The 119,769-nt window shown below is 37.9% G+C and overlaps 2 protein-coding genes across 12 annotated transcripts; one reads left to right on the top strand and one right to left on the bottom strand.

The window, feature by feature from the left end:
- The first annotated feature begins 795 nt into the window (after positions 1-795).
- On the top strand, positions 796-52,924 carry FNBP1L (formin binding protein 1 like). Of its 3 annotated transcripts, XM_085231200.1 has the most exons (16): positions 796-1,282; positions 25,498-25,613; positions 33,165-33,218; positions 34,710-34,857; positions 35,257-35,319; positions 36,420-36,524; positions 37,140-37,268; positions 39,011-39,157; positions 39,769-39,972; positions 42,294-42,452; positions 45,466-45,480; positions 47,415-47,524; positions 47,807-47,939; positions 48,414-48,508; positions 48,994-49,142; positions 49,515-52,924. In XM_085231200.1, the coding sequence occupies exons 1-16, from the start codon at positions 1,259-1,261 to the stop codon at positions 49,691-49,693; spliced, it is 1,830 nt and encodes a 609-aa protein (XP_085087326.1). In that variant the 5' UTR covers positions 796-1,258; the 3' UTR covers positions 49,694-52,924. The 3 variants fall into 3 exon arrangements, with proteins under 3 accessions (XP_085087326.1, XP_085087325.1, XP_085087324.1); XM_085231199.1 differs by lacking the exons at positions 42,294-42,452; positions 45,466-45,480 and having other exon boundaries at positions 809-1,282; positions 49,515-49,673; positions 50,739-52,924; XM_085231198.1 differs by lacking the exons at positions 42,294-42,452; positions 45,466-45,480 and having other exon boundaries at positions 809-1,282.
- On the bottom strand, positions 39,822-101,922 carry BCAR3 (BCAR3 adaptor protein, NSP family member). 9 transcript variants are annotated; one of them, XR_014885106.1, is made up of 14 exons: positions 101,797-101,922; positions 94,614-94,941; positions 86,048-86,087; positions 63,400-63,528; positions 61,803-62,245; positions 61,366-61,466; positions 59,378-60,018; positions 57,509-57,624; positions 56,230-56,401; positions 55,952-56,063; positions 54,970-55,179; positions 54,100-54,266; positions 53,432-53,522; positions 39,822-40,875 (listed from the first exon to the last, which is right to left on the bottom strand). XR_014885106.1 is itself a non-coding variant. In XM_085231188.1 (14 exons), the coding sequence occupies exons 2-13, from the start codon at positions 94,931-94,933 to the stop codon at positions 53,462-53,464; spliced, it is 2,508 nt and encodes an 835-aa protein (XP_085087314.1). In that variant the 5' UTR covers positions 94,934-94,941; positions 101,797-101,922; the 3' UTR covers positions 39,822-40,875; positions 53,432-53,461. The 9 variants fall into 9 exon arrangements, 8 of the variants coding, with proteins under 8 accessions (XP_085087314.1, XP_085087316.1, XP_085087323.1 ...); XM_085231188.1 differs by having other exon boundaries at positions 53,432-53,518; XM_085231190.1 differs by lacking the exon at positions 39,822-40,875 and having other exon boundaries at positions 53,402-53,522.
- Positions 101,923-119,769: the final 17,847 nt, after the last annotated feature.

The following is a 119,769-nucleotide window of genomic DNA, read 5'->3' as shown; positions in this document are numbered from 1 at the left end:
CACTGACTTTTTCAATGTATTAACACAGGGTCCCAATGAGATGGAGAAACATGTTGCCTCCCCAGGAGCGATGGAGGCACCACTCACTCTGTTTCCCTGCAGGGTTGCACATGCCCAGCTCTCCTCATTCTCTCCCCATTCTGTGGCCCTCTATTCCGTGTGGCACAGAGGCTGCTGTAGTAATGCCTGTCCCATTTTCTTTAACACTGCCATACAGGTGTGTGTGACCAGGGAGCAGAGCACTGGCCTAGGCATGCAGTGCTTAAAAGTGATTTGTTCTTCCTGAGCGCCGTGCAACAACATGCACGTACGGATCAGCTCTCTTCAGCAGAGCTGCCAGAGCCCTCAGTGCAGCCAGCGTGGTGCTTTCAGATGGGAACAGCGTGGTTTGGGTTAACGTGTGTGTGCAGCTGAGCGTGCCCAGGTGTGCGGTGATGAGGGCACTGCCTCCGAGCACCCTGAATGACGAGAAACGATTTCTTGTGAGAGCAGTTGTGGTGGCTATCAGTCTTTACCTTCTAACAGCCATCTTGGTGGAAAAAATTTATTCGAGGATTTATCACCCCTTCTTTTCCAGGTGCCGTCGTGCAACCGTGTGAATCATTGACCCGCTCCGTGGAAGATGGGACACGCGGGGCTGACCTCACGCGGAAAGCAGCGCACGGCGCGGGTTTATCATTCACCCCGCGATCGATGCGGACGCAACGGGCCGCAGGTGCGCGGCACCGCCCCGCGCCGTGACTCAGCGCCGTGCAGGGGGCGGCGCGAGGCCGCCGCGCGCACAAAGGCCGCGGCTCGCGCTGCCCGCGAGGCGCTCCCCGCTCCTCCCGCCGCTCTCCCCGCGCTGACGGGCGGCCGCCGCCCTCGCGCCCCTTCCCGGCGGCGGGAGGCGCCTCGGGTCCCGACCCCTTCTGCCCTCCCCGCCGCCGAGGGGCGCTCCGGGGACCGCGGGGCGTCGCGGGCGGGCGGAGGCCGGGAGGAGCCGGACATCGTGCCGGCCGCCGGGCCGCCCTGGGGAGCGGCGCCTCGCCCCGTCCCGCGTCGTCCCCCGCCGCCTCGGCCGGGCCCGCCCCTCTCCCTAGTCTCCTCCGCGGCTCTCCTCCCTGAGCCGGGCGGGGCCGCAGCTCGCCGCGACGCCGTCCGCGCTCCGCCGCTTCTCGCTTCTCCCCGCTGACCCGGGGCGCCGCCGCCGCCCGTCGGGACTCTCTCCGGCCGCCTCCGCCCGACCCCGATCCCGGCCGCCGCCCGCGGAGCCGCCATGAGCTGGGGCACGGAGCTGTGGGTGAGTCCCGGCTCGTCTCATTGTGTCTGGGATCCGCCGCCGCCTCCCCTCGTCTGCCGCGGCGGTTTCCCCGGGGGCGCGGAGCGGCCGCGAGGCGCTTTGTTCGGCGCCGGGAGCGGGTGGGGCAGGGCCGAGGCGGGCAGGGCGGCCGGGGGGCGCCGGGAGGGGGCGGCGAAGGGGGGGCGGCGGCGGCGGCGGGAGGTGGGGCGGGCGGCGGGGAGGGGGCGCCGAGGCGGGGCGGGGGGCGCGGGGCAGCGCCTCGTTCGGCTCTGGTGCGCGCGCCGCCATGGCGCTCGGGCCGGGGGCACGCGGCGCTTGGCGGCCACCCGGGGACCGAAACGGCCCTTCAGGTGGGGTCGCGCCCCCGCCCGCGCCGAGGGAGGCCGCCGTGCCGTGCCAGGAAAGCACCGAGCGGCTCCGGAGAGTAAATCGCTGCGGGCGGCCCCCTTAATTGGAAGCAGCTCGTGTGGAGCTTTGTCTCTGAGCGCGGCCCAGAACGTCGGTTAACGCCGTATTGTGTTGCTTTTTTTTTTTTTTTTTTTTTTTTTTTTTTTTTTTTTTCTCCCTTGAATTGCGATTTGCTCGCGGCGCGGGGACGCTGCGCTCGCTGTGCCTGCGCTGCATTGGATCCCAGCTCTGCGGCGGGACGGCCTGGCCGGGCAGCTGCGGGGTGGCGCCGCGGGGCCGGTGTCGCCGGTCCGGTGTCGCCTTCGGGTTCCGGCTGGGGCGGGCGGCGAGAGCTAAAAGGACGGGATAAAAAGGGCGCCGGGGGCCGTGCTGCCCCGGGTTGAAGACTGTCGCTCTCCGCGCTCGGTCTCGAAGACCGTGAAGCGCATAAGCGCGCACCCGGGGCGGTTTTACGGCGCTCTAAGTATTGCGGCTCGAGTTCCGTTCAGCATCTCCTCGTTCGGAGCTAGCAGCATTGCTGGCTGTGAAGCTGAGCCCGGCTGCAGCGTCGCGGTGGAGCAGAGATGTGCCCGGCACCGGGCGTTCCACCGGCCGTGCTGTGCGGGGCTCCTGTGCACACTTTGCATCTGGCTGGGCTTTGTGGGTGAGGTGGAAACTCAGGTAAAACACGCTCGTGAAATACGGACGGCAGTGCTGTAGCAGAACTGAAATGCGAAGCTTGTGTCACTAACTCTAGGGAGTGAAAAGACTTCTCGTGGGCAGCACAGGTGTATCTATGTCTGTCCTTGGTACCTGTGCGTGTCTCGGGCAGGGGGTCACAGGTTGGTGCTGTGCAGAACACGGAATGTTTTGCTGTGTGTTGCTGGTCTGCTCCTTTTGGCCACCTCTTTAATTTCTTTGTTCCGCTGTGAGTGCCAAAAATCAAAACGTTAGCAATCTTGTAGCCAGTTTTGTGAGAAAACATTTAAGAAACACGTGCAAAAAGGTTTCAACTTCAGGCTTTGTTTTAATAGCAGACACTTATTTTAGTTTAGGAAACTACTATAATTTTATCTAGTGGTTTTTTTGTTTGTTTTTTGTTTGTTTTTTCCCAAAGTCACTAATTTGAATGTGTTGGTTTGAAGAAATGATGTTAGCATTTTACCTAAAAATATTACACTATTGCTTTTGTTTCTGTAAAATTTAATACCCCTTTTTCTTGATATCTTGATATTTTCTTGATATTTGTGTCTCCACCTGAAGAAATACCTGTATACCAAGCAGTCTGTTTGTAAGTGTGTCACTGGCTGCTGACAGCACAGGTTTTTACATTTATGCGCACCTTTTAAATGGGTTTCTTTTATTTGAATTTGATCACGGGCTGTTTGAAAAATTATATTTTAGAACTATAAAATTATTTCTTAGCTAGAAAACCAGTCACTGTTTCTTGTACCAATTGAAAAGACTAGGAAAGGATTCTTTTGGTAATTAGGCAAATACTTTTTTTTTTTTTTTGCCAGTTTATTAAAAATTAGATTCTGTTTAGTCTAAAAACACAAGGAAAGTCAGTGTGCTTGAGCTTTGAAGACAGAGCTGCAAAGGAAGAGTGGCTCAGTGTTAGGTGTGCTTGTATTACTGCAGCCTTCCCTTTCCCTGTCCCGCCGCTGCTCCACTTGGCAGCGGGCTGCTCGCACCTCTGGGCACTGGAGGTCACCGTGGAGCCTGGAGCTCCCCTTCGTAGTGCTCACACCTGTGCTTATGTCATGGAGTTGGTCAGGTTAATGCTGGCGTCTAGATGGCAGTTTTTCTAAGTGTTGCACAAACATTTGTAAACAGGCATATAGGCAAGTAAGCGCTGTGGGCTTCACTTCTATGTTGACTTTGCATCAGGCTCTTCTGTATCTCTTCATGCAGACTGTTAGTATTTCGTTCTGATTTCATGCTCTGATTTGTTTTCATTTTCTTTTTTAGTGGAGTCTGCAACTTTTTATAAAGTAAGAAGTGTATGTGGACATTCAGGGAGAAATTAGTATCCGTGAGAAGATTTAGCGGATTAGGAAGAGCAACTAACGTCCCGTGCTTACTCTTTGATGTTAAAATGCTGCGTGTGCTACTTATATTTGAACTATCTTCCATGGTTATGTCAGGGACATGGCAATGGAAAGATGTCCTTTGGTTTGCCAGCATTTCCTAGCTCTTAAATTCCGTAGTTGCTGCTTCATATGATAGATTATTGGGCTTTTAGCCTTCAAAGCAGCTGTTTTTATAAGTACACTACTGCTGTCTGACACAGTGTATGAATGTATTTCGTTTGGTAATGCCAGGTAAAATCATGTGAATCAATAATAATAAAATGAATGTTGATTTGCTTAAGCCATTTTGTTGTTAGAATTCTGTCACTTTGTTTTACTTTTTTTTTTTTTTTTTCCCCCCGCTGTGTCACAGATGTTCCCCTTTTGCCCCTTTTTTGCCATGGCGAATTTTGATGAGTTTTGAAAGTATTGTTTCACAGAGAGTTTTATTCTTTTTGGTTTCTTTATCTTTGTGGTCACTCTGCATTGCATGCTTTATGATATGTTCACATTAAATCCAAGATACTTCAGTAGGCTGCTTTGTGTGACAGTCTTTTGTTGGTGGTAGGAGACAGTTTTGAGAACAAGAAGGTCTTGGCTCTTGGTGTCTGTAATTCAGCTGAAATTATATTTTTCTGAGGCTGGACTGCTGTGCTCTTAAGATTTCCTGTGTGTAATACTTAATTTTTTCATAGGTGATAATTGTAAAGCAATAATCATCTGATGAAAGTGAGTTCATAATAGCAAAGCATCACATCTATGTTTTGTTGGTAGTAAAAAATTGCTGCTGTTTTTTAGATACACTTTCCAGCATTTTAGCTTTTTAAATAAGTTTTTTTTTCTCCCCCAGTGTGTTATGCTTATGATTGCCTCATGGGCACGCAGAGGGTGCACGTGTTGCTGGGCTGGATGGTGTGGTGCCCCGGACTGATTTCTGTCAAAGAGCACTGCACATCAAAGGCAGGAATAGATAAGTGGAACTAAAATTGTTTTCAAAATAGAAATGGTGAGTTCTGATTCATTAAAGAATCTCTGCAGCACAAACCTCTGTTCAGTGCATGTGTTTCTGTACGTCTGGAGTTGTTCTTGCAATGTGCATGAAGTGTGCAAAAATAATATTAACATAGATTTAACGAAACATGTGGTTATTGTCATCTTGGGTTTTGGTTCAGTTCAGTTGAACGTCCAGTGCATTTGTTTTGGCACTGAAGGCTCGCTGTGCTCTGAGACTGGAGGGTGGTTGGTAATGAAATTCTTGGCTTAATGAGTAGAAGCAAGCAAAACTTAGTGTGTGATTGGCACGTTTGTTATTGAAGCAACTTCCCTGGAAATTAATTAAAGAGGTTAGTGCTGCTTCCTAAAAAATAAAGTAAAAATAAATCAGAAGGGGTGTTTTTCAGCTTCTGATGCGCATTCTGTGTTTGGAGCCTCTGTGAACCTCTTAATAGCAGTTGGCAGGAAAAGAGGTTGAATACCATGTCAGAGCATTTCTAGTCTGCAAAACCAGTCTAGCCATCTGTTTCTCACCTCTTGATAAATATTTAAAGCAGGAGTTTTGCTGAGGGCTTTTGAGCCCTTAGATTTTATAAGTTTAAGAAAATAGCTACTGAAGATTTAATGACGCTGTTGTTGTGAGCTCCTTGGGGCCAGAAGCACATCATCTTTTATAATTAAGAAATGACTGACATCGTAGAGTACTGTTTCAGAAATTAGTTACATTTGACCAAAGAAAGATCAAAGTATAATTGATGATGTGCTCTTTCTAATCATCCCTTAAACTTCATCTATTCCATGCCTACCACAGACTTCTATTTATTAAATAGTAAATTATGTCTGTTGCAGCAGTAGATTTTCGAAGCTGTTACTTTTATTGTTTCTTATGCTTTCAATGCTCTTGTTTTTCAATAATCTATTTGTGTAGAAGATGATAAGTTGTATGGTTATTTTGTCTAATCTTTAATGTCACCAAATTACAACGTCACAGATTAAATGGAAAATATCAACAGAATGTAAGTAAGAAAAAATTGACTTAAAAAAATAACTGTTATATTGTGTATCTGTTCTGATAGTTTCTGGTTGGAAAACTGGTTTTTAATGTAACTGAAGGTTTTAGTTTGTGTTTTAAGAACAATTTGATACTGAGAAACCTTTCTGTGTGGTTATGTAGTCACTGGATTGTTAGGACTGCTAATTTGTTTTAGCAGCTAAAAAGAACCCAGGCCATTGAAAATAGTTCTACATTGCAGACCATGTTCTATGAGGAAATTCTTTTGTGGTTTTGAATCTTAATGTTTCACAAACTGGTTTTCCAATGCGGTAACGTGTTCTGTGTTTAAGATGATACTCTGTTTAATATGTAGATGCTATGAGATGAAACTTGTTGTGTTACTCAGATTTCTTCTTGAATCCAAAGGATGCAAGCAGTTCTCCCATTGAATTCAGTGCTCTTGTTCTCGTGGTCTGTAAGTGTGTGCAAGGAAAGTGTCTTGTGGCTGAATACCAAATGGTACCATTTCCAGATGCATGAGAGGGACGTGCGTTTCCTCTGCCATGGGTGAGGTACTGTGAGGTACTGCGTAACCTCTGTGAGGTGACAGTGTGTTTCACAAGGAGGTTGTGCAGCTTATCTTCTTCTTGTGAAGACCTCTGTGATTTCCAAGTGGGAACTTATGTAAGGGTTGAATGGCTGGTTATTGAATGTGTGGTTACCTCAGGCTCTGGAATGAAAACAATTGTATCGAGTTTTAGTTAGAAATAATATTTATCTTTATTTTTCCAGCAATTGTCTGGTTCCTAAACATCTGACCTTTTTACTGGTTTTTCCAGGAAGGGGTGAGTCACTGTCTTGAGACTTTATCAGTTTGGCTTTCGTGTTGAACATGCTTTAATTTAAGGAAGCATACATGTTTGCACCCTCGAGTATCTGTTTAGATAGCTTTTTTTTCACTTTTAAAAACTGTTTATCATCTGATACCTATTTAAGTGGCACATTTTTTTTATTTATGGCCTCATTTCTACATGTACTGGGAGATATAAATGCTCCTCAAGGAAATTTTTACAAGCATACTTGGGACTTCTTTTTTAGAACCTATGCAGTATCCTTATTCATAGCACGAATTATGAAAGTTGCCTGTATCATAAATCCAAATGCCAGCAGTTTGATTTCCTCAGTGAGAATGGCAGGAGGTTGTTTGAAATTACAAGATTTTTTTATCTCAGCCAAGCAGCAGATTTCTTTAAAGACTGTACCTGGCAGAACAGTGCCTGCAACAAGATTGCTTGGAGCCACAAGTCCGTCAGAACTTGAGGTGGGCAAAAGCATGGATAGAGACAAGGCTGTTATCAGTGTGTTCAGGTTGCTCTTCTTGGTGAGGAGTGACCAGGTAGGTCTGAGTTAGGCTTTGAACAGTTTGCACATAGATACTCGGAAGCAGAAGGTTTGTATTAATGCTTCTGTAGAGTTGTCAGTGGTGCTATAGACACACCGAAATAAAGTGTAGTGCCATGGGAAAATGTTGCAAGTTTGTGTATTTAAATTAATTTGTATACTGGATCAATCTAGGTGAGACTCTTATTAATATTGTGGGTAAGTGCTTCAGTTCTTAAACTTACTGAGCAGTTTTTTTAGCATGCTTGGTGAAGCCAATAATTGAGTAATGCAGTAATGGTTTTACGGAGGGAAAGTCTTCAGCACGTTTCAGATTAAGTGTTCGTTGTTTGTAGCACACATGCATACTTTTCCAGCAGCTTGAATTCTTTTTGGTAGAAAAAGAATCCCCAAAGTCCAAATGTGATCAGCTTTTTCCTTGTGTTGGTGAACAAATTGTTCAGTGAAAGCTGAAATTCCAATCAGCTTGTTTCATTTTGCCTCTAGTGACTTTACATACCCCAGCCTCAGAGCTCTCTTGGCAGAACGCTTTATAGGTTCATCCTCAGAAGTGTGTCAGTGTTTCAGCTGGATGGAAGGAGAAGGGGGAAAAAAAAAGTGTATAAAGCAGGAGGATTTCATTAAAATGCTGACCCTTTACACGGACTTTGTTCATAGAATTATCTACAATAGAATTGTTAGTCTGGGTTGCTTTTTCTTTTCCCACTACAGGCTTTGTTGTAAGAAGAGCAGTAGCCATATAGTATTTCTTGCTAGGTGATGAGAACAGCTTTAATTTCCAGTGTAATTATTTTTCTGGTTTTTTTTATTATTGATACTCTTAGCACTGAAATTTGAAGTCTTGCTCCTTGATATTTTCTTTGGTCAGAACTCGTCTTCTGCCCTGTAACTAAAAAGGGCATTTAGCAGCTTTGACTGCTTGCTGGAATTGTGCTTTGCACGTTTATGCAGTGTTGTGTTACGTCTTTCAGAGGAGAAATGTCATCTTGAAAAGCCTTTGAAACCTGAATTTTTCTTGGGCTTTACTGTGGACCTCTTGTGGTAGTCTCGGGCAGGTAAACTTATTTTCTATCTGTTAATTAGGTGGTAAAGCTGGAATAAAGTTTGTTTGCATTAAATTATTATTGCAACAATATCTTCATTTATATAATACTTCAAAGTTATTTAATGTGTAAGTACAAAATAATACAATGTTTTTAAATGTCGTAAGCAAAACCAAAAAGCAGCAAATTCTAGTAACTTCCTCCTTGTTCTTATTTGCCAGACTGCCTATGTGAAGTAACCCTTTAAAACTCTTCATTGTAAAGCATAATTCCCTCTTAGCTACCTACCTAGCTTTTGTCCAAAAAAGCTGTGTCTATTTTGAAAGAAATGTATTTGCAGTATTTGATCAGACGTCACTTGGATGGGTAACACCTGCTGTACACTGACAAGAAAGTTCACCATTTATCATGGTACTTATTCACGTAATGCTTACTCTCGCAAAGAGTTTGCTCAGGAGGCAGGTACAGAAGATGTAGTGCAGCATGCTTTTTTTATAGTTCCATGTTAGATGAAGAATATTTTTTCAGCATTGTGCAATGAAATGGCATCCGCTTGATTGGAGTTTAGAATATTAACTGTGTGTTGAAGAGCTTCTGAAATACAACAGCAGTTGCATTGGACGGTCAAGAGGCAGTCTTCATTTTTTGCAGTATTTATGGGAACCAGATATGTGTGAAGGTGGTGAGGTGATGACCTGAGAGACCTCTCAGGTCTTTATCCCAGCATTTGATTTTTGGTATCTGTGCCTGATTCAGGCGAATGTGACAACCTCTCTCTGTAAACTCTGGTTTTGCAAAGTGACTGAAGGAGTTGAAATGTGGGGAATATACTTGCTCATTTATTTTCCCCAGCTGCTTAATTATTATTTTTTTTTTTTATCCAAAGAAGCTAAAAAACCTGTTATTTTTCCAATGATGTTTTCAAGTAGTTATTTGATCTAGGTGGCATTAGGGTGTTTTTGTCACTAGGAGTAGGAAAATAACTGACGTGTGAACCAAAGACATTATCTTTGCTGTGCTACAGTTTGATTTCTCTGCAGTAGAGGAATATTCAGGTGCAGAAAATTTTAACATCTAGTGTCCAAGATTTTTTTTTCTATTGTAAATATATAAGTTGCTCCCGTTTTAGCTACCAGTTACAACGTTTCATTGTCTTCAATTTTTTTTTTTTTTGCTACCTACCTGAAGTCATTCACCCTTAGAGAAATATTTAGGATGTCTGACATTTTTAAACAATACTTGAAGTGTGTTTAATCTTGTTTGCTTACTTCACAGAATCACAGAATAGCCAGGGTTGAAAGGGACATCAAGGATCATGAATCTCCAACCCCCCTGCCACATGCATGGCCACCAACCTCCCCATTTAATACCAGACCAGGCTGCCCAGGGCCCATCCAATCTGGCCTTGAACACCTCCAGGGACGGTGCATCCACGACCTTTCAGGGCAGCCTGTTCCAGCACCTCACCACTCTCTCTGTAAAGAACTTCCCCCTGACATCCAACCTAAATTTTCCCTCCCTCAATTTAAAACCATTTCCCCTTGTCCTGCAGTTATCTACCTTTTCAAAGAGTTGATTCCGCTCCTGTTTGTAGGCTTCCTTTAGGTATTGAAATGCTGCAGTGAGGTCACCCTGCAGCCTTCTTTTCTCCAGGCTGAACAAGCCCAGCTCCTTCAGCCTGTCTTCATAGGGGAGGTGCTCCAGTCCCCTGATCATCTTTGTGGCTCTCCTCTGGACCCTCTCCAACAGCTCCGTGTCCTGTACTGGGGGCTCTAGACCTGGACACAGTACTCCAGATGGGGCCTCACAAGAGCAGAGTAGAGGGAGACAATCACCTCCCTGTCCTTGCTGCCCACTCCTGTTCTGATGGAGGCCACCCCTCTTCTGATGGAAAGAAGGCATCTTACTTGATGCCTAGAGCCATCAGTGACACAGTGGATTTGAGTTGTGCTGTGTTCCACAGACGCACAGAGCTTCCCCATCCCCAGTAGGGTTACTGTTGAGTTCCGGCAGACGATGGTTCAGTTACTGGTCACGCCAAGTGACAGAGCAGGACTAGATGCTGTGCAGCACAGTGGACACTGATCTCAGGATAGAAAGCAGGTGCACAAGTTAAAGAGTTAAAGGTTAAGCCCCTACTTTATAAGAGCTGCAATGGAATAAAGTGTAATTGCTGTCAAGAGATTGTACATATTATCTGGATTTTAATAAAACGTGTTTTATCTTAGTTTTTCCCTGAAAATGAGTTCAAATCCATGATTAGTAAATGAAATGCTCAATGAAGGTCCATTAAAGAGTGATTAAAAAAAAAAAAAAAATGTAGTTCTGAAGAATCAAGAGTTCCCACCCCTCCCTTAGTTCTGCTTTTATTTAGATACTAATAGTGCTGATACTTGCTTGCACCATTGTTTGTTCTTTTTATCAACAAAAGTCTTGCAGGATCAGTGGAACACCTGGCTAGTTTTGAAAGTAAGAAATGTATATAAGGAACTTCTCAGAGCAGAGGAACTTTTTAAAAACTTTTTGAAACCTACTTTTTTAGGAGAGGGGATGATTGGAAAGCTAATGAATCCTGAAGATGCTATAGTGATTTTGCAATAATAATGGAGTCTTCCAGGTGATCTAACAGAAGGGTCTTTCATTTTTTCCCTCTTGCCCAGCCCCCAAAATGTGCTTCTGTGATAAAATATGCAATATATTCTGAGCTACCGCTTTGCATCTGAGTTTCTTGGCTGTACCATAGGTTGTGGTTGTTGCATTGCACTATTTAAATAGACAAAAATTGCTGATGTTTTATTATTTTTGTTAATTATTGTGGGATCTCATTTCAGGCTTATGAGCTTTGATTGTTAGAAGCTGTGATTTAGTAGAATGTAGATATAAGTTGGTACTTGGAATTTCTGTGATGAAAATTGTGCTTTCTAAGTATTCATAATTAACCTCATTTAATTAAAAGTTTATCTTAATAGTTGTGTTGTGTACTGTCTGCGGAAGTCATTAGACAGTAGGCAGTGACATTTGAGATCCATTCAGTATGATCAAGAAGGTGCTTATCTCTTTGGAGGAGAGAAAGAAAAAAGTGAACTTCCTGTTGAAAGGGAAAATGAGAAAAATTAGTTTCTTGAAGAAAAATAGTAACTTAGGACAACCCAATTGCTTCATAAATTATGCAAGAGAACTGTATGGTATATAGTAACGTGAAATTTCAAATAGAAGTGTCTCCGTTTGAGTCTAGCTAAGGAATTTTATCAAGTCTTCAGTGTGATACTCAAATATTTATTCCTGTAGCCAGAGGTGTGGTGGTCTGATTTAGTCTTTAGGTTGAGACTAAGGAATTAAGGGCTGGGTGTTATTTGTTTTGTTTTGTTTGATTGCTTCTCGTTTTGTAAAGGTGGTGAGGCTTCTCCTCCCCCTGAAGTACTGCATTCATAGAACCTGAATTACTTTATCTCCCCAGGTTTGCGACACTATTAAGTAGTTTGTTCCTGATGGTGATCTCTAGTAACAAAAGTAACTTCTTTCTAAAATGACTTCTTAAAAAAGTTTTTCCTTTGCTACTGGTACTGCGTAGTTTGATGATCTGTTTCCCAGAACGGTCGTGCAGTTCTTCAGGGCAGCAGCCTGGCACTTGAGAGGCTTCATTCCCCGAGTTTCACTTTTATCTTTTGCATTCCTGAAATGGAAAAAGTGAGATCTGAGCAGCTGTGCATTGTAAGAGGCTGTAGCGAGAAGATGTGTCCTATTGGTGGACTGTGGTTGGAGCCCAGTAAATCAGTGAATTGGCTCTGTGTGTTAAAAGCGCCCCATAAGTACAACCAGAAGCAACGGCAGGCCAGTGGTGCTTTCTGCTCTCTGTTTTTGTGGCTGGTAGTGCTTTCAGTTACTTTGACTCTCAGGCGTTATCACCGAATGTCACTGAAATTGCAGTAATGGAAGTTATTTTCTTAGAGGTTTAAAATAATTTATTGGCAATCAGATACTGGTGGTATTTATGCTTAGTGATTGGTAGATAAAATATTTTTCTGTATCTGTCTGGTTTATACTGTGGGTCTGTAATTGTGGGCTGCATAAGGAATACATCTGACTTTTAATGAAATGCTTTACCATTTTTGAGAAACTATATAATCAACGAGATGTTATAATACTGAATGGACAACATTCATGCTTTCTTTTCAGTAATGAGATAAAATGGATTACCAGTGCTTCAAACACAAGTTTCGTTCAATTTTAATTCTGAAAGAGGAGCTGTTGTTAATTCTCTGAACAGACTTAAGATGGGAGTGATGCTTTTACTTTTATCTATGCTGGATGCTGGGGAACTGAAAACAATTGATTTCTAACAGAGACCCAATATGTAATTACTTCTTATCATCTTGGTAAACTCTTCCTAGTACTTTGTACTTAGCATTCTAGACTTCTGTCATGCAGACCATCAGACTTAAGTCAAACCTGAAGCCTGTGGCTTTCTTGACTGCTTTACTTTATTAGGTCTATGGAAAGAAGGCTTCATTTTTTTTTTTGCTGGCTTCTGTTCCTCTGTGGAAAGAGGATCATGCTCTTGTATCTCCAGGTTAGTCTAACAGTTGTTTGGATGCCATGTATAATAGTTAGGAACTAGGAGCAGTCATTCTGATAAGAAAACGGTGTAGCTTTTCGCTATGCCACGTCTTCCTTCTCTTGCACAATACAGTGCATTCTCAAACTTGATAGTAATGTCAGTAAATACAGGGTAGGTGCCTTATCAGAAATTCATTTTGCCTTATGTCTATTGTGGAATACTTCCTTTTCAGTTTTAAACTTGAAGGAGTGATTCATGCGTATTTTAAACCTTCTGTAAAGTTATGGCTTGGTGACTGTTGGGATGATGTAATACAAAGGAAAGACAGAAGAGCACTTGTGGGCTTTGTTTGTCCTAAAGCAGTCAATGCAAAACAGCTTTCATACGGTGTCAGGTTTTCTTTTTCCTTAAGTACATGAATTGCCCAGTCAGGTACGTGCTCTAAAAATACATAGCAAAAAAGGCTCCTTGCTCTCTAAGTCTGTAATTTCAAACAGGATGCATTTTTTTGAAGTACTTGACCCATTTCTTGCAGTTACTTACAATTGATTTCAGTTATCTCAGAATAGTAGAGCATATAGTTAACTACAACTTTTCTTGTGTGGTTGTTTTTGAGCTGTATTTTATAGAGACCTGATGAGAGCACGTGGAAAGTAAAAGTTTAAGTTCTCGTGCCACACGATAAAGAGTTTCAGGAATTTCTTAAGGTTGTATCTTTGGTATATCAGTATTGTGTGCCATAGGATAAGCTAGTGCTGTAGGGCTTATACAAAGAAATGGCACCTAATGTATTCAGCGCTTTTTCTTACTGTGAAATTCTGTTCTTTTTCCTGAAAACAATTTCTTTTTGTCTTCATTTGTTAAAAGTACTTAACACTTCATTTGCCGTGTTTTTTCCTTTGTTTGTAGCCTGTTTTCCAGGCTACCCTCTTATGCTATTTTCATTTATAATCTTTTCTATCTTCAGAGTTACCAATTTTATCTCCTCGTTAGCATTAACTTTTGCTTTATGAGGAATGTAGAGTGCAGCAAAGAGCCTGATAAGTCAATGACGAAGTAGTTCTGTGAAGCTGGGTATAACAAGGTCTAAATTGGGTGTACTGCATGCTCTCCGATGTGTGCAGTTTTCTTTTGGTGTTTGTGTGAGCTGAGGTGTATTTTCTGTATTCTATACCATAAATCACCTGTTGCATCTTAAAGTGTTGTTAGCAGAGGCTTTCAGTGTTAATGTTTCAAAGTCTTTCAAAATTAGCAGTTCCAGATGAGGAACGTTTGAATATCCATCGCTATTTTTTTTTAAAGTGGGAGGAATGGTAGACATATTCATAAGGTGCTTAATTGTGCGGTTTACGAATTTATTTTTTTTACTTTAATCCTGGAGTACAATATATGAAAGACATTCCCGGTAATGCTTTAATTAATACTGACACAGGAGGTAGTAGGTCTCATCAGATTACATTCATGTGCCTGGAAACGGTTTACTGTTTCAGCTGCAGGTAGTTTATTTTAATTGTATTTGGTGTGCTGTTACCTTACATCTATACTTGGAATTCTTCATTATATCCTGAGGTTAACAGTTCAGTTTATTGTTGAGTTTGGAAACCTTGACGAGATGTTTGCAGTTGTCATGAGTAACAAACTTTGAATCTAAATGCTTCATATAGGCTTAGTTAAAGGGAGGATTAAGATATTCAGTTTTTGTATCTCAGCATGGTGTTAAAAGATTGGATGAAACTAGCCATGCTGACAGCTGAGAATCATAGCTGTTTAGTTAAATTATTTGAAAATTATTTTAAACCTTGTTCAGTGTATTTCGATATATAATCTTCCAACTATTTTAAATATGTAGTATTTTGATGAGGTTCATGGAGATGATAGCTCCAAATAAAGTACGTAACGGTGTTGTGCTCCTTTGCCAGAATGCTGTGCAGCTGTCTTTGAGCTCTTTTCTTGGGATTTCCTTACTTCCTTTTCAAGACATTCTCTTTGGGAAAAAATGGGTCCTGGAGACTGTCTTTAACTTCCCATTCTATGCTAAAGATGTCCTGAACTCAGGTACTGACATAGATAAGAAAATGTCAAATTCCATCTTACTCTGTTTTTATTTGTTTGATCTTCTGAAAAGATAAGCATGGTTTTTGTACAATGATTTGCAATGAACTACAAAATCAATTGTGTATTAGGGAAAAGTAATTTGCATTCTTTTTCCTCTACAAATCCTGATGTATTTTTTCATTACAAACTCAGGCTTTAATCAGTGGGTTGAAAATGTTTTTGCTAGGATGTAACATGTTATGGCTCCTCAGATAACGAAACATCAATTTTCAGTGTTTTTGTTGTCGTTTGTTTGAAACCAAGGTCCTTCAGTAAGGAGTTACCATTTTATAGGAGTCTGTTTAGAAGTGCTGTAATTCATAGTGATTGTGTTGGTCTGCATTAGGATTATGAGCTGTACCTAGAAGATATTGTTGAGCACTGTTTTGTTGTTGTATTGTTTCTGATTTGGTAATACGGAAAAGTTATTAGGAGAGAGACCTACTGATCATTTACTTTTTTTTTTGTGGATGCAGAACAAGCTGCTTTGCACGAAGTATAGAGTTAATTTCAGTGCTTAAAGCATTGCAATTAGATGGCTTTTTCAAAGTGTGTGTTTTAAAAACCGTAGTAGGTGAGGGATTTAATCATCTTCTAATCTTGTATGTAAAACTTAACCTGAGAAGTGATGAGAGGGGAAAAAATGACCAAGGTGTTTGCTTCAGCCACAGTACCTGCGTTTGATGCTTATTTATACTTTTTAGTTATCTACTGTATTTCAGTATCCTTGTATTTCTCTTAGTTTATATAGGAAGGGAATAACAGCAGAAGACAGGCTCCTGCTGAAGTACTTTTTAATTTCTACTTTGGCTGTTTTTTTGGTCTTTCAAAAATAAATTGACTCTTCAAAAAGGAATGAACGCCATCTGGTGTCGCTGTTGCCAGATGTGGCCTCATCATTCCATGTTTACTTCATAGAACTGTAGAATAATTTGGGTTAGGGATCTTAAAGATCATCTAGTTCCAAGGCCTGCCTTGGGGGCTGGCCCTGGGTGCCTGCAGGGCTGGGGCACCCACAGCTCCTCTGGGATGCGCCAGAGCCTCACTGCCCTCTGAATAAAGGATTTCCTCCTAACACCTACTCCAGATCTCCTCTGTTTCTGTGTAAAACCATTCCTCTGGAAGTCTCACTTCTGGCCTGAAAGCAGTTGCTTCAGGAAACGTTTGTCTCCTGCACTGATCGTGCTGTAGATTTGCTTACTTTCAGTATTGATCTCCCACAGCTTTGTGGAATATGCTTTACTGATGTAATTGTTATGCTAGGTGACAGAAATGGAATGAAATCAAGATGTTTCCAGTCAGCGTTTTGTATTTATATTAGACTGAGAAATGTAGCTGTGACAGTTTGTAAACATGTGGGGTTTTTTCTGAGTACCCTGAGGTTTGTGCTCTACTTTTGTGTATGCAACTTCAGTGTCTAAATATGCTGTAGTGGAGTTTTTCCCTGTTTTAAAAACATGGGTCTTCTAACAGAATACGTGTGTTTGCAGTTACATTATGTCACTGATCACATTCCATGAAATTTAAGGTATTTGACAAGGAAAAACAATAGCTTGTTAACCTGGAAGGGGCATAGCATTTGTATTATTTGATCTCATAAAATACATTGACACTACAGTTTTTTGTGGATAATCTTAATAATGTATTTTGTGTAATATAGTTTCCTGAAGTCTCTTACAGTGAAGCGTGAAGGAACGATGCATTATGTTTTCTGGGCTTATATCCTAAAAACCTGGAGTTAAATTGATACGCAACAGAATCATCTTACGTTGTAACGTTAGTTATCTGAATTAGATAACTAACTATCTAATAACTAACTAACTGTAACGTTAGTTATCTGAATTAGGGGAAGCTGAAAAATTCCAAGCTTCTAAAGATGCCAGTAGTGACATCTGTTTTTAATTTAAATTCTTTATTCAGTTATGTTAATGTTATGCAAATTTTGCTTTAAAAGCAGTAAGTGCAGTAGCTTCCCGTGTGAAATAGGATATACATGGGTGGTGGGTTGTTTGTTTTGCAGGGTTTCTCTTTGTCTGAAAAAATATTTAAAAGAAGATAGGAAGGCTGTAATTTACTGCCCTGTGTGTCTCCTGTTAAGTATGTGCATCTGGTTTTAAAGTCAAGTTTGAGAAACACTTCCTGTTGTTTTCAAAGATATTCATGAAGGGAAAAAGGTGTGGCTTCTCTGTTCTTCCTTTTGAACGCTGGAACATTCACAGGTGATTCTAAAGGGGAAATTCACCTCAGGACGGGGTGTTGAAGAGAAAATTCCCCTTCTCTGTCCAGCTGGCGAGTTAGCAGCCTGGTCTCCTGGTTCTGCCAGCTGTTTGCCTCGCTGGTCCTCGGTGATGTCTGATCTTCTGAAGTACTGCTGTGCCTGCTCCCATTGGAGGGAGGCGGGTCTGCTCCGAGCTGGGTCTGTAGAGATTAATTCTCTTAATGTTTGCAGCCTTTCATAAACAACAAAAGGCTAATAACTGTTAAGAAAAAAATTGAAGAAGTGGTCAGAACTGTTAAAGGGGTATCTTACTCTGATTTAGAAGAGCAAAGATTTACTGACAGTCTATTTAGTACGCTTGTAAGTTCTGCATATGAGGAGCAGCAAAGGAAAAGTGTATGCTTTCCTCTTAATACTGATGCATACTCATATTGGACTTCCAACACCTTGTATTCTAGCGGTGTTCACTGACTTACAATGTATCCATGATGGGAATTGTGACATTAGTTGAAACAGTCTCCACTGTGCTAAATTAGGAGTTGCTGTTTGGATCTCTTGTGCCTCAGTTTTGAGAGATTGATGTTTGCCTGAAGCCACAATATTCAGGATGTTGGCTGAGGATTTTAATCACATTTCTTGTGAAAAGTGACCTGAAAGTTAATGTCAGGATGTGTTCACTTTGTTTCTGTGTTACAAATTTTATGTTAGGTGTTCATAGTTATTCTACAAACTACTGTTCAGGGATAGTGCCCTGAAAGGTACTTAAAGGAATTGGTGAGTCAGGATTAACATTCCAAACAAGCTGTACCTTTGTTAAAAATCTGAGGTATCCAGCGTGATAAAACATAAACCAAACAATTTATTTCTATTTATTCCACTGAGGTAAGACTTAAATGTTCAACTTCAAATGCAGAGCACATCAGATTGATTCTTCTGCATGGGATTTATGTACCCTACTTGATATACACTATCTGGTTTTTATGTCAGTTAAAAATTTTATTTTCAGAACTTTCTAAGTAGCTGAACAGCAAGTAAATGTAAGGAAGTGATACTTGGATTACAGGGAAGTTGATACTCTTTCCCTTTTTTTCCCCCCTACCCCAGCTGGCAGAAAGTACTTCCTTGTTTTAAATTTGCATCACTTGTTATCACTATAGTCTTGGCTCTTACTGACTTGAGAACTACAACTCCAAGTTATATGCAAGGTAGTAGTTATTTTACCCATGTCAAAATTTGAGTTTAGTAAAGCTTTCGCTAAGTAGCGTGAACTGGATTTCATGATAGTACAGTTGAATGAGCATAAATAAATACAGCTTGTGCAGAGTGGTGTGTGTATGTGTAAGGGATGGAGCTTCCCTGGTGAGTAATGAATGTGTCCTGCAAAGCAGTGTTAGGCAGCTGCATTGCAACACTGCGAGCAGCAAAGCTGGTGAAGCTTTTCTTCTGAATTTAAGATGTGGGGCACCTGGGTATTTTGTAACAATAATCTCATTACAGAACATATAGCTTGACCCTGTTGTCTCCTCTGTACTTCTCCCCTTGCCTATTTAATTGCAGGCTAATTACCTCCTCTTTTCAGAGAACAGTTTCTGTTTGTAACATCTATACCACTTCTTTCTTTTCTTGAGTACACAGTCCTAAATTCACTCCTTACTGTGCTGGGAAAAAGCAGTAGGTCTTCAGCTTGTTAGATGCTGGGCCAGGCTGGCCAGAGCAGGAACTTAGGAACTTCTCTGACGAAGCTGATAACTGCTAAGATCTCTTTGCTGCTTCCACAAGACTTTAGAAAACTGATACTTTTGAATGCGAGATTAGTTCTGTAGGTCACATATACAAGAACTGGAAAGCATGAGGGACTGCCTGCTCATTTGGCCTTCTAGGGGATATGTTTTTAATAACATTGTTGAAGTATGTATAATTTTTAGAGAGGTATTTGTTAGTTTTAAATTTTAAGTTTTCGATAGTTTCATCAGTGGCGCTTAGGAATATGCTAGAATGTTCATGTTGTATGCTGAGGTTAGAACCACATAACAACCTTTTCTAATTGAGGAACAAAATGATTTTTTACACAATTTTTGAAAAGTAAGAATCTTGCGGTGTAGTTTTCCAAGTCAGATATTTGCTTATTTTTCAGGTTGTTTACAGGCTAACATTAATCATGTGGTAAGCATGCTGGTTTTGTACAGCACTGCTTCACCTGAGACCTCGTGTGGCTGTTGGTCATGTAGGAAGTTCAGAATTGTGCTGCTCCACTGATGCAGAGCCACAATGCTTTATACTCTGTTTTATTCCAGTCTTGCTGTAAAGGTGGGATTTTCTCCTTGTCCTTCTTACAATGAGCAACAGCATCTCTAGGCGTTGTATAAACAGTAATATGTTTTTACTGTGATGTATTATTTCACATTTGGTTAATTTATAGTTAAACTTAGAAGTCTTTCTGGTTCCTGTTACAAGTGACATAACCAGGACTAAAATCTACTTATGCTTCTGTCTACTAGTACCATTCAACCACTCAGGTGTCTGCTTTCAAGTGGACTACTGGTAAGCTCAGGAAGAATTAAGGTTTTCTTCTTTTATGTTTAGATGCTGATATAGTAAGCACATTATTCACTTGACACGAAGATGCCTGTGCATTAAGAAGAACTTGAGATGTGATTCACAGGCTGGACAAATAGCAGTGTTTGTTGAGGAACTCTGGCAGCTTGTTCCTTTGTTCTCTTTTATTAATGTTGGTTTTCAGTGTCTCTTCTGTGGGCTAGGACAGTCAGTTTGCTGTGCTGGCAGAAAACTAATGCTATTAATATCTAATCGTTAGTCCAGCGGATATAGTCAGTGGCACAGGTGACCTGGAGTGCATAGCTGTAATCTGGAATGCCAAATAGTGTCTTCAAGTGGAGTGCTGTGAGATGGCTGAGCGAATTCAGCAGCTCTTTGCTTCTGAAAGAGGTGGTTTGACTCTCTGCAGAAGTACTTCAGTAATTCCTTGGATTCTAACTTACTCCACCTTGAAATTGGTGTCAGTGTTTGTACTTCCAAATGTGAACAGTCTTGTAGTACCGTAATACTGTCTGTATTTACCTACTTGTCTTTCAGTTGATCTCCAAATGCAGAACGTAGTTTTCTTCCAGTTCTGACTGCTCATTTCAAAAGTAGCCACAGATATTTCTTCTCCTTTTCTGTCTGATAGATGCCTGTCCCGTCCTAGAAAGTGGCGGCCAGGAGTCCATCATGCGTGTGAAGTTGCTGACAGCCAAACAAGGCATCCCTGCCTGGAAGACCTGACAGGAGAGAGTTCCCAATGCAGTTATTTTGTTGCTGGTCTGAGGAGATCTTTGCAGGGAAAAGCACAGACTTAGACTGCTATCTAAGTCTGTAGGACCAGATGACATGCATCTCAGGGTCCTCAAGGAGCTGGCTGATGTGGTTGTGAATTCCATCGTGTTTGAAAAGACATGGCTGTCAAGTCCCAGTGACTGGGGAAAAAACTTGTAACGATATTTAGTCTTTAAATTTGCTAACAGCCACATTTCTTGTACTCTCCTAACTTCAGTGCATAAATATTTTTAGAGAGGAATGAAGTATAATTTGCAGGTTAGTCTGTTTGGAAGCTACTGTGCAGAACTTGTAAAGAGCAGAAAAGAAGGACACTTTATATTTTGTTTTCTATAAGCTCTTTGTTAGTTTTTAGATTTAAAACTAACAGGAAGTTTAAAAAAAATAAACTAGTGTTTAGCTGGAAGTAGTTCTAGTCTGCCTGATAAAAGGAAGCAGATTGCAGTTGCAAAAGAAAAGACGACGAGAAGACCAAGTAGATAATTATAAAAGGAAGCGGGCAGGAAGAGAAGTGTTAATGAGTTCAGCCAGTAAAATAGAAGAGTTGTTATACTGAGAGAAAAGGAAGCAGGAATGTGTAAAGATAGAGACAAAAGGAAAAGGGGAAAAAAAAAAAGGCACAGAAGGGGTTTCAAAGATCAGAAAATCTGAAATGTGTTGTCCAAATTAGATTACTGTCGCATTCTCTCTAACTAAAATATAATTTTATAGTCTAATTTGTGCTGAAGACAAGTGGGGAAAGGGACACAAAGCTATGTTGGTAACTTGTCATTAATAGGTCATGGTTTCCATAACTTCTAATACAGCAAGTCAGGTAGTTCTTTGCACAAACAATGCAAGTTAAAAAAGAATAAATAAATAATAAATTGACCTTTAGTAATCTCATTGATGTAAAATGTTGACCAGCTTGAGCTTAACACCTTCATTAAAAATAATAAGAAAAGCAAGCTGCAGTGTTTCATACAAATACCATCTATTTCAAGGGAGGGGGGAGGGATGTGATAATATGTGAAGTAGTTGCTTTGTAATTTAGCTTAAAACATTTAACTACTTGAGTGCATTTGAGACTCTTGTCTTCTATGGTACTGTGGATGCAGGAAGGAAAGTTCATTTGAGAAACTCTCATGGGTATAAATTCAGTAAACAATATTAGACTGAGTTATATAATCAGCCCCAGTTTCTCAGTTGGATTACTTTAGACTTGCAGTTTTGTGGATTATTAATTTGTTGCTTTTCCTAAAGCAGTATAAAATAAAGCATTTCTATCTGGAGCTGCACTGGGGATTTTTTTGATAGCAAATGGTTTTGGGGCTGTTTGTTTTTTGACTTGAATCTCATTCCATGCTCTGAAGCTCTCCTTATGGAATCTCATTGGTCCATAGTCTGTATTTCCTTACGTTAGACTTGTAGAAGTGCTAAGAATCGAGGTATCTAAATGCAGAATTGAGCTTTTAAGCTCTTGCTGACTGACTTGGAAGTTTAGGCTAGCCATGCTAGACAGCCAGGAGAACAAACCACTGGAAAAAAGCCTAATCCTTTGTCAGTGTCCAAAACTACAAATACGATCGCTTATTTGTCACTGTAGACTAAAATTGTGATGTTTGATATTAAGTTATGGAAATACTGATGTACAGTCGAGTCAGAAGAATAAAATGATGGTAGCGTACATGTGAAGTGAGATGATTTTGAATAAGATGTCTTGCTAAATGTGTTTTAGAGGGATTGTGGATTTAATTATTGTTAATTGAGATAGGTTGTCTAAACTTTTAAGTTGATGCAGTTTTGTGTCTGAAATGATTCCTGAGACTTAGAACTGAGTTGTCTGGAGATCATCTACATGGGAATCAGGGAAGATAATGCACATTTAGATGTTAATCTAAAATAACTAAATAAATGAGTTTTTTGGAAAGGAATAATTTAGTAAAACTCTTTTATTTAGCTATTTACTTATTTTACAGAATTTGCTACCACAGTTTTAGCTCTTAATGCATGTATAGCTGCTGTCCAGTACCAGTGGATGTTGAGAGCGTTAGCTGTTTAAAAATTGCAGACTGGGCTAACATATTTTATTTGAAATTCTTCTTATGCAAGAACAGTGGCTGGACTGGCTAGAGATTGCTTTTGGGTGAGGAAAGGTAAGGCTTTTATGCAGTTGCATTCCCTCAGTGTTCATTGCTCCAAAGAGAAAGAGTTCTCCTCCCCCCCCCTAATTTTTTTATGACTCTTGAGGTTTGCTTGGGGAAAAAAACAAATGTCCATAAGAGTTGGGGAGCAATTCCTGCATTCATCCTGAGAAATTATGTTTTTGTTTTTGGTGCAAATATGATTTAGCTCAGCTTTTTGTCTTGATCGTTCACTGCTATTGTCACATTCCCTGGTATCTGTAGCAATGTGATAAGTTAAGAACCGCGTAACTAAAAGTAATAGCAGCATTCATCTGTTGTTCCAGTAAATAATCTGGAAGTAAAAATTAGGAAGGTAACACTTGTTTTGAAATAATCTTTATTGACCTACTACAGATTTTCTTGAAGTCTTGGATTTGTTTGCAGCAACTTGAACTGCAGTCTGATTTTTGAGTGGGCAGCACTTCTGGCCACCATCCATTAGCTGAAGTTAATTAGTTTCATAATAGTCAGCTGCAGTTTTAATTTAATTTAATTTTATTTATTTATTTTTTACAAAAAAAAAACTACTTACTCAGCTGTTAAGGGTGGTGGGGTGTTACTGGACAAGCAGTAATTTGTTTGCTTTGTAATACTGTTAAAAAAATACTTTCCTATCAAAGTAGTAGCTAGCCAGATCTCATAGGATGTATTCTTTTCTTCCGTAATTTTCCTTTACTGATCTTTAGTTAATGCTGTTTTCACATTTCTTCAAAGGAGCAGGATGTATTAATGCAGTGACATGTACACTTATGGATGTATGAAACTGTTTATTTATGAAAGATCGAGGCATATATTCTCTTGCATGCATTTGGTTCACTTTCTCCTCTGTACAATGTTGGCTTTTTTTTTTTTCCTCCATTCAAGATACTTCTTGGCTTGGTTTGTATGTTAGTGCATAATTTGACTTCCTCTTTAGCAGTACAGAATATCTTCTGCTTGTGCTCCTGGATGAGAAGGAAGCCTTTGGCTGAATTGAGGCCCAGAGCTTAAACGTGGATGCTACTTGAGAAGCTGAAAGGACCGTGAATAAATTTGTGACCCTATATCAGTTTGAAGGCCTTGGAGCACATCGCCATTCTTAGCTGGACTCTACTACTACACCCAGTATAGTATGCTATCATCCAGTGCAGTGGTATGTGTGCTGTATAGTCCAGATTTGACGCCTTCTGACTTCATCTGTTTGGATTGATGAAAGATGGACTGTGTGGGCAACATTTTCCTAGCAGCGATGCTGTCATAGCAGCCGTGAAACATTGCTGGTGCAGATTTTTAGGAGCGTGGCATGCAGGTTCTTGTTCATCACTGGCAAAAATGCATAGCTAGTGGTGGTGGCTATGTTGGAAACTAATGTTTTGTAGTTGAGAATATGCTCTGCCAAATAGTGTTGTTGGGCTCTTTGTTGTAGTTTTGTGGAAACAAATAGGAGGCATTACTTTTGGATTGACCTATGTACTTCCTGAAAGTATTAATTTTAGGCATTATATTGTACGCTTTGTTCTATGATAATGCATAATATAATTGGTAACCAATAAAAGACAGCAAGCAAACTGGCCTTGTGAAGCTGTTTCAGAAGAGAACATACAGGTGCTACCTTTGCCCCTTCCAGCAAAATGTGGACTAATGGCCCACCGAGTCAGGGTTTCCATTGCGTATCTACCAGATCATTAATGCATTCATGAGTAATTCTGTAGGCATCAGTAATGGTGGAGGAGCTGCACTAATGTATGATATGTAAATCAGATAAAAAAAAAGATATGTAAAGAGTGGTGAAGATAAGCAGTGGGTTTCAAGTGTTGAGCCCTGCATTGACGCAACTGTCTTTTTCATTTCATTCTCATTGTCTAATGTATGTTCTATGTGTGTTCCTCATATTGAGAGGGAACTCGTTCTTTCTTCCCTTCAGGGCCTATGGTGTAATCCTACAAAATTGTCTTTGCTCAGAGCCTACTGCTTATAAAAGCAGATGAAGGAACAGAGTTGTGGCAAAGTTTGTGGCACTTTGACAGTGATTGAATACTTCTGTAAAGTGTGACGTGTCAAATGTACTTTCTTCCAGTCCAGTTTCGTATTGGTATCTGAGAAGAAATTTTCACCAGTGGAGTCTTTTTTCATTTGAGCAAAATATTTGGAAAGTCGTCGCCCCTGATTGTGTGTTGTGAAACTCATTTGTGAAATCAGTTGATCAGTAATGTTAATTACTACAGAATACAGTGATAGATGAGTTTTGGAGATAATTTATTAATAATCACCACTTATTTTTTGAAGTTAAGCTTATTTTTGGTCTTCCTGCTTTCTTTGTGCATTTGCTTTCCTTTAACATTTGTAATAACCTTACAAGGACAGATTTGCTTTCTTTAGAATCTCTTGCTAGAGCTGATGATACACTTTGTGTATAGATTATTTTAATAAATGTTTTTCATGTGCTGCCTATGCTCAACTTAGTCATGCAGCTATCATTTATGTTATTTCTGTTTCAGTGAACAATCTTATGAGTGGAATTACTTTCTCATATCAAAATGATTACATCTTGTGTTTTTCTTTATTAAAAAAAAAAAAAATACATCACTTTAGTTGAAGAGCAGTCTGTTAGTTACCTAATACTTATCTCTGCTTATGTCTTAATTGGTGGGAAACTTCCACTTGTGAATGAGAGGATTTTTAGGGGAAAAAAGGTGCATTTGCATTGTGGAAGTGATATAACACTGTATACAACTTAAATGAAGACATCTAGAGCTGTTTTCAGAGAAAGAGCTTGGTCAGTACCTGGGCATACAGCTTTCTGTTCCTCTATGTGACCAGTGTACATACATACTTCGGGCTGATTTGTAATTTTAGTGACTTCAGCTCAAATAGCAAGCGTTCCTCAAAGCACAACTCATGAATTACATGTTGTCGTTTGTGGTGTTGGTGCAATTCTTTGCTCACTCTCAGTATTCTTGTTTCCTTTTGTTTTTAAGGATCAGTTCGATAACTTAGACAAGCATACTCAGTGGGGCATTGACTTCTTGGAGAAATATGCAAAATTTGTAAAAGAAAGAATAGAAATTGAGCAAAACTATGCAAAGCAACTGAGGTAAGTTTATTGTTGTTGTTATTATTATTATTCTTTTTAAAAGGGTCTTACCAGTTACTTAAAATCAGATTATGGGCAACTGTGTAATTTCATGATTAAAGAGTATTTTTTTATTTTTTTTATTTTATTTTTTTCATTTAAAGAGTGAATTAAATCATTAATTCTTTTTATGACAGACAGGATTTTCTTTAGCAACCTAAAACAAAATTATTTTTGGGTGTGTGCTTGTTTCCTTGTTTGTTTTCCCCTCTGTTCTCCTACCCCTCCCACCTACCCTTTGCATCTACATTTTCTTTGTTCAACCAGCTTCAAGCCTCTACTACTAATTAATTTCTTATGTCGAATTGGCAAGAGCTTCACTATGTTTTGTTTAGAAATCTGATTGAAATCATTGAGAAAACTTCAGAAAGCAGCAGATCTTAATGTCCTTAAAAGATGACCTTTCCATAGCGAGTCATCCCTTTTGATTCAGACCCTTTCTTATCTCTCTTGTTCACTTTGTGTTGTTGCCAAATGAAATGTAATGTAGGTGTAACTGGAGTTTCCCCTCCTAGAGAAGGAGATCATACAAAAAGTGTAGTAGCAATTAAATGGCCCAAAGTGCCAGAATAAAGTGGGATTTTTTTTTTTTTTTTTTTAAAACCAAAAGACACGTGATACTTGAAGAGCAAGATTTACATTAAGATACTACTATGAAATTGGCTTTAACTGTTATCCTGGTGTTCCTCTGGGGACTCAGGGGAAGCTGTTGCCAGGCCCTTGACAAATGAAAGCTATACAGCAGCTTCTCTTTGGTGGTGTCTTTGATTATCTCATCATTGGCAAACTAGATTGTCACTAGATACCGAGCTGAGGAATCCTTCCTCATAATCACATTTCAGAGGTTTACAGCTGAGAGGGTGATGTTGTCTTCTGTTTGATTTCTGTATTAGTTTCTTTTGACCCAGTAGTGTATATTCACCAAACATAATATCCTCTTACTTTACTGAAGGAATTTTTTTCCTGAAGGAAATAAATACCACTTTTCCAAAGCTGACATAGAAGAACTTCAGGAGGTAAAGGAAAGTTTGAAGCATGCACAGCACTAATTCACAGTCTAGTTTTGATCTGTTTTGAGTTGTCTGTTTAAAAATGGAAATGTTTTATTTGCATGAGCCTACTCAGTTTCCTTAAATATTATGGAGATGTTGCTTTGCTTTGTTCTATTTGAAAGTTCATTTTCCACAGGTAGCGAGATGATATTAGTATTCCAGGATATGATTAAAAATGAGAAATGTATTCTGTGTAGCGTTTAATATTTTGAGTGAAACTTTTGATTTTTCTCAAAGCACTTTTGCAAAGCAAGTTATGTCAAGTACTCGTTCTGTCAGATGGCTGGGCTGCTTGTGTATGTGCAGTAAGTATGACAGCTTTGCAAAACACTGGTCTTGCTGCACACTTGTACAGTGCATGCACGCACTTCCTGCCTGCTGCCCACGAAGATCTGGACAGCGCACACATGAGAAGGTGACTGATTTTCTGCCAGGAGACTGGTTCACTAATCCGCTATTAGGTGTTCTTTCCTTGCTTTTCCGTAGGGGAGAACTGATGGTTAGTTGTGAGTTGTCATGTGATAGCGCCGTGTTTTCAACTGTCTTTTCTCTTGAGGACACTCACTGATGTTAACTGTAAAAGGAAGCAGTCATAAGGCCCTGTGGGAGATTGAGATCCATGAAGTTTTCATCTCCAGGACAGTTATTCATCCTGCAGATTGTTTCTTAGAAGTTCTGAGAGAGAAGATCATAGGGTTAGACTGTGGTTCTGGTGAATTTTAATGCTAGCAGCGTGGGGCCTGTAACCTGGATATTAATAGGGCCTGGATGCCTACCTGTGTGACCTGGTGTAGGGAACCTGCTTTGGCAAGGGGGTTGGTCTCGATGATCTCTAGAGGTCCCTTCCAACCCCTACAATTCTGTGATTCTGTGAATATCTCTGATAGCAATTTCTTGGTTTTATCTTCATTTTTTTTTCTCTTGTAATGGATTACAACCTGACAAACACACTGCTGAGAATCTCTGTATAATGAACTCTGATACTTACTATGCCCTTACATAGCATGTACATAAACAGTATAGAAAGTGTTCAGCTCTTGGTAGTTCTTTGACTGTACTTGTACTTGGGTGGGACCTTGAAAGAAAATTAAAGGTTCAACAGGAGATATAGAGCTTCAGTGCTAGAAATGTATAGATTTTCTTTGTGCGTGTTTTTTGTTTGTTTTTCTGGTGGGCCGTATTATTGTTGGTTGGCTCTTATTCTCATAGACTTAAACCAAGGATGTAAACTTGAGTTACTTTTTCATAAGAGTTTTCACAAATCAGAATCTATGTCCTGGCAGAAACTCACACTCACATAGTGTATGCCTTTGCCTAAGGTATTTTTTTGTATTCCATCACAGCTTAGTGATGTTTCTGGGTGGCAACAGCTATTCCAAATCTTTAAGGAGATGGCAAGCACGTAGAGCATATGAAGAGGTGTTTGAACTCACTACATTGATGTTGAAACTGATGGTTTATGGTTGCTGGGTAGTTGCAGAAATGATAATTTGTGAACTAGGAACAGTATTTGGGACAGAGTTCTCACAAGTTATTTATTGTTGCTGTCTGATACACAACTGTTGATGTCAAGGAAAAAAAAAAAGAAAAACTGTCGCCTTTCAAGAAGTGTGGATGGAAAAGAAAAACTGTGAAGTTTGTTTTATATTTGAAATATTCTTTGTTCTGAATAAAGCAACCATAAATTCTTTTTTAATCTCAACTTAAAGGAAGTATCTTGAGTTTTGTGTTGCTTTGTTCTCAATTAACATACTGTGTTGACATAAGGAATGTGGAGTTTATTATAGGCTGTTACTGATTTACAGAGATGAGAATTTGGGCAAACATAGAAGACACGTAGATTCATAGATTTAACTTTGATTATACAGCTGCTTTATTCGTTCCTACTTTATTACAGGGAAAAAAAGATGTAGTATTTGCCTAATTACTGGGCACCGGGCTGGCTTCTGTAATTGAATTCTCAGATGCTGCTTTTGATCAGCATTATTGCTGAAAGGGGGTGAGGCGAAATTGCATTTTGTTTACTTCCAGATTATCACATGGAAAAGACTTCTGAGGGTTTATACCCCTTTTGGTTCTGCCTGAAGCATTCCATCACTCAATAAGATGTAGGAGTTCCATATTTTTTAACATTTGGTAACAGCGGTAATAGAGTAGTAGTAGAGCTCTATGCAGAATAAGGTTTCTGAATTTGGTCAACTTTTCTTTATTGCTAGTTTAAGTAAATAGTGTTGGTTGTTCTTGAACTACTGAAGTGTTTCTCTTTAAAATTGTAATCTTCCTAATTGGTTTGAGCAAATGTATTTTTCATGGGCTTTGTTATTTCCTTCTGCACACCAGTAAGTGGCTGTTTTTCTAAATAAGATATCGGTGTATGCACACATCTAGTCAAGTTGAAAATGAGTTCCTGTACTTCTGTATGTGGAATCTTGGGGTGTGATTTTAAAATGTGTATAAGCTCAAACATGAATTTGGTGACACAAATTATCACTGTATGTGTTTGTTTCTCAGATATTTTTTGATTGAAACTGAGAAATTAGGTTGATGATGATCTAAATATGGATGTGGTAGGTTTTTTCTTAATGATTCCAAGGATACTCAGCTTTGAAAACTCTAATTCTTATTTAGCTGAAAGCTTTTTCTGGTGAGATGATGTTACTAAATCGAATTCACTGTCGTTACTTTAACCCAGTCTGTATGTTGATGTGCACTCAAAGAAACCTATTTGAAATTATGCCTTACATGTAGATGTGAAATGCCTTTAAGTTCTTACTACAGTTTAAAATTCATTTCTGAAGAAACAATTGTAAGTTTGCTCCCAGTCACTTGTAGGATGATGTAGGCACTGCAGAAGTTTAATAGGAACAGATGTCGCAGAAGTTACCGTGGCACAGATTCTGCCCCGCTGATGCTGCTGCACCCATTCTTTACACTGTGGTATTTGAGTGAATAAATCTGCGTTTTGAGTTCATTAGCATGTTTCTGTATAAATGTGCAACTGTGGACATCTTATGTACATGCCTATAAATAACGTAAATGCATTAATTAGGTGCTTTTTGAAACTTCAGAATGCATGATTTAAAATGAGTAATACAGTCCAGGCTGCTTTCTCAGTGGTGTTAACATGAGACCAACTTATACTGAGAAGAGAGATTTGATAAAGTCACAGGACCTGCAAAACTGAATGTTGTGCTTTATGAAATGTACTTCCACATGCGTGTAATTCAGGATGTGATAGAATTCTAGATTTTATTTCCACAGTATTAAAGTGTCATCCCTCTGCACTTCTCTGAAGAAACACAGAGCAGTTTATCCAGTTCAGTTGTTTGGTTCAGTTCTCTTTTGCCTTGTTTTTCTTCTGAACCTGACAGTACTGTTGCTCAAATGTGTTACTTGTTGAGTCTGGGTGTTGATGTGCTCAGGATAGCTTATCAGAGGCTGCCTGCTGGTCATTTTTGATCACTGCTAAAAGTGGGATTTATACTTGTGAGCAAGGAACAAAGTTATTCATATTCTAATGGTAGGTCTTTGGTTTTTTTGTACAATTGTAGTAGAATTAAACAGGACAACTTAGCAGAGTGACAAGAATTAGTTGGTGAAGTAAGCACTTGATTTCTTTTTAAACTCTTCTCTAATTTATCAGCCAGTGCATATATATGCATATGTATTACTCAATGTATTTTATATGTGCAGATACATATACAATCTGTGTGGTTGGGGGATAAGTACAAATCTGACTGGGAGTTGGGGATACATTGTTTGTGGTTTCTCCTGCTCCAAATAGGCTTTGCAGGGACTCCCCTTAGTTTAAGCTGAAACACTGTCAGTCCAGCTGACCTAGTAAGAACGTGTTTATGTGAGTCTGCTAATTTGGGGCAGGAATGGTCTTTAAAGAAATCAGGTGAGTTAATGGTCTTGTTCTCTTGTGTAAGAATCTTGAAACAGGCAAACTAGATTTCTTCCCAGTGAATCTGAATTGTGGGAAGTGAACCCGTTCGGTAAATACTGGTGGGTGTTTAATTGAGGGAAATTGGCTAGAACTGGACTGCACTAAAACCTCCAGAAACTGGTAGTGTGAGTGCTGAGCCCTTGGTGCTATTGTTTTATCTCCTTAAAGATGTAAACTACTCTTAATTGCTGCTGTAGACATATGTAAGGTTCCCATGGTTTGGAGAAACTGGTTCAGAGCCATACTTGGATCCTGAGAAACAGACCTATGTTTAGGCAAAGATAAGATCTTTCTAAATGTTGATACTCACTTGTAAATGAAACAAAAACAAACAAAACCCATTTATGCTTCATTGTTCATGTGAACACTACTTTTTCCTTTAGCTAGAAATTTTGCATTTGCTAGCCACTTTTTATTTATTGACTTTGGTTGTTGTACTTTGTATTGTTTATTGGACCTTGAAGCCCTTCTCTTTTGCAGCTTTAAATTCTGTTTGTGGTGGTGGATTTTTTTATTTTTTGCTTTTGAAAGTGGCTTACTTTCTCTTTTGTAACACCCCTGAAAATCTTCCCTTGAAAAGACTTGCATGGTTGCTTAGCTACAGCATTGTGTGCTTGAGATGCAGTTCACCTTCTGAATATTAATAAGGTGAATTTCAGGAGTTTGCCAGTCATTAATAAGCTCTGAGTAGCAATGCAGAGGTGTAAAGGAAAGTGAAACATGGGAAAGCTGCTTAGCTAAGAAGATAATTAGATGGCTGGGTTTTTTTTAATCTGTTGAATTTTACAATCCTTTTATTCCTTACCAAGTTGAATTTAACAACAGGCAGTAGATTCTGATGATAGTGAAGAACAATTCTTGTTTTGATTTTAGTGAGAAAAGTGTTACATAATTTGTAGATGCATTTTTAAAAGTCAGTGCTTATTCTTAATGTACAAATGGATGTGTAAATGTGCTGATCTTACAGTATTCTTTCTGGCTGTAGACTGAGTGTATGGAAAGAGACAAAGGATACGAGCCTGCTATTTCCACTGACTCCCAGCTCATATTTTGTTATATGCTTCATGACTGAACGTGGTCTCTCACTGCTTATACCTTAGAGATGCAGGACTTCCAAATAACCTGATGGGAAATTGCAGAAGGTTATTTTAGATGAAGGCAGGACTAGCACTCATGTTCTAATGATGAGATGGTTCATAGCGATGAAATGACAGGCAGCCAGTGGGAATGGGATACAAAACATACATGCAAGATTTTGTTTCATACAATATTTTGTAGCATTGGAGATGCTGTTTGCTTTTTATCAGAGAATTGCAGAGGTTGGAAGAAACCTCTGGAGATCATCTAATCCAGCCCTTCTGTGTGGCTGCTTCCGAGGGAAGGTATTTTGCTTTAGATTAGATTAGTAATGGATTTAGGCTACTAACTAGGAATTAGTCTTAAGATGTGAAAGGACAGATGATTCAATTATTACTGGACAGACAGCTGGAAAAGTTATATTTAATGGCCATTTAAAATACAGCTGATATAGCAGCTCTAAGAGGTGATATTTCATACCTGATTTCTTTCTTGGATGGATGTGTAAAATAGTTAATTACACAATATTGTCCTTCTGCACAAAACAGAAGTTTGAACGAAGCGTATTTCATACCGATTAAAAAACCAGAGCCATTATTTGCATAATCCAGATTAATTGTCCAGGAACATACTTTGAAAATGCTTCCTTGACTGACTCAAAGTGGACTTTCTGCTTCTTGAACTTTTTTTTTTTTAATGGAAGGTATGATTTTATCAGAGATGTCTGGTAAAAATTGTCAGCATTCTGTTGCTTCTGTTTATGGGTTGTAAAGCAAATAATTGGCATGCCTTATTTTATGGGAAGCTAATTCTCACTTTAAAAATACGATGTGGTTAATTTAAAGGAGAGAGATTCGTAATGGGCAGTCTGTTCTACAGTTTGAACCTTAGTAGCTGGATTTTAATGATCTGGTTCTTATGTTTGGAAAATATGGGAAATTTTGTGAGGGTGGACGTTGGTCTTTATGCACTGGTCTGTTTAATTAGAGAAAGATTGAGTGAAATTGTGGTTAAAACCACTGATCTGAATGTACACTCAAAACTTAATTCAGGCATGGAGAAAACCTCCATGGGTATTGTGTACAGTGTCCAGTATGTCTGTGATTAAACAGTGACCATGTATTTGCTTTTTTCTAATTTGTTTGAATTTGTTGTTTTACACGTTCATATGAAAAGCCTGTTAAATAAAGAACACTTTATGTCTAGTCTCTGTGGACTAAAGGTTTTAAAATGCTTATAAATGCATCGTTTGAGGTCCAAGTTACTTAAGACATTGGAAACACTGTAGACTTCTGCCTTGTGTTAGATTAAGGGACCCTTAGATTCAAAAATGAGGTAATTGAAAATAAATTATTTGTTCATGCACCTTGCTATGTGTTCGTCTTGTCAAAACACACTCTAAAATAACATCCTTTTTTTCTTCTTCCTTAATAGAAATCTGGTTAAGAAGTACTGTCCTAAACGTTCATCCAAAGATGAGGAACCCAGGTAAAAATGTGCACTTAAAGTTGTGCGTATAAGAAATAAGGGCTGCAGTGTATTTTGTCCATTTTTTTAATTTCTGTTTCTTCTAAGATAAAATACTTAAATGTGTAAGACAACAAAAGCTGCTTGGCTTCTCAGTTCTGATGTAATACTTAACCATGGCACATTACATTTGTTTCTGTAGTATTTTAAAATAGTAAACATGGCAGGTTTTACTTGCTGTGTTCCAAAATAATCTTCGTCTCACAGAAAGTTTGAAAGCAGAACTTTGTTCTGTTGGGTTTTTGCTGTTGTTTGTTGGTTTGTTTTTTTAATAGAAGAGCAGCGGTTTACCACTGGGCTGTGATTTTTCTTAGCATAGTAGACTTTCCTGCAGCATAGTTAGGTGTTCAGATCTGAGACTTGGGTGTAAACCAAAGTGCCTTGACCTTGGCAAGAAGCACTTATGCCTCTTAAGCTTGCTGTCTTTCTCTGACTCTAGAGACAAAATAAGTCTGAACGATAAATAATCATAAAGTTGTTCAGCATAAACTGCTCCTCTACAGCTATACAAAGAGAGGAGCTTGTTCTGTGGTCCCTTTACCTTTTTTATTTAGAGAAGTGTAATACATTGTTTCCTTCAGAGATAAACACGAATGAAAGAATGTGGGCTGAGGTTCAGATTGTGACCAGAGCACATGCTGTGCACAGAATTCCTGGAAATCCACACTAGGGTTTCCTTTATCTCTTTTGGCTCTATGTAAAGACCTGGGCTGCAGGGAACAGGAATTCTAGTTCTAGGATGGCATTTAAACTGTACAAAGCCAGGCCTATGGAGATGGCGGTATTCCACAGTTAAAGAGAGAAAGATGTATATTTTAATGTGGTGCCTGTTTTTTTTCTTTCTTCCCTTCCGCACACACTTTCTACCCTTTGCCCCTCCTCTTCCCCCCTTTTTAGTGCCAGCCATAGTGGCACCTTACTTCCAGCCAAGAGGTGGGCAGGCATACAGGCAGCTGTCTTCAGAGCTGGTAGAGCTTGTTCTGTAGATCATCCATCGGGATGCATATGAGTGGTATGATTGGCATGTTCCACCCTCAAGACTACCAAGTACGTCATCTCTGCAACAAGTTCAGCCTCCAAGCCTAGGGACGTATGTATCCGTTCCCAAGCTCAGGCCTCTCAGTTGGCAGCTTAGGAGATACCACTATACTACAGGGCTTTCCAGGTAGTATTCTTCTTCTTTCTTTTCCATCCACAAAAATCTATATTATAAAATGTATTTGAAGAGACGTTGCAACAAGTAGTACGTGCTAGGCTCAATGTAGGCTTTCCCTACTTTCATTTGTTGTAATTCAATCAGCATTAAAACAAGGTTTATTGTAAAATATATCTGATATCTTTTTAATTAGGAGCACAAACGATGTTAAAGGAAATCTATTTAAAAAAAGAAGCAAACACAAAACTGTCTCACTTCTTGCATTTGTCTGTTTGTGTGTGTGTTCTCTCTGCCAGGTTTACTTCATGTATTGCCTTTTTTAACATCCTTAACGAGCTGAATGACTATGCAGGACAGCGCGAAGTAGTTGCAGAAGAAATGGGACACAGAGTCTATGGAGAATTAATGAGATACTCACATGATCTAAAAACTGAGAGAAAAATGGTAATTTCTATATCTTGATTTTTATAATGGGATATGAAATCAGATGTGCCTCTGAATGAACTGATGCATTTCTTTACCCCATTTCATGAACTTGGCAGTAAGTAGGTTTTGTAATGCATTTATAGAGTATGTGTTTAAAGCTGTTGTGGTATTGTTATGTACTGTTAACAGTTACTAAAACCTGAGGATGAAGATTTTGGGAGACTGCTTACTGGTAGCTTTTTTGCCAATCTAATTTTTTTAATGTGGCACTATTCTTGCATGAAGTAATGTCTTCAGAAGGGTAGGGTACTGGTAATGTGCTAGAAGCGTGTATCATAGTGTGTCAACAGAGCACAAACTAGGTAATGGTGATAGTACTGAATATATGTAAATCAAACTTATTTGTGGCAATTTTAGCATCTTCAGGAAGGACGAAAGGCTCAACAATATCTGGACATGTGCTGGAAACAGATGGATAATGTGAGTTTGTGTTTTGTTGATTATTAATTAGGAAAAAAGCCTATCTGTAAATGGAACTGTTAAAATCTTCCTTGCTTAGAATTTAATGTTTAGCTATATTATTGAATCGCCAAATCAGATTTAGCAACACTGAAAATACATTCCAATGTGTTTGTAATTCACTGCTGAAAAGAAAATAAAAAATCTCTTGTAAACAGCCAGTGTGCATACAGAAAGCCTTGGTGTTTATTCAGAGTAAAGGAATCTGGTTAAACCGTGGGTACAGGCTTGAGTGGCTTCTCATTCAGTTAGAGAGTAATTAGTAGGGATGATTTATTTCTATGAAGGTGAAATCTTAAGTATTTGACTTGAGTTTGTAGTCTGCTGCTGTTACCCTCTCAGGAGGCAGGATTATACTTTTACAGAGAAATGCAGAAAGTTTATTTCTCAAGAATAAATTATAGACATTGCTTTTAAGGATTAAAAAATGCAAAACGGTGTGTTCACAATGTATTCCAATACTTTGCTCTTTCTGTGTCTTTGAAATTTATTATCTTTGATCTAGATTGTTGTGAAGTAAAACTGGAAAAGTGAATTTCTATTTCGTTGTTGTGAACTCAGATGATTGATGTCTTGGTTCAGAGTCAAGTCAAAGAGTTCTAATTGATGGTCAGATGATCAGAGTAGAAGCAGATGTGGTAGTTCAAGATGGTGTTACCTTTCAGACAGATAATCCCCAGTGTTCACCAGAAACAATCAGTTGTCTTCTGTCTGCTGTATTTTTGAGTGCAGAGTGAGTCCTTTGAAAGGGACACATTAACCTCCGTTGCCTGACTCTTCTCTAAAGCAGAAGAGTAGTACTCACAGTCTGTTTGTTACCTGTTCCTCTCCAGAGTTACTAACTTCCCAGGCTGCAACGGTTTTTCCTACAAGTTATCTTGAAAGCAGACAGAATTATTGAATGTCAGATATACTAAATAATGTTAACAGTGCATTTACTTAAATAAAGCTATTTAGGGAATTGAAGGTCTTAAAGGGAAGCTTTGATATTTAAAGTTCAGAGTTGCTTTAAAAATTAAAACGGGATAGTAGCTGAAGCAGTAAGTTTGTGGCTTTTGTAGAGTAAAAAGAAATTTGAGAGAGAATGCAGAGAGGCAGAGAAGGCGCAGCAAAGCTACGAAAGACTGGACAATGACACTAATGCGACAAAGGCTGATGTTGAAAAGGTAAGAGCAGTGCCACGTTTGTCTTCTACTCTCCCTTTATTATAAACAAATTATATTTTTAAAAATAAATAATAAAAATAAATTAAAATAAATTATTTATATATATATATTTATATATATTTATAATATATAATATAATATAATATATAATATAATATTTATATATATATTTATTTATTGTTTATATGGAACAACATCCTTCAAAATTATGTATAAGACATGCTTGCTTATTGCGTGCAAAATGAAAGGGTAAAATGTACATGGAGTCTGCTTCATCATCCTTGAGATGATGCTGAGTCAGTTTTCTTCCTTCAGTTGGCAAACTCACTGGTCTTTGGTATTTTATAGTATGTATGTAGTCTAGTTCAGTCTCTTTTATGTTTTTTGCATATGTATTTAAGCAGTGTGGCTGAGGGAGCTTAAATAACCACTACTCTCTCTCTGTGTAACAAATTAGGTCTCTTGGCTGTCTGTATAAATTAAGGCTCACATTCCTTGTACTGTAAGTTTTGATGATGATTTTGATTAGTGTTTAGTGGCAAAATAAATTATAATACTGCTGTGTACCACTGAAAAGCTCAAGACATGTTTGAACCAATAACACTTTCTTACTAGGCTAAGCAACAGTTAAACCTGCGTACACACATGGCTGATGAAAACAAAAATGAATATGCTGCACAACTACAGAATTTTAATGGTGAACAGCACAAACACTACTACATTGTCATTCCTCAGATTTACAAGGTAAAATAATTAATGAAGAAAGCATGACTGGTGTTCTTTAAAGGAGAAAGTAGAATTTAAAATGTCAAATTTCTTTCATTGTGCAATAGTAGATAATTTTATCAAGAAATTAACAATCTCATACAATCAACTTTTTTATTTTAAAAGAGTTTGTTTTCAGTAATTATGCTTACACTTGCACTGGAAATACTTTATTTTCTATGAAGGTTTTACATAAGACTCGAAGTATTAATGAAACAGAGCAATAAAATAAAAATTTTGGACATCTGTATGAAAGCAAATTCTAAAACAATCATTCTAGCAAAGTTTGATCACTAGTTCTCTATTTTTTTCATGCATTGACTTGTAGAGACATAGGACAGCACATAGCTAATGGTGACAGTGTGGTTTAATGTGTCTCATGTAGCAGGTTTATACTGGGTAGATCTGGAGGCAGAAGTGCTTTCCTGCACATCAGGTGGTCATTGCTTCAGCAATATTGCAAGCAATGCACAGAACTCCCTAAAATATCACAAATGCGTGGAGTGTGGAAATGGAAGTAAAAATGTTGACTTCATTTGAAGGTGTATCAATTTAAAAATGTTTGATATTTTCTTGGCTAATTAAGGAATCTTACAATATTTTAACTGGTAAGCAGTACTTAAGCAGATCTGGCATTAACACTGTTGGAATAATTGCAATGAAGTCCCTGGAGAAACTGTTTTGTTTTTGTAGCTCGGTCCAATTTTTCTAGTGTTGAAATGGCTTATGTTTTCTAGAAGTCTCCAGTAAAAGCAAAAAGGCCTGGTCCTACTTTCTCCTGGGACTGTGTTTTCTAAATTATTTCCTTGCAAGTGTTTAGTAACTTCATATGGGAGTGCCTGGAGAGATGTGTTTAGCAGGCCTAAGGTTGTTGCTTTGTTTCACTGATGAAATTAGACGCTAGAGATATCTGCCTTTGTTAGAATAGATACAGGAAAGATCCATCTTTTTAACCCATTTTGATAACCTGTTTATGTATTTATTGCCTATTGTTTCTTTCTCTTGTCACGTTAATTTACATGAAAGGTTCTAAGCTATTATTTTACTAGTATCTCTCTTTAATTTGTTCTTTTCTGTTGTGTTCCAGTAGACTTTATTTACAGATTTTCTATAATGGTAATCTTTTTTTCTTCATTTTCTTGCACATTCGTGAAGGAAATGGTTTGTATTTGAAAGAGAAAATTTAAATGGATACCTTTTAATTTTGATCGTAAAATGCTGAACCTTAGATATTTTTTGTTAACCATAGGTATTTATTGGAGAGAATAAAAATAAATGCAGAGTTAAAGAAGATGAGATTTCAGGTGGCTGTACTATTACCAGAGAGGTTGTTTGGAAGGAGAGAGTGAGGAGATGTAGAAATCAATAGAATTTCATCACTACAGTTCCCATTTTTGCCTGAAATTTTTTAAACTAAGTAGGAGGCTGTAGGCACTTTATACAGACTTTAAAAATAAGGAATACAAAGTTCAGTCCTCCAGACACCGTTTTATAAATTAAAAAATATAAACTCTTTAATTTCTGTTACGGGCATCTCAAATCTATGACAGTCTGACAGGACTTCCTTTTTTTAAAATTTAATTAGGTTCTGTTTTGTTAGGTAAATAGTAATACTGGGAAGGCACAGAAATTCCATACTACATTGTGGTGACCACAGTAACTGCATACATCAGGATCAGGAAAAAATGTCCATAAGTATTTATCTTTCTTTGTGCTTGCAGCAACTTCAAGAAATGGATGAAAGAAGGACTATCAAACTTAGTGAATGTTACAAAGGCTTTGCTGACTCTGAGCGCAAAGTTATTCCAATCATCTCTAAATGCTTAGAGGGGATGATCCTTGCAGCAAAATCAGTTGATGAACATAGAGTAAGTAGAATTGAGCTACTTAGGAAATGCATATTAGAAAGTGAACTGATGTGTGGAGAGTGGGAGAGAAGAGAAAAATTTCTTAATCCTGTACATTTTTATGTTTTCAATTATTTGCCATAAAAGCATTAGTCTAAATTATTCCAATATTGCTGATATTTGTTCTCTTCATGTTTTATTGTTTTACTTTGATCTGAAGATGTTTAACATCATATATGATTTTGGATGCATTGTTTTGCATACCCTGAAACATCCCAGAATACCAACATGGTTGGTGTCTTCTCTGGCACACAGCATTAAATTGGATAAAGTATAAAAAGATGGAGTCTAATTTGGGTGTAAACCATTGGCCTACCTTATATTCATGAGAACCTGTGGGGACTGTTTGCTGGCTTCTGAATAGCAGTGTATGTATGTTTTGATTTTTTGCCATTGGTAACACTGCTGAGAAATAGAGCATACTTTATCTTCAGTTCAGAGAATGCATTTTGTGTCCTCTCTGTTTTCCACCTGTGCATCTTTTCACTTAAAGGGAAAATTTCGGCTTTCTCTCTTCTTCTCTCTTGATAACTGCTTGATTTTCTTTTTAAACTCACTCATGTCCTGTTTAGGACTCCCAGCTAGTGATAGACTGCTTCAAATCTGGTTTTGAACCTCCTGGAGATTTTCCATTTGAAGACTACAGTCAGAATATTTACAGAACTATCTCTGATGGAACCATCAGTACACCAAAGCAGGAAGGAATGAGAATTGATTCAAAAACTACAGTGGGCAAGGCGAAAGGAAAGCTGTGGCTATTTGGAAAAAAGCCAAAGGTAACAATTCTAAAATTACTACTTGGAAAATTAAAATGTGAAGATTCAGAGTACATAGAAATAGCAATTATTTATTTTAAAAATACATTCTCCTTGTACTCCACTGTTTTTTGATGACGTACAGTTTGAGTAAGGTTGGATGTTGTCAGGTTTTTGTGGAAGGAAGTTTTGCGATTCTTCTAGTGATCTGTGTCCTGTGATGTTTTTTATCCGTTATCTGATGTTCTGCATAGGTTGGAATATATTAAATAAAAGTAGCTTCCAACTTCCCTAATTATTCTGAGTTCTTGTAAAGACTTTCTGTAATTGCATAGAAAAAGTGTTGATTTGAACGTAAAAATAAGCAAAACAAATCGAGAGGGTGTGTTTTATGCTTTGGAATCAGGCAGGCTTCAGATCTCTCTTCAATACTACTAAAAGCAACCTCCTTTAGAATGTCACATTTTATATATGTTTATCAATAGGAATAGTACATTGATGTTATTTTTTTTTAATTTAACATGCTAGTTTTGAAAATATTATAACTTATAATAATTCACTGATACAGCATACTGTTGAAGCTCCATACAGGTAAATATCCCAGAGGAGATGTAACTGTGAAAAAGGTAAAAATATGCCTATGCTCGAGAAAAAATTGAAAGCAGGTACAAATTTAAATTTTATGCTAGGATTTTAGCTAGTATTAGAACATATAAGTGAGTCTTTTAAATGATTCCCTCAGAGTTTGGTGAGATTGTTTTATTGTTCCAGATTGGTTTCTGCCACATTGTAGAAAGCTGTTCTTACAGCTCATGAGGGCTGGGATTTATTTTCCAGTTGATAGTATTCCAAGTAAGCAGATCTTTGCAGAAAAGGTTCAGCTGATTCCTTTTCTCCTCCTCAATATGTTTTGTGTAACTGCAGCTGTGTTAAAATGAAAACTGATTATTTACCTTTCATGCAGTATAATTAATGACTGATAGTAGTTTATCATTTCAACATATTACCATCTTTGTTGCATTTGGCTGCAGTCATGACTGCCAGTTTGGTAATAAGCCCTGCACGTGTGCTCACACACACACACACGTCCTCTTCCACAGACAGTAAAGCAGTGACGATCTAAATGTGCTTCTGGTCTGGATGTTTACTGTAGATACAAGATATTCCATAGCATGATGACAGCTGAAGAAAGCTGTCAGGACTCTTCCCCTACTCTTTTCTTCTTCACCGTTTGCGCACTTCATAGAGGTGACCACGAACGCTACATGCTATTTCCTATGGAATCACAGACACACAAATATGTATAAATTCTACATATTCTTCCTTAAGTACCTGGAATAAATGGAAGATTATGTTCATTTTTTGTTTTTGGGGGGGGTGGGGTGGGAGGGAGGGATTTATGAAAATAAATTAAAAAAAAAAAAAAAAAGCAGCTGGAAGGAAAATATACATCTATATAATATCTTTGGAATTGTATATATTTTATATAAACCGTATGTTATTTGTAATATTTCCTATAAGAATACAAGTACATAACATAATTAAAGTATTTCAAAACATTAGCTAATAGAAAACCAAAGCAAAAATACTAATTTACTGTATTTAAGATATTTGTGGTGGCATTTCGGCCTTCATTTAACTTGAACTGTGGCTGGTCTTGACTTCCTTACGTATGTTTACCTATTTTTTGATGTTGTCAGACAGAAAAGCCTTTTGGAAAGGGAATGAATTGTGTAGCAGAGAAAATGGAAAAACTGAAATAGGCAAAAGCAGGAAGAGCAGGAGAGAGAGACCATCAGAGAAGCAATTTTTTAAAAGTGGAGGAAGAAAGCAGGGGAAGTTGTAGTGATGATGTTGATTAGGAATGATGTGCAGCCATTTTGCAAGTCCAGTTTGATTACAGGAGGTCTCAGTAGACCTCTTTCTTGGTCATTCTCCATGTATGTACACATTATGTACATATTACTTCTAACTTACTGGAGAAGGTGCATCAAAATGTAGGAAGAAAATGTGAGCACAGTTGCACAGGTTTCCAGAATGAATATAACTAAAGTTGGAAAAAGCAAAATTTCCTGTTCTAAAAGAACAGAGAAACAAGTTTGGAATCTTTTTGAGATCTTATGAAAGTTTAGTCTAGAACTTTCTTAAATATTCCTCTGTCTCTGAAGATTAATTTGTGACAGCAGCCTCTTAAAAGCCATACAGTGATAGCATAAACGTGTCTGTGAAACGTTAAAGTTGTTTGTGATAGATAGAAATTTTGCTTTTATAAGACAGAATTTTCATTTTAAAATCACTTTGAACATTTGGCTTATTTGTTGCTTTCTTTATTTCCACATTAGCCACAGTCCCCACCCCTAACCCCTACTAGTTTATACACATCCAGTACTCCTAATGGGTCCCAGTATCCCATATTCTCCATTGAACCAGTGCATTATTGCATGAGTGACATAAAAACAGGGAAGCCCAGAATTCCTTCTTTCAGAAGCCTCAAAAGAGGGGTAAGTTGGATAAAAAGTTGAAATGCATGATGGGCTATGAACAGTGTGTTTGTGATGTGGCTTTTCTAATGCTCTTCACCCTCATTATAAGGCTTACTCTTTTTTAAGTAATACTCAGCTATAAGGTCACTTTTAGGATACTTTGGTGGTTGTTGTTTTGTGGGTTTTTTTTCAGATTATACAGATCTTACCACCAGATTAAAATTAAAATAGTATAAATACTTGTTATAACATTCCAAATGCTTGTGTCTGTAATGAAGGTGTTATAAAGAGGGTGCTCAGCATGTATTTGATAACTTTTATTCATTGTTGTTCACATTCACAAATGTTTTCCTACCATCATATACCATATTTTAGCAGTACTATATCACAAGGTATAAATAGTAACCATAAAAAAAGCTTACAGATTATCACTTTATTTGCTGACTTCTAATTGAAATAATAGTAGTTGATGTCGAGACAGAACTAAGTTTCATTTACTTTTTTATACATCAAATGTTCCAGCATGCAGTGCTGGCAGATTCTACAATCCTGATTTTCTGAAAAATTACCCTCTTAATTTTATGATTAACAAATTGTTTTTGTCCAAGGTACTTTTGGGTAAAGGTATTGAAAAATTACTACCAAATGCTACTTTGAGATTTATCAATTCATTTATCATTGATTAGTGGCATATTCTGCAAATAGAATTTGCTTGGAAGACAACAGAAGAGAATTGTTAGCAACATTTCTTAGCAACATTTACAGTACGAGTGATAAGTGTATATTGCCACTTTCCTGTTATTTCAGTGAAATACAGGCTGCCCAGTTTGTGTGTTTTAAGATGCTTAATGATTTTATAATGAGATGTATGTATCTGATTATACTTAATTATATTTAATGATTTTCTTGTATTTGAAAACAAAAATCAGCTTGCTATCTCATATGCATCAAGAATGGCTGGTTACTGTAACGTGGAGATCAAAGTACAATGTAGCAGTGCAGTAAAGTTAATGATTTAGAGACTCCCTTGCTATCATTCAGAAATGAGTTATGCTTTAATGTACTTTCTTTAAATCATGTTGTGGCATCTTATATCAGACCCCCAGATATTTTGTATGTATTGATGAAGGGAAGCTTTTTCTTTTATTTTCTGAACGGTATTATAATCTATTTTGGTTGTGAAGATAATATTCCTTCCTTACCTACTCAGTGAAGAACTGGATTAAAGTTGCTGAAGTAGCAGAGATCTTGATTAACCCCCACCTTTTTGTTTTATCATTGACATATCAACTCCTCACAAATTGACACCTTATAATCTTAATAGATCTAGAATTTGTTACTAAAGCAAAAGATAATTTCCTAACAACTAAAAAATGCCCATGGAAAACAAAACAGTATTTTAATTTTGTATTCTTAACGATTTATTGATCGTGTTGTAAAATAGAATCAACTTACCTAATACAGAACAGTATTCTGTCAAATTAATAAGGATTGATAGTATCATCCAAATGTGGATTATCTCAGTTATCTGGCAATATCAAATGTTTTGAAATTTCTAAGTCTTCCAGATGAATATTTTGTTTTATGTGGTTTGGAATACCTTGCAAACATTTAAAGACCTCACATATCAAATGTCTTTAAATGTGTACTGTAATTTTATCTTTGAAATACTGTTTGTTCAATTCTTAGTAGTTCCTAATACAAAGTGCTATCTTTTCCATGGTTTTATCCCTGGAAAACTATGTCCAAGTAGAATTGACAGGCAGAACTTTCAAATAATATTTTAATTTGCTTTGAGATTTATCCATGAGCAAAGATCAGATAATAAACATGCCAGACATGCTGGTTTTTATGCCCCAGATGTCATTTGAAACACTAGAGATCACAAAACCAAGCTGCTCTCATTCTATGCTTCATGCATTAAGATTTTTCCTGCCATCTGCTGTACAGAGAATGTAGCGTACAGTAGCTGAAGTTCTCTCTCTATACAAAATTAACAGGCTATGGAAAAAAGTCTTAAGCGTAGCCATGCCTCCCTTTCATTAATACTATTACTCCATGCAGCTTATTATTTTCAAAATCATCACTTCCATTTACTTATGAGGTCTTTCCTCATTGCTACTTGATACATAGATGGTTGTGAACATTGATACAAAAACCTTATTTTGCATTTTCTTAGAAGGCTCTTTGTAGAGAGAAAAAGTAGTTTATTCTGTAGCCATTTTACATCTTTGGACTTTGTTGAGGTTTCTACCATGGTATCATTTGCGAAGGATATTCATTTTCTTTATTGCTAGAAATTCTAATCATCAGGAGTCATACCAATTGCTAAAGGTCATATAAATGCAGATATCTGTCCATCTCCTAAGTTTCTTAGCCATTCTCTGGAAAGGCTTATAAAAGGTCTTGGAAAGCATAGTGAATGTTAAAGTAAAGCTGTGCTTTTGTTTATTTACTTCTTCCAGATTGAATAACTAAAACATTTTAGGGTAGCAATGCTGACCCAAACATTTGTTTACAAAAAGTAAAATCATTAATTTGAAAAACGTCTTTGTTTATTGTATCCTTCTGTGACAATAAGGTGAAAATTACCTTTGTAAAGGTGATAGTAGTGGATTGCTATAAAAAGCTATTTGTATACGGCTGATCAGTCCTTCATCATCATCAAATTCTGCTATTTTGTGCAGTGTTGGCTGTGTGCGTGTTTCTTCTCCCACAATAAAAGCTTGTTAAGTGTATTATTTGAACATTCAAATCTAAAACTAGTCTAAGAAGCTGTGTTTTATAGTTTTGTTAGTTAAACTACCTATTCTCATCTACTGATTTTTTTAAATCGGTAATGCTTAACACAGAAGTGCATTCCTGATTGTCTTTTGCTGTTCTTGTGCTCGTAGTAAAATGTATTTTTACAATTTAAAATATTAATGTTTAATACTTTAAAGATACATTTTTAGGCATTAATCATTTTTGTAACTGGTCGTTACGTGTGAGTAATTTCCCGTTTCTTTCTGTTTTCAAATGAACTGTGCAGTGGTCGGTGAAGACGGTAAGCCCGTGTGCTGATCTGTCTGCTGTACTTCTGCTAAGATAGCATGAAAGTAATCTTCAGAAAGTGTTTCCATATCATAACTGCTTTAAGTCAGGCACTGGAATACATCTTCAGACTTTCCACTCTCATACACAACCATGTTCTTAATCATCCACATGCTTAATGTGAGATAATGAGACTTGTGATCTGTCTGCAATTTATTCTGTGGTTTTGGGATTTTAAGGTTGACCAATATTCACCATTTGGTGATGATGGAAATACTTAGTGCTTTCTCCGTATCAGAAATAATTTTTAAAGCAGCATAAAATAAGAGTATACAAAAAGATTACAAGACTTGTTTAAAAGAGGAATAGTGAATATTGCAAAATTCATGCATTTGAATTTAACCTGACATTTACAGAGGAGATGATCCTTTATGTTTAGGAGTACTAGAAAGCTGTTATATTAAAGAAAAAATGCCCCTTCATCAATATTGTAACTTTGCAGAGTAAAACAGTAAAAAAAAATTCACATGAATTACTGTGTTCCTCTGAATATTACTCACTGGTTTTAATTAATTGACCTGTAAAGAACAGTGATACAAAGGACGTGATTCTCTGTTTTTCTGTAGTGTTTAGAAACACCTGAAAGCCTTTTTGTTTTCTAAGAAACACTTTTGCTTTATTTTTGAAACACCGTGCTTTGATTTCTCTCTTTTTTTTTTTTTTTTTTTTAAATTGGGTCTGTTTTTCCATCTTAAAAAGTAGAGAGATTAGGATTTTTAGAAGTGGAGAAGAGCCAAGAAGTTGAGGGACAAGAAGATCATTAAGATGGGGGAATCTAGAAACTCAGAATTGCATCTGGACCTAAGGCTGTTTGTCTCAAAATCTTGACAGTATTGTTTATCAGGCTGCTTCTTGTCAAAAGAAATGCTGTCCAGGTCATTTTACATCTGTGGAGGGTCTCTGTAACGGCAAGCAGGTTTTCTTGACCTAAAAATACTTGTAAGAAAGTAATGTAGCTTTGTTATCAGTATGTGTACTATATTTCCTTCTTAATAAGCAGTTTAGGTGTCTGTCACTCATGGAGTTGGCACATCAAATTCATATGATTGGTAAAAATCTCCTCCCATACTTTATTATTACTTGCCAATTCCACCATACTATTTATAATCTTAGCACAAGATTGCAATCAAACCTTTGCAAATTTGGGCTCATAATAATATTTGACCTTAAGTTTAAAAAAATAAAAATAAAAAAATGAGAATTAGCAGGTTTTTTTTTCCCTCCCTTGAAATATTCTTTTTTATAATTAAGAAGGTTACTTGGAATATATAAGCAAGTTTTGTTTGATTGTATAAATTCTATGCTCTGTGAACTGGTTTTACTGTCAGAACTTTGTAAGTCTAATTGAGATTCTTTTAATATGTTTTCTAGCAAGATTGATGAACTTCTGAAAGAGAACTATATTATTAGTATTTTGGAACAAAGGTCCAAACGACAGTGTTCTTTTTTTGACAGCATCCAAGTAGCCATTGAAAGCACAGTCCGTGGAAAGATTCAATTATATATGTGCTATATACATGTTAGATTTTTCTTCTGACTGAAATAAATGTTCAGTAAGTAATGTTGGTTTTGCTACATCTGCATTGGGGCAGTGGCTAAAATAGGGAGTTTCATGGCTCAGCTTCTTAGACTAATTAGTGCTTAATCTACAAATTATTAATTGCAACACCGAGCCAGCTGTTACAGAAGGTAGAAAGAACCTTGAATGAGTGACTACAGGATAGCACCAAAAACACGCATTCTGTTGTGGTCTTTTAAAGAGCTGTGTGTCAAGTAGAGTTCTAAGAGGGTCCATCTTGCTTCCAGTGAACACCGTTCATGTGTGGGTATGTCAGTTCAGCTGTCTAGATGTGTGTGTTACTTGCATAATAGTATTTATTTTTTCAGGGCCCTGCACTGGAAGACTTCAGCCACCTTCCTCCAGAACAGAGACGCAAGAAACTTCAGCAGAGAATTGATGAACTCAACAGAGAATTACAGAAGGAAACTGACCAAAAGTGAGTGCATCATAGTTTAAGTCCTATGCTTTAGCCAAAAACTTCAAAAATTAGGAGAGAATAAGTTATTCTAAGCTATTAAAAGCATTTTTTATCAAAGATTTGCCATATGTAGATTCTGCTACCATTGCATTCTCCTGCTTCAGTATAGTATCTTTGTTTAGTACCTGTGAACTCTAATCATGGGCTAAGATTTCAAACGTAAACATTATTTTTGCTTTAAGGAACCAGTAGAGGTATATATAATTTTTATAATTATTGTGGGATTTTCTATGTTGTTAGAGATGCCCTCATCAAGATGAGAGATGTTTATGAAAAAAATCCCCAGATGGGTGATCCAAGCAGTTTACAGCCAAAATTAGCTGAGACAATGAGCAACATGGACCGTCTGCGGATGGAAATACACAAGAATGAGGTTAGAATCTAAAATAATTTCTTAGAAAATGTACATGAATGGTAATATTGTACTTTGCCTTATGGGTTACATATCAGCTATGAAACTACTTGATTAAACCAAATTCTCCCAATACAATTTTCTGTGGGGTGCTCTATTTTCAGAAATGTTAGTCTAGCTGGAATGACAGTGTACTTCATTGTAGATGCAAGATGTTGAGAAGAATTTATGAATGAATTGAATCTGCAAGTTGTAGGTGGTTACAGATTTTTTTTTTCTCTATTACTTAACACTAGTACAGAGTATAGGCTAAGCAGAGGGGGTTATGTTCATGCTTCATATAAATTAATTTCAAGACTTCATAGGTGAACACAGTCACTCTGGCTGTACACCAACAACTAAACAATATGTACTTGAGTGCATTTTTAAAATTGTAGTTGCTAGTTTAGAATCAGCTTTCGTCTTGATACCAATATTTGTCTTCTTTTCTTCAAGGCCTGGCTCTCTGAAGTTGAAGGAAAAGTAGCGGCCAGAACTGACAGGCGACACAGCAGTGATATCAACCACCTTGTAACACAGGGCAGAGAGAGGTCACTATTCTATCTCTACTGCTTTTATATCTATGCTAGAATCAGTATATCTCTCTGATAGTTAATAGAAGGTAATAGGTTGCTCCTTATCCTCTGAAAGTTTATGTCCTTCCAAAGGATAATCTTACTAGTTCTAGATTCTAGGGGTCACTTAGATCATTATGGTAATGTAGAAAATTGAGAGTTGAATTGTAACACCTGCTCATAGTACCTTTTTAATGCCGTCTTCTTCCATTACATTACACTGACCTGTTTTCCATGTTTTGCAAAGACGGGTATGATAGATTTCTTTGGTTTTGTAAGAGAATTTGCTCCAAGCCTTTGTTGTTAGATCAAAACACTTTCAGAAGATCGCTTCCAGAACTGTTAACATGCCTTCCCAAAGAAATATCCACGGTCTTGTACTTTCCTATGATGTATATATGTTCAGAGTTCCAGAGCTGAGCACTCTGAAGAATCCTCATGCTATGATCCTTGCATTATAGCCCTGAAGGGAGTTACACAGATGATGCAAATCAGGAAGTCCGAGGCCCACCACAGCAGCATGCGCATCCAAATGAGTTTGATGATGAGTTTGAAGATGATGATCCATTACCAGCTATAGGGCATTGCAAGGCAATATATCCTTTTGATGGTAAGGTTAACAACATATACTATGGTTGCTTGACTGAAAAATAATTTGACTGTAGGGTATGGATGTTTTGCTGCAGAGAATTCAGGTAAAATAATGTAAATTTTTATGAGCAACTAGTTGCTCATAAGAGCAGTGGAAATAAGTTTAATTCATAAGCACTACTTCTCTACTGTTTCTTCAGAAAAGTTAGCACAAATTTGCTTTGGCAAATATTCAACTACAGAGATTGGACTGGGTTTTTGTCTGTCTCAGCCTGTTTGACCATATGTTTGCTTCACAGATTTTTAATACTTTCTGTTTACATGTAATCTGGAAGCTACATTCTGAGAAAAAAACTTGAAATTCTGTCGTCTTTGCCTTCTGTTTTCCCAGGTCATAATGAAGGCACTCTGGCAATGAAAGAAGGGGAAATTTTGTACATTATTGAGGAGGACAAAGGAGATGGGTGGACAAGAGCTCGAAGACAAAATGGAGAGGAAGGCTATGTACCAACATCTTATATAGATGTAACGCTAGAGAAAAACAGCAAAGGTGCAGTAACCTATATCTAACAGTACATTGGCAACTTTCAAATGTACGTTTTCCAGGGAAAATAGTGGAAAAATAGTAAGGCAGGTTCATGGAAAGCATGAGAATAACAGAGGTCAGGAATGGTCTATTGTTTGCAATGTGAGTTTGCTGTAGCTTTTGTAGAGATAACAGCATTAAATTGGTCCATAATTCTGGCTAATGCTTTCTGCTTTGTTTCACTGATAAAATGTTCCTGCACTACAAAGCACTAAATCCAATTCAGCTATAAAATGGAGAAAGACCCCGATTCCTGCTTGTTCTGTATAATACTTTGTCTTTACAGAGAACTGAAAAATTACTTAAGTTTTGACGACCTCTAAGATATACTGTTCACTTCCCTGACTTAAAACTATATGCTTAAAACAAGTGTTTTATCCTCTTCTAACTGAATTCAGTTAACTGAAAATTATTAATTTCCTTCCTTAGCAAATACTTGGCATCTTTCATTTTTTAAACAGGAAGATCTTTTCTGAATCAAAAAGCTCAACAAAATTACTCAGGAAGAAACAGTGTGATTAAAAAGGACAGAAGGTCCACTGACCTGCCTCTCCTTCCCTTGCTGTAGTTCTCATGTAGAACGTTGTGTATGGGACACAACTGCATTGTTTTAACTATAGACACCTTGAACCAAAAAAAAAATCCAACACCACCAAAAGCCACATTTAATTAATTCTTGGTATTTTACTCAACTTTAACCTCCATTTGCTCCTGAAGAGGGAATGATTTTAGATTCTTAATCTGTGCCTGTAAGTTGTCTTTGAATTATATCATGTTTAGTTTGAAGTCAAGGTTTTTTTTAAAACTAATTCTGTTCCCCTCATTGTTAAATCACTGAGGCTTGGAAACTGCATTGCACTACTTGATTTCATCTAGAAACTATTGCTGGTATTTCTAATGTGAATTTATGAGAGTAATACAAGGCTAGTGTATAGCCACTGAGAATGGCCTGTTAGAACTGAGCACGCTTCCCTGTCTTCTAAAGGCCTTCAGTAACTTTGTTCTTTTCTTTTTCCTCTTGGACTGCAGGTTCCTGAAGCGGGTTTCTGAGAAAATGGGCGAGATCTTGAAGGAGGTTACATGCAGCTGCTTGGGGCGGGGGGTGGGAGGGAGGTGTTAGACTGGGATGCCCATTGAACAAGGGGTAAAGCTAGTTGCATGTATGCATGCAGACATACATTTAGTCACTAACATTCTTAGCATTTCCATACGTAACTAAGGATGTATTACAAATTCTTAAATTTGTGCAGGAAAATAGGATTCCATTATCAGAGTAAAAAGGCATCTCTTCCTAAAATTGCATTATTTTCATTGTCATAGGTGGTCAGAGAGGCCCAAACTATATTTTAGCTCGTGCTACATTCTGGTTGGTTTGGTTATACTCTTTCCTACTCATTTTAAATGGCAGTCATTTAGAACCATGTTAGCTACCAGTCTGCCTGCACCACCTCCATGCTCGCCCTTAACCTCCTCTTGCATGCCTAGGACAGTCAGGCATATCTGCATAACGCTTGTTTGACATCATTGCTTCTCTTATTTTGTAACAAATCATTCTCTTTAAATACCTTCAGTACTAGAGTTTCATCCAGTATCCATGTATGCTGCTATAACTTTTCCACTACAACCATCATTACATTCCAGTTTTTAGCATAACCGGTAAGAGACCGTAATGTATTTATGTTATGTTGATTCGGGGAAAAGATACATCCCAGCTCTAACCTACAGTGCAGTCAAGAGAAACTGCTAGATCTGTGGTCCATCTTCAGCACTTCAGTAACCTACTGTCAGCACTGAAAACCTGGAACACCACCAGAGAGATTCACCACTGCGAGCTAATGACTGTTTTCAGAAGTCAACCACTTGCCATTCTACTGCTGCCTTAAACTATAGTGCCTAAATCTGTTGTTGCCAACACTACCACTTACAGTATCTCACAAAGGGCTTTGTGTCTCAGCTCTTTCCACAGTGCTGCAGCTGCTGAGGTAGACATGGTAGGTGTTTTGTAGAGCTCTACTTTACAGGATACATGGTGCATCATGAATTTTATACATTGGGATGTGTATCTCTTAATTTGATTTTAATATTTTTAAAACTATTTTTATGGAAACTCTTTTAGTTTTTTGACTATGAAGTTCCAATTTTAATTAAATTACTGCAGTGCTAGTCTGTTTCTAGGTGATGCTTCATTGTATGGACCAGTTGAAATTTGAGTGATACTTGTAATGATCTATGTGCACTTTTACTTGTAAACAATTGAAATTTGGATATGTTTATACGTGTAAATATAGTTGTCTGCAGTGCCCCTGTTGCTTATGTTGTCTTGCCTCCCATTTGTGGTTCTATTAATAAATACATCATATCTGATCTACTAGGGTGATAATAATTAGATTAGAGATTTTGGGCGGGGGGGGATATTTGCATCAAACAAAGCTTGTCAACCCAGCCAACTGCTGTTTGGGAAACAATAATCAAAACATCCTGTTTTTGTGGGGTCTGAAGCAATATTTGGATGCAGAAGTGCTGGATTCTTTTTAATTTCAGTGTTATTAGGAACTGTACTACCAGTAAAACTGAATTTGAGTGACTTGTGTAGAGGTTTATTCATTTTATACCATTATTACACAGCTTGACCTAGTATATTATGGGGGCTATTAAATGCTAAAGTTTAGATTTTTTGAGCTTGTATACAGGGTTATTTATATTATAATGTGACAATACTCAATACTGACAAAACTATTTACATAGTTTTTTTTTTTTTAATAGTACTTTTTTTCATTTTAAAACTAGAGGAAAGGAAGAAATGTGATCTGTGTATTTTCTGCTAAAGCGCCTGTGGTTTGCCTGGCTAACAGCCATACAGGTCAGTAATAACACTTCCTGAGAAAGGACAAAATGTTCTATTTACACTACTGTTCTTTTAAAACCAGGATTTGCTTCCATTGAAGGCAGGTTGCTTTCACTACGGATAGTGCAACTTGTGGGAGGGTTATTAAACATAGGAAAAAATACATCTGTCCTTGCATAGCTAGTTATAAATCACTTATTCTAAAATTCTGAATGTGAGGTGTCTAAAAGACTTGCCTTTTCCAGTAATTTTTAACCTTCTTTTTGTGCACATGTTGATTTCCTAAATGTTAAATGCTTTGTTTAAAGATAGTGTTCTCTGTTGAGAATATTTTCATGGAATAAAAAAATCTTTTCATGGTTTAAAAAAATAGCTTCAACCTTTTTCTTAACATTGATAGGGAGACTTGGCAGTGTGACAACTTAAACAGGAGCTCTGTTACCTCATGGTATGGTTGTAGTACCTCTGCAGTGACTGTAGCTAAAGGGGAAGTGGATTGCCACCATTCTGGTACTGGTTGGTTTGCTCATTTACCTATTTACCCTATTCTAGTACTTTCAAACTCTGTAACATCTTACTCCAGAAACAGGCTTACTCACAGTGAACAAATGCAACTCTGTAACTACAGTTTTTGCCTAAATATTTATACAATTTCTGAGAATGCTTATACATCAAGTCTGTACATGGCAATATAATATTTGCTGATGAAGCCTTCTTAACATTAACATTATGCACTCTGATTATCTATGAAATCTGAAGTAACTCTTCAAGAAAAAAAATGTAAGTATTGCTTATTGTGATTCACCTCAGAATGTGAAGTTAGTTTTAATATATACGTACACCCACCTTTACTCATATACGAAAGTATTTTAATTACCTAGGTTGTTTGTTCTTGCCATTTCATCATTCATTTCCTGGCAGCATAGCTGCCCAGCCTCCAGCAAAAATTAAAGTGCTTCACATGCTGTCTGGAAAAAAAAAAACTTTCAATTGTCCCAACACATACACAACTAATTTTCCACTTCCATAGGTAAAGTGAAATTTGAGCCTTCTGTTGCAGTCACAGATAATTTCTTCAACTATAGTGTGCAAATTATTTTGCATAAAGATATACTTTAATTCACAATTCTGTACAGAGTGTTTTATACCCAGTTAAGGAGTATTATACAACTGTCACATAGTTAATCTATCACTTTATTTACACTATTTGCTTCATTTAAATATAATTATGATGCAGATGCCCCTATTCTTAGGCATTATCAAAAGATTGTAACCTTAAGGAAATGCAGAAAGCTAAAGTAGTACTTTACAGGGATGACCTACCTGCATAAAGGGATCATTTAACAATGTAATGAGACAGTAAATAAATAATTTGTTGTAGAAGTCAGTAGTTTTAAAACAAGTGTGCATTGTGCAATTAGAAGTTCTAAACATCTTGTGAAACGCAACAAGTACGTGCAGTATCAAATTACTGAAAGCAAGCTACGGTTATTTCAAGTATATCACTTAATAGTGTTTATAGTCTTAGATACTTAATTGTTCCACCTGCTTCACTGGAGGAGGTTCCAGTTTTCGGGAAAGTGCAGTTAAAATCTGGCTGAACTTCTCATATCTTTCATTCTGATTAACTTGTGCTCCTTTGCTGCCCCAGAGCAATCTCATTTGAAATTCTGTCTTGAAGATTTCACTCATCTCTTCATCTGGCTGGAAACCTAGTAAGTAAAAAGAATCCCATAGTGTCAAGCAAGTTTTTTTACTTGGAAGAATTGCCTTTTAAACTGCATTCTTTGCAAATAAGAAGAGCTTTAATCTGCTCAGTTTTTTGCACAGTTGTTTTAACGAGCTAGAAAAACAATGAAAAACTTCAACATGTTATATTCTAGTAGCACTAGAATGGCTGCAGGTATACTGAGATAAGCGATCCTTTGCTGAATTCTAATGGTCTAGAGTTGTTACGCATATAGTTGTCAGTACAGTCATTAGAAACTAATTACTGATGCATACTTGCTGTAGAACTACATTTCTTCCACCTCTCAACTTTTTCACTGCAATCTTAAGTTATAAAAGTCACATTAGTAACCTACTGCTCCTTTCTAGCTGCAAGAAGTCAAGATCTTTGTGTTGCATCTTGGCCTCCTGATAAAGAATCTTACTATGGTAGATGACAACTGATTTCCAAAAATCAGAGTGCAGACTTTAATTGCACAGGAAGCAATGAGTTTTCCTTGATTATTCCTGTACTTAGATTCAGTTACCGACTTTCCTGCAGGACCTTTGCTTCTATATCAGCTCCCATGAAAGCTGAGAACAATTAATTGTAGCAACTCTTCCTTTCACTTAAGCGGAGATGTTATTTTTCAGACATAACCCACATTTTCTTAATATGCAGAAGTTTCTCCTGTAGGTGCTCCCTACCTTCTAGCATCCGTTGTGCAGTCAAGCTGTACATTTCTGCATTCTGTGCTATCTGACGAGCTGTGGTCAAGTGCTTGAACATTATTTCACAGCTTTGGTCACTGCTTTCCCACAGATCCATTCCTTCAAAAATGACAGCTTGTCGCTCCATCAAGGTAACTAGAGGCATCAGCAGTGGCAACGTTAGGTTCTGTGGAACACTGACCATCTCTGGAACAGAGAAGAACAAACCATATCAGACACGGAAATGGTAATTGAATCAAGTATTGTAAATGCAGGATTCTTTTCTAAGTCAGAAACTGGCATTTGTCTTGAATCTTATAAAATTAGCACCTCACTTCTGATATATTCTGTCCTGCCAGTTTCTAGTAAGTTGCTTGGCTTGGGGGAGAGGGCCAAGATAAGAGAAACCACAGCAAGAACTGGGACTAAAAAGTTTTCTATCTCTACCTGTTCTCTTAGCGACAGAAGTGTTCAGAGAAACATTCCTCCCCCTTAAGTCCCATGGAGATCAGAGCTGCTAAGAGCACCTGATGAAGTGACCAAAGGAATTATGCGACTGACCCATTCTTTGTATTCCAGAATTCATCTTCTGATCCAGTAGGCAAAGCACACAGAAAGCAAATTTGCCCAAAATAGCTTTCCTTGGAGAGAGAGAGGGAGATTTTTATCCTGTCTTTGAGGCAAGATTTTGCAGTTATTCTTGGTTTCTGCTCCACTGCATTTTCCGCAGAGGAGGAGGAAGGGCTGAGCAATGTTATGTTCTGCATGGATGCATGCACACAATCACATACATACTCATGTTTTGCTTGTGTACTGTTTCTTTCTATTTCACTGTTTTACTGCTTTCTGTAGCCTTTTAAAATATATGATACACAGCTGTCAAAACAGCAGCTCATCTCCTTCCACAGGCAAATGGCAGAGGGCAGAGTTAAAAAGCTAAACCAAACAGCATCAAATTCATGCTCAGTATTCCACTCACCTTGTCCTTCATGCAAAGCTTTGCTGAATGGCTTCAGCTGTTTTTCATACATGATGGCAGTCTGGGTGTAATGATGTCTTAAAGAGGTCCACGTTTGTTCTAACCTGGTGACCTGTTCAGATGAAATGAGAGGAATATACACATTTCTTACTCTAGTAAGTCACAGGAAAAACATGCTGCTACTGCATAAATTACTTTAAATGATCCAACTAACAATTCTACTTTTTGGAATGTAAAGAGAAAATTGATGGGTTTTTTTGTTTGTATGTTTTTTTTACCTGTGGCATTTCCAGTGCTTTCATAATGGCAGAAAATGCATACAAATCCCCCAGTGAGTCCTTCAGCTCCACTGCAACTTGGATGATCTTGTTTAATGTTGCAGCTCTGTCTTCCAGGTTTCCTGTGCAACCTAAGATATCCACAGCTATTCCTATTGCCATGGTATTGTGCCTGCAAGTGAAACAATTTATATTAGTGGTTACTAATTATTAATACATTATGATGTACATAAGTTCAGAGAAGATCAACTCAGTTATATTTCAGCATCTGCTTATCAAGAGCTGCAATACCATTATATAGAATAAATGTCTTTTTGAGTTTATGTTCTAGTACATTCTCTTCAATGCTGTTGATTACTGGTCAGTCAGATCTGTGGTACTCAGTTCAAAAAAACCTGGGTAGCGCCCTGTCAGTGTTGTAGAATGTTAGCTGCACTCAACATCAGGCACATGGAACACGACTGCCTGAACCAGCCAAATGAGTTGCTTTTCCGTTTTACTTCACTTGTGAATAGGACATGAGCTGTCAATAGCTAGAAATCAGAGAGAGATCACTAATGCCTTATGGCATGCTAGCTGGCTGGCTGAATATCCCTAAAGTTTTGAACACAAAATTCTGCTTGTGCAGTGAGCGACCAAACTTGTGGATAATAATCCCAGTTCCCACTGTGCTCCTTCTGCACTCAAATCTTGAGGCCTTCCCCTTAAATTTCAGCAACTAAACTACTGAAATCTGAATCAGAAAAACTGAGAAGATCTAATTACTCCCCCTTGGCCAGTTTTTACAGAAAACTTTGCTGATAAAAAATACTAATAATTAAAAAAAAAAAAAAAAAAAAAGAAAGAAAGAAAACCAACCACAGGAACACACAAACGCATACACCCCGCCTTTGCTAGTTCTTCTTTTGCTTTTTTCCCCTATCTGCAAAAGGCAATTACCAGTATTCTCCACCAAAAAACTGCTTATGTGGTCAGCTGAAATTAAGGTCCTCTGAACTTTTCTTAATAGGAAAGATTAAAAGAGAACTGAAGATTTCCAGCACGTCTAGGTTGCTGCTTTCCATAGCATCCACCTCCCAAGTATTACAGGCACAGAGTTGCCCTATGACCTCAAGGAATTTACTTCTGCAAAAAGAAGTGATAAACTATCTTCTGTACACACAAATTCAGAAAATGTACGAGAAAGCATTCTTTGAGAAGATGTTGAGTACAAAGTAACAATGCTCTGTCCTTTTCAGGGCCACCTGCCTTGGAAATAAGGACTAATAGGAACATTTACCTTTCAATTAGGTCCAGGCGCAATTGATGTCCATAAGGCAAAGTAATCAGTTCAAGACCAGAGTTCACTCCCATAATCCTCCTCATCTCTTCAGAAACTTCTAGTATCCTTGCCACCTGAAAAATGAAAAATTTGACGATGAATTTTGAAACTACTTAAAAAGCCCACAAACTTTCCATGTAGTGGCACTCTAGGTTAGTTCTAAGACATAAACAGGAGTGCATGACAATAGAATGCAGTAACCAAGAACAACTCAACTCTCACACGGCCACTGTCTCACACAAGATCAGTAAAAAAACTTTCTGCCCAATGATTCCATAATAAGAAAGCATAAAAGGTATGACCAAAATATTTTGTCAAACTATGTCCTCCACTTCCAGAAGGAGATCCATATGCAAGCTCCAGGAAATGTGCTCCCTTGCCCTGATGCTTATCAACATGGCGCTTGCTCTTGGCCCTTAAAGATTGCATTTGCTTAACTTTCCTTATTTCTAAAAGGACAACATTGCTCAGAATGTTTTAGATTACACCACAGGGTTCTTGTAAGGATTAACCAGTAAAAGGACTTTTGGGAGGACACAGTGTTGAGTGCCTAGTGAAATCAGTATGTGAAAACTGACACACCCTTAGCGATTTGCTCCTGGTTTTTAATCACACTGTATTAGCTAATGGTTATCATTAGTAACAATTGCAAGCAAAGCCAAATTAATATAATGTGAGGTTATCTGCTAGATTAAGGCCTATACATTGACATGTTTACAAACCAATCTGCCTCTTATTTCTAACACATGTATCAACAGTCTTTTTTGGTTATGAAAAGACAAAAACAATCTGCTGTGCAGCAAGCCTCGCTGGTGCAGTATTAAGCATATAGAGAAACTTTTTTCACTTCTGGAGAAGCAGGAGTGATACAAAGGCCCTGGATGCACGCGGATCACAATTACTTCACAAAGATTCCTCTCCAACATACAAGTGCCAGACTCACTCCTCCACTTAATAAAGAGTGCTTCTTCCACAAATGAAAGTTTCTGTAGAACTGCAGATGTTATTTAAAAGCAAAACTTCTGATGCCACAAGAAGGCCTATGATCTTCAGCCTTGACGCAGATCTCAGTACAAAGCATGTATTCTGGCCCAGGTGACACGCCAGTCTAGTTGTAACTTAGCAGTTTTTACCAGTGTAATAGTATCCAACAATTTACCCCTGAATGACTGTCACTGGCTCTCAACTCCACAAGATGAAGACAACGATACAGACTTGTCTGTGTGTGCTAGCTAGTTGTTGTTCCTGCTCCAATATACAAAAATCTGAATATTTAAGACACTCCAGCCCCTCCTTAATTGTACAGGTTCCCATACTATGAGCTATTTAGTGTCCTTAGCCCCAATCCAAAGCTGCAGGATTTAAAATAAAGAGGCTATCACTGGAAGAAGACATCAAAACCTCAAGACCTTCCCAGGAAAGCATCCTAGAGAGCTGCTGTCTTGCTCTGAGTTAACATACTTGCCCCTACACCAACTTTTTCTAAGTAGCCATGTCTCCATGAAGCCTCACTTAGTAGCAGCCAGCACTAAGTGAGAATCAGAGAACACACAGCAACTGATAGGAGATTAAAGAGATGTATGGAACACTGAGAATTTGAGTCTGAAGCCAAGGCTGATAGGAGACACATTTAGTCCAAAGGGATTTGGGATATTTTTGTTCTTCAAATAAGAAAAAAAAAAGTCACCCAAAAATTCCTGCGAGTCGGTACATTTAATATGCTAGCTGCAAATCTACCCATTAATCTTTTCAAATCTAATTCTCTGAAAAAGCCTATACTTGCACAATATAAAGTATATATATAATATATATATATATATTTTTTACCTTGCAGTCCATTCTAAGAATATGCTGTGCAATAACCTTTGGGTTATTCTTGGTGAAAATCTCCTTAATTTTTCTTAGCATTGATGTTTCCAAAGGCTTGTTTTCAGAAGGAAGTAGTTTGGATTCAAAATCATTTGGTTTAAAACTAGACAATGTCTCAAAAAGAGGTGCAGAAAATACATTGTTTTCTTCAGCCGTCTCAGTTGAAACATCTAAAGGACCTGCAGAGTTCGCTGTATGGCCATCATCCAGGATCAAATAACTTGTTTCAGAATTCCTGAAGGATTGTGTTCCCCTTTCCTTTTGTGTCAGATGCTCCACATAGCTGTTTTTCTGGCATAAATGTTGTTTTGTTGCTGCAGAATCTCTGGCAAGGCTTAGCTCACAATAGTGTCCTTCTGAGCTAAGGGAAGCTGTAGGAGAATCTGGGGCCTTCAGCAGGGTTGCTTTGCTGGGTTTAGGTGGAGGCTTTGGATAGAGCTGGCTGTCTGATCCTCTAAGAGCTTCTCCTACTTGTGAATCATAGGTTACTTTCTGAACAACCGTGGGGCTTAAAGAAGGTTCACTGCCTGTTCTAAATGCAGCAGAGCTCGGGCAGGAGTCAGCATCTGCTTCAGGTAATCGAGAGGAATGTCTTGAACCTGCAGAAGAAAACAAAAAGAAAAAAATTCCTATTTTGTTGATATGTTAATTTAGAAGGCCAAAACACACAATTCTTGGTGCCTATATCCCAGGGTCTTTTCTTAACACTATTTCCTGAGGAAATTATTGTCTGAACATGCAAATTATTCACTGATTGTATGTATATGAAGTTAAATTTTGAGGAATGAGCTAGCCAACAAATTCCATTCAATTGCTGATCCTCCCAAAATCCCAAGTACACAGAACAGCTGCACTGCGTTATTCTGTGGGAATGCTGACAATAACTCCAGTCCCAGCTGCATACATAGGCTGTAATGTCAGAGCTGGATAGTCTCCATGGCTTGGAATAGGAGGTTTCTTTGTAACCTGATCTGTGCTACAAAAACAGAAACTTCCAGCCACACCGCATAACAGAGGAGTCATTTCTGAGAATGATAAGTTTGAGATGAAAGAAAAGCTTCCCAAAGTCAAGCCTGAGCACATACTAAGGTATGGAAGGAATGAATTTCAGGGATGCTAACTTTTTTGGCTGAATAGTAGCTAGTTTGAAGAGCTGGAGAAATGCATCCAAGCATTTATGTGTTGAATGCTTATGCCTCATCCTGTGTTCATTGTGTATGCAAAACTCAATATCCAATATGGGACGTAAACCTTTGTCAGACATTCCTAATCTGCAGTTCTCAGTGCATTTGCTGCTATCTACAGCAAAGCGTTTTTTACTGCTTGTTTCAGTTGACTCTCAATTCATGTACAAGTCAACAAAATATGCCCATCACAGCCCATCACCTGTAAGTGCTATGATGTCAGAACCTGCTCAGAGGACCCCATGACAAAATGCACAGCAGTACTTTTTAGATTAATATCAAATTAAAGATTCACAGTACCAAAGTGAAGATTTTGCAGCCATAGATTGGAATAAGATAATCAATTTAGTTACAGATGAACAGAAACTTGTTTTCTAAATGTCTCTGTTCATCCCACTGTTAAAACAGAAGCACATCCTTTCTATCAAAATACAATCTCACCATACAAGTACTTAGTAATTTTTTTGTCTCAAGTAGTCTTCCCACAATGAGCAGTATAATTTTTAAGTTATCATATTCAAAATGACTGGCAGCCTCCAAAGGCAAGCACTAGAATTTCCCCAGATCACAACAGATGCATCACTGGTAACTAAACCTATTTTCCAATGATTGTACTTTAAGTGCAAGTAGTATATTAATTCAGTTTATATAGTAGTAACTGTATATACAGTACTCAGATCAGTCTCACTTTTGTCTGATGCATAACAGAAAACTCAGGCACTCACTGCTCCTATGTGCAAAATATTTAATCACAAAACGTACCTATCAGCAGATAGCTCTCCGACTGGTGAGTCTTAAGAGGGAATCTCTTATCCAGAACGTGATCCAAACTAGCTGGCTGGCTACCACTTTTTTCTTTGTTTCTAGGGTAAACAAAAATCCAAGCAAAAACATAAATATACTCCACAATCTTAACACACACATCTAACTGAGAGAACATATCGTAACTAGGGCAAGGATCATTAGCTTTCTACTCAGGCAGCTTGTATGATTAAAAGATACTTCATGCCATCATGGGAGCAATGAAATGAGTTATAATATGTGTGAACTTCCAGCATTTAGGAGCGCATTTGAATGTTGAGAGTTCTTAATATGACATTGATCTGGACATTGTAATTAGTATCTGTTATCCCATACCCACAGTGGGAGCTAATGGAGCTACTTCATTTCACCCTTTAAGGACAGAGAAATTAAAGTACCTCAAAAGATTTCCTCTAGGTATGCTCTGCTCCTGGGACTGCATGCTGGGTATACCAAGACTCAGTCTTTTTACAGTTTGTGTTTTTCCTTCAGGGATACTTTGCTCTTTTTGTCGGTCTGGAGTTACGCCATACTTTTCTTCTAGACACCTGAGAGGCACAGTCCTGTTGATAGGCTGAAAAATAATTGCTCCACTCTGTTTTGATATTGGTGTGCGATTCCCAACATAGTATCTAACTAAGCCAGGGATACTGTCAAAACTTTCAAGTTCAAACTGATATTGAACACGGCAGTAGGCTTCACTTAATCTTAGAACTTTTCTGTTGATTTTAAAATGCTGAGAGGTATTCTTCCACTGACAGGTAAGAACAAAGCTCCCAGGACAGGAAAGAGAATCCCTAATCAGAAAATCTCCATCCCTCTGAACCAGGTCTTCTGCCACCTGTAAGGAAACAGATTATACAAAAAATACTTTTAGAATCAGGGAGCAAATATTCAAATACCAAGTACACAACAAATACCAAACAACAAAATATTCTTAAACACGGGACTTAATTTGGCTACTCTAGCAGGACAGACAAAATCAGAAAATAGAAAGCAAAGCATAAGGCATGGTAGAAAGATTCTATCTCCAATTCTAAAAATTATGAGGTCATCCCACAGCAAAGATCTGGAGGGATTTCTTGGAAAACACCCAGCAATCAGAAGAATGCATACACTTTTGCATGTATAAATTTCTTCTAATTTGCTACTAGAAAGCAAAATATGAAAGAAAATAAATGACTCTATTTTACAGTTTAAAGCATCTGAATATACAATCACACAAACATTTAGAAATAATTACTACAGTTCCCCAGAACTGTGCTTTCATTATTACCTGAGGTGACAGAAGCTTTCATTTTTTATTTTTCGTGAATACTGCATAAAACTAGGAAGGAGTCAGAAAAATCCTGTTTTGCTGTATTAAATTAGTCCTTTCTATGTCATAAACTATGAACATGAAGTCACAAACACGGCTGCTGTCTGCTCTCATTGATGGAGCAACAGGCAGTCGGTGGCTCCCCTGAGAGCTGGGTGCGCAGAGGGGAACCCGCAGGGGGAGCTCCAGGCACTCCTGGAAGCTGAACTCCAATACAATGGCTGTTCTAACACACTTCTAACTGCAGTCATAATGACCAGAATAAAGTTATTGAAGAGACTTTGTGCTTTTTTCTTCCCCAAAATCAGTGCACAAGAAAGAAAACAATGAACATTTAAAGTTTAGTTCAGTATACTGAATCAAAATATTGTCTGAACAATATGTGCAGATACTGTTCTGATAGAAAGTTTAAACTCAATTTCTGCCTTTACTCAGTGAAAAAAAAAATCCTGAAATAGTTATAATTTCCACCAGGGTCTTCCCCGAACCCTTTCTCAACTTCATTTTGCACCAAGCTGTGATAAATACAACTTTCACAGTTAAAAAGTATTACGTTTTTGCTAAATTAATGCAGATATTAGAGGCATGTGTAATTCTTCAGTGCAATTTTGCCTATGAAAGCTCAAAACACTGTTAACAACAACAAAACAAAAAAAAAAAAAAAAGGAATAACATACCTGCCGAGGAATACGTCCGTAGTACCAGGCATGGCTACGCAAATCTTCACTGCTGAGCTGCAGTTCTTCCTCTAGCTCTTTCTTCAGTTTTTCTGGGCTGTTGTCCATAACTTGCCGCTCCTTAGAAAACTGCAATAAAAGATTAAAAGCTTCAGCTGTGCCAAGTTTAGTCATTAACATTTTACCTGGGTAATAACTTCCATCACATGATCTGCACTAACCACTGGAATGCAGGTGCTGCTTTGAGCAGGCTGGCCTGGCTTCTATCTCTTGCTGTATTTTGAAAAATCCAGTGTTTAGTGAACATATTATTGTTATACACTGCACAGAATACAGAGGTGTTCTTTCTCTCCACCAAATCAATACTACTACACCTGCAAAAATACTTCTCTTACTTCCTCTTCCCAGTAAAAATTCTAATTACCCCATAAAGTAGAACTGGGCCCACATACCTTGCTCCAATATTCTCCCTCCTCTTTAACATTCCACCTTAAATTCGGATTCTTTGGGTGTTACTGTGGTGTTATTGTTGTAGTTGTTGGTGTTTTATCTAATACCTTTGGCCCATCCAATTAAAAACATTCCATACTCAATATTTCTGTTGCACCAAACATAAGCTGACTCTACCAAATTAAATTTCTATCCTTAAAGGGCTAACTTCTAAGGGTCACTAAATCTGTACATGGAGTTTTCTTCCTTCTTGAGGGAAAGCGCTCTTGTTGCCCAGAAAGCATGAGATCCTTTTAACACCAAGAAACAACTACTGTAACATGTTTCTGGAAACCATCTATCATTTCTTCTTGGAGAACAGTTTCCATGCTAGAACAATCCCACCAGGATTTGTTAGTCCTTCCTGTAAACTATTAGTAGTAGTTGCTGCACAAGGTGCAGCATTTTCTCTAGCAACATTTCAAGAACTCTTTTGTAAGCATTTAGAGAAGGGAATTTCTTTGGACTTTCTTACATTTCTTACACTCCCCCTTGAAGGAAAGTAATAATAATAATAAGATAACTTTAAAGAGAGAGAGCAACATAGGTCTCCAGCAGTGAAGTAGATTAAAATGAAACATATTCCTCATGGCATTACTTTCTTTTTTCTTTGGCTCTGGACATAAGCCAAAGCTTAAAGGTTCCCTTCTCTGACACACTGTTGTAAATATGCAATGCATGCATTATTTTAAAAATAACTGAGAATGCTGTTGGTCACACACTGGTCCTGTGGTTTTCATGAACACTGCTTTCTATAGTATTTTCACCTTTAAATATTCATGGCACCTGACTGTGGGAGCAGGTGGCACACATTTAGCACTTCTCGCAGCAATCCTCCCTACAATTTAAAGTAGAATGAGTTACAGCAGATTACTAGACAGCAGATTTCAGGGGGAATAATGCCAGAAGAGGCAACCTGCTGCCAAGACTTATTTAAACATGCTGAGAGGCCTGAGAAATTCTGAGATAAATTCTCTACTTCTCCCTGCTCTCCTCAGAGAAAATTATGGCTTTGTTTATTTATTTATTTAAGATGAGCACAAGTGAGAGTGGTTGCTTAAAGACAAAGGAAATACACAAGAACATCCTGGTAAAGAATCACTTCTCATCAGTTTTGCTTCTGTGAGCTGCAACCGAGTTATATTTGTCTACACAAATGTGGTTGAAGTTTGACAACCATTTTCAACTCCTTACACCCTTCTACAGTCAAGGCCTTTCACCAATTCTTCACAAGTCTTTTCAGAAGAAAAACTGCACAGGAACAATCTGCACCACAGAGGCCATCTTCCCTGCATGGACTTTTACATAAAAACATGCCCAATATGAATAGATGAAAGTATGAAGTGCAGAAAGTCACATAAGAGGCTGTGGTGAGGTCTCAAATCTAAAAGTGAATTCAAGTATCGACATGTAGTCAAGTAAGGTCAACAATTCCCCCTCCGCTCTAAGGCTCACTGAGCTGTCAGGCTAAAATAGCTGAAATGACCTGTGGGACGTTTGCCACCTTTGATTTCCCAACTCAAATAGCTGGCTGTGCATTTAAAGCTGACCAGCACAGATTCCAAAATTAACAGCTAGCTATTTCACTGCCACATTTGACAAAACTGTAAGAAGTATTATAACATTCACAAAAGCTGAGTAGGCAAAGGTAGGGCACACAAATAGAGAGTACAATTTTCAAGAGCACCCAAGCCCACCACATTTTCCATGACTGCACCGAGAAGTGGCTGGAGAGCTTTCAAAGTCCCCTCTCTGATCCAGACAGGATTCAGTTGCAATGGTATACACATCTTTCATATTCACAGCTGTGTATTTTGTTGACTTTCTGAAAAAGACTAATACTTTTAGGTGAACTGTACATATCACAAAAACATTTCTGAAAGATATTTTTTACTGAGTAACTAGATTAGAGATATTTAAAAAAACACCAGACTGCTATAGCAAATTGTTTAATTCTAAAAGCATCTCACTGTCTCAGTGGTAGGCAAAGCTATTGTAAATGGAACAGACTACAGCACACAAATGCAATAACAATTTGCTTAGGAGAACTAGATTCTTAGCCAACAGGAAGAGCTGCAGATCTTCACATACAACTAATTTCATCCACACTGCTGACATGAATTATCTTAAAAAACAAACAAAACCAATATGGATTAATCCAAGTTACACTTGCACATGAATTTCAAAAACAGCAGAAAACCCTTGAACTTCCCCCAGTGGTTAAAAGGACATTTCACTACTCAACTATAACGACATTTTGCACTTGAATTACATCTAGCACAACAGAAAAACATTTAAGGAATCCAAACCAACTAAATTGTTAACATTCACAGTTATCGATTTCTTAAAAATCCACTCCACCGTGGTTTACCACACTGAACATACCTGCCTGCCACAGGTCAGCCATTTCCCTAGATGAAGCAAACATGCTGAAATAACCCTTACGCAACTCTCAACTCAGTGGAAGATCTTCTGTGGCTAGCACATATCCCACAGTATGCAGGGGACAAACTGCATAGGTAAGCAAGTTCAGTACTAACATGCCTTCCTGGACAGTTTTTTGTTGGCTAAGACATTTCTTATATAACCTGAGTGCACTGAAGGGAAAGTGCAAGAATGGGCTCAAAAATGAGCACAACATACACAACCATATTATCCATAATCAAGAGAGAGAGTCAGCTAGGAACAGCACAATTAGCTATTTCAATGGACTTGCAGTTAAAAAAGACTTATTCCATGCAGCATGACACAGATACTTCAGCATCATTTCTGAATACGTCACAGCATGTAAGTATCAATGGACAGCAACAGTATGCTGAAATTTGCACCAACTTCATAGTGATAAACTTGCATTTAGCAGTACGCCCTCAGTTTGTGTATTTGCCTTATTGGCTCCTGCCCAATTACAAGAAAACTGAATTTCTATGTACAGCTGGAGAGTGAAGTTGATGGTAAAAAGAAACAAACAAAAAAAACTGGGGCTAAATCAAATGCTTCATTATATATAGTGCAAAACATATTTGAAGCAAAATGGAAAAGCCTCCAGTTCAGATACATTACAATTTCCAAGTAGTAAAAACTTTTGAAAAATCTTTGGAATATGTAAACAAATTAAGTTAGTAGCTCTTCTTTCCAAATACAGATGCTTTCATTGACCTACAAAGAGCGATGTGCTTTTAAAATCTTCTGTTCACTTTTTAGTTCCATTGTTTTCAGTCTAGATGCTATTTTAAGGTTGATTTTTTTTTTTTTTAAGCAGGTCTCTATAAGAAAAAATACAAGTCTACCTCTCAGTATATTGTCAACCTCAAACAAAAGCCTCAAAATCCTACCTATGTACCTGAAGGAAAACTCAGATGCCAAAAGTTCGGAGAAAGAAAAAGAAATAAATCTAGTTAATACAATTATTTTAGTGCTTTTAATAAATGCCACACCAGTTGATTACATTTCACAAAAGATTTCTGCTTCAAGGCCATTACATCTGTAAGCACAGCTTGCTTTTAGTTTAGGAAGCTACTCTTGCATTACATAAGATTTCACATTTTTCAGGCAAACATTAGCCTAGTGTACTGAAGACCGGGACATAACAAAGTTTAAGGAAGTCAAACCAATTGCCAAAATATAAACTTGTTGCATGTAAATTTAAAAAGGCCTTGCCATTACACACTGTTCCTAAGGAGCTTGTGAACACATCTTAATGGACACTTCTCACAATAATCTGCTGTTCATGCATTTGAGATGTTATTTTCATTTGAGACTACGGCACTCTCCAAAGGAAAGTTGCTATATCAAACTAATTTCAATCATTCTAGCTGAATTAATCACACTTGACTAGAATAAATTTTAATTGTGCTGAATAGTCTATTGAGTTTGGCGATTAAAATAAGAGTCCCATAGTTATTTCTGTTTGCTACTCGCATTGGACTCCTACTGCAGTTCATATCTGCATCAGCTCCTGTGAAGTACACGTACCAATGGACTATCAAAATAGTTGAGAGAAGAATCAGACGGGTCTACATATATCCTTGAAGCTCTTTCTCATGTATCCTAGCTTTCTTGGCTTACCTCAATTTCTATCCCAAACTGGCATACATAAGCATAACTTAATTAGAGGACTGCCTGCACAGGTAGCAATAACCATGATAAGTTCCATCGTGACTGCAATGGCTCTTCAAAACCAAATTAATTTCATTAGTGTAAGCCTTCAGATTGCCATTACGAAAAATCTAACTAGCCTGACATCTACACACAGTAGACATTTTTAATTAGTAAGTGAGATATGTGTTTGAAAGAGAGGAAATAAAGACTTTTTATGCCAAGTTCAGTCTAATGCCAGCAGAAGGCAATGGAAAAAATTCCACATAGACAAGAATTCCTTGATTTTCTAGGTGTCCACATTCAGAGCTAGGAGGACAGCTTCATTTCTGGAATATAGTTCCTGAGAAATCCTGAGTTTAGAGTTAGTCAAATTCTAATCTCCTCACTCAGCAACCCCAGGGATTTTGACTACCAAATCTAAGAATTTTAGAAGTTGGTTACTTTTTCTGTTTTTAACAGAGAAAAACTAAACAAACATATTAAAAAGTCAGATGCAATCCACTGGAGAATGTCCCCATAGCAGTGAACAGGAATCCCTTATAGAGCAACGGTGGACTTTATACTATCCACACATATATGAAAGAAAGCATACTGCAATTTTAAAAAAATAATAAATTGTGTAAAATTAACATGGAGATTTGAACAAGATCATAAGGTAAGACTTAAAAAGTCAAACTCTGCATCAAGATAGCAAGGCATCAAAGTCCAGGGAGCTACACAAAATTTCATACAATTTTGGTAGGTTGATCTTTCCCATTTGGCCCCCTTCAACATCAACAAATCTAATGTCAACAGGTAGATTCATACAGATGGCTTGTAAACTCATGTTATCAAGTCCAACTGTCTCCATATACAAGCAGAAAGTGGATACATGAAGCCCAAGGATGCCAGGGAAGCAGATTTAGATAATCACATACTGAAGAAATATTAATTAAGATCTACTATGTATAAAAAGTGTTTATAGTTCACCCAAAATAGAAGATGGCACTTGAAATAAGTAGCTGCTTATAAAAGGCTTCTGATCCATACCACATTCATAGCATTAGTACATAACCCAGTAGTGAGATAAATCAGCATGTTGGAAGTTTTAAAACTTGGCAGCCCTGATAAATTGAGTGGCTTTCCCCTTTAGCACAGCTTCAGCTGAGAGTGAATCATAGTTGAGAATTAAGAATGAAAATACTTGAAGGTCAAGGTCTATCGTTCCAGTCATTATGACTATGCCAGCTAAAACTCAAAAAAAAAAAAAACAAAAAAAAACAACTGTCCTTCACTTTTAAAAACACTATTTTACCACTGATTTATTCTTAACTCCAAAAAAAGGCAAAAATTAAAGAACAATAAGGTCAAGATTCATCATTCTCTCTTCACAGTTCTCCCTCACCGACAAAAACTCTGTGCCTTAAAGTTTTCCTTTATTTTCCTCAAATGTAGAACATGACCTTTACTCTGAACAGTTTTTAGAACCAAATGGGATTTTAAAAGGTACTGACAGATCATGATTGAAGAGTAGGTTGAGATCTTCTTTTTGCATTTTCTATTACCGTATAGAAAACAAAGCAAGCTTCTGCTCTTGAGATCCTAATTTAACATGCTATAAGTACAGCAAAAAGCAAATCTTCAAGTGTTGAACCTTCCTGTGCTTTGAGAGGGCACGAGGGTCCCCTGAAATCAGATACATATTGCTTTGAATTAAGTTAGATAACACACTGAATTTATCTTGATGGGGGGAAGGGGGAGGAATTGAATTCAGAAGCTGTTGAATTTAACATCTTTATTTATGGATCAATTTGGTATTTAAATGCATGATTATTTCTTATTAAAACTAAGAATTCATCCTATCTAATTACACAGACTGATTTTGCTTGAAGTGTTAGGTTTCCACAAATTAAGTAAGAAGATGACTTACACCAAGTTGTTCATACAGTCCTAGGCACTTTGTCACCTAATGGAATGTATGCCAATTGGCCTCAAGATGCAGACCTTACTTCCTTTAACAACCAGCTGTTTCTATACCTGCAGCCATTTTCTCTGAAACAAATGCACCCCAGTTTCCGACTGTCAGAACTTCTTAAAATAGCAGTTCCCTGGATTCAACTAATGCTAAATCTGCATGATGGAAGAAATGTATTCAAATCTATTTTAAATGCTGCAAATCCCTTTAAATAGAACCTTATTTTTGAAAGAGCCCAGCTGTAATTTTTTTCTACATAAAAGGTTTTATTTTTTACCCTCCATACAGCAAACACTATTAATGTTTCAGTTTCTCCAGAGACTGTATGGATTAGACCAAATGGAAAGTTGCTATGACAACATCACCATTATTTTAGGTATTAGGAATTCATGCCAAGTTAAACAAAGGGCTCACATGGTCAAGAACAACAGCTCTGACATCCAACAAAAAAGTCCATTTTTCAAGTTTTGGAATAATAGAACGTTTAGCCTTATATTTAAAATTCTAATGAAGATCAAGATTACAGCAACAGGACAGTATCTTTAGCTCTCCATCCTGATGGTAACTTCTGACAATTGTCACAGTCAGGAAGAGGACAGTCTGATCAGAGCCACTTTTCCAGCATGCCCAGAAGACTGAGCCCCACAACCCATTTTCAGAATTTAAAAGGCTGAACCGTTAGAGACAAAAAGAGGTGAGCAATGATTGCTCCCAAATTTAAGCTCCTGCATCAAAATATGGAAGTCTACAGGCTATGAGATAGCAACCTTCACATCCTTGTTGCAAGAGTTTCAGAAAAACAGTACACATTAGACAGTGACTTATATAGCTGACACTACATATTCAAAGAACAATCTAACCATAAATCTTAATAAAAAGATTTTAAAGTTTAGATGCAGTTCACAGATCCCCAGAAGTAGTTGGATAACATACCCGATTACAGTTCAATCACCCCTTCTAAAAGTATGGCTCTAACTGTTTATGAAGGCTTGTTCTTTGCAAATAGGACACATTTTCTGAGCTTTGTAATTTAAAAAGTTCTAAATACAAGGTTAAATACTAAATTGTCTAATGTGTTTTCAAAAATTGGGCTTCTGAGTAAAACTGTCTATACTTTCATTAAGCAAGTGAAAAAGTTAGAGAACCAAGTGGTTTGATTTACATTCTGAAAGCTTGAAACTTTGCTAAAATTATTCTCAGCAAGACCAAGTGGCATTTATTTTAAACTTGCTGCTTAAACATGAAGACAGGCAGCTTAAGACTCATAAAACTGAAAGTTGCTTTCTCCCTGAGACACTAGTGTGTTCTAAAGATTTTCTTTAGAACAGATGCACACTGTATCTATGCATCATATAAAAACAAACCCTTCTGAGCAGAAACCGAGAGCATTACTGATTAACATTTTGTTTATTTGTTGTTATTGAAAAAGGACACCTACCTTGACTCTAATAATAGACTTACGGTGATAAAAGCAGCAAAGTGCTGCAATCAGCATTTGAAAAACATTATAATCCTTCGGCATGTTCAGTTCTTCTGTTTGTATGTCCTCAAGACTGAAGATGAATGGTCACAACTACTAGTCTCAGAGATTTAACAAGCTCTTCCTATGACTACTGTGCCTGCCAGAGCTGACACACCCCCCTACTCACATATCAGACAAGGACACTTTCCACAGCTGAAGCTGATACTATCAATGCAGCAATCACTGGCATCCTTGCTGCCAGTATGCCACATAGAGTATGCCAGAATCCTCATGTGATCTGCTCCACTCACGAGTGAAATTCTAGCTCCTCTATCTTGGTATCCGAGTCAGAGCTGCACACAAGTCACCAGCTCAAGACAAACTTCTCCTAACGAGATACAGTATCCTGTCTCCCTGCACTGGTAAGAGTTTAAACAGTTGCTTCAGCCCAGTCATGCAGCATTTTCTATCTGCATCATCAATATCTTTCAAAATATAGAAGATAAATCAAAGATGAAAAGCAGTTGATCAGTGCTTGATGATTGTTGCTTATCACATGTGAATAAGATTTACATCTTTAGAGCTTATGTACAAAAGGGAAATTATGAATCTCTTGATTTTTCATTAGGAAGCTTCTGGTGATCAGTCCTTGAAGAAAAAAAAATGCTACAAAACCAACACTGCCAGCATGGTCAGTGTTAGGGGCGTAACCAGGGTACTATCAGCATTTAAACTATCAGTAGATAGCTCCAGTTTGATGATAGTCCCATAGAACAGTGCAAGTTGCAAGAGAAAGAAAAGATGCAATTTAGAAACCTCTGGCTTGACAAACACCAAACAAGTTACATTTTTATGCCTATTTTCTATTTTCTTGGATGCCACAGTCACATACAGACATTGCCATCAAGACTGTGATAACTAGAATATTTTAGCTGCTGCTCCACAGAACAGAGAGATTGAAAAAAGAGAACTAAAAACTGCCTAACAGATTCTTCTATGCCATGCTTTTAATCTTCCTGCCTACATTCTGCATTCTAGTTTAATTACCACAGTATCGTACTCTAAGGATACAACTACATCACAAATTGTCTAGAGAATGAGATTGGGACATTTCTGCATTATCTGCTTATGCAGCAGACTCCTCAACCAGATGAAAACTAAATTCTTCAGCTGTGTCTCAGATTTCTTACTACTATGCAGGTTGCATAGACCTGCCTAGTCCAGAAGTTACAGATAACTCAGATCTCAAATTATGAGTTAGCTCCAAGAACTGTTTAAAAGGAATAGTTACTTACTTGTCCTTTCATGTCAGCAATACATTCCATAATTAGGAGGATGTATATATTCAATGTTTATTGAGAAGCAATACTTCCTACCTAATAACAGAGTACCTCCTTCCCACACTGAACAACTGAATGAGGTGAAATGTCCTCAGTGTTCAAATCAAACAATGAGACTTGGCACATAAGGTAAGCAGCAGCACTGAGCAAAGAAAACAGCACAGCATACTAAGGTTTCATTTGGTATATCATGAACAGAAACTGCCATAACAAGAACTCAAAACTATACCAGGTGACAAGAAGGGCTATGAGGATGATTAAGCTATTTTGGCAACAGAAAGCGACGTGTTTAACAATGCAAAATCAAGTGGGACACTTATTCCAAAAAGCATCAGAAAAAAGTTTAGAAAAGGAGAAAAGCTCTTTAAGGCAGAGGGGGAAAGGGACAAAATATTTTACGACCAAGCAATAAATAAACATATTCTGGAATTTAGAAAAAGGTTTTCAGTCATAAGACTTCCCCAAGAATTGAGGGCTGGAGCAGCAGATCTAACAAAATTCAGTATTAAGCACTTCACTGAAAGAAAAAAACAAACAAACAAACAAAAAAAAACCATCTAAATCCCCACAGCATGGTACTTGTGACAATAGGGAGGATGCAGCACCCTTTATGTACTTCTGCCTTACTCCCTTACCAAGCTCCAGACTACAAAATCAATCAGCTTTTGCTGTGGTTCATTAGCTAATGCACACATATTTCCCCAGGCCTCAGTAATTTCACACATACATTCATGTCTTACAGAGACCTGCTAGTTTTGCAGCTTTGTGTGTGACTCATTTACTCAGGGAAACTTCCTGGTATAGTTTAAATGATCTAGTTTGAATGATACAATTCCTGACATGGTTGCTTCACCTGAAGCAACATGTGAAAATACAAGGGAGATATAGAACATCTTCCCAAACATTTTCAACAGGAGCTGGATTCCTCCTCCAGTCTTTTCCATACCAACAGCATAGAGACTGAACAATGGCATCTTCACCAAACACCCTTCACTGTAGGCACAATCTTTTTACTTCAGTGCACAGCTCAATTGGAAAAGTATATTTGGCTTAATGTTCACGTATCTATTTTTCATTTGAAAGGTTTATTATTAAGCATGACTTAAAAAAAAAATTTACAGCTGCAGCTCAACATAAGCAGTTCTCATAAATTACAGATCATAATTATCAGTTTTCCACTTCCTATCTGTAATGGAATAAGAATCAAAAGCTATGTATGTTGTCAGAATGAGAGAAACAATGACATTTACTCTTAAAAATAATACTGTACAACTTCATAGAGCAGCTGTTGACACTTTTTTTTCTTTTTAATCAGCATTGTATTGCTGACAGGAAAGAGTGCTTTATTTGGATATTTAGATAGTGTATCTATTCTTTTTTAATATAACAGGATTTGTTTATTTATTTATTTATTATATAAGGGTAACACGTGCTCTGCACCTACAGTTCAAAAAACAAATGATGCATTCTTAGGAATCAGAGTCAGAACTGAACCTTTGTATGACACTGTGATACAGTACTATGAAAATCAAGACTAGTGGAAGAAATCACAGAGTACACAAGAAACCTCTGGGTGATGATACAATAATTCTTGCTCTGATGGCTGTTATGGAGCCACTTTCAGCCAGCACAACTAAGGACACCCCTCGTGCCACTCCAAATTACACTACATTCATAGCTAGAAATACTGACTCAGAGGAGCAAAGGACAGTTTAGGCACATTCACTCTTCTGTCCTGCAACTTTCACTGGTACTTTGAGTTCTCACACTCTGTAGAAGAAATAATCTGTTTCACACACAGCAGAAAAATAGTATTTGATATTTCTGAGAAGCCAAGCTATCAATGTGATTCTAATGTTCTCCAACATCAAGAGATCAACCATATTCCTTTCTTTGTTTTCAAGGATTCTTGGCAAGCATTTTAGCATATCTGATAACACCTTCATTTCTTTCAAAGGATGGCTGACTAGAGTACTTTTGGTAGCTAAGTTTACTTAGAAAAGATTTCTAAGCTCATAGATCTTAAACTTATGAGATTAAGGACACTTGATCATATAAGTGTTCCAAATCAACTTCCTAATATCAAGAAGATAAATTGAGGTATTTCTGCCAGTCTCATCTGTATTATTACAAAGCCTCTACAATTACTTTAAGCATTTCATGATCTGGTTTAAATTACACTTATTCAGCACCACAGATCAGGACTGTTCTAACACACCTGAACTTCTTCCAGCTCCTATCACAGTACAGGGCATAATGCAAGAGCTTGAAGTGTTCACACTGAATAGTGTGTACCTGCTCTGGGGAAATCCTTCTTGGCTGCCTTCATCTTTCTGATTTATTTTAATCTTTCTTTCTTTCAAGACAGAATGTTGGAATCATTTCTCTTGGGGTTGTGGGTTTCTTTTTCCCTCATTACAAAAACAAAACAAACAAATAAACAACAGCAAAAGAGATTTATTTGGCTTCAAGGATGCAAATGGCTCAAGTCAAGCAACTGAACTCTGTAAAGGTCTGAAGTTATCAAAGTCTGCAGGGTTAAAGGAAGCTATTTCAAACCAAACAGCACCTGTGTTCACGGGAGTGCTTATAATTCACACAAAGATCTAAGATTATCAATTTCACATTACAAAGTACTAATTTCAGATCAAGGCTCATGAGGGGATCGGTGACTTGTAACTATTATTTGGTACTACATCAACAAATCATGTAAGCATTTATATCAGCTTACCAATATTCAAAAGATCACATATGATGCTACACTAGATTTCTTACCACTAAACGAAAGTAAACAATACACCCAGAAAGCCAATCATAAACCACAGAAGACATGGTGTACTGTACAAGGGTCAGCAGCCTAAATCTGATATAACACCCAGCCAATCCAAAGCACGCTGCTCACTGTTACTGGACTAATAACACCATAGAAGACACAGAGCCTCGTGCTCTGTGCGCATACGCACAGTCTAACCTGGGTTGTGACCATCTACTGCCATGAAATGGCACCTGTAAGGTTGTACTTTATTACAATAGGAATAAAATTTGAAAGAAAAAAAAAGTATTTAAATTTTAAGTTTGGAACATTATTCTTTTTATATGTATGTCTTTTCTCTATAGCTAATTATTTGTGGTTCTGACGTGAGAAAAAGCCAGAAAACAGTGGATGACTACTGATAAATTATTTGTTCACAGAAACAGCATTGTTGCAACACCACTGCCACTTAAGTGCCAGTACTCAGTCCTTAGGACAAGGCCTAGCACCTCTAACCGAAGTTCTGTGGGGAATGCCTCCAAATACTAGTTACTACCTACTGTTCACAGCTGAACAGTTCTTAAAGTGTAAAATACATAGAGGAAAGGGGATGACAACACTGAAAATGCTACTTACTTTTTTCTGTCCTTGACTCAACTGTCAGTGGGCACATAATGTCCCACTACTAGCTCATGTCATACTGTTCCTGTGTCACTTCTTACTAGAACTGACTCCTTCAAATACTAACCTCACTTCCTGCAAGCTCTTGTTGGTGCAGTTCCTGATCATAAATCAGAAGACACAGCTGTAGCTGTTATTACACTTGTTTGCATTGCAGGGGTGCGGTATGGGAGAGGTCAGCCAAACTCCTTCCTTCTCTCTGCAGCAGCTCCATGAGGAAAAATCAGGAAATTCTCTGTAATTATTGTATGGGAACAGCAAGAGAACAGAGATTCCATTTATTTTGCGTTCAAATAAACCTTTGGTAGTAGGAGTAATCTAAAAATATAGATTGGAAACTGCAAAAATAGGTGCCCAGCCTTCTTAAGAGCTTCCTGCTGGGTCCTAATGCGAACTTTAGGACATCTAAATACCTTAAAAAATCTGCTCTTTTATAACTAAAACACTCAAGCCTCACAGACAGCTGGCAATAGCCATAGTTTTTCTTATAGCCATTTATTAAGAAGCTACCAGACTCTACTACTGATCCTACCAAAAACAAATCTTCGTATGCTTGAGCTCCATCTACTGTCTGCCACTTTGTGTACAAGCATTAACCTATTTTGTAAAGTCTCATCTGTCTTTCTTTCAATTTATTCTTTATACTGGATAAAATAAGGAAGTGAAAAAGCACATTTCCTTTTTCTTTTTTTTTTTTTTTTTAATTTTTTTGTTAAGAGTTCGTTCACAACTCCTGGCTCATATTTTCTTCCCTTTCATGTTGATTTAGCTGTCATTAGTCTAACTTCAATTTTGCTGAACACTGTACAGATCTCTTGCACATAAAAAGGATCCACTTATACAATTACTAACTGCAGATTTCTGCTTTTGAAAGTCTCCCCATCCTATCAAACTAAAGTGTTTGTCTGAGATCTACTCCAATTTCAGCTATTTCTCAAAGATGAAAAAATTCTTTTACTTCACCAAGGTAACTGGAAGAACCTCAAAATGAGCCATTAATCAGAACTCCCGAATACCCTAAAATACTTGACTTTTATAGGAAGAGAGATTTTGGATGTATAACACTCAAAAAATTAAACCCAAAAGTCACAGTGTTCTGCTGGAGCTCGTTTTTTATAGCCTTTAGCAGCATGTATGAGTTTGAGAAGGCCTGTTTTCCCCCACATTTTTGCATGACACACTTTTCATGAAATTGAGGAAGCAAATACAGCAAGCTCACATCAACTCACATACCTTCCTTTACTAACTGAAAGACTTGAGGACAAGGAGGCAAATGATCTCAGAGTATTCTACACAGCTACTAAAATTGTATTCCCTGCGCTTACTTTCTAATAGCACTTGACATATAAAACCCTCAATCAGCAAATTCTGCTCCTCTAAGAGTATAACTTTGTAGATGATATCACAACTGAAATGTACTTTCAAAACGACTTCTTCCCTCTCTGCACGCAGACTTACACCCAAACAGTATGTTTCCAAAAAGAGGCAAGACGCACAGACACACGCACTACACTAGTCTTACCCTAATTAGAAGCTTCACCTCCACGTGCTTTGTCACTAAGAATTCCCAAAATGTTTACTAATAATTTGACTTCCACAGGCTATATACACACTCCCTCTTGAGGTTTATGTATTTGTATAAGTCTGAAAATCAACTTCAGTAAGGTGCTGCTATATACGAGTTTAATATAAACAATTTCACATACCAATAAGCCTTTGCTCTTAGTCCACCTACAGATTAGAAAAAGGATCCAAACACATCAATAACTGTTGTTTTTAAAGCTTAGTTCCCATAGAATACTAATGAAGACTCAAAACGAAAAAGAAGTATTCCTCACAAAACCACAGCTCAGCAACTGTTAGGAAAAGATCAACACAAAGGATGGTAAACTGCAGTGAGGTTTCTATTCCATTAACAGCTTAAGTATCTCACATGAAAAGGAATGAAATTGTGTGGCACTCATAGCTTTTATATGTATATACACACACACGTCTATTTACATAGGTAAATACAAGTCTGCCGTAAGCTGTAAGAATTCCAGCTGATGTCCTCACACAGACAGCAAGACGCCTTTTTCTTCCCCTTGTCTTAACCAATGCAGTGTTTTTACAGAAATTGGAAAGAAAAAAAATCAAACTCAATTTACAACTAGATTAACTTTTATGCACTTACCACTCAAATCTTCAAATCCTTTTCATTATGCATGGGGTTGCTCTTAAGAATATATTAAATGTACACTGCAAGTGAGGTGGGACAAATTACATGAGCAATACTGTCATTCAGCAACTTACTTTCTTAGACATAGGTAGTACTTTTTTGGGAAATGGGATACTTTTTTTTTTTTTTTCTCCAAATAAGGCAGCGTAAGGGATTGGTGCAGCATTACACACAAAAGCACTGCTTTTCTAGAAATGATCTCAAGCTTCAACAGGCACAACATCTAATAAAATTATACATTTGCACTAAAAATGAATCACAAATCAAGGAGCACTAGACAATGACCACCTTTTTATTCTCCTTTATTTGAAAAATAAATAAACATTATAATTTACTATTATTTCCTTTAATGATGCCATCATTTTGAGTTAAGTTCTATTGATATTATCAATAGAAATCTATAACTGTCAGCATTTGAGGGCCATAGATATCTTGGAGAGAGTTTTCCGCTTACATCTAAGTTTCACAAGATCTTTAGAGTCAAAATAAAAATAATGCTTTCAATATGAAATCTAGGCTTTCCTTTGTACCTCAAAATTTCTGTCCTGCATTTCAGATTCAGGTCTTTTCAATTGATGTTTCTTATAAATGAATGTGGCTTGGCAGTTGTAATTGATCTAACAAAGATACTGAAAAATCTACTAAGTATTCCACTGGCACCAGTGTCGCTAGTGGTACCAAGGAAATTAGAGCAATGTACTTTTATAAACAGTTTTTCAACCCAAAGCTTTACTGAAATCTCAGTGCGTGTAGTAGCTTTTGGTGACTCCACAAGAGACATTATTTAAGAGTTAATGAGCAACAATATTCAAGAACTAGAATACAGACATTAACAGAGTCGAATTTGTAAAAGAGGGTAGATATAAGACTGATCCTTAGTATATAATTAGAGAGAATACATAGTGCTGAAAGTATCAACATTTTAGATTTACTAAAGCCTAGAAACACTATGAAAGCTATTTCACACGCAAAATACTGTAAACTCTATTTCAGCATCAGGGAAGGGAAATGCATGAGCTACTGCTGTAAGACTCTCCAGTAAAGGCCAGATTAATTAGAAAGCCACTATCCACTTCACTGAATTCATATGAGGATTATCATTCACAAAGAAAAAAAGCCCTCTACTCTCAATATACTTAAAAAAAAGAAAAAAAAAAAAAGAAAAAAAAGATGAGACCACCAGGTCTTAAAAGCTTAACAGGTCATGCAAGAAGAGGGGGTTGGGAGAAAAGCTCTTAACAGTTACAGGCTAATCTGGGGCTCTCTCTTCTAGGAAACATGCACTAGAACAGCGGACTGAAAAAAACATCGTCTTGTGCAGCAGCAGAGCCACAGCTCCTACATATTTACTGTAAATATCGCTTAAATTTTATTCATTGCTTTGCACCCAAAAGACTATAGAATTGGTGACTTAATCACCTTCCCACAGAGTAGCCTGTTAGCCAAACAAATCTCAACATTACTAATTATTGAAGCTTGGATGTAAGATCTATCACTAATTACGGATAACAGTTCTATCAAATGAAACAAATTTTCATTAAGTCCAAGTAAATGAGGACAAGATTATCATAATGATTTTAGGGGAATTAACTTTTAAGAGCTGATGAATTTCAACTACATATGCAACTCACACAAGCCAGGATGCCATGAAAGACAATGACATCCTGGCTTGTATCAGAAGTAGTGCTGCCAGCAGGGTAGGGAGATGATTGTCCCCCTGTACTCAGCTCTGGTGAGGCCACACCTAATTCAGTTCTGTGCCCCTCACTGTAAGAAAGACACTGAGGACCCTGGAGCATATCCAGAGAAAGACAACAAGGCTGGTGAACAGTTTGGAGCCGAAGTCTTATCAGGAACAGCTGAGGGAACTGGGATTGTTTAGTCAAGAGAACAGGAAGCTCAGGAAAGACCTTACTGTCTTTTATAGTCTTTAACTACCTGAAAGGAGGTTGTGGCAAGGTGGAGGTCGGTCTCTTCAACTGCATAACTAGTGATAAGGCTAGAGGCAATGGTCTCAAGTTGCGCCAGGGGAGGTTAAGTGTGGATATTAGGAAAAACTTCTCCAAAAGGGTGGCCAGTTACTGGAACAGGCTGCACAGGGAGGTGGTTGAGTCACCATCCCTGGAGAAGTTCAAGAAACATTTAGATGTTGTACTAAGGGACATGGTTTACTGAGGAAATACTGTTAGTAGGTGGACAGCTGGACTAGATGATCTTGGAGGTCTTTTTCAACCCTGATAATTCTATGAACTCCTTAAGTCTTGATTTTTTCTTGGCTGTGAAGCGGATTAGAGCATCTATCCTAACAATATCAGTGATATTCGGAAAAAGTTGTATAATTTAAGAGAAAGAGTTGATGGGGAAAATCTTTCATCTCTATTCTATGTCTCTGAAGAGAAAAAAAAAAAAGGTTACGATGAAGGTTACAATGAAATTATTATGAAAATGTTATTTTTAATAGCAATGGCAATTAAAAAAAATCCACAGTAACAATGTTTTTCTCCAGCAGAGGGCGATGTATAACTATCAACTACTCAGCAAGCCTCAAAAGGAGGATCTTATTTAATTATGAGGTGGATAAATCTATGCATTTTATATTGGATTACATCTAGCAGGGTCTTATCTTTATGAATTACACACAATTTATATAGAAGGGGCATCTGCTGTGGGGTGATATTTGTGACACTAAAGATCCTACTAAGTAGAGGAACATAGAAAACTATAAATATCTCACTAAAACATCATTTAATTCAATGCCAAGGTCAAGCCAACAATCTTCAAGTTGGATATCAATTCTATAATGACAAAAAGGTAAATTGAAACTCAGATATATGGGTATATTCTTCATTAAAATACATCGTCTGACACTTTTGTGACGCAATAAGGAAAAAAAATGAAGGAAAAAAGGATCAAAAGGAACCTTCATGATCACTTGGTGCCTTAGCATCAGACAATCCTCCAAGCAAAAACTTAATATGTAACACAAAAACCCAACAAATCTTCTGTTCACAAGTCACAACTTGCATCTCAAGACAAGTCTGCACAGGAGAATGATACACAGTGGATCATAAACAGGTGTACATTGTACTGGCAACTTTTCCAGTGAGATGGGGATTTCTCTAATATATTTGTATGCCTAAAAAAGTTTCCTTGCAATGAAATCTCAGTGTCATCAGGAAAAACTCTTTCCCAAACTGCTACTACATGTTATGCTGACAAGCTTTTTTTTCTAAACCATGCCTAATATACACACAGACAAACTAACTTTCGACAGTACTCTTCCCAAATTATCTTCCTGGAACAGCCATTAGATTGAATGAACACCCACACATGTGACTGGTGTCAAGAAGGTGAACTTTTTCAATGAATCACACAAGCTGTCCATAAATAAACCTCATTGCTGAATCAGAGTTCCTCTAAGCTAAAAAGCTCGACGGGATCAACACTTCAGCATGACATCAAAATTTTATTTTCCAGTTGCACTCACAAGAGCTGTCATAAATAACATTAATAACTATGACAGCCTTTTCTCTAACAAAATCAAGGAAGAATAAAACTAGGGAGAAAATGAACATGGTGGGGTTGACAAAATCTAGTAAACTTCAGGAAAATGTCAATGGAGTAATATTTTTCTGCAGCTCTAACTTCCTTGAACCAGTAACTTCTTTTTTCCAAGTCTGAATCTAAATAAAAACTTTTCCCCTCATGATCACACTCAGCAGGCAATCAGTCATAAATTCTGTAATTCTTCCACTAATAAATTAAAACATATCTCTAAAATATCTGGTGATAGAACTACTGTGATGAGTATTTTTGCCATTATTAGCACTTTTCCACAGGAAATGCTTGGAAGATTTCCAGAAAACAGAGAAATCTGTTTCTCTTTCTTTCCACCCTGATAGAGCTTTAATGATCAAAACGTAGACTTCTATTGAAAGATCCCGAAGTATTTACAATGCATAGGAATGAGACAGAAAGCTGTTTTTAGTTCACAGGAATCTGATGAAAAGGACTCTCAAGTTCTCCAACACACTCTAAAGTTGCCAGCACTCGATCCTTTTCTCCCTGCAGGAGTCTGTGCCCTAGAAGTGCAGACTCTGGGTGTGGGAACAACCTGCTGAGACTACCAATGGTTCTATTATTTGACTCGTAAAACTTGTAAAAATCTCACAGAACGTACAACGTGCTATTGTGTTCGTAAATCTCTTTCATGACTTAGTTAGCAGCCTGTCTCAAAGCAGTCTGGCCTGTTTTTGCTGCTACCATAAAAGGATTTTTTGAAAGAGCCATTTAACTGTGACCATGGTTTCAGCAACGCTGAGAAAACAAAGGAAGGGCTGAAGTCATTCAGACACTTCAGTACTCAGACTCCATCAAATCAGTGTCTTTCCCTCAGAAGGAGCTTATGCATAATTAGCTGTCTTTGTATACTGAATGAACAAATACATCAATATTCAAGATGCATAAAACTGCCACTTGTGAGCTGTAGTTTAGATTTAAGCATTAGAAACCGCAGTGCACCACCAATAGAGTACAGGTTATCAAAGAACATCTTCAGAAGACTAATTTTATAATCATGTACTTTCTGTCTTGTATCTTGAAAAGAATTAAAAGAAAAAACAATGTATTTTGTATTTCCCATAGCCAGAGTATTTTTAAATACAAGCAATTATTAATATTACTTCTTGTCACCAGCAAGGAAAGAATTGTATAAACAGAAAATTGATAGAAGTGGCTTCTGAGTTTACCATCAGTCTCTGTTCTTTGTAGCAGAGCCTGCAGTAGTCACTACTGCATGATAAACAGCACAAGATTCTCTGCACTGTGAAACTGATTACAATGAATCAAGACATTTTTTCTCATTCCTGAATGAATTATTCCCATTCTATCTAAAAGAGATGCTGATAGTCTTCCAGCAAGAGCACATTCTGAACAAGTATTGATTATCTATCTTATTGGACCCACAGAGTTAAGTGGCACGTTTGCATTACTTAAAGAAATTGACCATTTGCAACTGTGAAGGTGTAAGATCAGCTCTGTGCTCAGCTTCCCTTTAAAAAAAAAAAAAAACAACCCAAAGTCTAGCCTGTCTAAAATTAGCTGCTGTGGATTAAGTATGCCCAAACAGCCCTACACAGTGCATCAGACATGAGGATGGCACGCATTTGATTGTTTCTGATAGATCGTTCAACACAGCTAGCTACTGCCGGCATGTTATGGAGCAGCTCCCCAAGGGAAGGTGAGCTGAGAGCTCTAGTGTGGGAAATGAGCCGACCCACAGAGAAAGGTGCAGTCCCACAGCACCAAGGTACAAGCAAGCTGAGGAGGGTGATGACACTGACATGTACTGTCACAGACCAGCAAGCCTCAGGCAAGATAGGATGATGGACAAAGGTCTAGGGCTTCTTGCACAGCATTTCAGAAATGGGGCTTAGGGGCAGCCACACCTAAGACAACGCAGGAATGGCCTGAAGCCACCAGTCTGAGCTTAAGCAGAGGTTCTGCTCACCAGATGTGGGAAGGGGCCCTGAGCGAGGCCAATTAGTGCCCTCAGGGTCCCAAAATAGTAAACTTCATTAAGGACTGTAACTTGGTAGAGACACCAGGAGCCTGACTGCCTAAATACAAATAGACATGTGCAAATGCAAAGTTGCTTCAAGCAGAGTGAGATGCTACAAAAAAAAAAACCTATTTTAAAGTTTTCTAACTTGAGTACCTTAATTTTCAGCAGTTCATACCTGACTTCATATGGCCTTCACCATTTATTCAATGAGCTGAAAATTTTATAAATCCAGAAAGCATTTTCTTATATTTCTTGAATTTCTGTCTTAAGACTTCTTCTCCAGGATTCCAATTTTAAAACTACTGAACTGGGGATCAAGTTTAAACTAAGATATATAGACAGAAAAAACTTTGTTAAAAGGGAGTTGAAGGAAAGGATAGTCCTTCTCTTCTTCCTTGTAAGTCTCTTTTCCCCAGGCTTTTCATCCTGACATCAAAGTTTTAGTAAGTAAATTTAGCACCATAGCTATTGACAAGAGTCCAAGACAAGCTTCTACTAGAAAACTGAAAAGATGAGAAACCACATTTATAATATATAAAACTTGTTGCAACAAGACACAACACATATTGATGAATTGGCACATGATGCATCTGCCTTTCACTTGGCTATATTATTAAAACTGTAACAATGTACACTGTCCAGAATAGTGCAAGATGTATGGCAAATTAAATAATACAATCAACATGTCCACCACTGTTGCCTTTGGCATCCACTTTTTTTTTTTTTTTTTTCCGCAGTGCTCTCCAGACAGCTCTTGGCCTCCATCAAAGAACACTACATTATCATAACTCAGCATTAAGCTGTGACTAAGGCCAGGGACTTTGCAACACTGAACTAACTGATGTTTAGAGCAGAATTCTAGCAGCTGCACTACCAGTTGTTTAGCAGCCCTTTCCCCCTTCTTCTTCCCTTCCCATTCTCCTCATCCCTTTTCTTATTCCAAACCGTAATTCCAGCTTTCACTCCAACCCTCAGCTGAGAGTCTAGCAGAGGACACCTCTCCACATCACCATTTCTCCTAGTTTACTACTTCTATCAACCTGCACCCTATCCCAGGAACCTCTCAGTTTTCCTCAACCTTGAACACCCAACAAAGGGAATTCTAACATCACAATTCAATTGACTTTGGAATTTCCTCTTCAGACTGTTACTATTGGCCTTTCTCAGTCTCTTTGTCACTAGAATTCTAACCTAAAGCAGAAATTCAAGCATCTGAGAAATTTAGACTGTCCTCATGAATAGCTACAGAAACATCCTATAGTCCAGGATAACCTGCGCCTCTCAAATACTTTCCAGAACGTTATAATCTCCGAAAAGACAAAGGAAAGGAGCACAGTAATTAAAGAATCTGAGAGAATTAAATATCTGAGAGAAGTGACTTATACATCAGTTCTTTCAAGGTTCTATAAAAGAATATTCACTCACATTAACCACAAAGAAAGGTATCAATTCAGTGGAAACTACAGACATCGAGCACAGCAAGAGGCTCTTGCTATGGAATCACATCCCTAAGGTTTCTTCTAGAGTTTCTGTACTGCCAACTCAGGCTTGACTTTTAAAAAAGATTTATGAATGCTTCAGAGTGTTTGTGATTTACACTAACATAATACATATTTATGTATTTTTCAGCACTCTGATATGTACAAAAGGAAAAGAGAATATACAATTTTGCAAAGATTTCAGTTGCTTTTCAGATTAGAAGTGAATTTTTAACTGTAGCATCAAGTAAGTATACACCTGACTTCTTGTTATTTTTTTCTTTTTGTGGGTTTTTTTTTTTTTTTTGCAAATGTTCTTTCACTTCCCCAAAAATCAATTAAGCAAGAACATGGGTTCTTTAAAGCTTGTAACAAAGACAAGTTCATAGGTAGTCACCACTTAACTGAAAAGAGGCCCCAGTATCGAAATGAAACACAACACCCAGAAGTGTTTCATTGAGTACACAGAAAATGGTCCGATATATTTATAATTAGTTTCTCTACAGCAAAAGATAGACAGGAGCACCATTTACCTACAAAAGACTGGAAGTACTCATTAAGTTATAGTTACATACTAAATGAAATATTTGAAGGATAAGAACTGGTACCTTACCTTAACATACTCCAAAGTAGGATCTGGAACATTCTGATCTCTAGAACAGAACGGGGCAAGAGGGAAAAGAGAAACAAACAAACAAAAAAAATGGTGAGTCCAAATATTGCTATTGAATACTAGATCATGTTAAAATTCTTGTTAAAAATTGCCTCTGTAAAGGCAGATGGCCTACCCAATCATTTAAGAAATATATTAAACATCAGTTCCTTCTGGAAAATCACTAGAGGAGCTACTGTTACTGAATTTTGGAAATAAACATCATTATACAGCTTTAAGTGAACTAAAATCAATCTTATGACAAAAATTTCAACAGAGAGCTGAAAATAGTTAACTAAAACATTTCAAGTAAATTAAAGAGAGAACTCTCAAGCTTTTCAGTTTATTTCTTTCTTGTACATTTTCCCATTTAGGTTACTGGTAATGACAGGATTGAGAGGACATTCACTGCTAACACAGTAGAAAGTAAAACACAACATTCACTTTTTACATCATCAAAACAAAGAATTAATGGGTTTGCAAAAGTATAATATTTTACATTTTGAAAAAAGAAAAAAAAGTTTTTACTCCTTCGCAAACTCCACAAAATTATCATAACTTCAACATTACAATTCTTTGAAAGTCAAGTAATCAAGCCATTGCTCTATCTTAAAAATAAAATTTGTTTTTTGCAGGTTGTCAATACATACACATGACAAACATTCCCAAAGGCATAGAACACTACGTAATAAGCCCTGTTATCAATTATAACTCTCACAATAAATAGGAATAAAAACAAATATTTGTTTTCAGAGGCTTCTATATATTTGTTTTTATTTTGGAACGAGAAGGTTACGAGAGTTTGCAACATAGGCTTGGATGATTTCTACAGACTGAGATGACATACACAGTGCTAATTTAAACACAAACATGCAACAGACATTATGAAAATCTTGCAGACTCATAAAGCCATCAGGAGCCTATTATGGCAATCTAGTTTGCCACGCTGCCAACACATGCCCAAAAATTTAGAAAGGGAATTCTGTTCAAGTGGAAGTTTGCTATGATGTAACACTGGAAATATCAGCAGGTTCAGACAGGTAGAAAATGGGTTACATTGGAATCAACCAACTCAAAATATAGTTTCAAACTTCACATTCATTTGGAATGTAATTGCTTATCATCAGAAACTAAGTTATTGCTTAATACTCAGTTTTAGGTTTGATTCCCTCACAGCTCTTAATCTAGAAGCAAAACAGAGTCCTTCTGCTTCACAGCCCTGCCTCCAAACAACATTGCAAAGTGTTCAGCTATCCAGGTTGGATCATATGTTGCTGTTTCTCACTATCCCAGTACTTATCAACAGTCAAATTCCATTTCCAATTAAGTTTAAAAAATAAAAAAAAAAACACCAATGATGCCAAATCCACTGGAAGTAGAATTTGGTCCATTTGAAGTATATTCCTAGCCAAAATCCAAAAGAGAGACATTTGGGCAACCATATACACATAAAATACATGGAAACGTATCAGAGAAAACAGGTGAAGCACAGAGGAAAAAGGAAGTGTTGAAAAAAAAAAAAAAGAAAAGAAAAAAAGTTTTCTTTCACAACATTTAGCAATTTAACTGGGGAAAAAAAAATCCTATTCTTAACCAGTTCAGCAGAGTTCATAAGCATGGCTAAATTTTTCTCATACCCAAATGATCTGTAGGAAGTTCTGACAATACTGAGTGCTGTGAAAAAAGTCAGCAATTTATTTTGCAATTTACTCATCCCTTGTCTTTGGAATCTTTCAGAAAAAGAATCTAACAGTGCTTATTTGTACTATACGCCTAAACAATGAACTTAAGTGATAAAACTAGCTAGTTAACTGCTACTTTAGCAGTGAGAATGTTTTCTTCTGGTATTCACAAACTCTACTCCTGTACACTGGCCTTGCTATGGACTTTACTATTCCCACTGTCAAATGCAAGCAACAGATCTTTAGGACAGATCAAGCCAAAGGAAAATAAATGAAAGAGGTAGAAATGCTTCAAGACAAAGCAGTCTGTTTACTGCCATATAAAGCAAAGAAACCAGAACTGAAAGAAACTGACCTACTTTTCTTTCACTGTACTTATTCACCATCCGCATGACAAAAGTGCTTTGAAAATTTCGGCCTTGGGAAAAAGACGCTGTAGCAAATCTCTACAAGAGCACCATAAAATTTAATCTGATAAACTGATGCACAATAAAACATAGCAAATCGTACAGTGCCCCACTACTACAGTTCGTGGAAAGGGATGCTTATGCTGTAAGGCTTCCACATCTTAGCCACGTTTCTCCTAACGGATCTTCCCTCTTCTCTCCCTACCTTGTCTAACTCTTCATCTTTGTGCAATTTTTTGAGATTATTTTCAAGGAAGGTAACTTTCACTGATGTGCAATAACTAATAGTAAAGATTAATTATTTCATTTTCGTATCATGCAATTCCAGCATAAAGCTGCTACACTAAGCAGATTGCCAAAGCAACTAGGAACTGAGCACAAAACTAAATAGTATCAGCTTTCAATTAGTAGTGATGAAGCACCATTTATGTCACTTGCTCCCAGTAAAGGAAACCTATCCTGTCAAGACCCTTAAGAAAAATAAAAGCTTTCTTTTTTTTTTTTTTTTTTTTTTTTTTGTAAGTCATCTTAATAAAAAAGGCGAATTCACAACCACACTATTTGTATAGGATAGTCTTCAGGAAAAAAACAACACAACATTTTAAGATAAATACTTGCAGGCTCTGCTACGTCTCAAAATCAATTCGATTGAAGGTTTGTTTCTATAACAGCAAACTTTTCCTCTTTTAACAGATTTTACTACATTTCAAGTAATGCTAATGTCTCTCTTCATAATGAGCTTGACTTTTCAGCTTAGTTCATTTGCATGCTTACCTACTATACGTACAAATTAGAGTCTGTAAGTCAAAACCGTTACAGTGTGAACTGTGGGTTCACAGGTTGGGTGTTATTACATATTCTGAGGATTCCGATAATCAGATAAGCTCAATTCTCATTCAGCCAAAAAGCCCATTAAATGCAGAAAGAAGTCTTCTGGAATATTTTCAGAACACCTCAAAGTAAGGCACTGGGTAAGGGCTCAATAGGTCACAGAATTGGCTTCCCACTCTTTTCATACTCAGATTGTCACAAAATATAATTTAAGAAAGGGATGTGAATACATATTCCCATATCTATTTTGGGTATTCACAACCATGTCATCTCATTTCAAGAGATGAAAAACACAACCTCTCCCCAGAGTGTCTCTGTTAACCCTTCTTCACACGTACAAATAGCATACATGTACACATGTACAAGTAAACCATCCTCCACATGTCTATGTTGAAACTGCAGCAGAATACAATACTCCTCCAATAACAATTCACCAGTAGAAGTAAGCAGTTAATCATCGCACTCTTAACCTCCACCATTCTAAGGCTGTCCCAGTCAGAAGCACATTCTTTCTTGAGCTTCCCTTGATACATCTGAAAACATCTTTCTCACTGCTGGAGCACAAACCCAACCCTGATCATTCAAGCTCAGTGGATGCAAAATAGCCAGAATTTGCAAGCAGCTTTTCCTTTTCTGCAGACTCTGAGGTTTGTTCAATAATTCTCTAGCACTACATCAATGAAGAATCTTTAAGCAGATATCATACTATTTTTTCTATCCATTTTAAGAAAACCTCCATCTTCCTACGATTTTATGTTACGTTCCAATCTCTTTGCTGCTTTGAAGAGCCCTACAACATACAGACCTGCACAGATTAAACCATATTAAGCACCTGCTTTCTCCAGTCCTTTGCCACCCTCACGGACACACTTATCAAGTAACTGTGATAACTTCAATACAATTTAAGTGTGGACATAACATTATTATCAGAGATGCCCAAATCCTCATCATCATTCAACTAGATAATAATTCTTACAAGTTGTGTAAACTGCTGACGGTCCCTGAAGTACATTATTTGCGCTATTATGCGCTTTTATAAATGTTCTTGTGGGGAAAAACATTAGGACACATTGCTACAAGAAAGCATGTTTCTTTGTTTTACAGTAACCATTGCTAGTGACATTTTTAAAAGCAGCTCCTTTCTTCTACATTGAAAAAGCAATGCTCAGAAGAACAAATTTCTCAACAGTGCCAAGGCTGCTGCCTGACAAATCAAAGCAAAGACAGTACAGGCTCAAAGGAGCCTGACAAACTGAAAAATGTACCAATCTGCTGCATGGCTGCTTAGAAAAACAGAACTGCTACAGAGACCAGATAGGATTAGAAGCCTTCTTCAATTTGTCTCCAAATTCCTTCCATCTACATAGATTTAAGAAATACACAACTACTTAATTTTGAAGGTACAAGTCTGAACACACTAGACATACTGTATTTAAGTTATGTACTGCAGATTAATGTTATTTGCACTGTAAACTAGAGTAAAAGATGTGGTGATTTTATCCTTGAGCAGCTTCTGCATAACACACACTCCTACTACATTCCTAACTTCATTCCTCTCTTCTGTCTACAGCTGCACAACACTATGAACATGACTCACTCAAACACCAGTGGAAACAAGTGCAAACTGCATAATGACCTGCAGTTCGCACAAGAACAGCAGGGACTATTCAGTAATTAAAACTCAAGAAAAGATAAAACATCCTTTTCTCTGAAATTAAATAAAATCTTCACTCATTCATATTTGTTCAGAATGCCTCTGCAGAGCTAATAATATAGCCATTTACTTTCACCACTTCCATCTTCTGCAATCCCTTCACTTGCTCCATTCTACCTATCAGAGCAGAAAATTTATCTTACTTTTATCACCTTTTCCAAGTCAACTTCTAATTCTGAACCACAGACAGTACTGTTCTCTCTACAATTCAACCAAAAGCCCAAAGTAGGAGCTTCCATTATTCTGTTTTCCATAACATTTAGAAGTCCAAAAGCCAAAGCTTGCTCTTTAAAGCTGTTCTTAAGCATTCTTTTTCCAGGACAGTCACAATGCTGTGAAAGCAGTGGTTATGCAGCAGAACTATGGCTTATCAAAAACAGTCACGGCTTTTATAAATTTTTCTGCATACGTGCTGTCATCTGTTGATTTATACCTTTGTCTGGCAACTCTTTACAGTCAGTGCCTTGTTTGCTGTAGTTCCTCAGAATTGAGTTATTCAGAAATTTAAAATCATTTTAATGTATTTAAATAAAGAAAGAGGCACACTCAATAGTATCACAGATTCTACCAATTTATCTGAAGCTCATGTAAATTAAGGTACAAAAATTACTCACAAAGGATGACTGTAACCTAGCTGATGTGCTTTCAATGTGTTTGACCTGAAACAAAGGAAAACTAATCCTTTGTTTTAGCACTATGTAAGAAGATGGTGGAAGGAAAAGCTGTCCTACCTGACTGCTTCTTTAATTCAGTTTAACCTCATTGCATCAGGCAACACTCTGTACAGGAGAGCAAACAAGATGAATATACAGTATTCTGCCCTATGCGACATTTAACTCTGCTGCATATATTTCATTCAATTTCATTTATGTCCTCCTTACTAACAGATCAGAAATGTATAACCCTACATAATTTCTTGATTGCTCATCTCCCATCTTCATACCATCCAACTAGGTTGTACTTTGACAAGTTGGTACTAGCGAGTTGCTCAGCACAGAGCTCCAAGAATATGCAATCTCATCATCACGTAATAAACTCTGGCTTCTACAAGTACTTTCAGAAGCCAGTAGGTATCTCACAGTCTATCATGAAAATACATATCAGACTGCAACATAAGAAAAATCAAGATGCAGAGTATCTTTTATTAACCAACATTTTTTGCTAGAAAGTAGAAGTACAGACACACATCATAGTTTCAGTGTGACAGACTGACAGGTTCATGGCAACAGACATTAATAAAACTTACGATACGGAAATGGTCAAAGGTAACCAGAGGTATTGATCTTTCTAATGATCTTGCAAATAGTTTCATACCTGAAGAACTGTACTGCCACATTTAAATTCAACATACACTATTATCATAGAATACTTAGAGTTGGAAGGAACCTTTAAGGGTCACCTAGCCCAACTCCCCCTGCAATGAACAGGGACATTCTCAGCTAGATCAGGCTGTTCAGAGCCTGGTCCAGCCTGGCCTTGAATGTCTACAGCAACGGGGCTTCCACCACCTCTCTAGGCATCCAGTGCCAGTGCCTCACCACTCTCACTGCAAAACACTTTTTCCAAATCCAGTCCAAATCTACTCCCTATCCTATTACCACAGACGCTTCTAAAGAGCCCATCTCCTTCTTTCCTGTAGCTTCTCTTTAGATACCGAACGGTCAACTCTGAGCCTTTTCTTCTCCAGGCTGAACAGCCTCAGCCCTCTCTGTCCTCATAAGAGAGGTTTTCCATCCCTTGGATCCTTTTTGCGACCCCTTTCTGGAAATGCTCCAACAGGTCTACATCTCTCTTGTACAGAGGACTCCATATCTAGAAGCAGTACTCCAAGTGAGGCCTCACCAGTGCAGAGTAGAGAGGCTGGATCACCTCCCCCGACCTGCTAGTCACACATCTTTTGATGTAGCCCAGGATATGGATGGCTTTCTTGGCTGTGAGGTCATAAGATAGCTCATTGCTATCTTATGCCCAGCTTCCAATCCACCAGCACTCCCAAGCTCTTTTTGGCAGAGCTGCACTCAATTCCTTCATCACCCAGTTTATATTGCTGGTGGGGGTTGCCTCAATCCAGGTGCAAGTCCTTGCACTTGGCTTTGTTGAACCTCATGAGGTTCACCTGGGCCCACTGTTCAAGCCTGTATAGATCCATCTGGATGACATCTTGTCCTTCAGTTGTGCCAACTGTATATACCACAGCTTGGTGTCATCTGCAAACTTGCTGAGGATGCACTTGACCCACTGTCAACGTAATTGATGAAGACATTAAAGAGTACTGGTTGTGGCACCAACCCTTTGGGGACACCGCTTATCACTGAGCTCCATCCAGACACCGAGCCACTGACCACTACTTTCTGGGTTTGATCCTGCAGCCAGTTCTTCGTCCATCAAACAGTACACCTACCAAATCCATCTGTTTCCAATTCGGAGAGAAGGATGTTGTGGGGTACTACATCAAAGATCTAACTGAAGTCTAGATTGATGACATCAATGGCTCTGTGGCAGTTACACCACCACAGAAGGCCAGTGGGCTGGACAAGCAGGATTTGCCTTTGGTGAAGTCATGATGACTCTCTCATATCATCTTCTCCCTGTCTTCCACATGTATAGCTTCCAGAAGGATCTGCTCGATGACCTTTCCCATCACAGAGGTGAGACTGACAGGTCAGTAGTTCCCTAGGTCATCCTTTTTACCCTTTTTAACAATGGGTGTGATGTTGTTTCCAGTCACCAGGCATTTCACCTGACTGTCACCACTTTTCAAATATCATTGAAAGTGGCTTGGTGACTACATCAGCCAATTCCATCAGGACTCTGGGATACATCTCACCAGGATCCATAGACTTGTGGATGTTTAGGTTCCTCAGGTGGTCACAAACTTGACCTTCATTCACAGTTGAGGGATGTTGTCCCTTCTTTCTGAACCAGTCACTCAAGAGCTGTGTGATGAGCAGTTACCAAAGAAGACAGAGACTAAAAAGTTGAGTTCCTCACCCTTCACTTTGTTGTTACCAGTTTGCTGGTGTCAGTCACTGGGGGGTACACCCTCTTGTCTTTCCTTTTCTGGCTGAGGTACCTGTAGAAGTCTTTATTGTTCTTCTTGGCACCCCTTGCCAAGTTTAGTTCAAGTTGGGCCTTGGCTTTCTTGACATCAACCATACGCAGCCTAGCAGCTTTCTTGCAGTTTTCCTACAGTACGTGTCCCTGTTTCCACTGCCTGTGTATTTTCTTCTTGTACTTCAGTTTGACCAGCAGGTCCCAGTTCAGCCACGTCGGTCTCTTGTTTTCCTTTCCTGACTTCCTACACCTACGGACAGAGAGCTGTTGTGCCCCAAGGAAAGCTTCCTTAAAGATCTGCCAGCTCAATTATTTATTAGTTTTTCCTCCATACAGAGGGGGGAAAAAAAAAAAAAAAAAAAAAACACACAACAACCAACCAAACAAAAACAAAAACCCTGTATTACACTTAATTGATACAATTTTATTTTTATCTTAATTTTCAAAGTGCACTCAACCATGTGCTTTAACTGCAGACAGAACAGACCTACAAGAAAACATATTCAAACTGAAACCGTTCAACAAATAGCATTTATATAATAAATATTTTGAATTCATTTTGAATGATTAAAAAAAAAAAAAAGAAAAAAAAGAGAAGATTCTAAAAATTCCTGAAATCTATCCATCAGATTCCATCCTACTTCAAATATTGCAAATTTCACACTTTTTTTGTTTGGCTTCTCTCATCAAGAAGCAAACCAAGCACTAGAGAGGAAATCAGCTTCCATTAGCACACAAAGTTATAACAGCTGCACCTGTAAGTAGACATTTAGAGGCCTAGGAAAACATCTAACAATCCCTATGCAAAAGGCAAATGTAAATTAAGACTTCATAAGTACCTGGTATGGAGTTTGCTGCTCTTCCCATTTTGTAGAGGGTACTCTTCTATGACATCCTGTACAAAAGGTGGCTGTTGCCTTTGTGTTCTGGTGTATGGTAACATTCCGACATGGCTAAACATGTCACAAGCCCTAACTTTAACTGTTCCTTTCTTCCTCCTGGGGAGAGTGCCATGGATAGATATGTCTTGAAAGGAATCTGAGTGATTCTCAGTTAGTGAAGGTTTGGTGGTCAAAAGGTCCATGGACGATGCTAATGAGAACTGATGGTTCACTGAGACATTTCTGGGAAGACTTGCAAATTTCCCTGCGGCTATCATTCTTGATTCTGGAAGAGGGAAAAAAAATAAAAAATAAAAAATCAGCATGAATCAAAGCCCCATTTTAATGGAAATTAAATATCACGATTAACAAAAGCACCTAGAACTGAACTTCACTTTGCATTAATGCAGTCAGCTCCTTCAAGGCGTAGCCTGTATTATAATCACATCGCATTCTGCCCAACTGCATGTGTCAAGTACATGTGTTTATTAACTTTTATACATTCCACTTCTATGTACCAAGTTCTTCTTTTTAATTCTTTACATCCTATGAGGAGTCAGACACCAACTCAAAATAATTAACAAATAGCAAAAGTTTTAAGATGAATAACTTAAGTTTTAAGTTATTTTGATGAAAAATAACAGACACAACAGGTTGGCTTGGAAGAGCACATTTCTAAATCCAGTGGGTGGCACACTGTTAGGAAAAATCTTCCTGGACAGTCTTGCTCAAGTAATAAATCTAGCAAAGAACCCGTCACACATTTCTTACTGGCTGAAAACTAAAGAGCTCTATCCTAGAGATAAAGGCAGGAGCAGATTACTGGAATTCTCTTCCACAGCATGCACAGCCAGTTGGCTCAAATTGTTGTTGACAGTAGGGATTTACATAGCTGTCAGTCTCTTTTTCAATCAATTATACCCTGCTGTACAGTACAGGTTTTTCTGTTATCATGAGCAAAAAAACCTTATGAGACAAACACTTCAGACACACTAATGGATCCCTCTTCATCAAAAGGAATTAAAAAACAAACAAACAAACAAAAAACACAAAACAAACCACTCCACCTATCTCATGCTCACTTCACAGTGTTATATTACAGAAGTCAAGATGCCTTATCCTATCCAGATATATTAGCCTACAAGAGCCATTCTATGGAACAAACAACACAAGGTCAATCAACCCCACACTATTTGACCCAGATGGTAGCCAACCAGGTGTTTCCTATGCAAACTGGAAAAACCACACGAGCAGCACAGACTGATAATCAGAAGGCAGGAAAGATCTTCTGAAGTAGCTGACTTAGAGTATCTGTTCTGACTTGGTCTAGTTTCATGTCAGGAAAACAAAACAAAACAGAGTGGTACCTCAAAGGCCTAGCAGTCTGGAAGACGGCTTCCAGCTACGCAAGAATTCCTCTGGTTTTGGGAAACGCACAGGTGTTGCAACAGAATCAGAGCCGGATCCAAAAGCCCTGCTCATTTCTCCAGCCTGAGCACCCCAGGTACTAGGAAAGTGAGGCTGCATTGATACTATTGTTACTTCTGCTCAGAGATTGTTGTAACAGGCTTAGTTTTACAGTAACACTAAAACTGATCTCAAATTTATTCTGCTATTTTCTTCCAGCTGTGTTGCAGATTCACAGGTTTCCAGAATTCCATCTCAAACTCTATCCCACTTCTCCCATATTGAAAGTTCTACAATAAATACTCGGTTATGATAAATAATGTTTAGACTATGATTTTTTTTTTTTTATCTTTAATTTGCCAAGGCTTCCAGCACAGCTACTATATAGTCTAGCAGAAGACCTCTGGACATAGCAGTTCTGAGTATCTGTTTGACTTTGCTCAGGTTTCTTGTTGCAAAGAATAAAAAAAGAGCTGAGAAGTTAAAATGAAATGATTTTGTTAGCTACACAGATCCAAATAATACTCAACACCTGAAAGAAAGAAAGCCACATACTCACAAAAGTCCTTAATAAATTATAATACGGGCCCTTGGTGTGTGTTATAAGAGGGCACAGTTTCTGATTGTTAGTATTAATATCACACGATCATTTTCAAAATAAAACGAAGTCTGCAAGGCCTTTGTAAATACAAATATTTGTACTACAAATATTCTAAGCGAAACAACTGGTCCAGAGATAAGCAGCTCTATAATGCAAATGTTTACCACAAAGCTACAGTTTCCTAGCTAGAACAAACTGACAGAGTTCCTTTCCAGTAAAATCAGCTTTATTATCACAGAGGAATAACAACATTGATCTCAAGCAACAAGGGGGTAAAAAAAAAATAAATAAATAAAATTAAGCTTCTTAGAAGTCACACAATCATTTGAAAAGCTCAACCTTTGTGTGCTTAAAGTAAAGGAAGCAAATATCACTTATAAAGGAACTAAAAAAAGGAGGCCACCTCGCTCATGTTTCCAAATGCATTGCTATTTCCTTCTTGGGCTGAGATTCTGTACTTAATAACCATATTTTCTTATTGATTTATTAAAAAAACCTCACACCTTCAAAAGTCTGAATTTTGACTACGTAAGTGTAGATCATCTAGTCAGAAGGAATTTGCTTAGGCTTTCCTGCAAGATGCCACTATGCTGAAACAAAACATGATATTTCAAATAAATTGGTAGTAAAATAGAGTAGGTATAACCAAAGGAAGCTTCAGTTTAATAGTGCCAGGTGAGTTCACGATAGAACTTACACTGGCAACCAACAACTTTTATGGATCCTGTTCAAGGATTCATAAAGATAATTATTCCCTCTCCTAACCCGATCTCAGGATAATTAGAGCAAACCAAACCAATAGATTTCCAACATTCACCAAATAAATGATGACTCTTGAAGTCCATCATTTTCCTTTTAATATCCAAAAAAACCCTCCTTAAAATAAAAAAAACAACTATACTTCCGCCAGTTATGTCCTAATCATTGTACCTTTTATAAAACTCACTCCCTCAGTAACATCCTACATCTCTCACATTCAGCACCTAATTCTCAAATTCACATTTTTTAACTCTTTGAGTAATCAAGTTAAAGTTCCCCACCTAAGGAATATCTAACATTTACGAACTTATAGGACACTCTGCCACAATTCTGTGCACAAAAGCTTTGATATGTCAAGCAATACTCTCCTAAAAAAACAAACAAACAAACAAAAAAAAACAAAACAAAAAAAAACACCACACAGCCCAGATCTGCTAACTTTTACCCAAAAAATCATCTGCCTGCCTTTTTGCTGTTATACCATGTATTCTTGACAAATGGCAACTGAAATTACAGCAACTAACTTGGTAACAAAAGTCTTGCCAAACTATCCATACATTTTTTCTTGTATTGAATGTAAACAATGCAAAGAGGGAGCCTCTTCAGCTGAGGAATCTGGAATGTCTCAAATACTTTAGCATATGATTCAAAGAATGTCTGTCTTTGTTTGACTAGAGATAGAACCCCTTTATAGTTTTACTTCCTAAAAGACACTGCACTTAAAACATCTGCAATCATGCATTCAACAATGGAAATGGTAGAAATAATAGCAGACAGATAGGCCAAAAGTCACTTAGATGAACAAATTCCTATCTGTCAAAATGCAGCATTTAACAAAACAGAGCACTTCACGAGTCGTGCAAGTTCCCTCTAACTACGTACAGTTTATTTCTTGAAAGTATACTGTTAAAAAAAAAAAAAAAAGCTGGATGTTAGTGTTTTGTTTTGTTTTTTTTTTGTTGTTGTTGTTTTGTTTTGTTTTTAATGGAGAATGGGATTTCCCTTTCTTCAATCCATAATTGAGGAAAGTATAAGGGAATGGAACTGGCAGAAGTCAGATTTTGAGTTCAGAAAATTGGAGGGCATGAAGTGTTTCCAGCTAACTTCTAACTTGTCTTTTGGTTATGAGTAGGGGGAAAAGGGAATGAATACAAATTAAGTTATTTTTTTTAAATCAACATGGCCTTTACAAAATCTTATGAGATTGTGCACGGAATGACATACATATCTGGTGGGCAAGATCAAATGGGTATCTCTTCATATCATTGCTCAAAAACAGACCAAAAAAACATGAACAATGAAACAAACTTTGCTTCCTCCAAAATTATACACAAAAATCTTTCTATTCATGCCCTCTTGGCTTTGGAATGCAGATACATATGCTGCTCTGAAAGTAATTCCTCCTATTTAGTTCCAAGGAAACTACAACAGATACAAAGAGCACAATAACATCGTTTTATAAAGAAAATTCTCAGCTACAAAACACTATTTTTCAACACAGTCACCACCACTAGCTGTGCATTTTTGCCACTGATGAACAAGAACCTGCATGCCGCGCTCATAAAAATCTGCACCAGTGGAGAAGAGTCGCTGTTGCTGTTGTCACTGCTGAAATGCACCACCCACTGCCTCACTGTGCTCACATTCACTGTGTGGTCTCCATCAACATTCAGCAAGAGGCGATGAATGTCAGTGGGTGCCATTTTTCTTTTTCCACGTGAAGTGGAAAAGGTGACACACCTTTGCTTCACGGGCACTTCCATGTCAGATTCCATTCTGCCAGGCCATCCCTTTGCTGCCATCTGTCCCAGAGCAACAACATGTAATGGAATATTGGTGGGAAGCTTCAACCTCTACTACCCCTAACACCGTGGGCGAGCACAACAAAATAGCAGGCATTGCACAACAACAGCCCTCATACAAACTTTCTGGTTCAGACTTTACAAAAAATTTTGGATGCAACTCGTAGACTGAAGTTTCACTCAGGTTTGACACAGGTGCCAAAGTAGGCAGCCTTTCCATCCCACAAGGAAAGGAAACCAGTGCCATTGGCCTTATCTTGTTTTGATACCTTAGAGGAGGGGAAGTGATGGAAATCTCTAGTTTGGTGTCAGAGATTTGTGAACGGCATAACCAACAGTCCAAGGCTGTACATGGACATGAAATATCATAAAAGGAAACTGAAAAGCAATTTCTGAGCTCTGAATCAGACTCTCAAAGTATCTCAAAACTCTGAATTCTATCTAAACCAGTTTTAGATATCAGATCAATAATATTCTGAGAAGTGTGAATTTTCTAACAGGGAGAAGTACCAAGACTTCAGATTCTCTGAAATCAAGACTTGGCGTTATCGTATCACCATCAGTCACTTCACTCAGTCTTACTGCTTCTTTATCATTATGCACACTATGAAGCTAAGAGGGCTAGAAAATGGTTTAGTAAATCCAATCAAAGGACACCTGCTTTATGTTCTCAAGTATTGAAGGGATGAAGTCAACTTTTATGAGAACCCCACTTACTTTTGACACAGCAAATTTCCTTACAACCATCTTCCACCTTCCCTCCAACCCTACAAAGCAGTAACAGTAAATACAGAGGGATACAGAACTTCAATCTTACTGTAGAGTTACCTGGTATGTTTGCATGTGCTACACAGATTTTGTGTTAATTATTTGCTGAGAAGCAATATAGAGTCATCTTCACTAGTATAGAAAGAAACAAGAAAAGACTTTTTCTTCTCCCCAAATGGCTACAACCTGTATTTTATGGGTTTCTGTTTGTTTATTAAACCAGATAAACTTACGCAGTAGCTGCAAGGGGTCACAGGACTTTGAGAAGAACATGAGGGCTCAAGAACTTCTGATAAGCAGAAATAGATTGAGAAAGCATACACAGTAGTACAAAGGCTTTAAGCTGCTATCAGAAAACATGCAAGTCTGTCAAACATCAGAAACTCCCCACAGGATTAAAGACAGGTCAGTGCTTCCAAAGGGTCCCGGGGAGTTACCAAACTGTTCTTGCTCTCTCCTTGTATACACACACGACTTCCCCCATAGATCCCTGCACTGTAATCTGACAATCTAAGATATGCTTTATAACCAGCATTCTAAAGCAACTGAAAGCACGTAGGCCAGGACAAGTTATCTTTGAATTTGCTCTGTTTTGAGATGAAACAAGCAGATAACACCCATGCTTTTCTTCCTGAGTTTTCACACTCAAAATGCCCTTATGTCCATTAAAAAAAAAAAAAAAAAAAGCCTTAAAAAGCAATCAGCGAAGAGGGTTCAACAAACAAGTAGACCTCATCATTTGGCATATGCTATAATCACACAAACTTCAATACCCAAACAATACCAACAGAGTTAGCTCTGTGCTGCTGAAGCCTTAACTTGCAGTGAACATTCTAGCTCCATTTTGCTGGAGGAAGCAGAGTTCACCACAACTACAGTCCAATCTAAGCGTTTCTCAGCTAATGCTTCAAAACACAACTTTTGCTCCTCCTCTAGGAAGTAATTTATCATTTTCCTGCTGTTGTATTCCCATGATTTTAGTAAAAGAAAATCCTACATTAACCACAAATTAAATATTTCAAAAAAAATTTTTCAGCAGCAAGGACGCTCTTTATGATTTTGAACAACCATAAGGTTATCTACACAGCAAATTTGGACAGAAAGCAGCGCTTTTGTACAAACTCCTCTTTAGCGGATCAAAGAAGACGGCGGCAGTATTTCCTTTCTCCCTAGCGAAACACCTCGGTACCCCCAGCTCATCGATTTGTACACCTGCGAGCACCCGCCGCATTTCCGCGGCCGCCGATCCCGCAGGCCGCCGGCTCACGCACAGCACCGGCCCGCGGCACCCGCAGCGCTCCGCCTGCCCACGCGGCCGGGCCGGGGAGCGCCGCGCTCCTTCGGGAGCTCGGGGGCACGGGCGCACATGAACTCTCGCACAAACCCCGCTCGTCGTTCTCCGCCCCGAAGGAAAACGCCGTCCCAGCGGCCGCCGGTCCGATCGCTCCCGTTCTGGCTCGCCTTCCTGGAGGCCGGCTGCGGCTCCGCTCCCGGCCGGGCGGTCTCCCTTCGGGTCCGCGGGGCGGCCGGGGCGCCCGCAGTAACCGCCCGGGGCGTTCTCGAAGGGCCCAGGGTCTCGCCCTGCCGCGGTGGAAGCCGGAGCGAAGACTTGCGCCAGCCCGCCCCGAAGAAGAGCGGATCGCGATAACTAAAGGTGACTCAACCTCAGCCTTCCGAGCTCCTTATCGCTCGCCCGTCGGCAAGCGCAGACGGCGCCTCACACCCCGGCAGCGGACCTCGGTTCCCGGGCTCCGCGACCGCCGCCCTCACCCCAGCTCACGACCCGACTCCGGGTGCCACTCACCTGCGGGGCTGCGCGGCGCCGCCCGAGCCCGGCCGTGCGGAGTCCGGCAGCGCGGAGACCGCGGGCGCCGTGAGCAGCGCGGGCAGCGAGGGCGCTGATTTACGACGCCCCGCCCCTCGGGGAGCCGCCGGGACACACAGCCGCGTACGCTCGGTGACCTCGCGTTGCTCCTATTCCCTCGGCTTTAAGAACTTGGCTTCCGTAATTTCTTTTCCCAAATTAGCACTGCAAAACTAGAATTAAGTTTCCCAAATCCACCCTGTTGACGGACGGTTCAGAGTACATCGCTTACGTGCCATTCACCAATTCCTTACATCGGCAGACTTCTTTCTCGTCCCACCGTGTTACAAGCAGTTATCTGGGCAACAGGTTGGCGGAACAGAGCAAAGACTCAAACATCTGTAAGGGATCGGGCAGAGCAGCTAAAGGCAGCAAACTCACCGCCCTCTCCTCAAAACCAGAAATGCTGAGCTAGTTTCCTCTCCGCTACCAACAACAGCGCTGTCTGACAGTGCATCCAGACATCCATCTCACTCCCCCCTCCATTTTTAACATCACCTCTGAAATACACACTCAAGCCTTACATCTTTCCCCAGATAACCCCATTTATTGCCCGTTTCAATACAGCCATGGCCTGTGCACATCTGGCACGCTAGTGCTCACCACAGTCTTTCCTGCAACAAACAGTATTGCTTCTTGGAGCCCTAATAAAGTGCCTGACACAGAAGCTAGGCTATCACACGGACTACTTTGCATTGCCACCCGACACTGTGAGCCAGCCAGCAGGAAATACCCTCAGCTGTCAATACCTTTCATTTATGCAATTGGTTGAGCTCTTTACTTTAAAGCCAGAGCCCTTAATACAGACTGGTTGGGAATTCTTTCTTGGCGTTTAATGACTGATTACTGCGATTCAGAATAGCTTCTGGAAACACAGGGCTCATAAGGAAAAATTGCTTCATAAATAGAAGATACAGACACAGAAGTGTTCAATAATTTTGATAACACTTTCCCTCTTAAGCCAACATTATGGAAATATCTTCACAGCCAACCTATTGGCATTAACATTTCAGAAACAAATATTTATCTGCCTAAGTAAGCATCTTATTGATTTTGACATTAAATACCTGGTTCCCACTGGCTGGGAATTCCTCTGTTTTGGGAAATCCCTTGCATGCATTTTCTTCTTTTCACTCTAAAGTCTAATCCTTTCACTCTCTTCCCCCATCCTTACCAGGACTAGCTTTAATAAGCTTCTAAAGTATCTGCTTCAGGGGCTGACCGCACGATATTACTGAAGTTGTGGTCCCTAAGCTGTCTAAATAACTAAGATCATTAAGAGGCAGATGATTAATCTCCACAACCTGTGTATTATCAAAGCAGTCATCAAAAATAAAAGGAAGTTCTGATATTCTCAGTCCAAACAAGTTAATCTGTATCCAGTAGTGACAACAGCAGGATTAAACTGCTAAACACAGTGGTGACTCCCCATAGGTGACATCTCTGGATATTTGGTAGAACTGGGATATCTACCTCTTTGTTATTTGTTGTCATGCAGTGATCAGAATACTGCATTTTGCAATCTGAACTACACAAAATACCTTACAGAAAAGTGAGATTTAAACAAAAGGAACAATTCAAGACAGAAGGAGCACAGTACCTTCCTTTGAAGTATAGCTGGATCTTAATGAATGTTTAGCTCAGCACGACAAGATTATTTAGCCCTCATGTGTGTTGTACATATTGGGAGAGAAAATTTTTTGGAAAAAATCTGAGGATTTTCATAGATACAAATAGAAAAAAATCTCAAATAAGATGGTTATTTTAATATAAGAGAGAAAAAAAAAAAAGGAAAAAAAGGAAGAAAATGTAGAAAGCGCTCCAACATACTGCAGGAAAAGAAGATAAAATAAAAGATCAGAAAATTATTAAACTTATCCAACACATTTATGTAAAGGAAGCTCACAGTGGCACTTCTGACTGGTGCTCCCCTGCTCATGGCAAACTCACTTTGGTTCCTGAGGAAGGCATGAGCAGGAGGAGAATATGACTGATGTATTGCCATACACCTTTTCGAGTAACAATTTCTGTAACAGTTAAGTTCAGGTGAAAAGTAAAAGACAACTGTTTCCCAAAGGGTTAATTCTCCATTGATAGGACATGACCCGTCACTGGCAGCATGCTGATGGACGTAAACTTCTACACATACCCATCTCTTCCCCAGATTACAGGATGTTCTAACATTATACAGACACTGAACAAAACCTTGAAGTTGTGATCTGACAGCACTCTGCAGTGGTAACTTCTGACATTGCCAGCTGTGCAAAAATCAGGTGAGTGCCTGAGAATAGATGAAGAAATGTATCATAAATGTTTCAGAAACTATCAGTTTCCAGAATGTCATGCCACAAAGAATAATCCTTGGAGATTTTCCATAGGATAATTCAGCATGATCTTTCTTCAAAATAAAACTGGAGAAGGGAGGGGAAGAGCAGGGCAAAGTAAATTAATCAAAACAAGAAGACCACAACCCCATCCTAGACAACAAAATGTCTTGCTATGGCCTGTTCAAGAAAACCAAAACTTGGGCAGAAAACAGAAAGAGAATTTGAGGCATCTGGATTATACTTTCAGTATCGTGAGCCATGTACTTTCTGTATGACCTACACTTTCATTTTTGTAACACATGTCACAGAGGTAAATATTTTCACAGGAAAGACCTTGCTTCTCCATGTGTTTTACAGTTCAGTGAAAAATATCTAAAATCACACGAACAATTCAGATCAGTTACCACATAAGATGGTCTCCATTTACGACATTAAAAACTCCAGGAAATTTTCAGGCACTGCCATTACATAGGAAGTAATGTCATGGTTCGTTCTCATGTTTTATGAATAAGACTTAGAAAAGAAGTAGCAATTTCCTTAGTAACATGACTGAGTGCTCAGTAATGGGACTGGTAGCTGGGCAGCCCTGCATAAACTGTGATTACTCTTGCATGAGTCACTACATCCTTTTCCTAAGAGTTGACTTTGCCTTCAAATCAAACTGAAAATTGGTCTTCTCCTTTACCTACAACACTTTGCACAACATGTCCTTGTACATATTTTAAAAAAGATTTATTGGCAACCTGTAAGAATGAAGAATTCACAGGACCGCCTATGCTAGCTGCATTACGTTACTGTGAGTTACTACAGTAAGCTACTGAGAGTTAATCTGAATCACACTAGATTAGAGTCCTTGTTGTCATTTTTGGTGCTTTCACACTGTATTAAATTTACTTCGGAAATGGGTTTACTGAGATGTTGTTAGACCTCTGACAGCACTAGTGCCCTGAAACAACTACAGCACCTCTGCCAAGCCTTTCTATCAGTATTCTGACCTGTCATAGCACTTACTCATCTGTTTATCTACATAGCATCATGTTGTCTGCTCATCACCTTGCTGCAAAACATTTAGTGGTGAATCACCATACTTCATGATATCAGATGGGGGAGGCTAAGAAAACAGTGCTATGCAGAACATTGTTGGCCACACATCACACACAGCTGTGGCCATGTATGGTCACCATAGTCTTCTGCTTTCGGAAGGAAAGGAGTACATACAGTTGTGTATTTTCACCTAGTGCAAAGACATTGATACGAACATAAACAAGTGGAGGACATAACTGATATCTAAGACAGTCCCAAGAACTGTGCTGCTCTAGGTTGCTTACCTTAACTGTGCTAGGAGTTGAGTACTTGCTGGTTCACAAGAGATCATTTACAGAATGTGCTTGGCTCACAGTTAGAAAAAGAGATGATGCAATGAAACAAGGGGATTCACTGGAACTTTTCAGTTTAATCTTAAACATCAGAATTACAGTCCTAAAATAACTGGGAAGAAATCTATCTACTTTAAAAGTGCTGCTGTTCAGCTGTAAAGATAGAACCCAGATTAACTATACAAGATGGCCACAGGGGATGCATAGATTGCTCACATAGCAGTTCTCACGGATTTTTTAATGAACAAAAGCTAAAGCAAGTTTCTAGTCTAGGCTTCTCTTATAAGAGAAACAATCCAAACAAGCAAAATGTTACATGCCCTCAACTCCCACAGATGCCACGTGGAAAAAATAACGCTCAACATAACTGCTGGCTAAGAAATCAAGTTAATTTGCTAGTGATTTTTAAATGTTGAAAATTGAGCTACTGCAACAGTGCTTTCTAAGGTTTGCCCTAGTTGCCAACTGAAATGGCCAATTTTAGCCATCATCTCTGCAGACCTCCACAACAAAGTTACCAACATCCAATTTTGCTGTATGGTCTGTCTTAGGCCTGGAGACACGAAGTCTTTCCAAATCTTCAGAGAGCTATCGGTTATTAGTTAGAGTTAAGAAGCCTTGCAATCTCTAGCCTCAAAACACTTTGCAAACTATCAGCTCCATAACTGATAATCCTAGAAATAATGCTGCAGTAAAAGCAGAAGAGTTTGAGGAGTTACAAAAATCTAAGCTCATTCAGTGACAAACTGAAGCATGAGCATGCTCTGATTTGCTGCAGTTTCAGGCTACAGCACATTTAATTTTTTGCTAACCTAGAAGAACACAAACTGGGGTCACGTAATGCCTGATATCTGATCCTCGTTCACTACTGGATAAAAACTTCAGCTCTGACACATCAGTATTTTCCAGTAGGAACTGCTTTACTGTTAGACACCTCTAATCTACAGCTCGAGAAAGTGAGTCTTAAGTCAGAAAGAAGTTGAAATTTTGGGAAAGATTTTCACTGTGGGTACCAGAAGTTTTTATAGCTGCCTGCTGCTGAATTCTATATGCCATGAGTCAGCTGATATCAGCCACTCTTAGAAGCAAAAAAAAAAGAAAAAAAAAATGTAAAACACAGCCCTTGTCAGAGAAAATAAAAATTGAAAGATTATAATCTTTAACAGCTACCAATTAGTAAATCTATTCTACACTACAAAAATAAATTATTGCACATATTTTATGACAGTAACATGTTCACCAACACCACCTCCAACCCTCAATTTGGTCTTGAAAATTACGTCAAACAATTTGTGTTGGTATAGATTAGACAGACCAGTTTCAGAAGTCTGAAGTATAGATTCAAAGCTACATTTAAACCACTTGTTGCTGACTACTTTTGGCAAATGACTAATTAAACTGGAAGAAAGTATTAGAAAAAAAGCTACATAAGGTTTTATGAGCTCCTTTTTACCAGAGGGTCTATTTTCCTTTTTCCTCCCAGCAGTGGAAAAGCTATTACTGAGGAGCTAAGACTTCCTTGTGTGCTTTTATTTTTTTCATGTTTCTGTAAAAAGTCTCAAATACAAGAGAGCTAACAACACCTCTGCATGAGACAAATGTTGAGTTTCAGTTGGTTTTCTGTTTGCTTGTTTTTTGTTTTTCCCACTCAGAACATAACTGATGTAGAAAACAAGGATAAATAGAAGGCTAGAAAGCAGGCATAGAATATGGAACTTTCAGTAGATTAAATAATACGGTCAGAGGTTTATAACTACATAATAGCTCCTACATTTCTGAGCTCCTAAAACAGAAAGGGCAAAAGCTTGCTAATCTTTCAGTGAGGGGAAAACAGACCACACAGGTAGCAACACCACCTTTGTTACACAAATGAAAGTTTTCAAAGCATCCTCCTCTCCATCTATTGGCAGAGCTACCAAAATACTTCAGCACTAGTCTGGAATCTGCCAGGTTAACACCACATACCACTGCTCCAAAGCACTCTGGTTGTATTTGCACTGTTTCAAATAGAAGTAAAACAAGAATGAGCAAAAGAGTTTTATCTGTGTGACAAAAGGCAAGATATCTGTAAACAAAATGATTTAATCTAATCATTTTGGCCTTTAATAAAAGTACATGACAGACTCTTAGTTATTTTATGATGCTTTTGAATACGTAGTGTTCTCTACTTATACTGTCCCTGGCACAAATAAGAATCTGCACTGCTACTCATCTTTCTTCTCAACATCCTAAGTCTCCCTCTCGTTCATGAGACCTAAGATCCATGTGGCAATAAATTTCTCACATTTAATTTTACACAATTGCAGCTGGGCAAGAAATACAATATATGCGGGAACAGTTATTAAAAAATCTAAATGAAAAATATCTTTTCCCCCACCAAAAATTGGAAGTTATTGTGTGTAAATTACATTTACTCTAATTCACATTTTGCGTATTATTTTATACTCACCCACAGTAAATTATGTCAATGTCTATATTTTATTTAAATGCACTAACGCTGACCTTTATATGACAAAATTATTAAGTTCCAAATACATATCTATTAATAGTGCCATCTGTTTGTAAAAGAAAAATCAATATAAGACAAGGAAAGAATATTTATACAATTAGCCTCCAAAAGGAAAGCTCTCTAAAATGTTAATGAAATCACACTGAGCCATAAGATGCTATTAATCAGAATCCAGCTCAGTAAGGAGAGATACCGGAAAAAGTATCTAGCTTTTAGAATGCTTCATAAAAATCTTCCTGTCACTTCACTTTAACATATATTTCCACTTGTAATACAACCAGTGTACAGAAATATACACCATGAATACTTATAAGTGACATTTAAAAAGCAAAAAACAGAAAAAAAATCCAAAGTAATTCTATATTTAAATTCACAGAGATGAAGGAACCAAGAAATACCTTCCGTGTCTGCATAACCCAAGGTGTTTTTCGATGAAGCTATTTCCAGAAAAGGTTATGTTATTTCCTGGCTTATTTACAATGCTAAACAAACTATAGAAACATGCTAGATGACAACTGATTTACAGCAGAGATAGAAGCAGAGTCTATAGTTTGTAATATCTGGGAATGCTACCCAAATTTTGGGTATGTCTTGATTCCACACTGGAACAAGCCAAGGCAAGCAGCAGGCCCCACCCTCTGACTACAATTTCTGGAACGGGAAAACAAAGGTCCATCTCAAAAGAGTAACAACCTGCTATGAACACAAAAATGCATGCCAGCTAAGATGGCAGGACACCATGGTCCAGAACATGCTGTAGAGCACACCAAAGCATAAGACAAAGATAAAAAAAGTCTGTGGAAAGAATATTTGTGGCTCTCAGCACTCATACTTTGTTAGTTCATTTTTATTAGGTACTCAGAAAGTATTCTAGAAAAGCATCATTATGGGCCCCTGTGCTCCCTTGTGTTTCACTTTCTACTTTGCCACCAGCAGATACAAGAAACTGGACTCGAGTGTAACTATCAGTTTGATTTGGTCATCTTTGTGGTCTTCCATTTACGTAACAGCGTTAGGAAGTAGGTACATCACCAGTAATGTGTTTGCACTTAGGAAGAAAGACTGCAGAAACTGGAAGAATCTTTCCACTTGTGTACTTCAGTTTTCAAGCAAATAAAATACAGTGATAAGCCTCAAGAAAAGATTTGAGATCGTGAAGGATTTAGAAAAGAGGAAACACTTCTTTGACATTTGGAAGGCTATACTTAGGAGATTTAATATTCCAGGACAATAGCAGATGTACCTCTACAATCAATAAAAAAAGATACAGATATCTACCTAAAGAAATGCAAAATTCAGAGTGGACTGAATTATTGCCTGAATTTGTTTGTCTCTTTCTAATATCTAGAAGAAGCATAGGGTGACTTGTCTCCCAGTGCAGTGCCCTTGGCAGTGGTTTCACTGTATGAAGCAGGGCTGTTCCAGCAACCAGTGCTCAGCTCTCTTTTTTCTTCTTCAGCCATCCACATTTGTATGAGTGATCTTGCAGCTGAATTTTAAATCTGGATGAATGAGGTGAAAAAGTTGTTTTTTTCAGTCAGACAAATTTCTTAATTGGGTTCACCACACTGCTGCAGCATAATTTTACTGACTGCTAAAGAGATGACAGAAATGGGAAAAAGCAGCTAAAGAAAAGCTGAAGAGGGCATCAACTGCTTTGTTTGGCACTTTGGAATCTCAGCTTCATTCAAGGTCAGGAATCAATGGCAGAGCAGCCTTTCAGCTTCTAATACAGATAAAGAATACCACAGCCCAAGTATGCAAAGCACTGATTCACTGTAAAACTCATACTGGACTGAAGTGGTTTAACAAGTCTGAATGGTTATTTTTGTACTAATTAGCTATTGCCACCTATATCAAATCAGTTATTCTAATCACTTCCCTCCCATTGGCTGGTATAAAGATAGCATTAAAGCCTAAAGGTAGCGAACTTTGTATTGTGTACTCTGCTTAATTCAACAGATACGTGATCATGTGCACATATTTAATCCAGGTCAAATGTGCTGCTGGGAATTATGCCAGTGTACAGATTAATTACTGATATTAATTACCATGAAACATGAGCTTGAGTACCTGAAGTTAGATGAGATGAATCCAAACCTCAGTGTACTGAAAAAAGTTCTGTTAAAAACAGTTTCAGGACTAGATATGATTTTAGAAAGCAGAAAGTGTTTTAACAAGATTTTCCAAAAGTTAATTTCACTATACAAAGAAATGCTTAGTCCTATAAAACTAATCTTGTGAAAGTGCTTGCATATTGAAGTGACTTATCTGGAAATTGTTGAGCCAGCAACAAATAGCATGCCATTGTTTGAAGTTCAGATTAACAGCAAATAGAATAGCATATCTTTTCCTCTGTACTGGTTTAATTAATATTTATTTAACAGAAAATTTCTTTAAAAATGCATTTTCTAATGCCTGGCTTCAGTGCTGAAAAACAAGCATTGCAGTGTAACTGATAAGGCACTCTGCACCTAGACACAATACTCTGTCAAAAGACAGACACAAAACAAAAACATGCTGTAATAGGCTGGAGACTAGATAACAAGTATTAGTCCCTATTGTGAAAACAAAACAGTCTGCAGTTATGTTTGACTGACTGAACTGTTCTGTGGCCTTCTCAGAATTCTTTAATACAACAGGCAAATCCATCTAGGATGTAAATATCCTCGTGTAAACAGAAGTCAGAGATTAATCTGGCACAATTTTTCAAGTGCATAACTCAATTATTCACTTGTTTCATTAGCCAAAATGAGACGCTGAATAAAAACATTGCTCCTCAAGACACATGTAAGTGCCTGGAAAAATATGAAATTGCGCTACTTCAATGAAAGCTTCACTTAAAGAACTCAAGTGCTTAACTGCAAATAAACAGCATCAAGCTATCAGCTTGCAAGACATATTTACAGGAATCACAGGATATTCCCTATATTTTGGGGACTGGTTTGATTCAAATACAAATTCATCAAAATTACCAGTATAGTAATGCTAGATCTCAACGCATCTACCTGAAGCTTCACCATTAGAAGTTGTAGTTATACTAGTAGAATTGGCAACATTCCAGTCAGTTGATCAAACTGTTACGCAGCTATCTATAAATCAATTTGTCAAGTGAAAGGACTGCTCAAATTGTCATTTATATGAAAAATGTTCCATCGTTGTAAAGTCCTCATTCCAGTTCCTGAAAAAAACTACAAAATGCAGTCCCAAAACCAGGTGAAAATACTCAAATTGAAATATGTCCAGTTCCACTGCAGTGATGAACTTGAATCATTTCCTAATCTGCTCATAGTAACAGTTACAAAAGTCATATTTGTATTCATATTTTAATGAAGTTAAACCAATGAATTGTAGAAGCTTATTAAACCATTATTTTTTTTTAAAACTTCTCAGAAAAGGTGGAGAATACATCTACTTGAACAGCAATAGTTCAAGATTCTTTCAAAGATTTGCAGTAGCTAAAATCATTTTATGAATATTTGATTTCTACGTAGGCTTGAAAAGTCATTTCCTTGACAGAGAGATGGGGAAAGCAGAAATGTTATCTAAGTAAATCAGAATCTTACATTAAATTTGTAAAAGCTTCAGTCACAGATCTTAAGAATTATTAGGCAGGCTGCACAATAATTGCATCTTGTTATCTTGCTAACTATTCTCCAAATATCCTGTACAGCGAGTCATAGTTGAATAAATCTTACTACATTCTTTAATTCAGAATGTAATACCTTACAAGGTTGTTCCAATTCTTACAAATGCAGGCTGAATTTTGATATTGAACTGCTAAAAGCATCATAAATGCAGAAGAGACATAGTAATCAAGTCTTAATTCATGGCAAAGTCCAGAATGGAAAAAGAGGGCAAGGGCTGCCTGCACAAGGGCTTCTGTACTCTGTTCAAAAGGCATAAGATGGCACATACACAAAATTACTTGGTCTTGAACTTAGGCTATGATCTTTCCAAGTGAGGAAGGCAGATTCGTGACACAGACTTCTGTCACTTACAGTCTGTTAACATTACTATATCTTATTAAATTGGAAATAGAGACAGAAATAGAAAATGAAGAGAAAATTGAGCCCTTTCTAAATAACAAGCTGCAGAGTTGACAGCCTCACTTTGGTACCTGCTAAAATTATGTAGAAGATCATTCTGGGAATTATTGAAAAATGGCTTAAAAATCACAGAGTCATTTGTCACAACTAACACAGGTTCACAAAAGGAAAGTTGTACTTATCTTCCTGTACAATAAGGTTACTTACATAGTCGATCAAGAGAAGACAGTTGATGCAAACCTTCTGGATTTCAGCAAAGCTTTTGAAATATTTTCTTACAGTATCCTTCTGGACAAAATATCCAGAATAGAGCTAGACAAAACCATAAGGTGATGGGTAAAAACTGGCTGACAGGTTGGGCTCAAAGGGTTATAGTAAAGGGGGTAACAAGGCTGGTGGCCAGTCACTACTAGGGTTCTGCAGGGCTTCATTTCAGAATCAGTTCTTTTCAATGTTTTCATCAATGATTTGGATACAGGACTTAAAAGTACACCAAGTAAATTTGCATATGAAACTAAATTGGGAATTGCTGTTGGACCCCTCAAGAGTGAAGAGGCCTTGCAGAGAGATCCTGACAAATTAGGGGGCTGGGTAATTACCAACTCATGAAGTTTAACAAGAGCAAGTGCCAGATTCTGTACCTCAGTTCAGGGCAACTCTAGATACGTGTACAGACTGGAGGATGAAAGGCTGGAGAGCAACTCCATCGTAAGGGATCTGGTGTTTCTGGCTGATGGCAAGTTGAACACAAGACAGCAGTATGTGCTGGCAGTCAACAGGAACAGTTGTACCATGGTGTGCATCAGAACCAACACTTCCACCAGGCAAGGGGAAGAGTTGTTACACCCTGCTCTGAGCTGTGTGGCCTCACCTCGAATACTGTGTGCAGATTTGGGTGCCACAATATAAGAAGGATATAAAATTATTCAAAAGCATCCAAATGTTACAAAGATGCTGGAGGATCCAGAGGAGAAGATGTAGGAGGAGCAGCTTAGGTCTCTTGGTTTGTTTGGCCCAGAGAAGAGGTCTCATGTCAGCCTACAGCTCCTCACAGGGAGTGGAGGGGCAGCCCCAAACTCTGCTCTCTGTTGACAGCGACAGGACCTGAAAGAATGGCAAGGAGCAGTATCAGGGTGGGTCAGGTTGGGGATTAGGAAAAGGTTCTTCACCAGTGAGTGGTAGACACTGCCTGGGGTAGCAATCACAGCATCAAGCTGCTGGAGTTCAAGGACTAATTGGACAATTCTCTCAGACTTAGGGTTTGATTTCAGGGCTGTCCTGTGTGCAGCCAGGAGTTGGACTCAATGATCCTTGTGGGTGCCTTCCAACTCAGGATATCCTATGATTCTATGAAGGCAAGAGACTCAATCTGGATTGGGAGGCACCCACAAGGATCACTGAGTTCAACTCATATAAGGTATTCCAAACTAATGTCTGACAAATTGAAGTCACCTAGCAGGACAAGGTCAGCTGATCTATAGGTATCTCTTAAATTACCCTTAAAGAATACTACATCAGTGCCATCATCCTGGCAGGGTCACTTCTTACAATAGATTCCCACATCTTCATTTGCTGATCTCTTAATTCATACCCAGAAGCTCTCAATCACATCATTGCCAACTGCAAGCTCTGGACAGTTCAGCCCCTTCTTCACATACAGTGCAGCCTCTGTGCCTTGCCTTCCCTGCCAATCCCTTCTGAAGAGAATACAATCATCCATCATAAAATATCAGTCACAGCTCTCTTCCCATCAGGTTTCACTTATGCCAATGAAGGGATAGCTTCTCATGCTGGGTGCACCAGTGTAGAAACATCTCAGAAGCGCTTCATTGTGCCTTGCAACTTGTGGAGGATACTGAAGGATCTCATAAGTAAACAGTGTCTTAGATTTCAGCTAGCTGTCCCACAGCTTATTGATGGCAAGCCTGGTTTTATCCCTTTTTCCCTCTAAAGCCCTCTTGCTTCATTCATCTGTCTTAAGAACTGGCTAGAGCAAGAACTCTTGCAACTACTGCCATGAACGTACTACTTAGCTAAGAATAATTTAATTCAAGATACAGGGTATCACTCTCCTCAGCAAAATGGATACGATAATCTTGTCTTCCATTGCAGAGATATAAAAAAAACAAACAAACAACAAAACACCATGTAAATAGTTGTCAGTAATTATTTTACAAGTTAGAAAATATCAAAGGCTTAGACTTACAAGAACTTAGAAACTTAGATCAACATAGTTGGTAAGCATATGCCTAACATAAGGCAGGTTAGTAAGTATGTAAAGTCAGGGTAAGTCAGGCATTTGGTGTAATTAAATTTTTCAATTCAGAAAAATACTCACTTCGGCTGAGGAACTAAGAAATGATATGATTGTCCATGGAATGAAATTTACAGATATTGCAGAAATGAAATTCTGACTCATGGTCTTGAACTTAAAACAAGTCCATTGTATCCAAAACAAAACAGTAGGCCTATGTCTAACATCACAGCAAAAACTTTTAAAAGCCAGCTCTGAAGGCTTGGTTAGATGTGAACGATTTTTGCTAAGTTTTTTTTTCTTTTTCTTTTTTCTTTTTTTCTTTTTTTTGTTGTTTTTTAGTTTATTCTTTAGCTTGTTGGTTGTCAAAACAGCCCTCCCAAGGTTCTATATTAACATCTTTTGAGTTACAATGGTAGTGAGTCACATAAAAGCATTTCCTAATGTGTTTCTAAGTCTTACTGACTGAATCCATTTGGGAAAGTAGAAAATGCAGTTCTTTTCCTTGTTGCTACAACTGTATTTGAACTTGAAGAACTCTGATATATAAGGAGCACCGATGTGACACCAATGCCAATTTTAAGTAAATGAGAATTTGATTAGTGATCCCAAAAAAATTAGTTGAAAACTTGTTTAGAAATTAATCTAAGGATATTTTGAGTTTATGAGAATATTCAGTTAGATTTTTACATTTACTTTCTTAATTAGGAATACAGAGAGAGATTTAAAATACGTCAAGGTAGCATTTAATAGATGTTACAGTGTGAATAAACGTGTACATTGATAAGAACTGAAATCACAGAATGGACAATAGAGAGAAAATTTTGATCAAGTAAGATCTGTGAGAAAAGAGCTTCTAAAGAATTTCTAAATAAGCTTCTAAGGATCTTCAAGATGATTTATTTAAGGTCTTACAAAAATGTGGTACTTGATCAATAGTGAAGACTACTTTTAAGCCATATAGAATCCATTTACTTATAAACAGCTTAATATAGCAATTAACACATTTCTCAAAATTCCTAACTAGAAAAAATATAAAGACACTTTTTTGGTTCAATAGTAGAACCAAAAGTTTTATAGAACAAAAGTTACGTGTTCTTGGTAAACATACAGCCTGAGGCATCCATGCCCAACATTGGACAAGCAGCATTAAAAACAATAAAACATTAATTTTATCTAGCTTGTTTGTAAGTGACTCTATTTCACTGTGAACACTATGTAAAAGATACTGGCTTTATTTTCCCCTTTCCTAAGAAACCATTATCCTGTACTTGTTTCCTTCAACATCATGATGGAACACAGATTGCCATAGCTGAAATTTTCTCAAGGATTATATTGGAAAAGCCAGCTCTTACCTTTACACAACTGTATTGTTTAAAGAGCAAGCAATATTCTGCAGAACCAAGCTGTGCCAGCCAGTTAGAAGTAATTGCTTCATTATCTATTCCTACACCTTACAATGCATTTGACCCTGAAAAACAAAACCTCCACTACAATTCTATTGCTCTTGAATATTGAAATGACTTGAATAACACAGAAAGCACTTGGTAGCATGCACGTCCTATCCTTATAGCCAAAGAGATTAATAATTTCTTGGTCAGAGGGTAATTGGAAGTTGTATGTACATTATTTTTATGATTCTGTGGAGGGTGTTTGTCCAAGATGAATAAAAGTCAACAACTAACAGTGTAACTAAGTATGTCTATGACAAAAGCGTGAGAGACCGCTAGAATTTGGACTGCCAGAATTTGGAGATGTTGTTCGTATTTTGAAAAAAGTCAAAATACGTCACTTTTTCTTCAACTTCTAAAATGAAATAAAAAGTCAATAAAAGACAAGCATGACAGACATAGGAAGACAAAAAACAGATGCACAAAACATTATCCAAACTTCAGTGCTCTGTTTAAGCAGTTATGTAAGATCTACATAAACAAACACTTAAATTTCCAAAAACTGCTGAGTTTATGAAGAGATTACTATTTGCAAGTTTGAACGCACGCTAAACGAATTCAAGAATGTCCATTTCTAAATCTATAACTTATGAGCTAAACATTTCAGTTCAGAGCACTGATGCCAGAAGCAGAAACTGGTCATGTTCAGACACGCAGTAACTTCAGTCTTACATTTTTGATACCACTTTGTATTTGAAGAATTTCCTCTCATCCACTGTTCAGGAAAAGAACTTGCTCATTAGATCTTTATAAACTAACTGGAAGGATGACTTTCCAGCAACAAACCGCTTGTTCTAACACATTTGTCTGCTCTGAACATAAAAGGAAAAGCTGCCTGATGGCTGACGCATTACAATCAGAAGAGAGTCTGTGTTGCCTTGTGTTAAACAGTGAAGCTGTTTAGTCTTTTTGTAAGTCTTGGAACACTGGAAATACATTTAAGTTATTTTTAAACAAACAAACTAAAAAGTCCAAAATATTTGTCCTGTAGAAAGGTAATACATAACCTTTACAAGTGTTAAAGTACAATATGTACCTAGAAATATTTTAAAAGTGTTTAAACTGGAATAAGTTTTACTAAGTTCCAAACATTATTTGGAAGCCACTATGAATTTCAACTCAATGGTCAACCCTAGAAACATGTCAAGACTCTGGAAAAAGTTAAATACACATGCATCATTTTACTGCAAAAATTGGAATTTACCCACTTCACAGTCTGTTACAAAACAAACTGGCTAACTCAGATCCTATTGTGAAATCTCTCAACCTCCACTAGAATACATGAATATACTGCTTGCTTTATTGTAGGCTGTTTTTTTTTAATTGTCAAAATACTGCAGACTATAGATGACAAGTATGGAAGTATCAAAGTGCATCTCGTGCCATAACATCGACCAGAAAATCTCAGCACGTAATGTGCACAGCACAAAAAAATTTATTTGAGGAATCTTCCAGGCAGAGAAAGCATTCTTATGTGAGGAGGGGGAACAAACTCAGGCATTGAAATCTTTCATATACTGGTTTGCTTTAAATAGGTACTTCCAGATCACAATATTCTTTGAAAGAAAATAAAATAAATTGTAATTTCTAGGAAGTGCATTCAATTTTTGACCTAAATGCAAATGATAAATGTAAGTTTGCTTTTCCACTCTGCAAACTGTATTTCACATTTATATTGATACCATTTAGCAGTAAGTAGAACAATCCAGTCACATACACCCAAACCTTACAGATCTTTCACATCATAACTGTAATTACATTCTCCATAAATATTTTAAATAACTACAGCACAAGCCTGATACTCTTACAGTGCAAGCACATGATGACAACTCCTCCTAGTGGAGGCACATCTGATACAGCAAAATTCAGAAAAACGTAGTTTTCCTATGTGGAATACCAGGTTTCTGCTGGTACTGGTTAGCTCTTCGTTTTTGTCTTACCTTTGTTACTGCTTTAAACTAGACTCATGCAACTTCTCAGCACTAAGGGCCTTTAAGAAAGATTAAAATGAAAATCACTTTCAAGTATGCTGTTAGGTTTTAACATTATTAAACACTGTTTATTCACACATATAAATAAGAATCAGTCTTCAAATGAACTTGAAGTAATCTCACTGTAAAACTATGATTCACCACTGCCTCCTAACATTTTGGGCCAGCCTGATCTGATATCAATAACTTACACGTATTGCAAATAATGAAACTCTGCCCATTTACTCTTGCTGGCAGTGCAGCCCTCCGTGCCTCCTCTCAGTTTCCTCTTACTCATGCTTTGTATCAACCGTGCCAAGAATGATTTCCATGTGAATGAAACCCCTGCATTTATCTGAATAGACTGCTCTGTTCAGCCAATTCCATCTCAAAGAGCTCAAACCCTCACGGACATCCATGTTCAGCCTGAACTTAGAGGAGAGGGCTTTTTTTTTTTCCCCCCCAACAATAATAGTTCAGAGCAGACAATAGGAGTATGCAGTACTGTCATTCACTTATTTTAAACCTGTACTTGCTTCATGTTTCCTCGTTCAAATTATTTTTTTATCTTTTGGAATCAAAATATTTTTTTGGTAAAATACTGACCAAATTTTGTGAAGAAATTAAGGATATGAATTCTCTGAAATCATTAGTGTAAATATTGTTGGCAGCCTAGGCTCCAAAGTGGCACTTACAACCTGCATTTTTAGTTCAGTCTGAATTTAGCAAATCTACTACAGACTATACAGAAAGAAACATAAAACATTACTTGATTTGTTTGTGTTATTCTGGCCAGTGTTTGTGTAAAGATAGAGTCTACAAAATACCAGTAGGGATTTAAGAGCATACTGACTCAGCAACCACACATTATCATCCACAACTAGTTCAACTGCAGTCCTTAACGTCTACTCAGACTATTTTGTCAGAATAACTCAATTACGTGGAATATATCTATTTGGTTATCTTCTGGTGATACAATTCTGTCTTCCAGACATTTCACAAATAATGCTACAAGGACTTAGTTACATCAGATTTCAAAACAGGTATTTTCTGCTGTAGCCAATACCTGTTACCAACAGCACGTAAGAGACAACTTCTGACCAAGACAGCGCTTCATCGTTTTTACCGTAATGCTCATGGAATACACAGACTAACCGCTCCTCATTTATATTCCTTACAAAAGAGAAGTGCAACTTTCTCTGTAACGACTGTGTTTTTTCTAAGCAGAAGTTCTATAACAGAAGAGCAGTACTGCACACAACTCACGTTCAATGAGGGACTATACTGCCACAGATGCTTTGGGTAGCAAAAGTATAAACAAGCTGAAAAGACAATTTGCACAGGGGAAACAAATAAATAATAGTGGACTATTTGAAATGGAGACATACAGGCAACAACAATCTCTGAAAATCCTTAAGCCATGAATTACCAAAAGCTGGGGTAGTAATTTCTGTATACGTTATGCTCTTACATCATTTTTATAAGCACAAGGTTGTACTGTGAAGACACCGATATACTTTTGGTCTAATTTCACACAGATGCTCTAGCACTTAAGTTCAGTTGTGGGCCTACTCTGCTAGTGCAAATTAGTTCAAAGCACTTTGCTCTTGCACAGTTTAATCAGCTGACTGAACCAGCATATCAGCAATATATCAGCTACCTCTGTGACTTGAGGTGTTCTTGTCTATCCTCCCACAACTAGCCTAAAGTTAACATGAATGCTGTACTATATATGCTTGTTGATTGACAGAAACAGTAGGTGTTCATGCAGATCAGACTTGCCCTGGCAGGTGATCTGACAGCAATCACATGACCAAGTATTAATGAACCTAACATCTCACCAGAAAAGATTAGTCCAAATTTCCAAATTCATTCAGTACATCCATCTTAGCACATAGTTTGAAGTCTAGGGCTAATTGTAATATTTATGTATTTATGTAATGCAGATTCCAGTTAAATGAATTATTACAACTAAAA

Source organism: Meleagris gallopavo, chromosome 10 (genome assembly GCF_905368555.1).
Source record: "Meleagris gallopavo chromosome 10, MGAL_WU_HG_1.1, whole genome shotgun sequence".
Classification (NCBI taxonomy): domain Eukaryota; kingdom Metazoa; phylum Chordata; class Aves; order Galliformes; family Phasianidae; genus Meleagris; species Meleagris gallopavo.
Note: the sequence above shows the minus strand (reverse complement) of the source record. Positions and strands in the feature narration are given on the sequence as shown.

What these genes read in the sequence shown, in the direction of transcription:
- BCAR3 (XM_085231188.1), bottom strand. Translation starts at nt 94,933, where the DNA reads ATGATAGCCGCAGGGAAATTTGCAAGTCTTCCCAGAAATGTCTCAGTG. An exon ending in CCTAGAGGAAATCTTTTGAG is followed by an intron (nt 61,467 to 61,802) that starts GTACTTTAATTT and finishes TGTTTACCCTAG; the next exon opens with AAACAAAGAAAAAAGTGGTA. An exon ending in GGAGAGCTATCTGCTGATAG is followed by an intron (nt 60,019 to 61,365) that starts GTACGTTTTGTG and finishes TTTCTTCTGCAG; the next exon opens with GTTCAAGACATTCCTCTCGA.
- FNBP1L (XM_085231200.1), top strand. Translation starts at nt 1,259, where the DNA reads ATGAGCTGGGGCACGGAGCTGTGG. An exon ending in CAAAGGCTGATGTTGAAAAG is followed by an intron (nt 36,525 to 37,139) that starts GTAAGAGCAGTG and finishes CTTTCTTACTAG; the next exon opens with GCTAAGCAACAGTTAAACCT. An exon ending in CAGAAGGAAACTGACCAAAA is followed by an intron (nt 47,525 to 47,806) that starts GTGAGTGCATCA and finishes CTATGTTGTTAG; the next exon opens with AGATGCCCTCATCAAGATGA.